This window comes from Diadema antillarum, unplaced genomic scaffold (assembly GCF_040938485.1).
Source record: "Diadema antillarum isolate AM-2024a unplaced genomic scaffold, OU_Dant_1.0 scf00000123, whole genome shotgun sequence".
NCBI lineage: Eukaryota > Metazoa > Echinodermata > Echinoidea > Diadematoida > Diadematidae > Diadema > Diadema antillarum.
This window is the reverse complement of record NW_027271012.1, coordinates 2,563,662-2,691,791: the sequence shown is the minus strand read 5'-3', so window position 1 is coordinate 2,691,791 and position 128,130 is coordinate 2,563,662. Positions and strand designations below refer to the sequence as shown.

Sequence of the window (128,130 nt, the reverse complement as noted above, 5' to 3'; positions counted from 1 at the left end):
ATAGGGGTTAAACAAATCATTAATTACACGAAAATGTTTTATATATAAAGGGGTATTACTAAATACTCTTAGTGGGGCAGCTTAGCAAACCTATCGTGCATTTTGTGATACAAGCACCAAATTTGGCAGAAATGTACATTAACATATTGCAAACATTTTCAGATATTGGGCCACTTGGAATTCTCTCTTTATGTCCGCCATATTGGATTTCAAAATGGTCGCCATTTGAAATCTACAGTTGCAATTATCTCTGGGTCTAATGGTGCTATTGACCTGATTCTGGTGTGTTCCGGGATTTACGCCCATGCTTTGGGGCAACAGCTAAGTTTGAAAGGCATCAAACATTTACATTTTTTTTTCGCCTGCGGATTCGTTCAACAATGATTGAAAGAAATCCCATGGCAAACTATCGGTTTTTTATCTCACTAGAACAGTTTATTGCTAAAGTTCGTCTCCAGTTTTAATAGGCATAAGTTTGCAAAGTGACCACAAAGTGTTCATTGAACTTCGAGATATTTGTTTTTGCGCCATGTGATACTTGAACAATGTAATAAAATATTTTGCAAGAGCTTTCTTATGTCTGCCGATACGTCTCCTGTAGTTTGTTTTTTGCGTTTTGTATTTTTACTTCTATATTATGTCGCGATCAGACCTTGTGATAGGCTCCTATAACGAAACCTGAATGTGAGAAAATAGCATAGAACAGGTGAAAAATTAGCGGTTTGCTTCGACTATGTCTCCTTCACTTCTTTACACTAAACAGTTAAAAAAAATGAAAAATAATGACAATATACTAGCCTGGACGTGAGCGGAATTCGTTTGTGTAAGAGTGGGTATGTGAGAGTATGTATATCTGCGTATATAGAAGTATATGTTTATACCAAAAGTGGGTTCGTGCGTGTGTGTGTGTGTGTGTGTGTGTGATAACTTCATTGGGCGAAACAACGTAGGATTACACTGTTTAAGGGTTTTGCAGCATTGTTGGAAGCCCCTTATAATGATAGATAACAGTAATAATAATAATAATGAATAGCAAAAATAATTTCCCATTTTTAGGCCTACTATAGGCTCTTAGCTGGTTTATCATTCCTGTGAACAGACAGAATACGCCACTTCACTTGAATCAAACTCAGAATAATGAGAGTGCTCTAATCTTTTTAAAACATAATTCAATAAATATTCTTCAAATCTGCAGTTTGGATTTGATAATTCGATAAATACAGTTTGCTCTGGCAGGTTATCATTCAAAACCTCTTCATACGTTCATCTCTGACGAAATCGCTCTCATTACTTCTAACATTTTACCTCTGCCATTTTTACCTCTGCCATTTTTACCTCTGCCATTTTTACCTCTGCCATTTTTACCCCTGCCATTTTTACCCCTGTCATTTTTACCCCTGCCATTTTTACCCCTGCCATTTTTACCCCTGCCATTTTTACCTCTGCCATTTTTACCACTGCCATTTTTGCCCCTGCCATTTTTACTCCTGCCATTTTTACCTCTGCCATTTTTACCTCTGCCATTTTTACCCCTGCCATTTTTACACCGAACCATGCAAACATGCCATGTAAAAAGTCATGGTGAGGTTTCAAGGAAGTGTGTATGTGCGCGTGCACATGATAATTTAGTGTGTGTGTGTGTGTGTGTGTGTGTGTGTGTATGATGGAAGAATGTGTTTATTATGTCACCTTTATGCGTATGTGTTTTTTAGCTGCGCGTGGGGAGGGATACCTACTAAGCTGTTGCTGGCAGAAACGTTGATATTGATTTTATCAGCAGCTTTGACTTTGATGAGTTTGTTTGGCGGATTTGTTTATGAACTTGGAGTGGTGCTTGCGTGCGGGCGGATGCTGCTTTTCTGCATACGGTCCACTATGTCTTATTTATCAACATTGAAAAGTCGTTTCATCAGAAAGGAATGTGGTATCGGTTCGGATGTGTGTGTGTATGTGGGGAGGGGGTTACATTTCGTTATTGCAAAAGTTCGTTATTCTGAAGGCTCTTTAGTCCGAGGTTCTTTATTCGAAGGTTCGTTATTCCGAATTTCATTTTTGGATCAACGAACCTCTAGGTACAGGGAATTGTACAGGGGATGCTGTATAGATGAGTACGTCCTTCGACGTTTTCTGTTTTCTACTCGCATGGGAACACAGAGACGCGTGGGAAGCCACACAACTCGTGTTGCCAAGCTGCAGCGCATTTATCTGAAGGAATGCTACAACACACTCGGAGCGGTGGAGAGGCAGAACCGCAAAGTCAAGTTACTAAATTTCTCCCACATATTATGGTCATTTTAGGTGGCACCCATATACGCATGACATCGCTTAGTGCTGAACATTTTTTTTCCTTGTACTATTTGAATTTACATTTTTCGAAACTCGGAAAGCAATTTTTGGGTTGGGGATGAGGTGACAGCAGGTGACAGCAAACGATATAAAATGAGAACGAATTTAGTATTTCCCTATAGTCTTACCCACTTCACGCTCCATGGATATTACATTTTTTTATATTGTATTTGGGTGTGGGAGGGGTGTTTGAATGTCCTAATGTTTTCTTTTTCTGGAAATGTAATAGGCTTTGCTTTATTATAACAATCTCCTTAACATAATCCAGAAAGTCATGAATATCGCTGCACAATGACAGCGTAACCACAGTTTGTCTATTCCATGACTGTAAGGAATATTTTCTTACTCTGTTTAACTTCGATCTAGATAGTATTCTATTTGTGGTATAATTATGTTATGTAGTATTTACATTTATGATGTTTATCCATATTTGAGCTGCACAAAAAAAAATCACACTTCAAGTTCAAAATTTCATATATCTTTCATAACTGTCAAGCAAATTAAAGAAATGCGAAAACTTTTCACAACTTGTACGTAAATTCAATTTCAGTTCTACCCAGTGTACAATGTAAGACAGTCCAATATGTGATAAATTTGCTGTCATAATACATTGACTTGGCAGGGATCGTCATATTGTACATAACCATTTATAACAATCTGTAACTATCCGAAAATATCCGCAACTCTCCGTAAATAGTCGCAACTCTCCGCAAGTGTTCCGAACTATTCGGAAGTTTATGCAAGTTGAAAGAACAAAATTACGTGCAAATTCGTAAGAATATCCGCAAGTGGACGCAAGTATTCGCATTTGGTCGTATCTCTCCGTATCGCCCGCATATTTTTTTCCCGTATGTTTTGTAAAAATGCTCTGGTGACAGCAAGAGATCCCCGGGTGTCCGCAGAAAAGAAAAATGACTCATTTGGACGTAACGCCGGACGCAGAGCATTATGTGACTGGGGACTTACGTAGACACACGAACGCTCACACACAACACACATACGTATAGGGCCTACGTAGCCCACGAACACCAAACCCCTCAGATACTCATGCAGGCACAAAACTGCGCCCATAAACACGCACCATCACATACCCTTTGATATACACATACGCCACTATATGCCACATACACACGTAAGCACACAGGCACACGTATACACACAAACAAACCACTACCACTATACAACCACCACACATGCACAGTTTCTACATATTGTATTTTTATACTCCAAACACACACACACATACACACACACACACACAACAAATCATACACATCACATATCATGCATCTCACAATACACACACACACACACACACACACACACACACACACACACACACACACACATACGCATATTAAACTTACCAGTCATACCCATCCCACCAAAGCTTAACACTGGAGGAACCACCCCGAACCCGGGGCGACAATCCGTGACGGGGCGACAATCCGTGTTGCAAGAAATGTTTTGCCATCACGGATTGTCGCCTTCGAGGAAAAAAACTGGGAACTGCACAAGCGTCACGGATTGTCGCAAGGCGACAATCGGTGACGGGGGCGACAATCCGTGCCGCCAACTCCGTCACGGATTGTCGCCCCGAACCGGGGGCGACAATCCGTGTCGCAACACACGTATATCTATAGATTATATTCTAACTAAAATCGAAGTCAAATTCATGTTTCAGATATTAAAGCTTTTCTCAAATTAACCGATTCTCCTAATATCTCTGATGATGAAAACATTATCCTTGAACAACCTCTCTCTATACTCTATACACGCTCTATACACGAGATGTATGTTATAAAAACAATGGAGACTAATAATAACCCAGGATAATGATATGATGGAGTTCCAGTCGAATTCTACATACAAAGTAGTTGTTTGGCTTGATATTTGTGATTTATTGACTGACATTGGCGGATCCAGAGGGGGCGCACAGGGCTCGCACCCCCTCTTTATTTTTGTTAAAACAAAAGAATTAAAAGGAAAAATGGGGGGGGGGGGGCGAGTGCGCCCCCTGTTCAATTTTGTAAAGATGCCTCCCCTTTACATTTTTTCTGGATCCGTCCCTGGACTGATGCCTACAATTTGTCATTGTAACAAGGAAAATTAACCCCTTTCAAAGTATTATCACTACGTTACTCCTAAAGGAAGACGCACCCACCATGGATATGTTAAAAATAGACCCATCATTGTATTCACTGTAGATTAAAAGATATTGGCCAAATATTATGCTTATAGATTGAAGTGTTCTATAAATCATCTTATTCTCCCTGATCAATGAGGCTTTTTAAAGGAAGATACATTGTCTTACTTGTCTTGTCTTAGATATTAGGCCTATGAAATATCCCAGTAAAACGATCTCCCTGGTTCCATCCTCTTTAAAAATGACATTAAAAACGAAATTAATACTGTTAAACATGAATTTTTGTATCATGTTCTTGAATTTTGATTGTAAATTTAGCGATTGGAATAAATCTACTCACATAGAATTAGTTCTGGTAATGAAAAAAAAAAACATTTTGACTAATCGAATTCACACCAAAATGAAGATCTCCCAAGTTTACTGAATCATCTCTTCATATTTGTTTTAGTGAGTTAATTAAATTTGAGCATCATGAATATTATCAAAGCAATGATGTTTGCTGTTAATAACTAGGACGTCAGGGTTTCTCTGTTAACATGGTTAACCGATGACACAGTTACTTTCTTAAATGGATCCAAAGATTCCTTTGATAATCTCTTTGAAATACTTTTTTTTTTTGGGGAGGGAGGGGGGTAAGATGTATGGATGTAAAATTAATTTGAATAAAACAGTGACTGTTTGATTGAATCCAAGAAAGAATTTTTTCGGATTCTTGGCACAAAATTTCTTGGAAAACTCGTCAATTTAAATCTGTAGGAACAATCCTTTCACGTAAATTCAGGTTTTTTATCTTTATTTCAAAAGTAGATTAAAATAAACCGAGCAAACTATTAATTGCTGGCCCAGGAGAAATCTCATTGATTGCTAATGTATGTGTGATTAAAATCCTTGTGTTACCACAATTATTGTACCTTTTTTTCAGTTTAAAAAAATAAGTATTTTTTAAGGTTAGTGCTCCGTTAATTTCATTCTTATTTGTTGATGAGAAAGAGCTGTATCATTCAAATTAGTACAGGTTATTAAAAGTTATGATTTATCATATTTTCCCGTTTTTCCCGTGTATCCTTTTCTTTTATTTGCTTGTATCAACTGTAAAATGCGATTTTCTTGTTGTTTTTTCTCTCAATCTATGTACTTCATATCTTTATGTTTTCAATTATGTATTTCAATTATTTCATACTGTATTTGTAATTTTGGTGTTCTGGACCCCTTGGAAGACCAGTGATGACATGTTGGCATCGCTGAATACGGGCTATCCAGCCGTTGTTATCTTTTTATACGGAAAATACAATCAATCAATCAGTTTCATGTATTAAAATTCCTGCTTTTGGCATGTTAGGTTGCACATGTATGTGTCAGACTAACGGTTTTCACAACAGACCCACTCGATGTATCATGTGCAGGTTCCAAATCGTGGAATTTTATTCATTTATTTATTTATTTGGTTGTTGTTTTTACGAGCCTTTCTGTGAATATTTCTCCTGTAATATGTTTTTTTTTTATTTCTTCATTTTGCTTTCAGTTTGGAGGCCATATTATTTGCTTTAATTACTGTATTTTTTTATGTAACTTTGTATTCTATAAAATCACTTTTTTACTGAAAGGGATATACCCCGTGAAAATAAAAAGAAATTAATGAATGAATACATGTATATGAAAGCTCAAAAAGAGTATCAAAGTTTGTCTCCACGACCAAGAAAGAGTGGGCGAATATTCAACTTGATCCCAGACTTTCTACAATATTGGGGGAACCACCTCTACACTCCCAAAGACAACCGCCCAACTTGAGATCACTTCTGGTGCGGAGTGAGTTACCAAAACCTGCAACCCCAAAAGGTAACAAGAGGTGCGACAAACCACGATGTCAAATTTGTAACCATCTGGTGACAGAAACGGTGGTGCAAATCTCTCCGTCACTCAGAATCAAACCACCGGACCACACATGCGACTCTAGCAATGTGCTTTACTGTATTATGTGCACTAAATGCCCAGGGGTGTCATATATAGGTGAGACAAGCACGAAGTTCCGCATGAGGTTTAATAACCACAAAAGCTCAATCCTGAAGCGTAAAGATACTCCAGTGGCGAACCACTTCAGTGACCCCCGTCATTCGATGAAAGACTTGAAAGTCTGCATCTTTGGCGGGGGTTACAAATCGGCCGAGGACAGGAAGTGGGCAGAACTGCGATCAATTGTTCGGAGCCGCAGTTTTGAAACAGGCATGAACAAAGATCTCTCCTGGCTCAGCCCATACACTTTCTTCCGATAACTAATTTTAGTTGCTACTCCGCTATTGATAATTTCACCCTTGTAGAGGTCTTCAATTTATTTTTCTGGTACTAGACAACTTGCGCAGTCTTGATGTGTTACGAGTAAGTGTACCTCATGTATATTATGGCATTTTTTTCTTGTGTCCTTCTTTCTTCTCTCCTTATTCCCTCCTTTCCTACTTTTTTGCTCTCTCGTCTCTCCTCTCTATATAATGCGTACAAGCACTTGACAGATTGTATCACTTCATTGCCATTATGACGTTTCTATTATCGTTCATAATTATTGTCTCCTTTGTGCAGCGCGTGCCATCTCAGTGTGACGTCTTCTCTGTTATAACGCACAGTATGGCACTCATATATTCGCGCAACTCAGCATGCGTTTATTGTTATCATTTGTTATCCTTTGTTTTGGTTACACTGAGACTACGCGCGCTGGTGGGATATTGACATATCACTGTGAAAATCCATTGGCACCTTCATTGTATCATGTTAACTTCATTGCCTTTATGACGTTTCTATTATTGCTATTATTGTCTCATGATCTTTTTGTGCAGCGCGCGCAATCCTAGTGTGACGTCTTATCTATTATGACGTAGAGTATGACACTCATAAGCGCACAACATGCGTTTGTTGTTATTATCTATTATTTTTTTTTTGTTTTGGTTACACATATTGCGCGCGCTAGCAGGGAAGTAACACCTCACTCTTAATAATCATTGTGAATATTCGCACTGTCATCCCTGAAGAAGAGGAAGGTTCCTCGAAAATTCGGATTATTCATTAAATCAAGATTGGCTATTAATGCATTCCCTGCATTCCTCTGTTGTGACTTTATTATTGCTATTATATATATATATATATATATATATAGATATATATATAAACATGTTGCGAATTCACGTATTGGCTCCAATGTAACGAAGAATAAACCGGCAATGCAATATTTCGCCAATATAGAGTTTATTGAGCAACTCAAATTTTCGGTGGCTTCCATCCACCTTCTTCAGGAGTCTCGACGTCATTCCGCGTCGAGACTCTGCCGCGACGAGTCACTATACATTTACTTGTACTTCCTACCTCTTTGCTATAATATTATTTGCTAAATAAGTCACCCAGTTTGCGAACAGGCATGAAACAATCTGAAAAACAAAACAAAACAAAAGAAAGACAGAACAATCACCGCACAGTGTGTTTCGTTGATTTACAAGAGAAGTGGAGTAAAAAAAGAAGAAAAAAAGATGTGGTCTTGTCACATGCATTAAATATGTCAGTCAATCACAAACAAAATCTGCTGGGAAATCTTTCAAAAACATCAAGGCAAATAAATTTGGAAGTATATTTCACGGATCAGTTGGGGGTATTCAGAGTATCACATCTAAAATCATGCAGTTTACGTAAGCGTGAGTCCCGCGGTATGAGAAAGTTTACAAAAGAGAAATGGGCTAGAGTTTTTGGCGAAAAGCTTCTTACATCATAAAGAATGTGGTGCTGTACGCGATACCACGAATCGTTGATAAGGCAATACACGTAATAGTTTTTTTACACATGAGCTGTCGTCAAGGTACAAGCTCGACGTTTTGCTTTAAAAGAGTGATCAAACTCAATAATATTTACCAAATACTAAAAATAGCTTCTTTTTGGAGGTCTCCACTTAACTTTTTTTTTTCTTGTCTAGGGAGCGAGTTACATTGTCCTTGTAAAAAGATCAACGACAGTCATACGAAAGTTGTTGATCTGTTTCACGATGGCGTAGGGGTGGGGGGGGGGGGGGTGGGGCAAACCTTGGAGTAGGCATATCAGTCGAAAGTGCGGAGCGACTGAGCCGGGGGGGGGGGGGGGGTGGGAGGGGGTATACTATCTCCCTTCCCACCCGAAGGAGATACGATTTTGCATTATAAGATCGGAAATTCAGCGATCTGGTGCATACTTTTGGGGAATTGTTTTTTTTTTTTTATCAAACGAGTAAGAAAAATAAATATTCACAGACAAATGAATGACTAATCGCGGTATCTCAGCTCTTCTTCCGCGTGTGCAACATCACTGTGTAGGCCTAATACTAAGTGATAATCGAAGTTGGGGGGATATTCCCTTCCACAAGAAGGTTTTTGTTTTCCATTTTTAGAATTGAAATTGAATGAACAAGAACGATCTGATGCAATATCGTCAATCCCCACTCTCAAAGTGCAGAGTCTTAATCTATGGAAAGGAAGCGAGTAAACCGAGGGGTGGGGGGTAGGCATATCAAATGAGGATGAGAGAACTTTGGAATATATTTGAATTGAAGTGAATGCTATGCTGCATACGTTTTGATGAAATATTTTCAAATTTGTCACCCACCCCCATCCCCCCAATGTAATAAGTGTATGGAAAGGGACCTTACTCTGCTTTTTCAGAATTGAAATTCAATGATCTGATGCACAATGGGTGAAATATTGCGACAGGTTTCTCTCAGAAAAGCAAGAAAGTTTTCCTCATTTCGGGAATGGGAGGAACCTACATTCGAGAGAGCTTTTGCAATATCTCGTAAACACATTTTTGATGGAATTTGGGAGCTATCAATCCCAAAAGTTTACTAAAGTAGTGGTGGGAAACCAAAGCAGGGAAAGGGTTAATTGAAAAGATGTATCCTTTCCCACCAGACAGAACTTTTGCATTTCTTTAACGTGAAGTGAAGTGACAGATCTGGAACACACTTTTGATGAATCATTCTGAAATCTGTCGATCTAAAAATGTAAATCTATGGGAAAGGGCCAAAAGGGGTGTAGAAACAGGTATGCCAGTCCCAGGAGAGAGGGCTTTTGCATTTTTAAAATTGAAATTCAGATATCTGGTACACACTTTGGATTATTTACTTGGACAGTTTTCTATAAAATAATACGAAAATAAAAACACACATTTTGTTGGGAATTATTAGGGGAACAACTGCCCCCCCCCCCATCTCCCAGCCTAGTATTACCATACCACAGCAACACAACAGATGTATCAATGTTCACGTGTAAGCATGGAAGGTAGGGCATTATTATTCCGACAAAGATGGACTTAAAGGAAAGGAGGAGCAGGCCTTGAACCATAAGAGCCTACAAGCAAACAAACGAGCAACAGTTAAAAACAATGTGTTGTCATCAAAGCGTCGGTGGAGCAACCCCGTAGTATCTGGCGATCTGTTTTTGGCGAATGTAACCGGTCATCAGCAACGCAGGCTTGGCCATTGCTTTGCACATTCTGTCATTGGCTGCAGACGGCTTCAACTTAAAACTTTCCACCTTGACCCCTGCAGGGTGCCAGACCTGGGGATCGTTGACCACCACCTGACCAATGCACCTGTCTCTCAACTCGCGGTTCATCTCTTCCAGCTGGTCGACCTCCTTTCGCATGCGCTCCTCGCCGAATGCCCTAACTTTCTCCCAAAACGTCCTGTTGAAGTGATCATATAAGAGACCATCGCCTTTGTTCCACTCTCTGATCTGCTTTACCATCGTCTCCGAGATCTTTGGGATCTGGGATTTGCTGCGCGCGTTCATTTTGAAGTACGTGATATCCTCGAAGTCCCAGCACATTATATCCTTGAGCAAGATGAGTGACTCAGGTAAATACTCTGTCATCATCACCAGGTCGAAATCTCTGCTGGTGAGCTCAATTTTCTTGTCGATGGCAGCTTGGTCAAATTTAAACTCCATCCCGAGGCCAAGGTCGAACAGCATGGAGTCCTTCACGTGGTCTTTACCTGAGCTGCTTTGGTAATACCTGAAGGGGCTCTTCAGAAACGTCGCCAGAGCGCTGGGGCCGGCGAGGTGATAGCGCTGGGGATAATTCATGTATGTGAAGGTGGATTCGAACATCGTTGCAGGGTCGCGCAGAATTGTCACGTAGAGAGCGTCATTTTTCATCACCGATGAGAACCCTTGAGTGTGAATGGAGAATGAAGATTAATGAGTTTTGAGCTGTTAATCGTGATTAATGTACATCGCTAGCTCGTGAACAACAACAAAACACCTCAAAAGGAATCAATACATGGACTAGGTCTTTGCGTGATTGCTGGGCATCAATGAAAATTCAGTGGTTTCAAAGTAGGTAGCCAACAAAATCAAAAAGCATACTTATTTCTCTATTTTTTTTCTGCACCTGAAGCCGATCTAATACAGTGTACTTCTTGATGCAAAAAGAAAGAAAATAATACGATGGGCGATGAGCACTAATTATTGTTGCTCACCATCCGACTACGAAATTTTCTCTGACGAAATTAATGCAAAACGTATATGGAAAAAAAAAAATTAAAACACTCCAATAGGTCTGAGTCGTTGCCCAGGATACCTTGACAGTAATGCACGCTTCCTTCTCATTTGTATTATTTTCCAATGCTGCTAGTGGAATGTCCTTATGGAGATGCCAATTTCACGAAGTGAATACATCTTTTTGATTAATTAATAAATAATACCATAGTAGGACAGAATATTGCAAATATGATATAAAGAAAATACTTCCTTGAAAAATAGAACAAATTGAAATTATGTTTTCTTTTTTATAATAACAACACAAGCCCCCATTCGCGCGCGCGCACACACACACACACACACACACACACCAAATACATGTCCGTTTATAGTCCACTGCCTGGACTGTTTTGTGTGATCATTTACCGCGCACGCACGCATCTCGACCTCCAAAACAGTCCAGTCTGGTTTTAGTAGAGCAGATAAGCCGAAGAATTGTGCAAAATTTGACTAAAGCATGAAACTTTCACCATTGGCAGTACGTGCTAAAGGATTAATTTTAAGATCGGGAGGTAAGTCTGAATTGACCTCTGATGACCTCCAGAGGTCAATGACCTCAAAATGTAAGAAAATTGATATTTTGCATCATTAGTTACTGATAAACACAGTAATAATGTACTAAAACTTAATTTTTGTCACGGTGAAATTGTCTTCATGTTCAACAGAGCCTTGACAGGTTTCTACCTTTCACCTCTGATGGCCTTGAGAGGTCAATGACCTCAAAATGTCAGAAAATTGATATTTGGCGTCATTGGTTAATGATTAACATCGTAATGGTGTACTAAAACTAATTTTGTTACAGTGGAATTGTCCTCATGTTCCACAGAGCCTTGAAAGGTTTCTGCCTTTGACCTCTGATAACCTCCATAGGTCAATGACCTCAAATAATGTCAGAAAATAGATATTTCAATGCGTCACCTGTTACTGATACACGGTAATTGTGTACTAAAAACTAATTTGTGTAAGTGGAATTGCCTCAATGTTCCACAGAGTCTTTGAAGCCAGGTTTTTACCTTTGACCTCTGATGACCTCAGATGACTTATGATGAGGTCATTGACCTCAAAAAACCAGAACATTGATGTTTGGTGCAACTGGTTGATGATAAACATGATTAAGATGTCATATTCATTTGCATTACAATTGAATGGTTTTCCTATTCCACAGAGCAAGAGAAATTACTCACGCGTCTCTACCTTTGTGGCCTCTGAGGACTGTGACATTTCAATGACCTCAAAATATCAGAATATTGGTATTTCATGTATAGTCAATGGTCAACTTATACCCAATGCAGGGGCGGATCCAGGAATTCTGTAAAGGTGGGGGGGGAGGGACGCAACTGATATTTCTGGTGCCACTTCCGGGTTTCATTTGATTTTTTTCTTTTTATTTCGTTTGTTTTTAACCGATAAATAATGGGGGCGTAATTCGCCTCTTGCGCCCCCCTCTGGATCAGCCACTGCGATGTACATGTACAATCATGCATTATGCTGTTATCATTTATGCTATAATAGAAGAATCTTGTCATTCCATGGAACATTAGTCATTACCCTGTGTATTATATCCAACTTTGACCTCTCAGGACAATGAGAGGTCACTGACCTTTTAGAATATCAGAATTTGTGTAGGCTTACCTACATTGATGTTTGGCTTCATTGGTTTATCTTAATGCTTAATCATGTACAAATCATACCTTGACGTTGGATGATCTTGAAAACTTCGACATACTGTGACATGCATTCCATATGAGGCAATCCTGTGTTTTGCAACTAGCTTATTGCCATTGGAGACCTTTATACCCAGGGAATAGATAAGCATTTATGGCAAACCATGGAGAAAGCGGATTGTGCAAAATATTTTGGAGTCTGCTCCCATATAGGGGGCTCAGCTGGAATCACATCGCCACAGCAGTTTAAAAAGGCTATACTTCAACCAAAGACTTTTTCCAGCCGAAGATAATTATCATAAAGTTCAGGTGCTTTGCTACTCCACACTGCTCAGGACTGTCCTGGAATATGCATGAATCATCTGGGATCCATTCACCCAAGCAAAAGTCACATCATGAAGTTTGGAATGAACTAGTGAAGATATGCACTCTTCAGCTGCAATGACCATCACATACAAAACAAGCAGTGTTACAGCCACACTTAAAAAAAAGAAAAAGAAAAACTACAATGGCAATCCCTGTAAGAAAGTACAGCACATGCAAATTCTGCGATGATGTTCTGCATGAAGAACGCCCCAATATCCACTCCGCAGGAAGTTGTGGCTCCATTGCTGCATTCTTCAAAAAAGGCCAATGACCAGAAATGCCAGGCATCCTTTGCAAGAACATAAAGTAGGCTTTCTCCCAAAGGTTTTTTTTTTTTTTTTTTTTTTTTTTTTTTCATCGCTACCCTAGGCAACTGTCTCTTGTATCTCTTTAAAACACTTCAGGAGAGAGATACTCAATATTCAGCTCTGCTATTAAAGATACATATGTCTGTCTTTTTGTTTCTGTTTTTGTTTGCTTCTTGTTGTTGTTGTTTTTTTTGTTGCTGCATATAGATCTTAGGAGACCTTATTAACCAATTAGAAAAAGGCTCCATGGCAAAATATTACAAGATTACACAGTATAGTGAAGAAGAAGAAGAAGAAGAAGAAGAAGAAGAAGAAGAAGAAGAAGAAAGAGAAGAGAAAAATAGATCTGCTGTCAATGATGCAGAGCCAATACCAATCAGTTCCATGGTACCGGGGTAGATCTTAGTCGGCACTGCAAAGGTTCGGATGTCTCTGTTGGCAAAGGATATTCTAAAGCTCCAAGTAAGTCCTTGGGGTGGTTTGAATTGTCTGGGCGTAGAGGGTTGGGTTGGGTCTATGAGGATATGATGCTTTGTTATAACAATTAGGTCTGAGATATCTGTTTTTTATGTTTGTTTTGACCACCGGGCATGCATCTCCTACACATAAGAACATGATAATGTGTTAGACCCAGCCACCACCATTTTTTTTCAATAGATTTTGATATTACAGTGTAGTTTAGAAAATAAAAATAACCTCTCATTGTCCTAGATGGAAGTCAAAACAATGTGTGGAATGCTCTGCATACAATTTTGGACAAACACACACACACACAGAATGCATTTTTCTGGTATAATATTATTTCATAAACAGCTGGCCATTACAAACCAATGAGACCAGACATCAACATTCTTACATTTTGATGCATATCTTTCAATATCCTCCAGAGGTCAGAGGATAATCGCTAATGTTCATGTGAAATGAGTACACGCCCTTTGAGTTGCTCACTTTTATTGCTATAGAAATACACACTATATGCATCATGTCAGTCATTAAGTAATGTGTCAATTTCATTTTCAGTCTTACATTATTTTTTCTACATGTACAAATAAGATCATGGCAAAGTGAACAACTTTTACATCAAAATATAAACGAGAATACTAAAAAAGAAATATATGTAAAAATGTGCAAAGCAAATACCAGGTCAACATCATCTTAAGGTAAACAGGTGAAGGAAATCACGGTATTGATAAACAATAACTACATGACTGGGAGAGCGACCACTGAACAATATTGTTTCTTTAGTTCTCTCTTCTTTTCAACAAGTGGAATAAAACACATGCACATACCGGGGCTTCAGTTTGGAGGAGGGATGGGGTGGTGGCAGGGATAGTTGACCCCCACTCCAATAAATTCTGAGATGTGGACTTTGTTTTATTTTGCTTTTTGCTTTTTAGACAGAAAATTGTCCCGGTTTCTACCCTTAGATTCAGTACACTCCTTTTACTGATAATCTCCCAAATATTCCATCATAAATGTGTACACAAGTTTTGTTTTTTTAATTTCTATTTTTAATGCAAATGTTTCCTCGCATGGGAAGGGTTGGGGGACAGCCCTTTCATACCCTCCTCTTGCTATATCAACCTCCCCTCCATGCACTGATTATGGCTACACATTTGGGGATGGACATTTTTTTTTTTTCAAAAGGATAGTTCAACCCAGAGTGGCACGAGATCATTAAATTGAAAACAAAAGAATGCAAAAGCTCCATAATGTGGGAGGGGGGGGATACCTCCACCCACATCCTTCCCTCGAATCGTCTCCCTCCATCGATGGCTGACTTACGACACCTCTCTGATACAAATTTCGAGACATTCCTTCAAAAGTACATGTGTGCCAGATCGTTGAATTTCATTTCTTAAAAATCAAGAGCTCTCTCGAATGGTAGTGGAATACCCTACCCTCTCCAACAAAAGCTGCACTAAATCACTGATTTCAGGTCTAAAACTGCAAAAATCCAATCCCCGACCCATACCCTCCCCCTCCGCTCCACTCCTTTGCACCATGGACTTATGCTCACACGTATTTTCCAAGTTCCCCCCCCCACCTGAAAACAGATCGACACCCCTGCTCTGCATGTGCACACACCCGATGTAGATAATTACCTGAAAGGTTCTGCGGAATGAGCAGCCACTTTTTTGGTCACAGAAATGCATGGTTTGTAAGCCCTACATTATAAACAATTAACTATTAACTATCGCAATATCAATATTAATATCGTCACATTTCATTTGAGATCTTTGACCTTGTGTGATTTTCATAGGTGAAAGGTAATGGCTCGTTAATAAGCAGGGCCTACGAATGATCTCTAGAACATCATCATGTTTACCATTAATCAATGATGCCAAACTATTCTGATACTTTGAGGTCAATGACCTCTCGAGATCATCAGAGGTCAAAGGCAGAAACTCGTCTGTGTGGCTTGGAATATGAAGCAATGTCATTGTAAAACAAATACGCTTGTTTTGCACATCTTTACCATGTATATCACCAACCAATGATGTCATCGTTCAATATTCTGATATTCTGAGGTCATTGACCTTTCAAGGTCATCAGAGGTCAAAGGTAGAAACCTGTCTGCTCTTTAGAATATGAAGACAATTTCACTGTAAGAAAGATATGCTTGTTTTGCACTTCAGTCTTAACAATGTTACCATTAACCAATGACATACAGATCAATATTAGATATTTTGAGGTCATCGACCTCTAAAGGTCATCAGAGGTCAAAGGTTCAAACCTTGTCAATGCTCTGTGGAATCAGAAAATGGTTTTCCTGAAGTATAGATGCATATTTAGTGCATCATAACCACATATATCATTCACAAATGTCGCAAAACATCGATATTCTGGTATTTAAAGTTCATTGACCTCTGGAGGTCATCAGAGGTCAAAGGTTGAAACCTGTCAATGCTCTGTTGAATCAGAAAATGATTTCTCTGTAGTATACATGTATGCTTAGTGCAACATAACCACATCTATCATTCACAAATGTCTCCAAACATCAATAGTCTGATATCTAAAGTTCATTGACCTCTGAAGGTCATCAGAGGTCAAATATGACTTACCTCCCGATCTCAAAATAAATCTTATGGTATGTACTAACACTGGTGAAAGTTTCATGCTTTAGTCAAATTTTGCACAATTCTCGTGATTTTGAGGGCTTACCCGCTCTACTATTTGCCAAGTCTCCCCGAAATATTTCGGAAAAAATTGGCCCCACCCCCACCCCCTCATTCATTTCGAGCATCCTGATTGGTCGATGAGATCGCGTCCAGCAGGCAATTTGCGGGATCGAAAAAAGTCGATCGATCTCTAATCTTGTAGTCTTATTGCAAACAGGTACATTGCATTTAGCAATATAACATACGTATTTTACGCCAATATTTGTATTAATCTCATGATATATGAATGGAATTTCAAAATTATTTTTTTATAATTAAAAATTGCTCAAATAATATATCTTAGAGATCATAAGAGGAGAATGAAATTAGAAAGTGCATAAACCGTGCGTAAGATTAAGACTAACTTCTACTCGTTCCCATAACTGTTATAAATTAAATTATAAATATCACAATTATCAACATTTTAAATCTATTTTTTGACCAAAAAAAATAATAATTTAGAAATTACAAATGAAAAATTGATAAATACGTATAGAAAAGATATTCGCTTATTTAAAGTATCGTGACCTATTGTACATGTCAATTTCGAGATGGCTTTTACTTCTCGATCGGGGATCCCCCGGATCGCGTGAACAGCATAAAGCTTGTGCAGTGTGCTTTTCGTATTGATTCCGAGTCTTGCGTTTTCCGACCAAAATCTGTGCAGCATTTTAAGTATTTCCTCCAAATCTTGTTTACATGATCAATGGATGTCAACATCAGCGTCTCCGCGTCACTTTTCTGACAGTGATAATGAGAAGAGCATTCAATGCAATGTGCTACTGAGAAGCTTGGATTCGTTGACGGTTTCGGGGAGCAGCAGCAGAACCAGAACTTAGAAGTCCCTACTACACTAACTCGTTTATCCGTGCGTGGTCATGATTTGTTTATCTCCTGGCCCTGCCGACTGGTTTCGGCAATAGTGTGGTGTTCCAACTTCCAAGCTGCACCGTTATGCGTTGATATTCTTCGCAAACTAGATCTACATGATGGACCAGACTCTCCGAAAGCTGTGGCTCTTGTTGTCATGCCTTTACGGATCTTGCTTGGCCTGCATGACAAAGTCAAAGACTCAAGCGGCCTAGCGGTAACATTGGGTAAGCTAATCATTTAGATCTATCCAGTTTCTAAAAATGATTCGTCAAGGCAACTTTCATTACGTGTCTCTTGTCTTGAATTACAAACTGTAACTGTAGGCCCCTTGTTGAACAACAAAAAAATGATTGTAAAACTATTAATTGTAGTTATGTCTGGCCTCTCTGGGCCGGGTAGGGTAAACACATGTCAGGTTTCTACTACAGTACTACTCTTGTGAGTGTTCCTAGGTGTACTGAGTTAAATTCTGTGTAATTGTGATACATTGTTAACACCGTAACTGCACTGGTTTAATTGTTTTGTACAGTATAGTAACTACTGTAACTTTCTCGCATACAAATGCAATTACACAGAGGCCTACTGCCTTTTCATAGCTTTAGTCTGTGAGCCACAGCCTGTGTCTCGTCGGCTTTGCTCCTCTACACAGAGGAGCGATCGAGACACCTGCTGTGGCCCACAGACTAATTCTTGATGTGCATGTACATTGAGAAAAAAACTCAAATAGGAACATGTTTCAGTATGCAAATGTACTCATACTTGTTCATCTATAGATTAAAATTATGCAGTCTTATGGCTATGCGATATGCATTGTAGAGACTGCAGGCATTATTAAAATCACTTATGTGCAATGTATTTTTTTTTTTAAATCTTACTGGGTTTTTTTTTTCCAAATAGGGGGACCGCATCTGGAGACACCAAAGCATTTCGAGCAGCGTATGGAAAATTGGGTGAATTACGATCGAAACTCAAGTCGTCAGTCCCGCTGTTGCCCTGACAGCCACTGCAACCAGAGATGTGCGTAGCGGTATCATCAAAAACTTTGGTCTTCGCAATAATGTGTGGGTAAATCAGTTGCCGGACAAGCAAAATATAAGACATGTTGTAAAGTCTGCTGCAAGAGATTTAGATACAATGTTCTAGTGGCTGGCAGATGACTTGAAGACCCATGGTGCATGTTGTGAAACGATGATAAGAAAAATGTGCAGTAATGTGTACGTGACCTTTATGGCACTGCTTCTAGAAGGTTGCCACAGGTACATGTATGTTAATAAGTTAATATGTACCACCGGAACAAGGAAACTGATATTCAAAAGGAAATTGTTGACAGCATGTTGGCAACAGATGGTGAAATCAGAGTTCTGATAGCTACCATTGCGTCTGCCCTGGGTGTTGACGCAAGCAGCGTACACAGTACGGTTTTGTGTGGATGCCCAAGTGATCAGGACGATTATCCACTTTTTAAAAGCACTCAATTTTCAGACTTTATCAGATTATACTGGTAACATGAAGAATCATGTACAGCTGTACAGCTGTACATCGTAGCTCAGATTTTTTTTTAAACTAAAAAAATGTTACGTATACACGTGTACATGTAGCTTGTACCTTTGGGCTTTGAAAATTGTTTTTTTAGAGAATTCATGTGGATGTTATTACCGCTGAGTGACTCATGTCATACTACGCAGGATTTTTTCACCCATCAATCCTTGGCTCATTTTGCCACTCAGAATTTCATCCCTACAGAATCAGAACAAAAAATGCAAAGTACGTGTAAATTTGAGGAAAAAACTCACTTTTATCTCAAAAGATATTTCACCATTACTAACATGATTAATAACAGGCATTGCATGGAAACATGCATGTTTCTCTCAGTCTATAGGGGAAATCATTCCCCAATGTCTTTTGTTAATCATGTTTTAGATATTATCTTATGTATCAACTGACAGGTGTTGTCATCGACGAAAACTTGCTTTTGAGGGGCTTTTTAAGGGAGCATCGTAGCAATCGAAAGATAAATACTGAAAATATTAAAAAGTATAATATATTATTTTGGTCACATTAGCAAAGATCAAGCAACGTAAAGTAAAGTGGTGGGGGGGGGGGGGCTGCAAGCTGGAGAGACAAGGGTCAATAGTTATCCTCCCCCCCCCCCCCTTTAGACGGGAGGGATCTATGGGTGGCTCCTTAAGAAAATGTGGATGTGAATTTATTCCATTTTTTAGCACACCACAAGTGAGCACGCATTTGCATTGCACAGGTCTTGACGTGAAAATGGAGCGGCATTATACTTTCACAGACGCATCATCTGATTCTGCAACCATGCGGTCATTTCTATACGAACCCTTGTGCATCTCTAGAGAGAAATTTTATTTAATTTGGGCAAACTGATTCAACAACAACATCAAAACGGGAAACGGCCTCTTTGCCTGAACTGAAAAATCATTGCTCGTTACAATGAACAAAATTGCATGCATGTAAAGGGATGTGACGCGAAGTTTCCCTTAACTCTATAAAAATCACACTCCTGAGGCCAAATTCACTTTGGTCTGACGTGATTACCCACGCCGATGAAAATCGGCAGGGGATTATGTAAAGGGTTCCGTATGTTTGTTTGTTTGTTTGTTTGTTTGTTTTTGTTTGTGTACAAGATAACAAGAGAACGGGTAAACGGATTTGCACGAAATGTTCAGGGGATGTTTGGATAATGGCAGGAAAGAATCGATTAGATTTGGGTGATAATCGGTTGACCCTTGCAAATTCTGTGTGACCTTGAAGTTTTGACCCCATGATATAGTGACCACTCCGAAAATTTCCCGTTTCTCACTTTGCGATTTTCCGCTACCATACGATCACATAAACTCCCAAACGATCCGACTTCGCTGCTCAAATGTTTGTAAGAATTCCGAAATTTAAGTTAAGGCCTATTTGAGGGACTATGTCCTTCTAGATTTATGAAAGTTCGTTCTCCGTCGTCACAGACTGGCCCGTATTTTGATGATTTTTCAAATTAACATTGATTGTTTTTTTCGTTGGAGGAGCATTTGCTCGGTCAGTTACACTGCACGATATGCGCGCTCAATGTCAATGCGTGTGCAAGGCCGCTGAAAATGCATTGCGCTCTACACTGTTGGTGCAAAATTGCATCGGGGACGTTGCGGCGCTCGTTGGTGACCGAATACTGGTGCAGTAGACATTTGCATTCAACCCTTGCATTGAATAATTTCCGTAGACACTAATCATAGGGGTACCTGTAGTTGCCTAGGGAGTACGTAAATTTGTTTTTTCTTTTGCGCTTTTGTGGATACCATCAAAGATCGTACACTCATACGACCTTTGCTATCATCACACTCTTGGCTTGCTATGAGCAAAATATCCCGCAAGAAAACGGCGTATTTCTCGATTTTTAGCGCTTTTTCGGCGACCCGTCGCGTAGACAATATACTCTTAAAACTGGACTTAATTCGCGCGCGCTTGGAAAAGTTCTGATTCTGCACTTTTGACGGTGGTATTTGGGATTTTCGATGGATTTTTGGAGGAGACTAAAGGACTTTCCTGCACTGTAAAAACATCGGTGTTAGATTTAACACCACGGGTGTTAAATCTAACACCGATCAAACTTCAATAAAGGACCACACCCACAGGTGTTAAAAATGCACTGTGATGGTGTTGAAAAGTGTTCACCTGACACTTCGTGGTGTCAACTTGACACTGTACCTGGTGTTATTTTGACACTGTACTGGTGTTAATTCAAAAATGACACCACATGGTATTGATTTGATATTTGTTGGTGTTAATATCAATGGTTTAACACCCGTCCAGCTTCAATAAGAGACCACACCAGCTGGTGTTACTTTGGTGTAAATTTATTTTCACATTTTTCAAAAATCTAGTATTTTAACGTAAAATTATTGATCGTCTTGTTTAAATTAAAGATCAACAAGAAGTGCAGTTACTAAGAAACTCTTCAAAAAACAGTTTAAAATTTGGAAATGACACCCGGAGGTGTTAATTTAACACCATAAATGAGCACCGAAAATTTAACACCAGCTCGGTGTTCACTATTTAACACCGGACTTTTTGCAGTGTGCTATGAGTGAGTGTTACCGTATGTGAAATGATGTGATTTGCGTGTGATGACTGTGACTGTAGACCCAAAGATCGTACACTTCAGTGTACGATCTTTGGTAGAACTCACTGGCTGGTGATAAAGCACACTGGCAATTAAGTGACCGAATTCTGGTAGATGACCGAATGCACATTATGTTTACCCCGACTTTGTACAAGGCGTGGGTCTGCCGCCTTTGACGGCCCCTCTCTAGTTTGTTTATCAGACTGTCAATTTAGGTGCGGAATTTCATTGAATGAGCTCGACTTAAGCGGAAATTTCAGCCAAACGTACAGTTTTGTGAATTTAGTTAACAACGCAGAAAAATTAAGTGAACACATAATGAAGTTTGAAGAAATTTGGACAAGCCGCTGAAAAGTCATAACATATCTGCAATCACGTTTCGGTTTTATAGATCTCTTAAGCCGCCATCGCAAGATGAGAAAGATATAAAACAATACCCGATAACATGAAAGTACAACAATATGAATACGAACAAACACTGGCGTAGCCAGGGGGGGGGGGGGGGGGGGGCGATGGGGGCGATCGCCCCCCCCCCCCCTAAGATTTGGACCGGGGATTTGGGAGGCGGAAAAAAAATGCGTGTATACTGTATATGCATGCACATGAAGCGGGCCTCCTTTGCAACCTTTCAGCAAATAAGATATTTTTTGAATATTTCACTCAAAGTGTGCACCAGATCGTTGAATTTCAATTCAAAATATGCAAAATCTCTCGTGCTTGGGAGGGGGATACCCGCCCCCGCCCCCCCCCCCCTTCCACCATGCATAGAAGTATAGACTGTGGCTATACTCAGATCGCTTTATTTCAATTCTAAAAACGCAAAAGCTCCGCGAGGGGGAGGAGGAATCCCCCTTCCTCTATATATACCTCACTAGACTTTATACATACACACAGATGGTGCACATTCGGAATAAGAGCTAAATTCCGTGATTTTATCACTTCGATAAAAAGTATTGCACCAAAAATTTGCAACAGATCGCTGAATTTCAGGGGGGCGTTTCATCAACGAGTTCGTCGGAGGTTTTCACCGACAAATTTGCTATCAGCCAATCAGACGCAAGGATTTACACTGACAACTGTTAAAAGCTAATGAAATCCTTGCGTCTGATTGGCTGATAGCAACTTTGTCGGTGAAAACTCCGACGAACTCGTTGATGAAATGCCCCCCTGGTCTGAAAACGCAAAATCACCTTCGTGTGGGAGGGGATATGCCCCTATCTACACCCTCGTGTGCATGCTTTTTCTGTTTGACTGCTGAACAGAGTGTTCATGATATTCAGTGTAAGAATTAATACAAGAAGATTATTTAGATGATACCATTTTATAGGCAAATTGTTCAGTAATAATCTACACTAAATTATGGCTGCAACTTTAAACAAGTGGGACTGTTTCATCTCGTTAAAACACGCAAAAACATGCATCTAATTGCACCATTTGCAACATCAAAATGCAAAAAGTTCTTACCGTGGGAGGGGGACACCCCCTCCCACACCCTCCCCTCCCCCCTCGCTCTCTCCGCTCTCTCGGGTTCAGTCGCGTTCATGATATTCAGTGAAAAGAAGTAATACAAGAAGCGTATTTAAATGATAGCATTATTTTATAGGCAAATTGTTCATTGATAATCTACATCAAAATATACTGCAACCTTAAACAAGTGGGACTGTTTCACGTCGATAAAACGCGCAAAAACATGCATCAAATTGCACCATTTGCAACATCAAAATGCAAAAAGTTCTCACCGTGGGAGGGGGGACACCCCCTCCCCTCCCCCCTCGCTCGCTCTGCTCGCTCGGGTTCAGTCGCGTTCATGATGTTCAGTGAAAAGAATTAATACAAGAAGTGTATTCAAATTATACCATTTTGTAGGCAAATTGTTCAATGATAATCTACATCAAAATATACTGCAACCTTAAACAAGTGGGACTGTTTCAACTCGTTAAAACACGCAAAAACATGCATCAAATTGCACCATTTGCAACATCAAAATGCAAAAAGTTCTCACCGTGGGTGGGGGACACCCCCCTCCCACACCCTCCCCTCCCCCTTCACTCGCTCCGCTCGCTCGGGTTCAGTCGCGTTCATGATATTCAGTGAAAAGAATTAATACAAAAAGTGTATTTAACGTATACCATTTTATAGGCAAATTGTTCAATAATAATCTACACTAAAATATACTGCTACCTTAAACAAGTGGGACTGTTTCACGTCGATAAAACGCGCAAAAACATGCATCTAATTGCACCATTTGCAACATCAAAATGCAAAAAGTTCTTACCGTGGGAGGGGGACACCCCCTCCCACACCCTCCCCTCCCCCACCGCTCGCTCCGCTCGCTCGGGTTCAGTCGCGTTCATGATATTCAGTGAAAAGAAGTAATACAAGAAGATTATTTAAATGATACCATTTTTTAGGCAAATTGTTCAATAATAATCTACACTAAATTATACTGCAACTTTAAACAAGTGGGACTGTTTCATCTCATTAAAACACGCCAAAACATGCATCAAATCGCACCATTTGCAACATCAAAATGCAAAAAGTTCTCACCGTGGGAGGGGGACCCCCCTCCCACACCCTCCCCTCCCCCTTCACTCGCTCCGCTCGCTCGGGTTCAGTCGCGTTCATGATATTCAGTGAAAAGAATACAAGAAGTGTATTTAACTTATAGCATTTTGTAGGCAAATTGTTCAATAATAATCTACATCAAAATAAACTGCAACCTTAAACAAGTGGGACTGTTTCACGTCGATAAAACGCGCAAAAACATGCATCAAATTGCACCATTTACAACATCAAAATGCAAAAAGTTCTTACCGTGGGAGGGGGGACACCCCCCTCCCACACCCTCCCCTCCCCCCCCCCCCCCCCTCGCTCGCTCCGCTCCTTCGGGCTCGGTCGCTTCGCTCCCTCGCAGACTAACCGCCCCCCCCCCCCCTAAGATGAAATCCTGGCTACGCCGTTGCAAACAAAAATTGATCCACATTTCTTCAAAATAAATGTATGCCCTCGACTAGTACCTGATGTGTGAAAGGTAATTTAGTATTTCCCCTGATTCCTGATGGGGAGGCGAGTCGACTACCTTGGCATTGTGCCTGAAAACGTAAATATTCTGTGGAATTCTTTTTTTTTGTTGTATTTTACCTACATCTGTTGGAAACAAATTAATTTTAAACGTAGTATCAACGAAGGACTTAAGGAACACATAACATGCAAACAAAACATATGGAAAAAACTGACTTCATTATACAATTATTGTACCTTCTTTGCTGAAGCGGGTATGATGGCAGAGGATGTTGTAGTCGGACACGGGGAAATTCATCGCAGCCTTCTTACTGAAGTATGTGTGGCCTAGATAGTTTCCGGACGACGGCAGCACAAAATCCAGGTTATACTTATCTCCGAACCGCATCAGAATGTTCTGAACGGTGCTGCTGCTGCACTTGTGCATCTTGAAGAAAGCTATATTGTAGCGCCGCTTGCAGGTCGCCGCCTGGACTTGACTGGAAGTCATCTGACCTGTATTGGAAGTCACCTGATTGTTACTGGAGGTCACCTGACTCTGTATAGAAGTCGTCACGACATTTTCCTTCTCTACACTTTTCGATGTTGCATCCTTTCTTGTTGTTTGCGGTAGGACTACCGGTGGTTTTGGTGTCATCACCGTGCCATTTGTCTTGTTATCAATGGTGTCGTTGAGTTGAAAAGTACGATTTGTCTGCCGAATAATGCTGGCAACATCCTAGTGCAAGGAATGCGAGAAACATCACAAGTTTACTCACGTATGTCCAAATTTTATGCATACGGATACCCTCATCTGAGGCTTGCCTGAGGTTGAACGACATTTCATATCCAAAAACGCCGAATGAATCTTATTGACTTTGTTAATTTGTAACTTGGTCATCAAAGAGAAAGAGAAAAGATATAATATATATATATAAATAAATATATAAATATATATACTTGTATATATATATATATATATATATATATATATATATATTATCTCCTTAGATTTATATACACTGGCAAACTGGTCTATTAAAGGAGTAAAAAAAACCACGTAATTATAACATCAAATAATCATGCCATGAATATAGCACATTTTAATACCCAACCCTGTCGTTCTGTATTCCACACAATAGCCGTACGTAGGCTACACTTTGAGTTCTAGAAGGCTGTCGAGCAAAACGTTGGACACAGGTGGTCTTCTAATGATACATGATAACAAAGGAGAACAGAACTCGGGGCAATGAAATACACTTGCTGAGGATTAGAGAACAAGAAGGATATCAAGTGCATGATGTGATGGAGCAACGTGTGAGAGTTGTAGAATAAGGAAATACAAGGCTGTATCAGGAAGTACTAGTATTTAGTTGCATGGACGATGCCCTCTAAAGTGCTTTCTTATTTTTTTTTTCACAAATTAGATTACACAACAAAGAGTGTGTGCGAAACTTTTAGGATACCCAGCAGGTAGGTAGGATATTTTCGCCACCTAAACGAAGGCTGTTCTTGTACATAATCGCGCTTCCAACGCCGAGGTCGACACTTCCACACTATTCCATTATTCCTGGCTATTTGTGGATAGAATGTGTACATTATATACGAGCACTCTTCAACCTCCTTTGCATCATAAAAGCAAAGAGCCAAGCGATTACGCTAACATGGAACATGTCAATATGTCGATGTTGGAAAAGCTGCACATTATACCCACTGCAAGTTGTGTTTGATATTCTATCGGTGTCTATAGTACCAACACTGAATATTAATTCCTCTGTCTTAACACAGATAGGAGACAAAATAAGCAAAATGTTCTAATCATTAATTGGCACCTACTTCATTTCCTTGTCCATCGTGGTCAGAAAAATTCGGCCATATCCGAGGTACAGCAGCAGGCCTACATGTAAAGACAAAATAAACGTAATAGCAATAACTACACTGTAAAATACGAGAGTGATAAATCATGCAAACATACGCATTCTTTCTTTAGACATATCGAAAGGATTTACAAACTAAACCTGATAACAGACACCAGCGTCTTGATTCTGGCGACATAGACAAAATCTCGCGACACTATCATCACAATGCAAAATGACGAGTCGTTAATATCTTTACAGGACATTATACATGCTCATCCACACAATATGTGTGGATAGAGGAAATAATTAAAGCAGTATCAGCAGAACACAGAACGCAGTGAGAGAATGATGAAAACCGGACAATCCGTTCAAAACTATGAATTTTCCGTAGCTAGATGAGAAGACTGCAACAGATTGTGACGTTACTGCATTTAATTAATCATTTATTTATTCATTTATTCATTCATTCATTCGTTTTTATTACATTCATTTCTTTGTGAAAAGTACACACTTGCTACTGACAAATGTTAATGGTAATATGACTCCCCTACTTTCTGAAAAAGGGGGAGTCAAGTGCTCGTCAATTTTGCGGGAAAAAAAATTATAAAGATATATTCATAATGATCATGTTTATACTTCCTTTAAATATCGTTGTCCTGCGGTAATCGATCCCAACAGTTTTGAACCAACCGGCTCGTGTGAGCTCGATACAAAACTACATGGCAGAGTTAATTGGCGTTAACAACGCCAGCACTGTCACCTGAATGACTGTAAAGTGCCAAAAACATTGCAGCATTTCCTGTATTTTACATCAAGTGTGAGTAAAAGTGTGACAGAAACACAGTCATTCTCTGGCGTGATTTGTAAAATGGAAATTCATGTCAAACGGAAACTCGTTTGATTTCCAACGTGAGTCACGTCTATAACTAAATCATGATCGACTCACTTTAAACGTTACATTAACAGCAGGTTGACCATGTAGTGTATTAAGACAGCGGGACAAACGCGTATTATTATAATCACCTGTGAAAAATGCTGCATCGCCTCCTAAATACTGTACCATTTTCACTTCACAGTGCCTGGAAAACGCAAGGACATGATATTACAACCAGCATAACTAATATAATATCTCTTTCTCTGATTCCAGCCAAAGCGCCTAGGACAAACTCGAACTGTTTGTTTGTCTGTCTGAAACATAAATCTTAATGGCAGTTGGTATTTGCTGAGAGACAATGAGAAGCAATATTTCTTTTGCATTTTCTTGTTCAGAAGCAGTATTAGTGCTGGTACAGAATCTACCGCCTTTCAAGCTCAACTACTGTCGATATCGTCTCCATACATAGATATACAGTGCGTATCAAAAAAAAAGTAGTCCAACTTTACAGGGCTACTGTTTCATAATTGCCAGCTACGGAGAGCGCAATGCTTATTTTGAGGAAAGGGAAACTCTTCTTCTTTCCATTGATACCTAATCATTGATTGTAGACAAATGACATGCATGACTGAGCACATACGTTGAAGACGACAAATTGCACTTTTCCAGGTTTCAGCGTTTAATATCGCGACGGAACACTAATGAATGAATGAGGGCTCCCGTCTGAGGACAAAGAACCGACACTTCTTTTTATCTTCGAACGCACAGACCTTTCTATGTACTACAAATAAAGATAGATCACAGTTTGTATTTTTCCGATAGCATCCTCAATTCTACGAATTAGTTCCCCCAACCCCTTTCCCTCCTTTATAGGGACTGCAAAGTCCGATAACCCAGGACTCAAATTTATTGACTCGAGGAGTATTAGAATAGCCTATCACTCGGGTGCCGTTTATACTCCTTGTTTGTGCACAACTGAGGTCGACATGAAATATCGAGCCGACTTCTATGCTGTACTTTAAGATATGACAAGTACAGATAGAATATAAGGAAACAAAGGAAGAGAAATGGAAAATGCACTAGAAATTGTATTGGCTTGGTGGGGAAAAATGATTATGCATGTAATGCTCAGTAAAGTACAGCGTGTCCCAGAAAAAACGAAACCGAGTTTCCTCTTAATTTTCTAGTATCAAAATCATAAATTTTCTTTATGAAATGTACATGAATGGAAAGATACGTTTCTCCTCTTTCATTTGGTGTACAACACAAAGTTTATAATCCACGCATGACTGAGTTAGAACAATAGACAGTAGTACTAGTAAATTTTCATTTGCACGAGGAAATTGTAACTTTGTGCGAATATTTCGTACTTTTTCGCCATTCCTTTTCAATAATGACAGTTATAACTTTAATATTCATTATTTTTCCTATCATATCACAGCTCGTGCGTAAGAAAAGGTTCATATATGCTAGAGAAATCTTAATTTGAAAATATGCTTTAATTCTACGCTGAAAGAGGGATAATTAAAGAAGGAGCCATTAAGATTTCCCGACTTCGCACATAACAATGGCCGTCATGCTCCGATGAATTTACACAAATGCGTGTGCGTGTGTGTGTGTGGGGGGGGGACATAAAGAGAACAATAGAAGCAGTTTGACTGTAAATAGGGTCGAAAAAACAGACGATCATGAGCTTGCCTGACCATGCAGCTGACCACAGAGCAAAGAGTGTTCATTGTAACGGAGTGGTCTCGTTCTGGGAGCCTGCAACAAGTTGCAGCAGCCTTCCATGACCGATTTCCAAATCGTGATGTTCCTGCGAAGTCAACGCTTTGGAGAAACATCAGAAAGTATCAGCATGAAGGGACAAGCCGATCTGGTCGAAGAAGGACTGTCAGGTCAGAAGAAAATGTGGCTGCAGTAAGACGTACCATGGAAGACAACCCCCAAGTTTCTATGAGGAGGAATGGGCTGGCGATATCAAGGTCTTCGTTCCATCGCATTGTTCGGCAAGATATGAGATGGTACCCCTACAGGATGCTGTGTCGGCATCAGCTCCGGCCTGGAGACCGTGCGCGTCGTCTACAGTATTCCAGATGGCTTCTTGATCACGGCGAACGATTTCTGGAAAATATCGTGATCGGCGACGAGTCCTCCTTTTTCATGAATGGCCGCGTCTGCAGTCACAACGTCCGCCAGTACGCACCTCACCATGATCCACCTGCATTCATTTATGAAAGGAATGCAAGCCGAGAGAAAGTTTCTGTGTGGTGCGGTCTCTGCGGCAACGGGGCTCTGATAGGTCCTGTTTTTTTCAACGGCAGTCTACACGGAGAAGCCTACATGCACCTGATCGACGAAGAGATAGTTCCTCGCCTTGAAAGGGAACATGCACGAGATGGAAACGGCGCCTTTCGTCGCTTGTGGTGGATACAGGATGGGGCGCCCGCCCACCGTCAACTGATCGTGAGGGAGAGATTGCATCAGCTCTTCCAAGACAGAGTCGTCGCCATGAATCATCCCATCGAATGGCCTCCGCGGAGTCCTGACCTCACCCCTTGTGACTTCTTTCTCTGGGGCTTCCTCAAGGGAAAAGTCTTCGTCACTCCTCCTCGTGACCTTGAGGATCTGACGGCCAGAATCGTCGAAGCGGTGGACGGTCTCCGACAGGACAGAGGATTGATTCGCCGCACAGTGAGAACCATGAGGTCGAGGGCGCAGACATGCCTCGAAAGAGACGGCGGTCATGTTGCATGAACTTGAACTCTCATTGACAAGCTTAATCAGTTTATTTTTGTGTTATGATCATGAAATAATAAAAAAAAGCACGATGAAACTCAATTTAGTTCAAGTTATTTCATTTTTAATTCCAAACATAATTCATGCTTAATCAGCGAATGGTTTGAAAAATTCTTGGTGCGATCTTCCGGTTTGCTTGATTTCATTGAATGTGTTATGATTGATTACTTGTACGAGATGTTGCTTGAAGTGAGTGAATGAAGTAGTGGCAACCAAATGATTGAAGTGAGAGTGACCCGCCTAAAAAAATCAACAACAAAAAAAAAGAAACCCACACGAAACAAAACAAAACAACAACAACAACAACAACCAAAAAAAGAAAAACTTGCATGCAAAAATAAATAAACAAACAAGCAAACACACACACACACACACACACACACCAAATCACACAAAAAGCTCAAAAGGACTGTCTGCACTGCACTTGTACTTTTGAATTAAGAGTGCAAGTTTAGTGATAGAAAGTGGGGAACCTCATCTCTGTTTTTCCCTCCCTTTAAAAAAAAACCAAACAAACAAACAAACGTCCCGCCTTCCCCTTCAGTTATGAAGGAAGAACCGTGATTGTCTTTGAAATGTAGCGAGGAATGAAAAGACTGAAAAAAACATGAGACTAACAAGAATATTATCAAAATGTTCGGATCATTGTAGCATTGATTTTCCATAGTCATTAGACTCCATGCAGCCTGAAAATACTCACGATAGTAGTCTTTAATTATTAGTTAAATCTCAGTTTATTCAAAATACATTACAACAACAGGCATTCTGTCCCAATACAGCATTGTCTGTAATGCCCCGCCCCAAACAGCATTCACTGTAGCACAGCCACTGCGGTTGTTTTGTGTGAATTCAATCGCGCAGACGAGCCCATTCGGGAGAGCTGAATGATTGTTTTTTGACTATCCGTGGAATCGGTAGAAATGAATCATATTTTTATGCAAATGTTTTCCGACCATGCGTTGTTCATATTTGAAGAATAAGGTCTCATATAAAAGAAAAAATTTATGGATGTTCGGGTCATGAACTTTGTTTTTCGAAAACATAATTGTAAAAGTCTGAAAAATTAACTTAAAATCACCATTTCCGCGTGCAAATGAAAATTGAGTAGCACTACTGTCTATTGTTCTAACTCAGTCATGCGTGGATTATAAACTTTGTGTTGTACACCAAATGAAAGAGGAGAAACGTATCTTTCCATTCATGTACATTTTATAAAGAAAATTTATGATTTTGATACTAGAAAATTAAGAGGAAACTCGGTTTCGTTTTTTCTGGGACACGCTGTATTACGCTCCTCTACACTCTAAGAAAAATTTCACAAAAAATTGAGTAAAACGGCCACATGGTCAGAATTGAGTAAAGTTTTAACCACTCCTAGTTGGGTAAAAGTTTGATCATATTTGAGCTCCTCTTTTACCCAATGAAGAGTAAAATTTGTTTTGCTTTATTATTGAGTAATTTTATTTTTACTCATTTTTGACCATGTGTCCATTTTGATCGGGGTTATGTGTAAATTTGATTTTAATCCCAGATGACTATTCTGATTTTTAACCATCTTTGGCCATGTGTCCATTTTGATCGGGGTTATGTGTAAGTTCAATTTTACTCCCAATTGACCATTCTGGAGAACACGAGGAAAGTGTAAATTCGTTTTTACTTTTGTGGCAAAACAATTTTGGTCGGCCTGCTTACGTATTTGCAATGTACAATTCATTTTAAAAGTACAGTATGATATACATGACATAACAAACACGTGAAATGTGACTTGCACATTCTCATGGTACATTTGAAGTTGACAAGGCAAGCTAGCAAGTGCATGCTACAGAACAAAATAGTTTGCGACATAAAACCCAAATAAGTAACACATGACAAAAAATATATATCGTTATTACCTTTATTGTGAAGGTAAACAATTTTTTTTTTTTGAGCTGAACTATTCATCTTCTCAGAAATAAAACATAACAAACATACACGAAAAGCTGGTAGTATGTTATACTTTAAACTACATGAAATAAGGAAAACAACGTGGAATTGAGTTGTTACTTACAACTTCTTTTTCTCTGTAACATTGGAATAAACTTGCAACTTCTCTTTTTCTGGAACATTGGATTAGACTGTGCTTACATGCAGAGCATGTAACACGCATGCAGAACTTTACATGGTCATTGATGGTAGAAAAAATAAAGCTTGCGATCAACTTGTCACAACCTTTCTTTTCCATGTAAAACTAAAATAAACTGTGATTTATGTAAAGCATCTTGTGCTATACATCACTTCCTTTCCAGTCTCTGGTATAGGATTAAAGTTTGGAACCAAATGGAACGACACTCCGATTCTAGGTCTTCTCAAAGCTTCAGTCACAACATTTAAAACTCATTTCTCGATGTTGGTCCAATCTAAACATTTCTAAACACAAAAATCAAAACAAGGATACCGCACAAAGTACAAGTGTTTCTTTCCTAACATATGGTCAATATCCTTCCCATGTGAAGGCACAAGTATTTTAACAAGATTATAGCAAGGTCAATATTTTGGTTGCTCTACATTTATATTCCAGCAAAGTCTTACATCACATAAATTGTAAACCTTGGTTTTATAGAACACCCTTTGCAAAATATATGGCCATATGAAATAAACCACATGAAATTGAGTTGTTACTTCAAACTTCCTTTATACACTGAAATAGACTGTCTTTATGCATGCAGAGCTTGTACACATGTAAAACTTTACATGATAGGAAAATAAAGCATGCAGTGGAATGATGACACTTCAAGTCATAATTTTCTTAACCAGTAATGTAAACTAGCTGTAGACCTTCTCAAAGGACAAAATAATCAATAAGTTGGTACATGATGATTAATTCTTTACATAAAGGAACCAGAAACATGTCTTCAATGGGCACAGGCATAACAAGTATAAAGGTGCATTTATATCGTATCTGGCACGGTATCATGGCGCAGCATTAACGCGATATCTAAACCGTGATTGATTAACACTCTGCGCGCACTGACCAATCACAGACTAGATATCTTGTAAATGCTGTGCCGTGATGCCATGTAAACGAGCCTTAACACTGAAAATTAACGAAAATTATAATGTGGAATAAGCACCTCCAGCAGAGGGCCTCAAAGATATATTTTTGTCTGTTTCAGATTTGAAGTAAATTTGCCATTTGGGGAAATACATCACCAGAGTATATTACACTTAGATATAGCATTCAGCTCATCCTAGCTCGAACTTGAACTTGAACTTGAACTCAACTTAAAAAACACAACATTCACATGTAAATACAGAGGTATAATGCTGACATACTATATAAGAACCTGAAATGGACTCCACGAATACACGATTATGATTTCTTTTACAACATACTGAGGTGTCTGCCCCTAACCATGAAGTTAATACCAGTCTTCAGCTGAACATTTTGTCTACTTCTTATCAAAATGGTAGTAGGCTCTGAAGGCCTTTACTGCCCCTGTTTCTTGGGCACCTGCTTCAACCCCGTAAACCACAGTGTCCAAGATCACCCACATGGCTCGAGCCTGTGCTGGATACTCCAGATCAAAGATCTGAAATTTCTTATAGCACAAGTCAACATCAGATACATGTATGAGACTAAGAGCTTCCGCTCAAACACTTTATTTTACAAGAATAATGAAACACTGGGCTACAAGCCAAATAATTCGGTGCCTTTTCTGCAGTTGGAAAAAAAAATCCTCCAGCAAAAGAAAACCAGAAAGACATAGGTGCTACATATTTTGCATTTCACTACTGTTTCAGATTTGATGTATCATAAACTTTCCCTTAAAAAATAAAGCTTACCACCTTGAAGGATTATTGATATGTATTCATTATTTCTGAGAAGATATATGTGTTTCACTGTTACTATTAAAGACAGGTCAATTTTTACTCTGCTAAAATTTGTATGCAAAAACAATGCTACTCAAAGAGATCATGTATGTGCTTGTAATTCAGAGTTTACGGTATTTGCCATATTGGAGAAATCTTTCACAAGAACGAGAACAAACTCATAAATGTAATGCAGCTCACCCTATTAAGCAAACTCCAAATAAAACAATATGAACATGTAAAATAAATTGGTATAAAAATGATGTAGCATATACATGTATGATCCTGAAATGGAACCCACTTAAAACATAATAATAATAATGATAATAATTTTTTTAAAACAACATACAGCTATTTGTCTTCCCCTTATCATTAAGTTAATTTTTACCTTTAAGTGAACATTCTACCTCTTATTAAACTGGTAGAAGGCTCTAAAGGCTTTTACTGCCCCTTTTTCATCGTACTTGCTTCCAAAAGATTTAAAATGACCCACAGGGCTCATGCCTGTGTGGGATACTATGAATTGAAAATCTAAAAGAGATTTTATATCACAGGTGAACAGCAGATACAAAACTCTTCTGCTAAAACGCTTGCTTCACAAGAATGACGAAACAGTGATTGTTTCAAAATTGATGTACCGTAAATTCTTGATTAGCAGCACATACTGACTTTAAGAATTGCATCTTTTATATTTCTTGGATTATGGATATGTATTCATACTAAGAAGATATATTTCTTTTTTGTTATCACAACAGTTCAATCAATCTTTACTCTGCTTAAATATTTTATGTAAGAGCATGCTCTCCAAAGACACCACAGTAGTACATGTATGTGCTTGTAATCGAGTGTTTACCATTTTGCCATTCTGGGGGAATCTATCACAAGAGAATTACAAGCAGAAACACCATCCAGCTCACGCTAACTGAACTCCAGATGATACAGTGGGTAGGAAAGGTATGGGAATCCACTAACACATGATTAATATAATCTTTTTTTCAACTTACAGATATGTCTTCCCCTAACCAAGAAGTTAATACCAGTCTTCAGCTGAACATTTTCTCTACTTCTTATTAAAATGGTAGTAGGCTCTGAAGGCCTTTACTGCCCCCGTTTCTTGGGCACCTGCTTCCACCCCATACACCACAGTGTCCAAGATCACCCACATGGCTCGAGCCTGTGCTGGATACTCCAGATCAAAGATCTGAAATATCTTATAGCACAGGTCAACAGCAGATACGAGGCTCTTTCTCTCAAACACTTGGCTCTCCAGAATGACGAAGCACTGGATTGGCTGGCAGACATTGTTCCCTACAGCCAGGACGAAAGGCTGGTTCCTCCCATGGTCTTTTCGGTAGGCCTCGAGACTGGTTCCTTCCTGCAAATGATAAATATTAAACTACAAATGTCGCTATGGCGACTAGTATACCTCCGCCATAATGCATGATTCTCCTAATAGGTCTATAGTACATGTGGACAATGTGTGATTACATTTTCACAAAATTGGCAAAAATTAAAATGACGTTTGTCACAAATGTGTTGAATGTTCACCTTCCTTTAACCTAGGTTTGATTGGATGAATAGGAGAGCATGTATTTGGGGATTTAAGGACTTTAACTTGACTTTGACCCATTCATAAGTTTATGCATTAAGTAATTTTCAAGGTAGGGAGAAAAAGTGCAATTTCTGTATTGAACAGTAAATTGTTACCATTTTCATCTGGCCTTTGACCCTAAGATTCATACGATAATCACTGTCAGGCAGGACATGCATAAATATGTAGTAAGTTTCAAGATAACTCGAGCCACTTCCGAGATATGGAGGAAAAAGCTAATTCAGCACTTTCACTTGATCTTTGACCTTTGAGGCAAAAAAAAAAAGCAAAAAAAAAAAGAAACTTTCCAGAGAATCTCTATTGGGTTATATTTGCATACACCAAGTGTTTAAAAAAAAAAAAAATCCTGCTGGCATTGCATAAATATGAGGGAAATAGTAAAATTTTGAAGTGTTGCCTTTGACCTTTGACCCGTGACCTTTGACCCCATGAACCCTAAATTCTCTAGATAATCACTGCCAGTCAGTACATGTAAATATACTATGTTCCATGAAGATACCTTGAACAATTTCCAAGGTACGGAGAAAAAAGTGAAGTTTTAATATTTTTACTTGACCTTTTGACCTTTGACCTCATGACCCCAAACTTTCACTAGAGAATCTAAATTGGGTAATACATGTATACACTAAGTTTCAAGAAAATATCTTCAGGCATTGCATAGATATGGTGGAAATAGAGAAATTTTACATATTTGACCTTGACCTTTTGACCTTTGACCTGGAGCATGTGCACCCAAAAGTTGATAGGCACAACTTCACCCCCTAATACACATACATGCCAAGTTTGATTAGGATACCTCAAGAGGTTTTTAAGTTACGCTGTCTACAAAATTCATTACGGACGGACGGAAGGACGGACGGACGGACAACCCGAAAACATAATGCCTCCAGCACCACTTCGTGGCAGAGGCATAAAAAGTACATCTTATCTTATGGCTCACAAAGTCTGAAAACGAAGTTTGCCGTTTCCTCCACTATACTGGAAAGAAATAGTTTCAATCAAAGAATAAAAATCTGCAAGAAACGACTACCATCAATAGTGATATGAAACATTTCATTCCCGTGGTGATATTTTTAAATGACTGATTTCAGTCAATATTGCTTTAGGTTAAAACTCTGCAACACATCACACAAATCTTTGTGATTAATACTCTATGCATTTTCCTTCCCCTGTTAATCCTATATATAGTTTAAAATTAGGGCCAGCGAGTTCTGGTACGTGTAGAATTCAAATGGTTACATTTCTTACCATCATAAGCGCGATTCAAGTTCACATGCCAGGACCCTATTACATAAAACTTGACATCAGTAATACGTGAAATATAACTTTGACAACTAAGCTCTCAGGCAAACAGATGTAAACATTTTAGTAGCACATAACAGTTACTGGAACTTTTTATTCAATACACATTCCTTTTTGATGAAGCATCAAAGTGTTCATGTCTTGACTTGATACGTGGAGTTGATCTTGCTGTATGGAGATGTGACCCATGCTAACACAAAATTTTTCAATTTTCTTCACTAATACTGCTTTTGCTACAAACATTTGACATACCTTTTGGCAGTCGATGAAACACTCCAATGACTCTTGGGAAGAGGCTCTTCCCCCTTTTGATGACTTCTTGCCCGGGAACAGATGTGACAGCATAAGAAAAGCCAGATTTGCCTTTTCCTCTGTTAGTGGAGTACACAAAAAGTCTTTATTAGAATATGAAAGATTTTACGCTACATATGTCTTCACACCATAAATCAATCCTGGCATATTTTCAATTCACATATCAGCTTTATATCTCTTCAAATTCAGGGCTTATTTTATAACCAGTGGGCGATTGGGGGCGAATAAGCCACTGCCACCCCTTATTTGGTTGATAACACATTTTTAGTCATCACACGCAAAAAAAAAAAATTCAACCACAGCCCCTCCCCCCTTTTTATGCTGCTATTTTTTGTAGTAATCACAAGAAAATGCGGCAAAATTTTTGCCCGCCTCCCCCCCCCCCCCCATCCCCTTTTAAGAATCCTGGATCGGCCAGTGATGACTTAAGATTATTATGCAGATTTGCAGACATGCACACTGCTCTTTTATGGAAGAATTGGTGGTGTGCTGTGTGCTGTGTATTTGGGGAAGGTGCCCAAATGTAGGTGGGGGCTACAACAAAGATTACAAAAAGGTTAATGTGATGAGCAACAATAGAAGCCACGAGCAGCAGTAGTTGGAAGTAGCTTGATTCCAGCACTTGCCTCGGTGTCAGATGTTGGAAAGGGCACAAACGACCCTTGGTGCTGTTTTTACTAAATACACCATTTGGAAGAATGCAATGGAGTAAAACACTTCTATAAATCCTATTACATCTACATTATGAGGGATGATGAAGTGTATATCACATCATTTTAAAATCAAATATAATGTGTTACCATGAACTAGGGGACGGGACAGTTGGGTGACTTTGGACAGGAATTGTTTTACTTACATTTTTTTTTTTTGCTGTTGGTTTTTCTGCAAATATTTTTGTAGGTTATGAAAGGGGGATATGTGAATATTTGAATTACTGCACTTCTCTTGTATATTGCAAGCAGCAAAATAATGTAAGTGAAATTGTCTAAACTGTCCAAAGTCACCCGCCTGTCAAATGTCCCCTAAGTCTACAGTATCTATCAATAATTACACACCTTGAGTGAAGTCCTCATCACGTCTTTCTTGTACTCCGAATTTCACCTTCCACCCTGGAGAAATTCTATTCCCATAGTCCAGAATGCAAGATGATACTACTGGCCACTTTGTGAAGAGAAGGTCCCCCTTTCCATCAAATAGCTTGTTGTAATCCTGCTCAATCTGCAAAGAAACAAGAAACAACAACAACAAAACATGTTTTTGCAGTTATTTTGTTTTTTGTCTGTTAATTTGCCTGTTAGATCTTGAATTCTCACCATCTTAGTCCATTGTGTATGTTCCCAACACACACTGTGCCTTAACCCTATGTATTCCAGAGGGGAGGGGGAGCTTAATTAGCCCCCCCCCCCTCCTAACATGGGGGAAAAAATTTATCTACAGCATGCAGTCAAATTATCTCCTTACTCACACATCAGCAAGAGACCTTTAACCCCCATCAAATCTTACCGTAAGAAGCTACATGCATAATAAAGATGATGCACAAGAAACCTCATCTATACCCCATCCCCCCCCCCAAAAAAAAAAAAAATAAATAAATAAATAAATTGCTTTTGAAGAGAAACAGAAATGGATATTCAGACAAGCATTGATGATATCAATATACATGTATATTTCATATTAGATGATTTCTTACATTAAAAAATATATATATATATATTTCATACTATTCTATGGGTAGGAAGGCAAAACATACTTCATACAATGTTATCTATAGAATATGTACAGATTTATTTTTTTTTTTTAATTTTGCACCCTGTGATTTAACAACAAAAATCAGGCATTTGTGTGTACATGCAAATATGGCAAACACTGACTGCAATAATTTTGTTCATCTAGATTTTGGTAGATATTGGACATGATAATAAAACCCCTGTGACAGCTTACAATGAGGATATAACATGCACCTGCCATTCACAATGGGGACGTAACATGCACCTACCATTCCAGGAGAAAGAAGGTGTGGAAACTCAGCCAGCACTTCAGTCACACACGGCTTGTTCTTTGAACTTCTCGGCAGGTTGGAATGTACAAAGTCCCTTCTATAAGCTGCTGTCTGCTCCATCTTGGCCACAACGTCTTTGTGAGGGGTGTCATGACTCTTCAACCATTCGGTCGTAGCTTTCATGTCTGCCAAATCTGATACAAATTATGGAAACTCATAATAACAATCATTATTGAATCAAGCCTGAGAACAAATGCATAGCCTTAATGTTCATCCTAGCATTTTCTAGCTTTAACCCTGAAAAGGGGGGGGGGGGGGATATAGCCATCCCACCCATCTCTGACCTATAAACCTCTGAAATAGCCCAATATTTTTGTGTCAGGCTGTATGCATTATCAGACATCATTAACAATATTGCTTGGGCTGCTAATTCTCCTAAAAGTAAACAAAGTATAAGAACAAGGCATATCATAATTATAGTGCATATAGAAATATTGCCACATTTTACCCAAGTCACGCTGATTTTTCTATAACTTGCACTTCCCCTTAGACCCAGTCAAAAATTACTCTTTAAATGGGTTTAAAAAGTTAGTACTAACATTCAATCAATACAAATTTATATTTAACCCCAAAATGCAATGAAGTCACTTTTTTCAAGCCTTGCTAACAGACCCAAGGTGGAAAAATTATGCAAATGAATAGATTGTTGTAGGTAAATCTACATTTAACTCAATTGTTTACTGCTTGATGCACAGAAACAAATTTTTTATACAGGGCAAGTATTTCTCAAGCCTGCTTCACTTTACTTTGGAGATAATTGGCTACATTTGTAAGCACATACCATAATTCATCTGCAATGATGAGGTTGAATCCTCATTGGAAGAACTTGAAGTGGTATCCTTAGGACTGCCAACCTTGGCTTTGTCTTGCTTCCTGTCTTGCTCTGCTGTTTTCCTTCTCAGGTACTTCAGCCGGTTTTCCAGCCTACCACCTGCTGGAAGTTTGGTACTCCCTTTCAAGTACCACTCCTCCTTTAAAAAAGAAATGAAATAATATTAAAGAGCAAGAAGAATGTCACAATTAAAAGAGTTTATATGGTTATTTTCACAGTAAAGGGAGTAATTTTTTGTTCTGACAGGGTCAAAATTTCTGAATGTGTTTTGATACATATTTAGACTGAATTATAACTAAAAATATCAAAGTTATGGATTTTTTGTTCCAGAGCTTGAACTACAAGCAAAACCTTGAAAAATATGAGTATGCAAAGTATGAAGAAGTACACTTGTAACTCATGTATCATAAAATTTATCTAAAATACCATGATACATGTGCATGATATATTGTTCAGCATGCATTACAGAGCTGTTTGAGAATGCACATTGGTTTCAAATTTACAGCTGTTTGAGTGTAATGATACTCAGATTGGTAAATACATTTGTAAATATTTGCAAGAATTCAATCTCCAAGGCAATCATTGTTGTAATACACATATTAACATTGTAAGATGAAATGGTCACGAACTTGACATAGGAAATTGGTTAGTAGTGTTTCAGAGACTTCAAACATGCTAACACAATACTGTATGTATTATCAACTAAAAAGACACAACACCAGGTTTAAAAGTACTGGGTAAGCATGGTAAGAGTGTACAAAGCTAAAAATGCAACAGTGCTATGTTGTGAGGTTAAAAGGTCATTGACACAGAATTCTCATGGTAAAGCATGGTAACAAGAATAGCATCATCAAAACCCAAATGCTGACAAAGCTTTTTCAGTATCAGTGACAGAAGGAAGCTAACTATTTATGGTAATGGTGCGAGATCGTTAATCATAACATCTCTAAATTCAGAATTCTTTTGACATTCTTTGTTTCTATTTTTGTTTATATCTCAACTAAGTCCATTTGGGTTATTTTCACTAATTGCTCTTCATAGAGAAACAAGTAAACTGATGTACAATTGATTCTTTCTCCTTGTAGTATAGTGCAAGGGAACACCTGTACCCAGTATCTTTTAATAACTAAACCCTGTTTTAGATGAAACATGAACCTTGAACCAATAAGCCACTTAATACTTTGCCCACAAACATGGTAAATTTTAGCAATTTATCATAATGCACTTATGGACAGATGTTGTTAAAATTGCTCCTAGCAAAGAATGAAATGTCTGCACTGTACATGCATGTACAGCTAGGCATCCACAAACATTTTCATTATATTTCTGAAGCCTGTAGTAAGATCAGCATTAAATTATATATATATATATATATATATATATATATATATATATGTATATATATATATATATATATTTATATACATATTTCTACATGTTATTCATTGATTTTATTCCAAAGATATCATTTGTCAATAGTTATCTGTCAACTTGGGTTGTGTCTTACGAAAAATCAAATGACTGCTAAGTCAGTAATTTTTAAACTGTCTACTCACGTCTCCATTGCCAGCTGGATCTTTAAGGAAGGGGAACTCTGCAATGATGGAGGAGGCCATTGCCCCCTTCATGTCAGGGCCAGGTCTGATGACAAAAAATATGAGAATTGTAGTGAAATGTACATAAATCATTGCAAATGCACATGTGATACAATTCCCACACAAAGCACTGTGGTGTAGTTGAGCATTCCCCCCTCCCCCATAAAGTATATCCTATTAAAGCTTGTACATCATCTGCATTAACAAAACGAGGCTAGTTTTCTCAGCACCAGACCAGGAACCTACAGGGAATCCCTACAAGGGTATCAAAAACAGGAAAAATCTGGGGGAAAGGGTATCAAATTGAGATGAATGATTATGTAATCCTTGAATAAATTTACCACTTAAGGGTATTAAAAACCAGACATTAAACATGATTCTCTGTTCATGAAAATGGAAGAACAGATTGTATTCAAGCACTAGGAACAGTGGAGAACCTGCATATCCAATTATGGGTATAGGCCTAAATAAAAAAAGATTATGAGTCATAATGATACTATCCTTGGATAAAATGACTTTTAGGGTTATCAAAATATGGAAGATCTTACACATTTCCCAGTCTAGGGTATATAAATAATAAGATTCCTGAAGAGGGAGAAGAGGGTTTGGAAATGAATTGGACATGAGAAATTCACCTACGTGAAGATACAACTTTAGGTAAAAAAAAAAAGGTCTTGTAAAGTGAATGTGATTATTTGTTAGAAGAAATGAGAAGAGAAACAAAAAGAATAGGAATGCAAAATTAACACAGACAGAAGCAAAGTAATATTAGGATGCCATTGCAAATGGTAAAATGTCATTACCTGAGGCCATGCAAGTCTACTAGATGCTCTGTACACATATTGCAGATGACACGAGTGTTGTGTGGCGTGCAGACTTTCATTCGAGTTACTTCCTCTAACGTTTTCCTCCCTTCCAAAGATTTCTTCAGAATTTCACCCACATCCTGTAAAATATTCAAGATTGCATGAGTTTAAAAAATGGTGTGTGTGTGTGTGTGTGTAAATACAGGAGGCAATTCATTTTTTCTGGCATATTTCAACTTCTTTCGAAATATTAGCTACATGTAGAAGAGAATCTAAAAATTATACAGTACATGTAATTTCAATTGGTTCTGCGTACAAGTACTATAATCAGTAGCATGATCAGGGCTCAAAATAATAAGTAATTAGCACCAAGAATGGGCTTCCCAGCAGTGAAGGACTATTTTCAAGAGACTTTGACAATAAAAAAAAAAAACAGAGTCAATATCATGACACCTCTGAACAGTGGCGTATCTAGGGAAAACGGCGCCCGGGGCAAGCGCGAAAATTGCGCCTCTAATTTCTGAAAAAGACTAGTGTTCAACCCCAACCCCATCCCGGTAGAGACTTTAAGCAAAGTCCACATGATATGCTTTTCAAGCCCTTAAAAGGGGTCTTTTGAGGGTGATTTAAATGTAATGAATTTTGATAAATTTTGGCGAGCGAACGCAGCGAGCGAGCCGAAAATGTGTGTATTTCAGCTGACAAAACATGGAATTCTTGTCATTTTTTGCTTATCAAATCGTACAATTCTAATCAAGATAGTGACGGCCTTATAGATAACGATTTATCTATACCAACAAATTGAGTACTTTAAAAAATATTCTAAACCAGCGGAGGGGCATTTCATGAAGCATTTTGTCCGACAACTTGGACAAAATTTGCTTTCAGCCAATCAGAAGCAAGGATTTCAGTAGCTTTTAACAGTTTGTCAGACGAAATATCTGACAAATTGCTTCATGAAATGCCCCCCCCCCCCCCCCATGTACGCGCGAGTGAGCCGAAATTTGTATATTTCCGCGTCATCATCATCACGTTTTGTTCTTATCTCCTTTTTAATTTTGATAAATTTTGGCGAGCGAGCGCAGCGAGCGAGCCGAAAATTTTTGTATTTCAGCTTACAAAACATGGAACTCTTAATTGTCATTAATTAATTCCCGGTTAATTAATTCCCAATTCCCGGTAACCATCAATAGGCTCCGAAGGTCGATGGATGTCGGTCGCAGGCCACCACCGCTAAACAAGTAAGTTATGAGATTTTTGGTTTAAACTTTCTTTCCATCATCTTAATTGTCATGTTTTGCTTATCAAATCTTACAATTCTAATCAAGATACAATGTATAGTGACGGCCTTATAGATAACGATTTTTACCAACAAACTGAAGACTTGAAAAAATACTCTGAATTAGTACGAGCGAGTGAGCCGAAATTTGTATATTTCCGCGTCATCATCATCACGTTTTGTTCTTATCTCCTTTTTGTTTTGATAAATTTTGGCGAGCGAGCGCAGCGAGCGAGCCGAAAATTTTTGTATTTCAGCTTACAAAACATGGAACTCTTGTCATTTTTTGCTTATGAAATCTTACACCTATTTCTAATCAAGATATAGTGACGGCCTTATAGATAACGATTTTTGCCAACAAAGTGAGGGCTTGAAGAAATACTCTAAATTAGTACGAGCGAGTGAGCCGAAATGTGTATATTTCCACGTCATCATTACGTTTTGTTTTTATCTTGTTTGATTTTTTTTGGCGCCCCCCCCCCCCCCGTATGTTCGGAACCGTTGGCGCCTTCTTTTGATCCAATTGGCGATCGCTTCAGAACGAAAGAAATTGCAGCCGCTGCTCAGTGAAACATTTTGTCTGCTAAATATAAAATGACATGTGTGAACACAATAGACATTGTCATTTTGTCCGCTTCATCATCACATTTTGTTCTTACCTTCTTCTTCTATATAAAATTTAGAGAGCGAGCGCAGCGAGCGAGCCGAAAATTGTATTTCAGCTTACATAACATGGAATTCTTGTGTGAACACAATAAATATTGTCATTTTGTCCGAGTCATCGTTATGTTTTGTTTTTATCTTTTTTTTGATTTGGTTTTCTGCCCCCCCCCCCCCCCACCATTCTTCCTCCCCCCCCCCCCCTTCCGGTGAGTTTCTTCTTCTTCTTCTTTTCTTTTTTCTTTTTTTTTCTTCGTTTTTTCTTTTTTTTTTCTTCTTCTTCTTCGTTTTTTTCTTGCGCCCCCAAGGAGCGGCGCCCGGGGCACGTGCCCCCCTTGCCCCCCCCTAGATACGCCACTGTATTCTGGTGTGATTTGAAATTCCAATGCTTATATATTCCTCCTCTACACACAACATAAGAAAGGCTGAATCTTAGAAAAATTTGCTCATATCTATACTGTGCATGATGACAAAAAAAAATAAAAATTATTTTCACAAAGTACAGATGAGACACTATATACATGCACACACACTGTATGTAATAACATGAGTACATGTATATCAATATGACTGAATGAATTACATATGAAATGTGAACTTACGTATCTTACTGCTTTCTGACGTTTGAGTGGTGGCGGTGTGTCACTGCTGCTGTTCAGATCCTGAACTACAGCTGATGAGCATGATGGTTCTTCTACATCTACTGGGATAGTTGAAGCCTGGGAAAGGTCAAAAGTAACTGATTCCATATCTGACAGCATCAGATCATCAGAAACTTCAGATGACTCCCAGCCCATCTGCATGTCTTTGAGTACAGATTCTGCAGCATTATTTGCTTCGTCCTATAAGGATGAAAATACACCACTCAAAAAGGGTTTAGCAATTCAACAGTAATGAGCTTATAATCATTCCTTTTTAATAAATCTTACTTGACATTAAAATTATTGGAATGAGTGTACAGTTGCCAGCACTGTATCCTCATGCACATTATTTTTACTGATACTTACACACTTTTGAGTTATAGTGCAAAATCAAATCAAGACAGTAATTTTTGGGTTGAATTACAGATTTGTGCATTGTGGAAAGTGATTCACAGAGAACTGTTTCCCCTCCATACTCATGATCATTGATCTGATAACGATGCCAATCCATTATGCAAAAATTTTGTACATGGTCACACACAAAAATGTTGTACACATTCCATGATTTCAGTATCATTAAAAAGGGAAATGAACTGACATTTTAATTGATGTAAACAATGCAATAAACAGAGAGATGTACAGCATGAAATCAAAACTGAAGTGCATAACTTGTATGCCTGGAAGAAGGGTGCAAGCCCTGCTCACAACCAAATGTTATGATCTTGGTGTCCTCTTAATAAGAAAAAAGATGTTCTTTCCAGCCAGCTTAATGAAAATAAATGCTAGTCAGTGAGAAATCATAAAAACTGAATGTATCTTCTGTTCCATTTCAATAGGTTTATCCTGTATAATGGTCATTAGTTTACAAAAAAAAAAAAAAATTGTACCACGGTACTTACTTTCCTTTCATTTGATATACCAGTACATACATGTATAACTTTGTGTAGAAAGAAAGCACAGAAGTTTGAAGTGGTTAAATTGAAAAATTGAAACTGAAGTGAGCATGTACCTGTAAGTTATTTTTGAAGTTTATTACTTTGGTCTAGTGATCTTTGTTGCAGTTATGACAGCATGTATCTGGTAGGAATGTACCACTGATGATCTGCACTATCATGACTCTTCACTGCATGGACAGGTCTGTGTTCAAACAGGTCTTCAGGATTAAGCAACTGTAGAGAATCCAACTCCTCTTCTGATGCAACAAAGGCTTGAAAGTGATCATGAAAGTACTTTGTTTTCCATGGCTGGATCATTAGATACAGTCCATCTTGCTTTCTCATAATATAATCAATCCTTGAGAAAGATGGTAGTTCACCACACCAGTCAGTCAGTAACATGACATTGGGTCTGTATGTGTATCCATAGAATGTTACTTTATCACACAATTCTAGTAAGGTATCAGGTTCACAGCTCAACAGCCGACATACTTCTACCTCGCTCTCAAGATCACAAACTTTGACAAATTCTGATGTGTGGATGTATACACATTCGCTGTTGATGTGTTCTTTCTTGAGCATTCTGAATGCCTGTGCTTCCTGGTGTTTACGTGCAACTGTCTTGGCGATGTTCTTGTAATTATTACAAGTTTTCGCCCACTTTTTCAAAGGCTTGTGCTTTCCTTCTTGCCTCATACAAGCATACTGTGACAAAGGGCCCAGCTGTCTGATTGCCTTGGGATAGTGGAGGAGGTTGTGATGCTTGGGGAGGAGATGGTTATCAGGAAACAGTTGCAAATATAACTGATGATGCTCATTAATCCTTGACTGCAAGTAGTAGGTGACAGCAGTACTAATGTTTGGTGCTAAGACCAGTTGGTATATCTCCAGAAGAACTGTGAACAACCCCCAGTACTCACATCCTTCTTCAACTTTATCTCCCACAATCAGGGGTAAGAACTCAGCAAGACAACTCATCTGTGAAGCCTTTTGACCACTTGGTCCAAATGGATTGCTAAGGTGACTTTGAAGGATGGGGCTGGGCTTGTTTGCTTTTTCTGTTATACCATAGCTGAATGACTGAATACGACAGTTCAGTTCATCAAGGCTAAATCTGCCCTGATTTATGAGTTCTGAAAGTACAAGTTTCATCTCGATTGGAAGTAACCCTTCTAGGAAATCATGCATCAGGTCAGGAGCATAGTTTTGCGACACATGGTAATAGCTCAGTGTATTGAGAGCACACGACCTCCGAAGTCCCGTTTGAGAAACATCATTTACACTGATATCATAATCAATGTTTTCTTCAGTACGGAGTAACCTTTGATCAACAGCTACCTGTTTTCTGCATATTGCCTTGAGTGCTTTGCAGAACCGGCAAAAATAGTTGGCACTAAAACTTCCAGCAAAGCCGAGCATGGTATTGAGAGCTAAGTTATCACCGACTGCCTGGAAGAGTCGGGGACGTACACGGCCAGTGAATCCATCTGGACTATTAATATGAAGACCTTCTGTGAAGAGAACTTCAAGGTCATCCGAAATACGCTGAAGAACAACATTTACACCATATTTGGATACCAAAGAAGATTTTGCTAGAGCAACTAAAAGGACATTTTCCAGTTTAGCTTGGTATTTCTTGGGCAAAGAAGCAACAGTAACATAGATACCAAGAAGTTTGTGTTTCCCTTTCTTTGAACCTAGGGGGTTCGCTGTCTCAAAGTCATCATTATACAGCAACAATTCTATATCCACACAGTCTTGGTTTCCTTCACAAGCTTTGTAATATGATCCATCTCTGTAAGTCTGAAGCACATCTTTTTCGCCAGCAGTGTCTTTTTCCTGAATGATGACTGACATATTAAATATAGCCTGGTTGTTCCAAGAATACTTTCAGATTTTCACCGACTGGCACGTACTGAAAAGTTTCTTCAACTTGTTTCTGCTCAGTCCTTCCAGTATGTGTATTCAGACATTCTTTGTATACATTGCCAAAAACAATTTCTTCTGGCTCAATAAGAACATTACAGTTGCGGGCAAATTGGTTTTGTTTATGCTGAGTAGATAAACTGAAATGCTCAAAAGGATCTTTCACCATGTCAAGGACTGACTGTAGAGTGTCAATTTTATCAACTGAGGGTTTGATATCCTGAGATACGTCCTCGATGATGGGGGCTGACACTTGTTGAACTGCTTCAATTACATTAGTGAGCAGCTCTTGTGTGTCACAAATTATACTTTGCACTGTGGAGGATGGCAGGGATGAGCTTTTAAGTTTTGCTACATATTCAGAAACAGACTGTTTGATTGCTGATGAAATTTCCTCTGTGGGTTTTTCATTTGGAAGCACTTCTGACTGCTCTGATGCACTTTCATCACTAAAAACTGTGTTTCCAACAGAATCTCCATCACTGACATTTTCTACAATGGAATCATGATCTTGTTCCAAGTGCCGCTTGTAGCTATAACCATGATAGAATGTTTTAAAACATTCTTGCACATGACACACAAGTTTTGTTTTGGTCTTTGAGTTTATGTTGTGGATCTTTAGGTGGTTCCACAGGTCCACACTTCTTTCAAAGGATTTCACACATTTGCAACATGCAAACATTTTTGCAGGAATGATTTTTGAGATGTCCTTGGTCACACACTTGCCTGTTTCTTCCATTTTTCGAAATGGTGAACAAATTTAAGCCTTGGGCCCAATTGGGAGATCACATCCTTCACAAGACTTGCATCCAGCAGCTTGAATGCTGACAGGTCAATGCCACAATCTAAAACAAAAGAAAAAATAATATGGTAAATTCTATTTAGGAAAAAAAAGAGAAATGAATGATAAGTTGATTTGCGTGCTTTTATACAATCCATACTGTAGATCATCATAAACAGCAAAAAGCATTACTGTTCAAGTTTGTTACCATTAAAAATACTCAAAATTGCCTTTTTGACATCCTTGTCATTTCAAAAATCATATGAATTATGATGCTGTTTTTCAAAATTGATTTGTGGTCTCCCCCTGCCCCCCTCAAAATATTACATCAACAATTTTCTTGGTTGATATAACCTCATGAAATGTATCATGTATTTTTGTTTTTAATTGTCGAGGTAGGCCTACAATTTTGTACATTTTTTGGAGTAATGCATGATTTGAATAAAAAAATTGAAATGTCAAGGCACTGTAAAAGCACACATACCGTACACACTAAACACACAAAGAAACACACTTCAATGAAAACAATATACAGTACATACAATATGCAACTAGCCGCTTTCCCCTTCCTTTATAGCCATTTTATAGCTCTTTTATTAATCTGGATAGGAAAAACAAATTGTGTGCGATTAGATTTTCTTTAAAGGGATTTTTTAAGTGTTTAAAGTCTGGGCAGTTTGTATTTCTAGTGGAATTCAGGGTATCATGCAAGCCCAATTCCCCCCCCCCCCACGTCAATGGTACAGTCAAGGACATGTCATGGATACAAGCACAGGCAAGAGTGGTGCCTTGACTCTGTAATTTTTATACAGGTCTGGCCAAATTTGCATAAATTTCTGAATATGCAATAATTTCAACTCCAATGAATAAAGTTCTCATGATTTATTTCAGGATAGATATGAATATTTGGTTGAAGAAAACACACTTTTTAAACTTTAAAACATAAAACAATTAATTGGTACCAGATTTTTTTTTTTTTAACCCTGTCTCCTAATAGCACATAACATCCTTTGAAAAGCTCCCTCTATCACGATTCTCAAAACTTAAAAATCTCAACAACAAAAAAGAGAGAAAGCAAACACGTGTATTAAAGGGGTAATATATAATAGCAATATTTGACAATACTGTATACCCTTTAATTTTATGGATGGATTCAAGTTACATGTTGGTAAACCCCTACAGCTATCAACTGCTCATTAACTCACTGATCGTAATACATGTATGTAAGAGGATGTCAATCATGTAAGTCACAAAACTGCATAGTTGATGTCAAGTTCAACCTTGCTGTGTTCATATCTATTTCAGATCATGTATTAACATATTATTTGAGGAAAGTGAAGAACGATAAGGGTTTATGACCATAGTGTAACTCCAGTAACTTCTTCCAAAAAGAGAGTGGTAAATGAATGTATACATGTTGAACAGCCACCCATTTTTTTGTTGTTGTTGTTGTAAAGGCTGATTAGGTAATTATCTTTGAAAATTATAAGCTGGATAAGACTTAAGTTGTTGCACAATAGTCTACTGAGTCTGAAGGAAAAGATAGCAGACAGCTAGACAATAGGGTCTACAGGATGTAACTTACTAGTACAATTGTAACTCTAAGTTAGAGTTATATTCTTGGTCTACATCATTACATGTATTTAGTTGGAAGGTTTCAAACTGTGTCTGTTCGGCAGATTTTTGACATTTTGGAAATGTGTCTTGAGGTAAATCTAGACAGATTCCCAAAATGTCAAATTCCACAGAACAGACACAGTTTGAAGCCTTTGAACTAATATGAAAATGATGTAGGCCTAGACTCTACTGCATTATTTCACCTCTTTGACATTGTCACAAAATGTTGTAATCTGTGCATCCAGACCTCACACAAATCAAAGGCAAGCCAAGGCTTCAAGCAAACCAGAAGACAGTAGAAATACCATACTGTCAGTAGACAGTAGTATCTAGACTAGGCCTATAGCATAGACTATAGATTTCTATCAACTTGTCCTACTCTATACTTGACTATAGCCTATGAAGGCTTAGTCTGACAAAAGTAGATCTAACACAGGGCTGCACACTAACCCATTTTTTCTACTGGTCCGGCCTGTCCATCGCCTGCATCGGACCAGTAAGTACCCAGTCTTTCCATTTTTTACTGGTCCATTCCTGAAAAAGTTACTGGTCCGACAGTGATTTTTACTGGTCAGGGACCGTCGGACCAGTGCCAGTGTGCAGCCTTGTCTAACATTTAACAAGTAAACGTTAGGCCTATCAAAAACCCTAATCTAAAGTACGGTACTGTACCAAGTTCTTGCACACATGCTTATCACGATTATGCCGAGTATTGGACCTGTGTCAGTGACTAGGTCGAACATGGGCCAAGCGGCCGGCCTTTGAAGAGCCAGCCGCCGAGGGCCGGCGCCGGCCGCCGAGTACATACGCTTGAAGTGCAAAGCCAGCTGCTGTGCGGCGCAGGCAAGGTCAACTAGTCGTAGGTACCACTTCCGAACGGTACCATCAACTAACTTGAAGCATCTACATTATTGGAAACAAATATACTGGTAATTTATACTTACTTTTAAAGTTGGGGATTTGGTCAACAAGACCCCATTGACGCAGCAAAAAAGCAACTTCGCTGTCCGCCATGCTTCGTGCTCTGTCGATGTCGCGTCGAAGTAACAGTACAGACTACTACTATATGTAGTTGGTATGCATGCACGTGCGCGCGCAAGTGTAAAAATGACCCACCAGTCATCCGCGTGTGTCCTTTTTACACCTAACATAGCAATATCGCGACTGGGCTCGCCTGGTACAGTGTAAACAGCGAGAGTGTAAAATGCAGTTTACTCCGAGTTGAGTAAGATAATGGAGCAAACCTTACTCACGAAGAAGAGCAAAATGAAAGTATGTAAATATTGAGTAAAGAGGGGTAAAAAGAACGAGTTTGCTCAATAAAGGCGAATTTACCGCTGTTAAATGTTCAATCTTGCTCAATATTGAGCACTCTTGAGTTTACTTTAGCAAAATTTTACTCCATGGATTTAGAGTGTATAACATACTATATCCGATCAAGCTGTTTGTTGCACTGTTTCCTTCGTATGAAACAAGAGAAAAAGAGAAAAATATAGCAGTACCAACAGAGATGTTATAATTCGGTCTCCTTTAGGGTTTGATTCTCATTCATAATTCCTTCGATGATACTTATGTCAACCTCACGTCATACAAATGCTACATTCTAGGACTTGGTCGAATTGTCACGTAGTATAACTAGTAAGTACAATTCCTAGATTACGCAAATAATATAAAGTGTAATTGGAATTCTACTAGTGATAATAAAGTACACGTCCAAAGAGGGTCCCGCCCATACAAAGAAAGACTGAATACCCCCTCCTTGGGAGGGCGACCCGTATCAATGAGGCTCACTCAAATTGTATAAAAGGCCGTGTCACACCTTTCCGGGCAAGCCTTGCGTGCGACTTGCGAAGAACAATTTTTTTCTACCCGAAGGTCCCCGCAGATGACCCGCACATGACAGTACCTAGCACGTATCTCACCCGTAGTCGCCGAAGGTGCTCACGCAAATCCTTTTTACCCGCAACCATGTTTAGGCCCTGTCACACCTTTCCGGGCAAGCTACGCGGGCTTGTTGCGTGTCGGACAATTTCTTGGGGCGGACAAGGATTTGGCCGAGTTCTGCATGACATTGTGTCTTACTTGCTGGACGCGTTCTATTTAAGTTCTGCTTGCGGGTATTCTGTGTGCCAGGGACTGACAACTCAGTGAAGGAATTCCTCTGAAGGAATGGCAGAAGTACTGCAGAATGTCATTATCTTGGCCGCATACGGGACTGCGAAGTACCTGCGTGGGAGTTGCCTGCGAGGTGCTGCCGCTAAGGGACTCCTACTGGCGTTTTGCGTGGACCTCTGCGGGCAATCCCCGCTACTCATCCGGAAAAAAAAGTTTTGGTTATGCTCAATACTTTAATAGCTGAGAGTAAATCGGACTTGCGTGCGCACCTCCGGGCAACTACGGGCGAGATACGCGCTAGGTACTGTCAGGTGCGAAACAACTGCAATAACTGAGCTCCGGGTAACCTGTTGTTTCCCCGCAAGTCAACCCGCAAAATTGAGCATGCTCAAAACTTGTTCCGAGTGACTCGTGGGGCTTTGCCCTTACCGGAGACCCTTACCGGTAGCACCTCTCAGGCACCTCCAACGCAGGTACTTTGCAGTACCCGTAAGTCGCTCGTAACAGAAAACGGACCGGTTTCAAAGTTCTCACGAAGGTCACACGGAATACTCGCAAGTAGAAGGTAAGTAGCACACGTCTAGCAGGTAAAACGCAAGTGCGAAACTCGCAAACATTCTTGTCCGCCCGCAGAAAATTCTCCTTCGTGCTGGAAAATCCCTACTCGCAACAAACCCTCGTAGCTTGCCCGGAAAGGTGTGACACGGCCTTAAACATTTCTTTCTTGGTTTGTTAAGACTTTGCACATGTATGCTGCAAAACCCAGCTAAGTGAACTTGAATACACAAGTTATGATACTGCTAGGGTTACATGTGTTCGTTCGCTTTTGTTGGTCCCACGATGTGATTGGTAAAATAACTTTTATACTCTGAAAAGATGCCTTTACTCCCAAAGGAGCCTGTACCTGGCGGGAAAAGTATGTGTCTTTCATATTTTTAACATCTTTGAAACCTGTTGTGTGAATAGATTGCCTTATCGAGAGAAAATGCTACCCTATATAAAGATTTGTACTTCACTATTTCTAATATGATTCCAATCAAGGGCGTACCGAGGGGGGGGGGGGAGGGGTGTTTTGGGTGTTCAAACACCCCCCCCCCCCTTTGCCAAAATGGGGGTGTTTGAGGTGTTCAAACACCTCCCTTGGGCAAAAGGGAGGTGTTTGAGCTGTTCAACACCCCTCTTCAGCAATGTTTAGATGTTGATAAATGAAACAAAAGCTGTCTTTACCGCTTTTATTTCCGTTTTGAATTCCGTCTTTCCTTTCTTTTGTGTTCATTTTTTTTCTCTCTCTCTTCCTTGTTTTATCTTAATGTTTGTGTGGATGATGATACATTATGGAGTTATATAATATTATACGCACTAAAGAACTCGTGTACAGTACGTGTTAATACTACGTTACTGCACCGCGCGCGAAGCTGACGCGCAAACAGTAGACATTCCCGATCCTGCTTTGCTTTCTGGCCGAATCGCGAAGATACATTGCGCATAATTATGTTCACCGTTTACCGGTATTATACCGTACGCGGTACCGTAAATTGTGTATGATGCATAATTATTATGTGTGTACAATGCATACTGCGCTGCAGCCTATTATAGGCACAATTGCATGCTAAGTTAGTAGTATCAACTACCAAGTACAGTCAGTATAGTATAGCCTACTGGAAGCAGTTCAAGCACGTTTTCCCGTTTTTACAGAATCTCAAGGTAAGCTAACTTACTAGCAGTGGCGTTTCTGGGGGGGGGAGGGGGGCACGTGCCCCGGGCGCCACTCCTTGGGGGCGCCAAAAACGAAAAAACGAGAAAAAAAATGAAGAAGAAGAAGAAGAAAAAAAGAAAAAAGAAGAAAAAAAAAAGAAGAAAAAAAAAACTCGCCCGGAAGGGGGGGGGGGGGGGGGGGGGGAGGCACAAACATGATGATGACGTGGACAAAATGACAATGTTTATTGTGTTCACACAAGAATTCCATGTTTTGTAAGCTGAAATACAACGATTTTCGGCTCGCTCGCTGCGCTCGCTCGCCAAAATTCATATAAAAAGAAGATAAGAACAAAACGTGATGAATAAGCGGACAAAACGACAATGTAATCCTATATTGTGTTCACACATGCCATCGTTAGAAGGCAAAATGTTACACGGAGCTGCGGCTGCAATTTCTTTCGTTCTGAAGCGACCGCCGATTGGAACAAAAGAGTTCGCCAACGGTTTCGAACATACGGGGGCGCAAAAAAAAAAAAAAAAAAAAAGATAAGAACAAAACGTAATGATGACGCGGAAATATACAAATTTCGGCTCACTCACGCATACTAATTTAGAGTATTTTTTCAAATCCTCATTTTTTTGGTATAAATCGTTATCTATGAGGCCGTCACTATATCTTGATTAGAACTGTAAGATTAAATAAGCAAAAAATGACAAGAATTCCATGTTTTGTAAGCTGAAATACAAAAATTTTCTGCTCGCTCGCCAAAACTTATCAAAAACAAAAAGGATAAGAACAAAACGTGATGAAGACGTGGAAATATACAAATTTCGGCTCACTCCCGCGTACTAATTTAGAGTATTTTTTCAAGTCCTCAGTTTGTTGGTGTAAATCACATTGGTCCCCGCGACGCGGGGAAAGTCCCGAGCTGTGGGACTTTCTCCTCCAAAACCATAATGTGAACGCTCACTGGGACTTGTCCCCCCGTCCCCGCCGAGCAAGTCGGGTACGGGGACAAGATATGGAGGGAAGAGTGACCTTGGGACGAAATTGATAGCGTCCAGCTGTGGTCATCAAATGTGCGCATGCGCTATGCCTGGCAGAGCTCGCCCCAAGCCCCAATTGCCCCCACAGCTCGGGGACAGATGAGATGCTAATGTGAACGGTCAGTCGTAAAAAAGATAAGATCTCTTGTGGCTGTCCCCGCGTCGCGGGGACCAATGTGAACGCAGGGATTATCTATAAGGCCGTTACTATATCTTGATTGGATTTGTAAGATTTAATAAGCAAAAAGTAACAAGAATTCCATATTCGTAAGCTGAAATCCAAAAATTTTCGGCTCGCTCGCTGCGCTCGCTCGCCCAAAACTTATCAAAAACAAAAAGGTTAAAGGGGTGGCCCAGTATTGGTGGAGATGAGAATTGGGTTTTTAACTTTTTGCGAGGTACCAAGAAAACACTTATGATATAGTACAGACCATACCATTTTAAGAGGAATTCAAAGTTTATTTGATGAGAATCGGGTTTGGAATGACTGAAACATCCAAAAACAAAGTAAAACAAAGCGATCGTAATAAAGTGTGGGTCCCACACTTTATTAGAATCGCTCTTTTTTGGATATATCAGCCATTCAAAACCAATTTTCATCAAATAAACGTTGAATTCCTCATAGAATTACACGCTCTTTCATATTTCATAAGAGGTTTCTCATTACTTTACCAAAAATGTTAGAAACCTGAAATTATAGGTCTCAACCAAAACTGTATGATCCCTTTAAGAACAAAACGTGATGATGACGCGGAAATATACAAATTTCGGCTCACTCCCGCGTACTAATTTAGAGTATTTTTTTCAAGTCCTCAGTTTGTTGGTATAAATCGTTATCTATAAGGCCGTTATACTATATCTTGATTGGAATTGTAAAATTTAATAAGCAAAAAGTGACAAGAATTCCATATTTGTAAGCTGAAATCCAAAAACTTTCGGCTCGCTCGCTGCGCTCCCTCGCCAAAATTTATCAAAAAAAAAAGAAGAGATAAGAACAAAACGTGATGATGACGCGGAAATATACAAATTTCAGCTCACTCGCGCATACTAATTTAGAGTATTTTTTTCAAGTCCTCAGTTTGTTGGTATAAATCATTATCTATAAGGCCGTCACTATATCTTTATTAGAATTGTAATATTATTTTAATAAGTGAAAACTGACAAGAATTCCATGTTTTGTAAGGTGAAAAAAAAAATTTTCAGCCCGCTCGCTGCGCTCACTCGCCAAAATTTATCAAAATTTATTACATTTAAATCACCCTCAAAAGACCCCTTTTAAGTGCTTGAAAAAGGGGGCGCAATATTTTCGCGCTTTCCCCCGGCGCCGTTTTCCCTAGATACGCCACTGCTTACTAGAGGTCTAATTCTGTTTATATACGATGGTTTTCAACTTAATTCGCATAATGATTTTTAACACAGCAAACTGATAATACTTCGGTAGTTCGGTGACATATCAAAGTTAGACGTAGGGCTAGGCTAGGCCTAGGTAGGCTAGCCCTATTACTGCGACAGCAGCCGCCGCACGCTGTGCTCGCGGTCCCGGGGCTAGGCTAGCGCCGGGGACCGCACAACGTGCTCTAGCAGTTAGGCACAAGCTAATCCAATATTGTTTTGTAATGAGTCTGGGAGTAGCAAGTTACTTGCTACTCAATGTAATTAGTAATAGCACATGGACTTGGTAATCTTTAGTAGAGATATGATTTTTTTCAATGACTGAAAGTTAAAACTGAAAGATAACTGAGTGTGAGTCTACAAATTGTGGTTGGATGACTTTATTTCGCCTGAAATTCACTAGATATCTAGATCTAGGAAAATTGAAAACAAAGAAGATCGGACATCTAGCCGATTTTGTACGCCTTGGCTGGGGGGGGGGGGGGGCGCCCAATAGCGTTGGGTATGTTAACTGACAAGTGACATGTGAATGTGTACAAACTATGGGCTATGGGGAAAAAAAAAACTCAGGGGACTAGGGGAGTGAAAGACTATAAGAAGGGAGTGAGGCCTGGAGGGTGCAGTCAACCAAACACATAATTGTTCCAGATTCTTGAAAATAGGCCTAGCCTATATTCCCTTTTAATACGGATGGAAATGGGTTAAGATTTTGACCCCTATATCACAGGTTTTTGGAGGGAATCCAGCAAAATTACCCCCTATCCCCCCATCACAGGTTTTTGGAAGGGAATCTAGCAAAATTACCTCTTTCGGAACAATTTTAGGAATGTTTTGGAAAGATTTGAAAACTACCCCTAATTCAATAATTTTCAGGGGAGAAATACTAAAACACCTCCTATTTCAACAATTTTTCGGATTATTTCCCGAACTGAGCCCCCTAAAATATGCCCCTTTTCCCGAAAAATCGGAAACACGCATGCGGTACAGTTGACCACCTGAGTGGGGGGGGGGGGGGGGGGGAGTTTCCCCCTCCCCTGCGAAGCGCAGAAGCATCGATGTTTCGACTTCTTCTCTTCTTTCTTTTCCTCACTTTTCTTGTCTATTTCACTCCTTTTTTTCTTCACGTTTTTTCTTTTCCATTTTTTTTTTTTTGCGTTTTTGGGGGGCGACCTCACCCATCGTCCCCCTGGCTACACGGGTGTGGTCTGGGTCAGCTTCTTCCATTTGTTTATACACAAAATGCGTCGGTTATACTTATCCAATGCTGTTTTGCGCCCTTCTCCATATGCATGGCAGGCGTTACACCAAAAACGGCGATCTATCCGGTCTTCCCCTCTCCACAATCTTTTGTAAAAGTAATTCATGAAATTGGGGTCTTAAGTCTTAACTATACTGATGCTTCGTATATTTATTACTAGTAGTAACATGTGTATACGAGCACAATTTCGCCGGAGGGGAGCTGAACCTTTCGGCTTTTTGCCAGATTATCAACTTCCTTATTTTTCCAAAATAAAGTGAGAAAAAACGCTACACAATGCAGTGCCTCAAAGTTTGATTTTTTTTCTTGATAATTGAAGTTAATTTTAGCTACTTTGTGTGTGTGTGGGGGGGGGGATCCAGACTATTAACACTAATATAGAAACAAAAGCCTTTAGCTGCCACTTCCATTTCCGGAAAGTGAATAATTTTCATTCCTCCAAAGTTAAGCTACTAGTACTCTGTCTCATGATTTGACCACAAATTTTGAAGATAATAATAATTTGAATGAGTTTTTATAATATTTATGATTATTAGACCCATCAGGGCAATTCCGTATGGGAATGTCAAAAACAGCAAAATTCAAAGTTAAGTAAATGCTCAGAAATTTAAGTTTCCCGTACAGACGGATTGTTGTATTTACGGAATCAAAAATCCCTTTTCCAACAACTTTCCTCGTTTTTGTTGTACACACTTTTGAATTTGGAAGACTATCTATTGTATTTATCTAAAATTTTACAATATTAAATGAAAATTTAAAATGAAACAACTTAAATATCTCTCTGCTTTATCCATACTTCCACATCTTTCGTCCTATGCTTCAACAATCACATTTAATGAAGCATTTAGTGACTCTCATTTTGATATTTTTTTTGAGAAATTTTCAAAATCTACTGACAAATTGACGTAATTCCGTTACCATAAAATTGAAAAAAGTTTTCTCCTGAACAAACTAATCACTGATTTTTTTTCTCCCCTTGTAAATTTTTTTCTCTTCATGTGACTCCCTGAAAACTCACAAAACATTTTGTGAAATATCTCCTTCAGTTCTTCTGTAATCATGGTGACGGAATTACATGGTAACGGAATTACACGCACATCTAATATGGAAGAAAATGACATAACCTACTTTCGTGCCGATATGTATGTGAACTGTTCATGAAATACCTTCAGGGGCATTATCATTGAGCTTAACAACTTGTTCAATAGTGATTGGCAGTAAAGGAGTGAAAGTTGAAATATACACTGACATGACTCAGCATAGCTGGATGCCTCTGACAGTGAGTCCTGACATCAGTGTACACGCTTGACAAGACTTCTTGTGCTGAAAGTCTCCTCCCTTCTTTTACCTTTTCTCATGCACAAGAACTACATGGAGACTGTGCTAACTGATAATTTTATAACGTTTGCTACAGATACTCATTCTCAACTTATGTTAAAAATCATACTGAATTCTGAGATATCAATGCATATTTTCTTGCTAAAAAAGTCTCATGGTTTCATACAAAATCTAAGTATAGTGATGAGGGGACTATTGAATGGGTGTGATGCAGCATAAATTGAACAAAGGTTAGAGAGAAGAGGAAGGACATAAAGTTTCTTTAAAGGGAAAAGAGAGCACTGCTACTGACAGAGAGAAATGAACAGGATAATTTTTTGTGAGGAAAGATCAAGAATTTAAGAGAAGGATCATACACAATGTCATAGAAGTCATTATCTGACATGGGATGCCCACTGAATGTGACACCTTTGATCTTTCTGTATGCCAAAGGCTTTATTATCACCAAGTCGATAGTCTGACCTTTTATTGAACATGTCCTGTTTTCATCCTCAAGTCCTTTATCTTTAATGGTAAGTGTATGACTGACCTTCTTTCATCTGTTTCTTAGATCTTTCCTCCACATAGATATGTATTTTGATTTTCATGCCCATTTAATACAGAGCATCTGCTATCCTTTGAAATTTGTTCTTTAATCCTTTCTTTTTAAAAGGAATAAAGACAAAAACACAATTTGTGATGAACATTTACCCAGTCAGTAATTGTGATACAGCTCTAAAATATAACATTTAGGCCTAGTGTACACTTTCCCCGTCCTAAGAAGATTTTAAATTATACAGTCAATGGGCTTCTGCTTCTACCTTTACTCTTCATGTTACCATTTGCTGTACAATCCAGTTTCCTTTCATACAAGCATCATTACAGTGTATTTTATCATTTGCTTTCAGGCAGTCAAAATACAACTTACTGCAAAAGAGAAGATGCACACTTCTTGTGAGTAAATATATGGCAACACTCAGGATGAGAAAATAAACAAAGTCAAAGAAGAAAGACAGAGACAGGAAACTTGTAGGAAATTTATTGGCCAAGTCATGATTACAGTCAATGATCAAATCACTGTCGTGTTTCTAAAGACGTCATTTGGAAATTTTGTGTGGTCAGAAGTAAATACTAACATTATTCACAGGTTGATTAATCTGACTCTAACTCAGTGAGCAGCAGATGGATAAAAGAGGCCCTCTTACCTTTCTATGAATTAACAGAATTTGGTGGACTCACTCTAATGGTTCAAAAAGTTGTAGTTTGTTGAAGTTATTTTGCTGTATTCTATTTCATTTTAGTTTAGTGCATTTTATTTTGGTGGGCTTAAGCAGGACTTACACTGTGAGGGAATTATCAAATTATGCACTACATTATATACCAGGGGGCAACTTCAGCTATTTAAGTAAAATGTCGCAGGTTTATAAATGTATATTCATAACATATAAATGTACCATAATCATATAAGACAATGTTCTTTTCAATTTATGATTGAATTGTGAGACCAAGTGAGAACATGTAACAAATTTGTATTTGGGGTGACAGTGTGAGTACCTCTGCATCTTTTATATGTATCAAGAGAAGGCAAAGTGATCAATCCAGTATACAGGGTGAAAGAATATGAGCCAACATTCTCTGATTTGTAATTCCGTTACCGCGGAATTGCCCATTCATATCCGGGTTTTTTTTTTCTTTTCTTCCTTTTTTTCCTTTTTTTTGGCGGAAAAAAACGTGGCCTCCGCAAGAAAGGTACGGACAAAAAACACGCATTGTGGGTTACTTGGGCAAGCTGTTGTCTTGACTATGTCTGAATTAATTTGGCTCTTTTTAAATTAATGATTCTTGCGTCGGGAAATTAATTTGAATAAAAATAATAAATGCAGTACTCGCTGCTATTAAGGGATTCGGACCAACACTGGCTATCGGGTGAAAGCTCGGTAGTCTAGCGGATATGACGCCTGTCTACTAATCAGGAGGTTGTTTGTTCGATTCTCATCCGAGTATGTAAAGCACATGATGTGTTTTTTTTTTTAATATATCATGGCTTACTCAAAACACACTGAGTAATTGGTGTTTATACATGTTGAGAAGGGCGATTTGTCAATCAGTTGCATTTAATTTGGCTCTTTCAACCACTCCAACCATGTTTAACCCAGTGACCTCCTGGGATACTACATTACATCTATAAGTTAAAGCAAAATTCAATGTAACTCGTAAGAAAAAGAATCAAGATAAATTTCCTTCATAACAACAGGGGGGCTCTGACACTGTAGAGGCGTGGGTTTGCCGCCTTCGACGGCCCTTCTAGTTCATATTGCCCATGAGTCGCATTGGCAATAACTACGGGAAGGGGTGTTGCGACACGGATTGTCGCCCCTACACGGATTGTCGCCTCCTGCTCGGGGCGACAATCCGTGACGGGCGCTGGCGGCATGGACTGTCGCCCCCGTCACGGATTGTCGCCTGGCGACAATCCGTGACGCTTGTGCAGTTCCCAGTTTTTGACCTCGAAGGCGACAATCCGTGTTGGCAAAAAATTTGTTGCGACACGGATTGTCGCCCCGTCACGGATTGTCGCCCCGGGCTCGGAGTGGTTCCTCCGGTGTTAAGCTTTGGTGGGATGGGTATGACTGGTAAGTTATGCGTATGTGTGTGTGTGTGTGTGTGTGTGTGTGTGTATTGTGAGCTGCATGATATGTGATGTGTATGATTTGTTGTGTGTGTGTGTGAGTGGGGGGGGGGGTGTTTATGTGTGTGTGTTTGGAGTATAACAATACAATATGTAGAAACTGTGTGGTGGTTGTATAGTGGTAGTGGTTTGTTTGTCTGTGTGTATACGTGTGCCTGTATGCTTACGTGTGTATGTGGAATATATTGGCGCTACTGTGGCAATACAAACGCCTTCAGAGTGTATGAGCACGTGTTTAAAGAATTCACACCAGCGTTGATCTAAAAATAGTATGGGTGTGTCAACCAATATCAGCGGTGAGGCGGGCTAGGCGAGAGAGAGAGAGACCGAGAGAAAATACATACGAGGGAGGTACCCTCCCCAAATGTTATTTGTCTTTGTTCATTTTTCACTGCAGTCATTTTCTTCCATCAGTCTTATAAACTAGAACGTCCATACCACTATTCTTTGTCCCAGAATAGGTTTGGCATGCTTTATGCATGAGCGAATAATTTCCACACGCCGTAAAAAAAATTGTCAATCGTTTGATAGTTGATTTTAGCACAAACGAACTGCCATTGCACACCGCTAATACATACGTGATACAAACAAACACCAACAAACACTCAAACAAATCCTCATAATGAAAATAAACCAACTCAACACTTTTTTCCTTGATATTTATTGATTTCATTCAAATCATTCATAAATCGACCCATTCTGGGTGTAACATGAACAAAAAAAGTTACAAATGGCAATTCGAAACACAAACAAATCCATTTGTCAATTTATACCACAAATAATCTCACTTCAACATAGATAACTCGATTATAGACCAACCCTACTAATAATTTCTTCTCGAGAAAGTTTTGACATGTAGGGCCCTACCAAACCTATATTCCTTGAATATATTGGTTTGGATCATGTAACACCTTCTTACTTACAAGGGCATATACATAAAAAAACACAAATACATTACACAAATCTAGAATGAAATCAGTCATAAAAAACCCGACCACCCCCTCCCCTCCCCAACCGAAACAAATCTAGGGCCTACATCTATCCTAAATGTTAAATCCTACCAACATCTGTCATACCATTTATAACTATCCTTCTTCAAATCCAATCCCCAACCCACCAACCCCTGATTAAACAAAACCTAAATTATCCCACATCTACATTCACCTACCCAAATACACACACACACACACACACACACACACACACACACACACACACACGAAGGTTCGTTATTCCGAAGTTTCGTTTTTTTCCGAGGCTTCATTTATTCGAAACACACAATTCCCTATACCTAGAGGTTCGTTGATCCAAAAATGAAATTCGGAATAACGAACCTTCGGAATAATGAGCCTTCGGACGAATGAGCCTTCGGACGAATGAGCCTTCAGAATAACAAACTTTTGCAATAACGAAATGTAACCCCCTTGCCACATACCGACGCACACCCGAACCGATACCACATTCCTTCCTGATGAAACGATTTCCCAATGTTGATAAATAAGACATAATGGACCGTATGCAGAAAAGCAGCATCCGCCCGCACGCAAGCTCCACTCGGAATTCATAAACAAATCTGCCAAACAAACTCATCAAATTCAAAGCTGCTTATAAAATCAATATCAACGTTTATGCCAGCAACAGCTTACTAGGTATCCCTCCCCACGCGCAGCTAAAAAACACATACGCAAAAAACTGACATAATAAACACATTCTTCCATCACACACACACACACACACACACACACACACACACACACGCACACACACACACACACACGCACAAACGGACACTAAATTATCATGTGCACGCGCACATACACACTTCCTTGAAACCTCACCATGACTTTTTACATGGCATGTTTGCATGGATGTAGCCATGTAAGTTATGTGTTAGTTTTTCAATGATTGTGTCCAGAACGATATTACACAGCAAAATGTGCTTCTAACCGGGGGGCCAAAAGCTAAAAACAGAGGTCGAGTTGCACTCTCTCTACAAACTAAGTAGACCATGCTTATTTTCAAGTTTTTATTGTAACAAACAACATTCCACTGGTCTACCTCAAAAAAATTTGTTGCGAAAGCCTCCAAATCCAAGATGGCGTCCAAGATGGCCACCATATTTACTGAATTTGGTATTTGAAAGACAGAATTTGATTGGAAGATCAGATTTCAACAAATGTGATGTCATATGAAAGAGAATAAAATTTTCTACAAGTTGATACCATTTTTGTGGGTTATTGTGATAAGTGGATTGAGATTTTAAGGATAAAACACTCATTTTTTGATATTTTTCTGAAAAAAGGAAAATCATGAAAATGCTTGATTCAGCATAAATCAGAGAAACACTGAAGGATTATCTTGAAACGTTTCAAGAATTTTGTTTGACATATAATTTATATTTGGAGAAAATTAGGGGTCAGTACCGTTTTTGGTTCAGGAGTTATAGTGTCTCAAACTTGAAAACTCACTATGTAAAAATGGCCACTTTAGTTGTGACAATACCTTGTTGGTCGTAAAAAGAGCCTGCGCGCACGAAGACTACTACACGCACCACTGACACTGGCGCTTGTAGCAGTGCCAGTGGTGCGTGTAGTAGTCTTGGCAAACGCAGACATTTTCTTTGACAAACAAGGGTCTGTGCCTGCAAACTAACTTTTCATACCAAGTGATAGCTCAGGTGACGCTGATTGCTATTATTTCAAAGTGGATTGTTCTGAAGCAGATGAGATGAAGTAAAAATATCTTTCAAATAGAGGTAGAAGCTTGAAACAACCTTGCTATAGAAAGTTTAAAACAAAATCTGGATCAATCACTCAAAAAATTCAAGATTGCAGGCCATCAAAGCTGACATAGTGTATTGCGCCAAAGTAAATGTATCATTTCGATTTTGATACAATTTTGTCTGTTTTGCTGTCTATTTATATGGTTTTTATATATTCTGAACATTTTAATGCTATTTCAAACCATCTTAGGTTTTTACGGAGACATTTTTTTTTTTCAGAATGCACCATGAATATTTCTCTAAAAAGTTAAAAAAAATTAAATTAAAAATGTTTATGAAAACCATGCAGAAATTAACATCTTTTCCATGTAATCAGTATTTGGAGAAAATTAGAGGTCAGTATTGTATTTGGTTCAGGAGTTATAATGTCTCAAACTTGAAATCCCATTTTACATAATATGCATTTACACGCATCTGTTCCCAAAGACGTCACAGAGGGTCAAATCCAAGATCGGGCTTACTTTTTGAGTTCCACTCTCTCTATAAACAAGACCATACATAATATTAAGCATACTAAGCAATGTTCCGTAAGTACACCTCAATAGATTTGTTGCAAAAACCTCCAAAGTACAGGTGCGGTCCAATAGGGCCGCCATTTTTATTGAAGTTAACATTTCAAACATAAAATTTGATAGAGACATTGGATTGCAACACATTTGATGTCATATGAAGTAGAGTAAAACTTCCTAAAAGTTGATACCACTTTAGCTGTGTATTGTGATAAATTGGGGGGGGGGATCCATATTTTTATATTGTTTTGAAAAAAGGAAGACATGTGAAAATGCATGATTTAGCATTTATCAAAGAAGAACTGAAGAATTATTTTGAAACCTGCGATTGAGATTGAGATTTACTGAGATTGAGACATAATTCATATTTCTGGAATTACAGGCTATATCATACACTATTGACAAGTTAACGTCTAAAACTTAAAAAAATACATTAATGCATTATAAATTTTGCATACAATGTGTTTACATGGTCACATGTAATACTGTAACGGTCTAGTGACATGCAAGAACCTGCAAACTAACTTTTCATGCCAAGTGGTAGGTGACGCTGATCGCTATTACTGTAGCATTTCATCATAGTAGATTGTTCTGAGGCAGATAAGATTGAACAGAAAGTATTTTCCAAAAAGAGATGGGAGCTTGGAATTTGGCACAAATTTTGCCAATGTGTAATATTCAGCGATAAAAATAGTATCCACACAAAATTCAAGATGGCGGTAATTAATCGAGGTTGTCGTTCAAGGCATTATTTACCATTAGTGCACGTAAAGCAAAAACCCAGCTTTACTTAATTCCTCAAACTAGTTCTAAACTGTGTGTTAGGGATAGAACAACTAATGTACAAACTGAAATCAGTATAATTAATGGTAAATATTGTTAGATATACTAAATAGATCTGATAAGAATGTTTTTTTTTATATACTAAATTGTCAACAGTTATGGCTATGGTTTCTTGAAAAGCAATGATGATATCTCCGTATGTTTTAGGCTTTATTATAATTTTTTTACATGGTAATGTTTTGTAATACAACTACTAGTAACCTGCACATATAAATCGAATGTGATATCTCTCCCAATGGTAGAATACCTTTAGTGAGTTGCGTCAAAGTTAAATCTCAGCTTATAACTTATAATTTGATACATTTTTTTAATCTTCTTATATTGCTGTCTATTACATGTTCCTATACATCCGAACGATATTGTGCTAGTGTAAACCATATTGAGGGTCTTTTTTTTTTTGGGGGGGGGGTGGAGCTCATTCCAGTGTTAGGGTAAGGCCCAATCTTTGATAAAAAAGAAATGCTTCTGTATCAAAGATATGCTTTTTTTACTTGTATGTTACTCTGCTGTTGTAGAAACGCCTGAATGATGATGGTATATGTGTAATAATGTCTGATCCGTAGATGTCCTTGAAAGCCCTTCTGATCCGAAACCCCCCCCCCCCCCCGAAAAAAAAAATCCGACATGGCGGCAATTTCTCAACTTTGTTGTGCGAAATTACTTTTCAGTATATTGTTCGAATAAAATTGTCCAAATTGATTATTCGTGCTGTATACTTCAGTATTCACATTTACAAATAAGCATAATGAAATTGTATTTTCTGTTACCAGATTTTTCTTACATTGTTTTTAGGCTGATTTCATGTGGGTTATAGTGTCACAATAATGATCTGAGCTTATGCCATTGGTAGATGCTTTCCCATATTAGATATCAGGATCACTCGAGAGTGAAAATGTTCATTTTCATTCATTTTAGAGTGACCTCGGGGATCACTCGAAGAGTGACAAGTGATCCCTAAGGCAGGGCTCGACACTAACGGTGGTCCGGTGGCCCGGGGCCACCAAAAACGCACGTCGGGCCACCAAAATGTCAGAAATGAAGAACATAGGCGGCCTGATCGGGCCATCAAAAAATATCGGATATTTGCCTTTGGGCCACCAAAAATAAAAGTTAGTGTGGAGCCCTGCCTATTAAGGTCACTCTAAAATGAGTGAAAATGAACATTTTCACTCAAAAGTCACTCCAATTTCACTCTAAATTCACTGTTTTCTTGTTACTCACTCCTCACATCAAAAGCAAAAACTTCCACTCGATTTGGGTTTTTTTTTTCTTTTTCGGAGAGTAGAATATCACTGGTTCTAAAGATGTGTCCATAAAAACCTATAAGACGGTTTAAGATAGCACAACAGACAAAATTGTATCAAAAACGAAATAATACATTTACTTTGGCGCAATTTTATACACTATGTCAGCTTTGATGGCCTGCAATCTTGAATTTTTTGAGTGATTGATCCAGATTTTGTTTTAAACTTTCTATAGCAAGGTTGTTTCAAGCTTCTTCCTCTATTTGAAAGATATTTTTGCTTCATTTCATCTGCTTCAGAACAATCTACTTTGAAATAATAGCAATCAGCGTCACCTGAGCTACCACTTGGTATGAAAAGTTAGTTTGCAGGCACAGACCCTTGTTTGTCAAAGAAAATGTCTGCGTTTGCCAAGACTACTACACGCACCACTGGCACGGCTATAAGCGCCAGTGTCAGTGGTGCGTGTAGTAGTCTTGGCGCGCGCAGGCTCTTTTTACGACCAACAAGGTATTGTCACAACTAAAGTGGCCATTTTTACATAGTGAGTTTTCAAGTTTGAGACACTATAACTCCTGAACCAAAAACGGTACTGACCCCTAATTTTCTCCAAATATAAATTATATGTCAAACAAAATTCTTGAAACGTTTCAAGATAATCCTTCAGTGTTTCTCTGATTTATGCTGAATCAAGCATTTTCACGATTTTCCTTTTTTCAGAAAAATATCAAAAAATGAGTGTTTTTTCCTTAAAATCTCAATCCACTTATCACAATAACCCACAAAAATGGTATCAACTTGTAGAAAATTTTATTCTCTTTCATATGACATCACATTTGTTGAAATCTGATCTTTCAATCAAATTCTATCTTTCAAATACCAAATTCAGTAAATATGGCGGCCATCTTGGACGCCATCTTGGATTTGGAGGCTTTCGCAACAAATTTTTTGAGGTAGACCAGTGGAATGTTGTTTGTTACAATAAAAACTTGAAAATAAGCATGGTCTACTTAGTTTGTAGAGAGAGTGCAACTCACTCGTTAAGTAAGCGACTTTTTGGGGTTTGGCCCTCCGGTTATTCGAGGGCTGGCGACAATCCGTGCCGCCAGCCCTCGACACGGATTGTCGCCAGGCGACAATCCGTGACGGGGGCGACAATCCGTGTAGGGGCGACAATCCGTGTCGCAACAAGGGGCATGGGGGGGGGGGGCACATGTTCCCTCAAATTGTCTGGTATAAAAAAACCCAACAAAACATTTACGAAAATAGGAAAGGAAAAGAAAGGAAAAGAAAAGGAAAGAGGAGCAAACAAAAAGAAAGTGGAAGAGAAATACCTGGAAGCGTTCGCTCCCTTCGCTCACTCGCATTTTAAGTATCTTAAGCAATGCAGTTAATATTAATGATTACTATTCTTATAAAAGGGAATTGGTTTGTATCTTGTGTCTCTATCTAATGTCATATTATTCTTTTACTTAAAGAATTTTAGTATATAATATAACTGCAAGGAATTGGGCGGAGGTTGACCTAAGATAGATGAATTTCAGTGGATAATGGCCTGTGACCAATAGCCTATTCCTATCATACCCACTATGAGAATGGAAGATGCCAATAAAATATACACCATCATGAGAATGGGGAAACAATACACTAGAACCTGTTCTCAGTATACACAATTCCAATTTTTTTTTTGTCGCTCGCAAAATAGGAACAAGATGGTTTCCAGTAGCGTGATGCCTGAATATCATAATATTTGGGTAACTATCCTCGAATGCGGCATGAAGATGTACTTAATAAAAATCAATCATTGTATTTTGAAGACGAATCTACGTTTTAAAGAAAATAAAGTTTCTTGTCGGTCGCTCGCTCGCAGAATGGTTACAGACGGCAAGCGAAGTGCCCAAACAGAGTCATATTCGACTAACAGCCTAGGTGATGGAATTATCTTATAGGCTTATAGTGAATTTTGGTGACGAAATCACACTTCTTTACCGTGAAAAAAAGAAAAGTAAAGTTAACAATGAAATTTCAGATCACTACGAACACAGTACAATACAATAATAATAATAATGATAATGAATGATAATAATAATGATAATAATCATAATAAAAATAATTATGATGATAATAATAATAAACAGAATGACAGAAATAGTTAAGATAAATATGAAATAATTAAATCTGACATTTCTTTTTCCTTGTTTCCTGTTAATGTCACTTTCATATATTTGCATGTTTTATTTTTATGTCTACATGTCTCTGTAACTTCTGAATATGTAATTTCCATTGAGTTACATGTAAAGAGAACAAATACCCATATGGACAATAAACGATGAATTGATTGAATTCATATTATCATCATAATTGTTATTGTCATTATTATTATCGTTATTATTACCATTTTTCAGGCTCATCGGCAAAACTCCTTTGAGCTTCTTCCCGCTTCCCACCCCCTCCCTCCACTACACTTCCAAAGCGTTCCCGCTTCTCCTGTATCAATTATTTTCAGTTAAAATGAAGAACAGATCTAATCCTAAACACCCCCTCTAAAAAATCCTGGGTACGCCGTTGATTCCAATAATACTTTTATAATATTTGTATTTAAGGAATAATACATTTTTACGATGGTGATTACTTTTCGTCATTCTTGTATTACAATGTAGTTCTTATAAAGGATGAGGGCGCTGTGGTATGGTGGATAAGACTCCGGACTCCAAATGAGAGGAACGAAGATTGATTCCCGCCAAGTGCTTACGTTCTTGGACGAGATATTCTTACCCACCGTGCCCCTCGACCCAGGTGTATTAATGGGTACCTGGCTATTGTAATAATTATGGCACGGCCCTCTGGTAAAGCAGTGACAACACTGAAGAGGTCGGCCTGGGTAAAGAAGACCTTATTTTGATTTATGCTATCATCATTAGCGGTTCATAATGGTAAACACATGGGATGCGCAAACAAAAAGTGCACAAACACTGGTGAAATAAATATCAGTTTTACTCTACTTATTTTCCCACACCATATTGATTTCTAAGAAATTTTACTTAAAGTTTATACAATCTCGTTTTTGTATGTCGGAATTTCTCGGGCAGGTGATAAAATTGGCTTTGCTTTATGAGGATACACACACAAGCACTTTCACAACGTACCGTATGTCCCCCAAAAAATCACAACGGGACCCTCCGCAATGATAACTTTAAAAATAGTGAATCAATCCAAATACAATTTCAGGGTACGAAACTATAACTCATTGCCCACATCTTACAGAAACCCCCATTCGATTTGCTTCAGTGGTTAAAGAGAAATTAGGAATTTTGTAGAGCATGTCAGGAATCTCTTCCCTCCAAGTTCTGTCTATTGTGTTCACACCATGGGCGTAAATCCGGGGGGGGGGGGATGGGGGGGGGATATATCCCCCCTGAAATGGAGGAGGGGGGATGGGCAGTACAATCATCCCCCCCCCCCTGAAATTTGAGGGGGAAAAATGGAGGAAGCAGAAATGTGCTTTTATCAATTTTGATATATTTTTATTGCACGTCGTTCGTACGCCCGCCTTCAGAGAGGTAACAGATCTGAACAGTATTCCATCTTGTAGGATAATGTATACATAATTTTCTCAAGCGCTCGCTCGCGAAGAAAGTAATATCGACATAGGTGTAAGGTATGGTTCAGACGTTGACAACGTCAAATAGCATAGGCTTACATGTAAACATGCTATGACGATAGCAACTCGGGGCCATCTGCAAATTATGTACGAAAACAAACAATAACAAAAACCATACCGCCATAATCGAACCCCCCTCCATTTTCCTGAATCAATCCTGAAACGATGATGAATCTGATACATCTATGGGCATACCCAGGGATGATCAGGGGCGTCGAATCTATCTCGGGGGAGGGGGGGGGGGGGGAAGAGGAATTTGCCCCACCCCTGCGGAAGTGTTGGGGCAGACAAATCATTTGTCCCCCAATCAATTCCCGAGATGATGACAAATCTTGAATTTTCTTTGTGGAAAATTGTCCAAATACCGCCAGAACTATGCACAAGATCGTTGAATTGCAATTATAAGCATGCAAAAGCTCCGCTACTGGATCCCTTTCGATAGACTTTGAACACTTATGAGATTGACGTATTTCCTAGTATTTTATCAAAGAGCGTGCAGCAGATCTTTCACGTACAAAAGCTCCCTCATCATTATGCAGAGGCGTCGATGGGGGGGGGGATGGTACCTCATAAAAGTATTGGGGACAAACATATCATTTTGCTCCTCGTAACTCTCGAGATGTGGAAATTTTCTTACTTTTTTGATTGAAAACTGTCTAAATATTTCATCCAAAGATGGCTGAATTTCAATTCTGCAAAATAATACAAATCTCCCTCGTGTAAGAGGGAGTTAGGCCTACCCAATGCCTCCCCGTTCAGTCCTTGTAATTTCTACGAAATACACTTTAGATTAACATATCTTAAAATGTTTCATCTAAAGTGTGCACCAGGTCTGTTACTTCAGTTTCAAAAAATGCAAAAGTTCCGTGGGTGGAGGTATCTAGATACCTTCAATTAACGGAGGGTCCCCCCCCCCCAAAAAAAAAAAAAAAAAAGAAAAAAAAAATCCAGATGTTGCTGCCAGTAAATGCCAGCAGTTGCGCCCGTTGTGCCCCCCTCCCCCTTAATTTCCAAAGCGAAAAAATAGCTACAAACGGCAGTTTTTGGACTGTAAAATGTCAAAATTTCCAAGCTCCCTCGCTGCGCTCGCTCGCATTTCATCGTTAAGCCATTCTCCTGATGTTGCTGCCAGTAACTGACAGCAGTTGCGCCCGTTGCGCCCCCCCCCCTAATTTCAAAGGCGAAAAATATAGCTACAAACGGCAGTTTTTGTACTGTAAAATGTCAAAATTTGTAAGCTCGCTCGCGCGCATTTAATCGCAATGCTATTCTCCCGATGTTGCTGCCAGTAATTGCCCACAGTTGCACCCGGTGCGCCCCCTTAATTTCCAAAGCGAAAATGTATAGCTATACAAACGGTAGTTTTTGGACTTTAAAATGTCAAGATTTTCAAGCTCCCTCGCTTTGCTCGCTCCGATGTTGCTGCCAGTAATTGCCCACAGTTGCACCCGTTGCGCCCCCTTAATTTCCAAAGCGAAAAATGTATAGCCACAAACGGTAGTTTTCGGACTTTAAGATGTCAAAATTTTCAAGCTCCCTCGCTTTGCTCGCTCGCATTTAATCGTTATGCCATTCTCCTGATGTTGCTGCCAGTAACTGCCAGCTGTTGCGCCCGGTTCTCCCCCCCCCCCCCCCCCTTAAATTTCCAAAGCGAAAAAATGAAGCTACAAACAGTATTTTTGCGACTGTAAAAAAAAAAGTCACAATTTTCAAGCTCACTCGCTTCGCTCGCTCGCATTTAATCGTTATGCTATTCTCCCGATGTTGCTGCCAGTAATTGCCCACAGTTGCACCCGGTGCGCCCCCTTAATTTCCAAAGCGAAAATGTATAGCTACAAACGGTAATTTTGGACTTTAAGATGTCAAAATTTTCACGCTCGCTCGCTTTGCTCGCTAGCAATTAATCGTTATGCCATTCTCCTGATGTTGCTGCCTAGTAACTGCCATCAGTTGCGCCCGGTGCGCCCCCCCCCCCCTTAATTCCCAAAGCGAAAAATTAAGCTACAAACGGTAGTTTTGCGACTGTAAAATGTCAAAATTTTCAAGCTCACTCGCTTCGCTCGCTCGCATTTAATCGTTATGCTATTCTCCCGATGTTGCTGCCAGTAATCGCCAGCAGTTGGCCCGGTGGCCCCCCCCCCCTTAATTTCCAAGGCGAATAAGTATAGCTGCAAACGGCAGTTTTGTGGTTTTAGAATGTCAAAATTTTCAAGCTCGTTCGCTTCGCTCGCTCGCATTAAATCGTTATATGTGACCCTGCCCCTCAAAACAAACAAAAAGTCGCCAGACATGAATTTTTAGTTAAGACCATATTCTGAAAGAACAGACTTTAAGCTTTAAAATGATGTATAACTGAAATCAAATGGACTCTCTTAACCTATCTAAATATTGGAAAGAAAGCACAAACTCAGGAAAAGTGGGAACTGAGAAAGAGGCTCTGAAGTACAGTGTCTATTCAAGCGCTTAATCTTTACCAAACCGTGCTGGCTGTGCGATGAATGGGACAAAAAAAACAGGAAGTAAACCACCAGAGTAACAACAATGAATAGATAATCAGATTAAACTGAAATTAAGCATGCCTCATTAACACATTCTGTCCATAATTACTGCCAAATTTCAAAGCAGTAGCACTATCCTCTCAAAAGTTATTAGAGTTGAAAGTGAAGAGTGTGCACAAGGTTTTTCAGAAATGAAAAAGGGATTCTAAAGACACACCTAATCACACTATTCTACCAAAAATGTTCGAGATAAACTGCTAAAAAAACACACTTTCCTGCCCGTTTTATGATACCAAATTTTAGTAAAATGTAAAAGAAGACCCGCTCTTTCAGAAAATATGAAAATTCAAGTTCGGCTAGGTTGACCCATTTCACTTATTTTCAGTCCTCACGCAAAATCAGCGTGTGTGACTTTATGTTCGTTTTGAGGTGCACGGTCACATATGCTATTCTCAAGTTGTTACTGCCAGTAACTGGCAGCAGTTACGCTCGTTGCGCCCCCCTTAATTTCCAAAGCAAAAAAAATATAGCTACAAACGGCAGTTTGGGGACTGTAAGATGTCAAAATTTCAAGCTCGCTCGCATTTAATCGTTATGCCATTCTCCTGATGTTGCTGCCAGTAATTGCCAGCAGTTGCGGACGGTGCGCCCCTCTCCTCCTTCTTAATATCCAAAGCGAAAAAATATAGTTACAAACGGCAGTTTTTGGACTGTAAAATGTCAAAATTTTCAAGCTCGCTCGCATTTAATCGTTATGCCGATCTCCTGATGTTGCTGCCGGTAATTGCCAGCAGTTGAGCCCGGTGCGCAACCCCCTTAATTTCAAAAGCGAAAAAATATAGCTGCAAACGGCAGTTTTTTGTACTGTAAAATGGCAAAATTTTCAACGCTCGCTCGCATTTAATTTTCATGCAATTCTCCCGATGTTGCTCCAAGTAATTTGTTGTTTCCCACCGTCATTCTAAAAAACTTACAATGTTGCTCAATGACTGCGCTGTGGAATGTATGACATATCGTTATGTATTGATTAAGTTTGCAGACTGACAGCGCACGCACACACGCGCACACACACATACACACGCAAGCACGCATAAGCATACACACCCTGAAAATTACTTTTCCACGAGGTGCCCCCTTATGTCTTGACCCACGGTACGCCACTGTGTGTGTGTGTGTGTGTGTGCGTGTGTGTGTGTGTGGGGGGGGGGGGGGCACCAAGCTTCGTCCCCCCCCCCCTCCCAAGGCTGCGCCGGTCCATTTGGGCTTGTAATAGTGGTGATGGTGACTATCGCCGATCATTCCCCCCCCCCCCCCCCCCCACTCCTCACTACGGATTTACGCCGTTGGTTCACACACAAATGACCCCAGTGCTAAACTTGGAAGAATCAGACTCATGACATGCTTTACAGCAATCCACATTTCTCTGTGACCGCTTAACCAAATTGAATGGGGTTTCCTGCAAAATAGAGCTAAGATGTTATATCTTAAGACCCTGAAGTAGCATTTTGACAGTTTAATCGTATTGGGTGTTATTATGCTATTATGCGAAAATAATTCTTTTTTTTTGTGGGGGGGGGGGGACATAGTGTACAACTCCATTTAACACTATCGCACAAATTTCTATGCCGGATCGACTTTTGTTTTACAAGTTATATCATGAGTTTATATTGCATTTCATTTCATTTCATTAAATACCTTCATTTAATACTTGTATATGAGTAAAATAAACATTTCCTTCGCTTCGTTTTCAGGAGCCGACAGTGTGTGCGAGGTCTATAAACACTATCCCCCCTCCTTTCCACTGCCCTGCGTACATTCTCGTTGTTGTGGGGGAGGTATCTTTGAAAAGTGTCATTCTAGTCCAGCGGATATAGAAAAAATCATGCACTTTATGGTAAAAGCACCATACTTGGTACACATGTACATGATGCCAATATAAGTCATTTCTGATATGGAAGCCACTCTGATTCTCCCTTTGGCGGCCGTGGCGGCCATTTTCCAAAATGGCCGCCATGTGATATAGCAATGCTGTGTATTTTGGAAACTAATAGTCCGATTGTCGTGATTCTTGTACCAAAGTATAGGTTTTGAGGGTCAAGAATTTCAATAAAATAATTCTTAAGAGGATAAAACCATGGCAACCTACTTATTGGCGGCCATTTTTAAAAAATATGGGCACCACGTTAGATAAAAACATATCCTTAAAACGTATGGACAAAGGGTCATGTCTCTGGTACCAGCTTATGTTTTTTGGCCGGGGTCAAGGATTCCAATAAATTCAACTGTAAGTGAATATGAATCGCTTCATCCTACGTTTTGGTGGCCATTTTAATGAATATGGCTGCCATACAACAGAAAATGAATATTGTATATCTCCGAACTCAAAAGATATAATTTATAATCACGATTCAAGTGGAAAAATATATTTTTGTAGTGAAGGTTTTTATTTTAATGATGTTTTAGCAAAGTGAATACGTTCATCACATCCTTTGTTTTGGCGGCCGTTTAATAAATATGGCCTCCCTCCAGTTATGTATAGCGTACGATTGTTATGAAAGCGGGATGCCCATTGTGGATTGATTCTGGTGTAAACGTTTGTTTTAGAGTTCAACAATCACTTGTTCACTCATTTTTAGTATTCTAATGTGGAACATCTGGGCATGGTTAACTTTGGAAGCATTTTGGAAAATATGCTCAACTTCCTTTATAGGATTTTTGTGTGTACAGTGTATGTGAAAAACATGATCTTCACAATTTCATGTCTGAAGTACATATTTCTCAAGATTATACAGTTTCTAGAAATATAGACTCTCGCTTTCTTTGGTCCCTGGACCATAGAATGAAAATCATCGTTTCCAACCAATATAGTACATCTATAAGTGTGAGAAAACTTCTAAAACTTATTGGGTCACTTACATCAAATGTAGACACACTACAATTATTATGTCTGTAAAATCCATGATTGACCAGGCTGTTCTGATACTTACAATTACACTGAATCTTATTCATCAACGATAAAGTAAATATAATAGGTATTATACAATACATCTTTCTAGGTTTATACCACATCTAATTGTAATTTGCAGCGTAGTGGGTAAAGAATCGGCCTCATGAAAACAAATCAGATCTTCTGCCAAAGTTTTGTATCCTATACCAACATCATTTCTTTTAGACAAAGCTGGACATGATAGGTTTTTTTGTGTCATCATCTTAACATAATATGTATACTTGGTCCAATCTGTTTCTTTCCTGGGAGCTGGTTTCTCGGTTGAAATGAGCTTTGCTTTTGAAGCCATGTTATCTTACAAATAAATCTAATCACCAATTACTTAAAAAGATAACATTTTATGTAAATGTGCTTCACAGAGGTGAAGCAAAAAAGTTATGTGTACATTTTTTCTAGAAATGTGACAAATATTTTCTTTAAATGGATTTGTGGTTGTGAATTTTACCTTTTGATGTACAATAATTTGTAAAGAACAAGAACAAGGAAAAATCAAATTATCTGTTTCTGTGTGTAGTTTTACCCTGAATACATTACTTGTTATAGTTGATCTATGCATTAATTTTTATCAATGATTTTAGCCTCTTGAACTGAATTTCACCCTACTCTAACCCCAAAGAAATTATACTTATATATTTTTGATGCATTTGCCATTCTCTTACGGAATAAGGATTAAGGTTTCATAGATTCCAAAGCAACTTCTACAGGTAAATGGACAGTGGGCATTTCAACGCAATTTTATAACGTAACAGAGCCCATCCAAAATATAAACTACAACTTGTACAAGAAAAATTATGCTAATTTATGAATTTAAGGAAAACCTCAAAGAAATACAAATTTTGGGGTTCATAATTATTGGAAGATAAAATTGCAGAATAAAATATTCCGTATATCGATCTTTCTACTTACCGGCACCAGTAGAAATACTTAAGACGTTCTCTAAAGCGCACCTGCATCTACATATTCATGCATTAAAGTTCATTATAAAATGGGTTCAAGAATGTAGCCAATAGGAAGCGCTGAAATGAGTCACGTGTGCTTTGGTTATTCTAGTCCCATTGCACTGCGTGTTAAATCCTATTCTCATGGTCGGACATCCGGATATTTTGCGTGTCACGGGGTCATGGATAGCGTTGGAGTGAAAACAAACCATAGTCTACAGTCGCGTGAGCCTGGAATGGTAACGCTGTACGTGTTTTCTGCCGGGGCGCACCGCGAGCATAGCGCTAGCGCAAGCTGGTACTGTAGCTGTGCGGGCGGCAGGATTAGGCCCTAGGCCTACTCTAAATTAGGCCCTACCCTAAGTACTACAGTACTAACGTTAGGCCTATAGACCTACCTGAAGTTTCTATGAGGTACTAAGTAAGCGTAGATATCGGGGTAGGGCCTACTCAAAGAGGTTCTACTGCACATCTGGCCATTTTGCCGGGTCGTTGATCCAGAGTCCTGCCGCGATTTCATACGGGCACAGGTCCAGTCCGGCTGCCTTCAACTTGGCAAAATACCGGGACCGATCGATCGACAGGATCCAGATTTTTAGTATATTGCTGGCAAGACATGATGCATGTATCTCATGAATGATGGCACAAATGACAAAATGAATAATGAAAAACAGTCCCCATGTCTGCGTAGAGTTGCACATAATACGCGTCGCACATGCACAGCATGCAGTATATGCGCATTATGCAGGCTTAGCGCCGCGCTTGCAAGCTGTTTGTTTTCACTCCAGTCAACCGGAAGTGACGTGTAGCCGACCGCAAGAATTGCCGATCGTCTGTGCCCTTTGAATTGCATGCATACGCGCTGTCAATCCTGTAAACAACTTCTAGTTCGGGCTGCCGGCCGCCCAGCCTTTCTTCCCTTGTACATAACATGTGTACGTGTGGCGTACGTATACTCTTATACAGTAGTACAGTAGACCAAGCGTTGTGGGACCGGACGCGTACATGGAGTTACTTTGAAGGGCAAATACAACGATTTAGCAGGTTAATTCTCACGCCGTTTTCAAAGTATGTTGTCTAGTAGGCCTATATGAGGAGTCTATATCAAGTCTTTAAGGTAAAGGGTGCATATTCTATGTAAAATAAGTAAGTTTTCATGCGGGAACTTAAAAGTGTCCGGAAACCCAACCCCCCATCATACTTATATAATACAATGTATATGTGCGGGATTTCCGAGTGCGACGTGCGTAAATGTTTGGGACGAACATCTTCGGACGTCATGACCCACAAAGGTACGTGAAAAACGCTGAAAAATGCTGTTAGTTTTCGAATTTTCGACCCATTTCATAAAACAAATGATGCACAGGATTATTTCGTGGCGTTAGTGGAGATGCAGCTCACTCTCGGGTATTTACAATGTAGTGCAATATGCACTCGGCTTCGCCTCATGCATGTTTCACAATTGTAAATACCCTCGATCGAGCGCGCTATACGCCTCCACTATCGCACTCTATCCTGTGCATCATTTGTATATCACCGCTCATCAATGGATGATCAGAAACAATTATTATTGTTTTGGATTGTCAGAGCTCATTCGATTCCTTTATATGATTCCTTATAATTTTGTGTAACATTTTTGACAAGGTCATACTATGAAATAATGAACAAGAACTGAGAACTTTAGAAATCAATATGTCTTATAAGACTGCAATAATCATGTTTTTGTGGCTGGAAACTATGACAGTACACTTATTGTACTCTCCTGTCTATGCATCCAAAATTGGGGGGGGGGGGAAGTCTTTTATTCCATTCTCACCATTTACTCTACCTAATTGATATTCAACATAATTATCTTTATAGTATTCCAGGTATGCAACAGTTGTACTTATTTGATGTTCAATACCTATACTTGAATAGTGAATGTGATAGAGGTATGGTCAATCAACAACAATCAATGAACAATAAAGAACTAAACGCCGCAACAACAAAGGAGGTTCATTTACCAATCATGGGCGTAAATCCGGGGGGGGGGGGGGATGGGGGGATATATCCCCCCACTTTTGAAGGAGGGGGGGGGGATGGCCTGTACAAATATCCCCCCTGAAATTCTCCCAAGAAAAAGATGTAGGAACATAAAAACAAACAAAAAAAAGAAATGTGGTGATATTGATTTCAGTATGATGGATTGTAAAATGGGTTCAAGAATGTAGCCAATAGGAAGCGCTGAAATGAGTGACGTGTGCTTTGGTTACTCAGTCCCATTGCACTGCGTGTTAAATCCTATTGCCGATCGTCTGTGCGCGCGGCGGCTCCTTTGAATTACATGCATACGCGCTGTCAATCCTGTAAACAACTTCTAGTTCGGGCTGCCGGCGCGGCCGCCGACCTTTCTTCCCTTGTGCATAACATGTGTGGCGTACGTATAATACGTACAGTACAGTAGACCAAGCGCTGTGGGACCGGACGCGTACATGGAGTCACTTTGAAGGGTAAATCTAACGATTTAGCAGGTTAATTCTCACGCCGTTTTCAAAGTATGTTGTCTAGTAGGCCTATATGAGGAGTCTTATCAAATCTTTAAGGTAAAGGGTGCATATTCTATGTAAAATAAGTAAGTTTTCATGCGGGAACTTAAGTGTCCGGAAACCCAACCCCCCGTTATACTTAGACGTCTATACTGTATGTGCGGGATTTCCGAGTGCGACGTGCGTAAATGTTTGGGACGAACATCTTCGGACGTCTTGACCCACAAAGGTACGTGAAAAACGCTGAAAAATGCTGTTAGTTTTCGAATTTTCGACCCATTTTATAAAACAAATGATGCACAGGATATCAATTCGTGGCGTAAGTGGAGGCGTAGCTCACTCTCGGGTATTTACAATGTAGTGCATGTTTCATAATTGTAAATACCCTCGAGTGCACTATACGCCTACATTAACGCACTCTATCCTGTGCATCATTTGTATATTATTGCATAGCCTATAATCTAGGCGGAGAATGCAGTCATTGTCTTTGTAATTTGCTGTTAAGCTAAACGTATGATGCAGCGAGATAATTGTCTTTGCCAAGCGATACATCTGATGCGGCGAGACTACGAACAATGGACGCATCTACCGCGTCCGCTATACTAGGCGCCACGATCGGTGGCAGGTTTTTTTTTTTTTTTCCGTGTAAGAAGACTGCCACCGATTAAAAAAAGAAAAGAAAACAACGACAAACAACTGGATCATAGGCGGTGTATTCGCGCGCATCCACTGTTCGTAGTCTCGTCGCATCAGACCAGCTGCATCCCCACCTAGGTTATAGGCTACATACTGTAATGCATGAGCCATGACGTTCGCACGCCCGCCTCGTGACGAGAGCATACTGCTGAACAGTGCTAGCAGCGCTCGCGTACTTCTCTCGCACGCCAATGCATGTAGAGCAATATTGACCGTAATGCATGCTTCGGATGTTGAACTACTGTAGTAGCCACACAACCAGATGGCAACCAGCTGCATGCAACCAGGGAGGTGCTCTTCCCACCTCCTTGATGCAACACAGTCTGTTAGGGCCATGGACGTAGGCGTGAACGAGTGCACCATGCCGAGCGCGATACGACTCACGTCGAGCTCCGCATGAGTTACCCAAAGATCTAGATAACAAACGAGTTCGTTAACAGCCTTGTACGAGTTTCAGTCGTAGGAATTGCAACACATTTACCCTCTCCATATTGGCAGTGATTTTGCTCAGTTAGTATAATTCGTTTGCCTCCAGAAAAAACAAAAGGAACGGGTGTCGATTCCCATATTTTGCCATATATGCAAGTACCTCCTTTAACCTAATAAACATTGCTTTAGATTAATGGTTCAGACCTATTAACAAGATGTATTTTTGTTTTCATGGGAGATGTGCAAAAAAACACAAGAAAGTTCACCTGTTAACAAACATACATTAATAGATTAATAAGATAAGTTTATTCGAAGCCAATTTTATTGATATGCAACATTCATCTCACGAACAGAAAAATGGATTCTTTAATCCCTAATTAAACAATCCCACAGAAAAGGCAAGACATTCTAACAGTTTGCCAGAGTAGTACGAAAAGATTTTCACTTTTTTTCCAGTGAATAGGACCTACTTGGAATTGAGTACTGAAACGGATATTGTACCTTACCAAATCATTTTCACACGTTGGTAAGAATGTATAAAACCTGAAGTGTGCAGTGATCCAGAATGAATTTTACAACTGTATTTATGAGCCTGTTATGTTGTTGGAAAATAACGTTGCTTATCATGTCATTGAGCTTAGTAGGGGCCAGATATGAAGCCATTAACTTGACAAAGATGGAAAAAAGTGAGCAAAATAAATAGAACTATCTCTACGAAAAGGAAGGGCTGAACTCATTTTGATTTCTGCAAATAAATGATTATGAATGGTGTTTAAATGGTAATAAAATATACAAAAGAATCTTTAAGAAAAAATCTCAGGAAATTATTCAAATTGTCGGCATCATATGCCCAATTATGTTTGAACTTTCAAAGGCTACAGTATGTTAACATCTGATAGACCTGGGCTTCAGAAGTGCTCTGATATGTAGGCCTATGTTGCGAGATTTATAGTTTATAAACGTTGGGTTGTCTTCAATTAAAGTACGGTTTACTTAATCTATTCCTGTGAGGTAACTGAAGTTAAAAGGTAAAATTTCCTTCAATACGAGATGAACTTTCAAGTTTTCAATCTCCGCCTATACGGTCCTAACCTTGCGTTTCTGATAATGTTTATTGTTTACTATCCAAAGGAATGGGGTTAGACATAAAAGATAATATTCTATATGGTCGATTGGAATTACGGAACATAATTATGTTATTAGAGTCCACAAAGATTGTCATAGAGACACATACGGAGAAAAAAACTGTGCTTGTTTGTTTAACCTTGTTTGCTTTGTTACTGTTTTATGTTAATGTTTTAAACACATAATGTACAAAACTGATCTCGCGGAATGAATTTATTCAAGTGAATAAAACTATATATATATATTCACCTTTATCCAGCAATTTGTTCTCAATAGTGTTTTGATCAGAGGAAAACTAGTGTGTTAATTGTCGCATGTAACAAGTTATCCGGGGTTACATGAGAAGCTGTCACTATACCTTGCCACTACAACTCGACTTCTGTGGAAGCCGTTCTTCGTTATTCTGCCAAGTACCATTATACCCCCCCCCCCCCCGAAAAAAAAAGCGCAAGCGCGCGAAACCGAGCGCTTTAAAAGTTCAATCGTGTGCAGTGGATGAAGTTGGGGGAGACAAATCATTTTGTCCCCCAAGCAAATCCCGAGATGTTGTTGTTGTTCATTTTCCATCTGTGAAGATGGCTGGATAGCCCATATTCAGCTACACTAAGCTGGTCTTCCATGGGGTCCAGTTGGATGTGGGGTGGGACCACTTCACCGGGTTAGACACCCTGCTCTTTGCGATGAATGAATGAAGCGGGATCTACGTGCATGAGCTGTGACTCTCTCATACACGGGACCTCCATTTTATGTCCTATCCGAGGGACAGAGTGTTTTGCCTCTTGCTAGAGGGGACGGTATGTTTACGCACAACATTGCTCAGTCCAGACTCGGGTTCGAACCCGGGCCGCGTGATCGTGAGGCAGACGCGCTACCGACTGAGCCAACTCACCGCCCTATGAGGACAAACCTCGAACTTTCTTTATGGAAAATTGGACAACTACCGCCAGAATTATGCACCGGATCGCTGAATTGCAATCATAAATATGCAAAAGCTACTGGGTCCCTTTCGATAGACTTTGTACACTTTTGAGTTTGACGTTTTATTTCTATATTTATCAAAGAGTGTGCAGCAGATCTTTCACTTACAAAAGCTCCCTCATATTATGCAGAGGCGTCGATGGAGGGGGAGGGGGATGGTTCCCCCATAAAAGTATTGGGGACAAACAGATCATTTTGCTCCTCCTTGTAACTCCCGAGATGTGGAAATGCTCTTACTTTTTTTTTGATAGAAGACTGTCTAAATATTTCACCCAAAGATGGCTGAATTTCAATTCTGAAACTACAAAATCTCCCTCGCGTAAGAGGGGGATAGTCCTAACCCCTCCCATACCCTCCCCTTTCAATCATTTCTACTTAATACACTTTAGATTGACAGATTTCAAAATGTTTCATCCAAAGTGTGCACCAGGTCTGTTACTTCAGTTTAAAGAAATGCAAATGTCCCTTGGGTGGAAGGAGATATCTAGATACTTTCGATTAACGGAGGATCCCCCCTAAAAAAATAGTATACACTTCTGGGATTGAAATTTCCCCAGATTACATCATAAATGTGTTTACGAGATATTTGTTGCTGCCAGTAATTGCCAGCAGTTGCGCCCGGTGCGCCCCTATCCCTTAATTTCCAAAGCGAAAAAAGTACAGCTACAAACGGCAGTTTTTGGACTGTAAAATTTCAAGCTCGCTCACTTCGCTCGCTCGCATTGAATCGTCATGCCATTCTCCTGATGTTGCTGCCGGGTAAATTGCCAACAGTTGCGCCCGGTGCGCCCCCCTTATTTTTCAAAGCGAAAAAAATATAGCTACAAACGGCAGTTTTGGGACTGTAAGATGTCAAAATTTTCAAGCTCGCTCGCATCAGGGAGGTGGGAAGAGAAACACCTCCCTGCTCGCATCTAATCGTTATGTCATTCTCCTGATGTTGCTGCCAGTAACTGCCAGCAGTTGCGCCCGGTGCGCCCCCACCCCCTTAATTTCCTAAGCGAAAAAAGTACAGCTACAAACGGCAGTTTTTGGACTGTAAAATGTCAAAATTTTCAAGCTCGCTCGCTTCACTCACTCGCATTTAATCGTCATGCCATTCTGATGTTGCTGCCGGGTAATTACCAGCAGTTGCGCCCGGTGCGCCCCCCCCCCCGCTTATTTTTCAAAGCGAAAAAGATATAGCTACAAACGGCAGTTTTTGGACTGTGAAATGTCAAAATTTTCAAGCTCGCTCGCATTTAATCGTTATGTCATTCTCCTGATGTTGCTGCCAGTAATTGTCAGCAGTTGCGCCCGGTGCGCCCCCACCCCCTTAATTTCCTATAAAGCGAAAAAATATAGCTACAAACTGCCGTTTTGGGACTGTACAATGTCAAAATGTTCAAGTTCGCTTGCTTCGCTCGCTCGCATTTAAGCGCTATGCTAGTCTCCTGATGTTGCTGCCGGGTAATGCGTCCGGTGCCCCCCCCCCCCCCCCTTAATTTTCAAAGCGAAAAAATGTAGCTACAAAAAGCAGTTTTGGGACTGTAAAATGTCAAAATTTTCAAGCTCGCTCGCTTCGCTCGCTCGCATTTAATCGTTATGTCATTCCTCTGATGTTGTTGCCAGTATTAAATTGCCAGGAAATGCGCCCGGTGCGCCCCCCCCCCCCCCCTTAGTTTCCAAAGCGAAAAAATATATATATAGCTACAATCGGCCGCTTTTGGACTGTACAATGTCAAAATTCATGATCGCGTTCGCGATCTTCAGTGTAAGAATTAAGACAAGAAGTTTCTCGAAATGATACCATTTTATAGGCAAAATTGTTCAATAATAATCTACATAAAATGTACTGCTACCTTAAACATGTTGGACTGTTTCAAGTCGATAGAACACGCAAAAAAAAAATGAATCAAATTGCGCCATTTACAACATCAATATGCAAAAAGTTCTCACTGTGGGAGGGGGAAACCCCCTCCCACACCCTCCTCCCTCGCTCGCATCTCTCCCTCGCATCTAACCGCTCCCCCTAAGATCAAATCCTGGCTACGCCGGTGATAGGCCCCACTATTTAGTAGGCCTTCACAGTGATGTCGCACAGGCGGAGCAATATAGCTGAAACACCACGATGTAGTCATTCAATTATATATGAATATTTCTTTCTCTCACTTGTTTTTTTACAGGAAAAAAATCCCAAATTTTACCAAGAGTGTGCACCAGATCGCTGAATTTGAGGTCTGAAAATGCCAAATTTTCCTCGTGTGGGAGGGGGATAACCCCCTCCCACACCCTCCCCCAGGCCGCTCCGCTCCCTCGCACAGATATTCAAACTCAAAGTCCCTCCCCTACCCCCCATCATTAATACGGAACGATGCCCCTGTGATGATTGCTTCACTGACTTAAATCAAGAAAATTGAAGAATACAATTAATAGCTACAGGAAAATATCTACTACGTTATTCAAGAAATGGATATCCTTATTAGCATTTTATTGAATTTATTTGGCCATTATTCAGGGCTGCGCTACGTTTTTGAAAGGGGGGGGGCAAAATCGCCTGTCAGTCAAGAAGAAAGAACATCAAAAGACATTAGAAGAGAAACAACAACAAAAAAAGTCTTCATACTTTTAAGGTCTGATTTTCCGCCGAAAGTCGGCTGACAAGAAAAAAAAAAACAAACAAACAAAAACAAGTACAAAAAGTCGTCATAATTTTGCTGCCACTTCCCTCCCACTTTGCATGGAAAAGAATGGGACATTTGATCCCTGTAAAGTGTGTGTGTGCCCCCCCCCCCCCCCCCCAAGGGCTGCGCCGGTCCGGTTATGGGCTTGTAATCGTGGTGATGGTGACTATCGCCAATCATCCCCCCCCCCCCACTCCTCAGTACGGATTTACGCCGTTGTTACCAATAATAGGTGAACGATTCTTGTCAATGATACAATACATATGGCAAGTGAGGGTGTATATATATATATATATATATATATATATATATACTGTATATATCTATATAGTGGCCCCTCAGAAAACGGAAACAAATATTTTTTTCAAAACCAAAACGAAATTGTCCAATTTGGTTGAGTACTTCTCTTTCTAGACATGTTTTGTTGATCATAGATTTCTTACTTTATTTTATCAAAGCTCAGCAACGGAGACTACCCAACAAGGTGAATTTTCGACAGTAATCCTATTCAAGCATTCCACATTGTGATGTGCGGCCTCAATTCTTTGTTAGTCTCCCAAGGCAGTGGCTTTTGTTCGATGCTGAAATTTGTTGAATTGAGCTAAGAAATTTACGCTCGACCCGTCTTTACAAAAACATCTGTAGAATGAAAACTACTTAACCAAATCAAATGATTTTGGTGTCATTCTTCTTCTAGATAAGTTCTCTATAACTTCATGTCATTCATTTTGGCATAAAGTAATGCAAATGTGCAAATTGTTTGCAAAAACTCGCGTTTCCATTAATTCTAGGCCACACTGTATATAATGTGTGTGTGTGTGTGTGTGTGTGTGTGCATACTCTATGTAGTGCGGCAGTCATATTTATCAAAATGGACCTGAAAACGAGATGTGTTAGTTCTATTCATCAGCTAATGCTTGTTTAAAATCGTTGACCCCAATCAGTTTCAAAGACGTACAGTATAGTATATATTGCGGTGGCCATGTTTTGAAATGGCAGCCAAAACGTATAGGATGTGATGGTTGTTTACACGAAAAGATGTATCCATTTAAATAATTGAACCTCAAAAACATATTTTTGTAGCAGAATCATGAAGATGCATCCATTGGTTTTAAAGATATATGAATAGAATGTAGAGTGGCAGCCATGCTTTTTTCAAAATGGCCGCTAATAAGCAGGTTGCCATGGTTTTATCCTCTCAAAAATTATTTTATTGGAATCCTTGACCCTCAAAACCTATATTTTGGTACAAGAATCACGACCACCGGACTTGTAGTTTCCAAAATACACAGCATTGCTATATCACATGGTGGCAATTTTGAAAAATGGCCGCCACGGCCGCCACAGGCAGAATCAGAGTGGCTACCATATCAGAAATGACTTGTATTGGCATCATGTACATGTGTACCAAGTATGGTGCTTTTACCACAATGTGCATGACTCACCCTATATGTGCTCTATATCCGAAGGACTATTCAGACGTGATTCCTCGCGTCGTTCTCTTTGTCCTGATTGCGTAATACCAAGGAGCTCCTTGGTAATACTTTTGTCTTTTGTTTAAGTCTTTTGTTACGCAGATGTCTTCTCACATTCTTCTGAACCATCCAAGCCATATACTGTAATACTCGGCGAATAATTCCGTTTGGCTCAGTGAAGCAATTTTATTCATACTAAATGCATGAAGCCTTTCCAGTAGGCAATACAAACTTTGTCGGTGCTATTATAGATGGAGGGACAACTCTCTGTAAATCTAAACACACAAATCCTTGGGATTTAAAGCATTCCAGTGGGATGTAGTATTCCTCTTCACTTCCAAAGTCACGTTCGGCGCCACTCTAGCGTATAATTCGGAGACGAAGCAAGTGTTTCAGGTTTCATTGAATATTATTATTACAAGTCGTATTTCAACGCATAATTAATGACGAAATACTAGAATATATTCAAGAGAGTTTAGGATTGAATTCAACATTAAAGTTGTTATTTTCTATTTCTGTATTCCTAATAATGGGCAAATCAAAATCAACTGAAAATTAGGCTCGCTTAATAAAGATGGATATTTCTCCCCGATGAACACATTTGCGCATGTGAGTATTCTATCTTTAAATCTGACATGCTTGTATTTGATGTTTTCAATAAAGTATAAGTAATCCATTAGAGCGTGTTCCAGTGTATTTTTTCTACATTCATTGCTGTTGAAAAAAAAAAAGAAAAAAGAAAAGTAGTTTTACAGCGTATCTTCATTCTCTGCTTCTATTCAGGGAGGTGAGACACGTCACCACCCTTTTCTATTTAAAGCACACACATTCATCGCTACCAGCACCTTAACACCTAACTTAACACCTAACTTAACACCTAGGCCGATAAGACAGCTAGAGGCGCCTACCCCCGGGAAAGGTCAAGACATCACCGGCGTCGGCGGGCGGGTCCTCTCCCTGCTTTGCCGACGGGAACGGCGCATCCCTGCATTTCGGTGCAGGAGTAGGCAGGTGACATCATTTTCGAAACCCTGTCCCCTGTCCTTCCTGTGTAAATATATCACTTGTAAATATCAAAAATAAATGTGATTATTTTTTTGTAAATAATTGAAAGTAGTGTAGGTTTTTGCAATTGAATTTAAGGGTATATTCAAATAATTATATTTTTGGAGCAAATTGCCCACCCGGCAGAGAGCTCCAGAAATCTAAAAGAACAACAACAACGCTACCAGCACATTGAAAGAGAGAGCGAACAGTAGCAGGGGAAGCCATTTCTACTCTGAGAGTGGCTATTCCTATTCTAGCCCTAAATATATTGCCCAAACCCCGCCACTTTCTAGATTATCGATCATTTTATCCACAGGGATGAATGTTTGCAGAGAAGATAATTAAAAAAAGAAGATATTTTTGCTTCCAGTCCGACAAGTGTAAAGTGTGACAACAACAAATTCTGCTGTAAATATCAAAGTGATTTTGCATGCTCTGCTTCGAGTGCTTTTGAGTGGTTACGTAAGGGGGCCGGGTTGCACCGCAGCACAGAATTACAGCACATGACAATACGTAGTCGGTAGCAATGAATTCCCTTACTGGCTTGACTTATTTGCTTTCGTATACTGCCATGCACCAACAAGACTGTCACTGTGTGGAATGAATACACTCTGTATTTACAGACCTACAACGCTGAATTCTGGAAAGACTGTGATATAGGGGTGATGATGACGTGTCTAGGTATTCTTATGCTGAATAACTAAAACATGTATTGTGTGTTGTGGTATGTTTTCTTAGCAATAGCAAAATTTGATTTAAGATAGAATATTAGCATGAGTTATAGCAAGTAACAGCAGGAGATAGCAGGAGATGGGAAATTATAGATAATAGGCGTTTTCACATCAGCCCGCTAAAAATCCAAGCTCGAGATATTTTTCGCAGAAAATAGTCAGCAAAATAGCGCGCTATTTCGAAACATCGGGCTGATGTGAAAAGGCCTAATGATGCACATAAGTTCTGGATCGAGCAGTTTTATGTAGGCCTACATTTACAGTTTACGTGAGCGGCAGCGACAGGCTCACTGATATTCCGAATCCAGATCGAGCTGAGCCGAGATAGACTAATAATTCAATAAGAAACAACATCATCCCCATAAAAAGCTGACCTGATCATGTGTATGGGTATTGAAGGAGATCGATTACGATTTCGGATGGCCCAAAATCAAACTCACAATAAGAACAGAAATAAGCGTGTTAATACCCTCAAAATTACTGTTCATCACTCGACTTTTCATCGTGGATCGTGAGCCTGGAAGCATCATCATCTGCAACCGGTCTGAAGTAAGTAGGAACGAAATTTGTACGGGTACTCAGTAGTTAACCTGCTACCAGTGCTAGTTTGCGGGCATGTTTGATGTGTCTCGGGAAAGTGCGGTACTTACGTGTATTCGTCAGAGCCATAACTCAGTCGCCCGACGTAATTCAGCACAAGCAAAATAGCAATAGCCGTAACTAGGATAACTAAAATTATTTTCTTCCCCAGGCCAGAAACCATGTTTGACTGTGTTCATGTTTTCCTCCCCGGCGGTGTGATGAGTAGATAGAGCGAAAAACTGTACGCAGTTACAGGTGCAGGCTTCAACAAACGCCAGACGTGCCCCGAAATAAATGTAGACACGTCAATCGTCCACTTCCGTTGTCCTACAGTGCACATGAAAGCTAACTTCCTGGACTGTATTCGTATGCAGTGTACCCGCCGCGTACGTACGGACCAACGGTGTAGCCAGGATTTCATCTTAGGGGGGGGGGGGGGGGCGGTTAGTCTGCGAGGGAGCGAAGCGAGCGAGGGGGGAGGGTGTGGGAGGGGGTGTCCCCCCTCCAACTGTAAGAGCTTTTTGCATTTTTATGTTGTAAATGGTGCAATTTGACGCATGTTTTTGCGCGTTTTATCGACGTGAAACAGTCCCACTTGTTTATGGTAGCAGTTTATTTTTATGTAGATTATTATTGAAGAATTTGCCTATAAAATGGTATAATTTACATACACTTCATGTATTAATTCTTTTCACTGAATATCATGAACGCGACTGAACCCGAGCGAGCGGAGCGAGCGAGGGGGGAGGGGAGGCTGTGGGAGGGGGGTGTCCCCCCTCCCACGGTAAGAACTTTTTGCATTTTGATGTTGCAAATGGTGCAATTTGATGCATGTTTTTGCGCGTTTTATCGACGTGAAACAGTCCCACTTGTTTAAGGTATTAAAATAGCAGTATATTTTAGTGTAGATTATTACTGAAGAATTTGCCTATAAAATGGTGTAATTTAAACACACTTCTTGTATTAATTCTTTTCACTGAATCATGAACGCGACTGAACCCGGGCGAGCGGAGCGAGCGAAGGGGGAGGGGAGGGTGTGGGAGGGGGTGTCCCCCCTCGCACGGTAAGAACTTTTTGCATTTTGATGTCGTAAATGGTACAATTTGATGCATGTGTTTGCGCGTTTTATCGACGTTAAACAGTCCCACTTGTTTAAGGTATATAGCAGTATATTTTAGTGTAGATTATTATTGAAGAATATTCCTATAAAATAGTATAATTTAAATACACCTCTTGTATTAATTCTTTTCACTGAATATCATGAACGCGACTGAACCCGAGCGAGCGGAGCGAGCGAGGGGGGAGGGGAGGGTGTGGGAGGGGGGTGTCCCCTCTCCCACGGTAAGAACTTTTTGCATTTTGATGTTGCAATGGTGCAATTTGATGCATGTTTTTGCGCGTTTTATCGACGTGAAACAGTCCCACTTGTTTAAGGTAGCAGTATATTTTAGTGTGGATTATTGTTGAACAATTTGCCTATAAATGGTGTAATTTAAACACACTTCTTGTATTAATTCTTTTCACTGAATATCATGAACGCGACTGAACCCGGGCGAGCGGAGCGAGCGAAGGGGGAGGGGAGGGTGTGGGAGGGGGGTGTCCCCCCTCCCACGGTAAGAACTTTTTGCATTTTGATGTTGCAAATGGTGCAATTTGATGCATGTTTTTGTGCGTTTTATTGACGTGAAACAGTCCCACTTGTTTAAGGTATATAACAGTATTTTTTAGTGTAGATTATTATTGAAGAATTTTCCTATAAAATGGTATAATTTAAATACACTTCTTGTATTAAGTCTTTTCATTGAATATCATGAAGGCAACTGAACCCTAGCGAGCGGAGCGAGCGAGGGGGAGGGGAGGGTGTGGGAGGGGGGTGTCCCCCCTCCCTCGGTAAGAACTTTTTGCATTTTGATGTTGCAATGGTGCAATTTGATGCATGTTTTTGCGCGTTTTATCGACGTGAAACAGTCCCACTTGTTTAAGGTAGCAGTATATTTTAGTGTAGATTATTGTTGAACAATTTGCCTATAAAATGGTGTAATTTAAACACACTTCTTGTATTAATTCTTTTCACTGAATATCATGAACGCGACTGAACCCGGGCGAGCGGAGCGAGCGAAGGGGGAGGGGAGGGTGTGGTAGGGGGGTGTCCCCCTCCTACGGTAAGAACTTTTTGCATTTTGATGTTGTAAATGGTGCAATTTGATGCATATTTTTACGCGTTTTATCGACGTGAAACAGTCCCACTTGTTTATGGTAGCAGTTTATTTTGATGTAGATTATTATTGAACAATTTGCCTATAAAATGGTATAATTTAGATACACTTCTTGTATTAATTCTTTTCACTGAATATCATGAACGCGACTGAACCCGGGCGAGCGGAGCGAGCGAAGGGGGAGGGGAGGCTGTGGGAGGGGGGTGTCCCCCCTCCCACGGTAAGAACTTTTTGCATTTTGATGTTGTAAATGGTGCAATTTGATGCATGTTTTTGCGCGTTTTATCGATGTGAAACAGTCCCACTTGTTTATGGAAGCAGTTTATTTTGATGTAGATTATTATTGAACAATTTGCCTATAAAATGGAATAATTAAGATACACTTCTTGTATTAATTCTTTTCACTGAATATCATGAACGCGACTGAACCCGAGCGAGCGGAGCGAGCGAGGGTGTGGTGGAGGGTGTGGGAGGGGGTGTACCCCCTCCCACGGTAAGAACTTTTTGCATTTTGATGTTGCAAATGGTGCAATTTGATGCATGTTTTTGCGCGTTTTATGGACGTGAAACAGTCCCACTTGTTTAAGGTATATAGCAGTATATTTTAGTGTAGATTATTATTGAAGAATTTGCCTATAAAATGGTATGATTTAAATACACTTCTTGTATTAAGTTTTTTCATTGAATATCATGAAGGCGACTGAACCCTAGCGAGCGGAGCGAGCGAGGGGAGAGGGGAGGGTGTGGGAGGGGGGTGTTCCCCCTCCCTCGGTAAGAACTTTTTGCATTTTGATGTTGCAATGATGCAATTTGATGCATGTTTTTGCGCGTTTTATCGACGTGAAACAGTCCCACTTGTTTAAGGTAGCAGTATATTTTAGTGTAGATTATTGAACAATTTGCCTATAAAATAGTGTAATTTAAACACACTTCTTGTATTAATTCTTTTCACTGAATCATGAACGCGACTGAACCCGGGCGAGCGGAGCGAGCGAAGGGGGAGGGGAGGGTGTGGGAGGGGGTGTCCCCCCTCGCACGGTAAGAACTTTTTGCATTTTGATGTCGTAAATGGTACAATTTGATGCATGTGTTTGCGCGTTTTATCGACGTTAAACAGTCCCACTTGTTTAAGGTATATAGCAGTATATTTTAGTGTAGATTATTATTGAAGAATATTCCTATAAAATAGTATAATTTAAATACACCTCTTGTATTAATTCTTGTCACTGAATATCAGGAACGCGACTGAACCCGAGCGAGCGGAGCGAGCGAGGGGGGAGGGGAGGGTGTGGGAGGGGGGTGTCCCCTCTCCCACGGTAATAACTTTTTGCATTTTGATGTTGCAATGGTGCAATTTGATGCATGTTTTTGCGCGTTTTATCGACGTGAAACAGTCCCACTTGTTTAAGGTAGCAGTATATTTTAGTGTGGATTATTGTTGAACAATTTGCCTATAAATGGTGTAATTTAAATACACTTCTTGTATTAATTCTTTTCACTGAATATCATGAACGCGACTGAACCCGGGCGAGCGGAGCGAGCGAAGGGGGAGGGGAGGGTGTGGGAGGGGGGTGTCCCCCCCTCCCACGGTAAGAACTTTTTGCATTTTGATGTTGCAAATGGTGCAATTTGATGCATGTTTTTGTGCGTTTTATTGACGTGAAACAGTCCCACTTGTTTAAGGTATATAACAGTATTTTTTAGTGTAGATTATTATTGAAGAATTTTCCTATAAAATGGTATAATTTAAATACACTTCTTGTATTAAGTCTTTTCATTGAATATCATGAAGGCAACTGAACCCTAGCGAGCGGAGCGAGCAAGGGGGAGGGGAGGGTGTGGGAGGGGGGTGTCCCCCCTCCCTCGGTAAGAACTTTTTGCATTTTGATGTTGCAATGGTGCAATTTGATGCATGTTTTTGCGCGTTTTATCGACGTGAAACAGTCCCACTTGTTTAAGGTAGCAGTATATTTTAGTGTAGATTATTGTTGAACAATTTGCCTATAAAATGGTGTAATTTAAACACACTTCTTGTATTAATTCTTTTCACTGAATATCATGAACGCGACTGAACCCGGGCGAGCGGAGCGAGCGAAGGGGGAGGGGAGGGTGTGGTAGGGGGGGGGGGGTGTCCCCCTCCTACGGTAAGAACTTTTTGCATTTTGATGTTGTAAATTGTGCAATTTGATGCATATTTTTGCGCGTTTTATCGACGTGAAACAGTCCCACTTGTTCATGGTAGCAGTTTATTTTGATGTAGATTATTATTGAACAATTTGCCTATAAAATGGTATAATTTAGATACACTTCTTGTATTAATTGTTTTCACTGAATATCATGAACGCGACTGAACCCGTGCGAGCGGAGCGAGCGAAGGGGGAGGGGAGGGTGTGGGAGGGGGGTGTCCCCCCTCCCACGGTAAGAACTTTTTGCATTTTGATGTTGTAAATGGTGCAATTTGATGCATGTTTTTGCGCGTTTTATCGATGTGAAACAGTCCCACTTGTTTATGGAAGCAGTTTATTTTGATGTAGATTATTATTGAACAATTTGCCTATAAAATGGTATAATTAAGATACACTTCTTGTATTAATTCTTTTCACTGAATATCATGAACGCGACTGAACCCGAGCGAGCGGAGCGAGCGAGGGTGTGGTGGAGGGTGTGGGAGGGGGTGTACCCCCTCCCACGGTAAGAACTTTTTGCATTTTGATGTTGCAAATGGTGCAATTTGATGCATGTTTTTGCGCGTTTTATGGACGTGAAACAGTCCCACTTGTTTAAGGTATATAGCAGTATATTTTAGTGTAGATTATTATTGAAGAATTTGCCTATAAAATGGTATAATTTAAATACACTTCTTGTATTAAGTCTTTTCATTGAATATCATGAAGGCGACTGAACCCTAGCGAGCGGAACGTGCGAGGGGAGAGGGGAGGGTGTGGGAGGGGGGTGTTCCCCCTCCCTCGGTTAGAACTTTTTGCATTTTGATGTTGCAATGATGCAATTTGATGCATGTTTTTGCGCGTTTTATCGACGTGAAACAGTCCCACTTGTTTAAGGTAGCAGTATATTTTAGTGTAGATTATTGAACAATTTGCCTATAAAATAGTGTAATTTAAACACACTTCTTGTATTAATTCTTTTCACTGAATCATGAACGCGACTGAACCCGAGCGAGCGGAGCGAGCGAGGGTGTGGTGGAGGGTGTGGGAGGGGAAGTACCCCCTTCCACGGTAAGAACTTTTTGCATTTTGATGTTGCAAATGGTGCAATTTGATGCATGTTTTTGCGCGTTTTATGGACGTGAAACAGTCCCACTTGTTTAAGGTATATGGCAGTATATTTTAGTGTAGATTATTATTGAAGAATTTGCCTATAAAATGGTATAATTTAAATACACTTCTTGTATTAAGTCTTTTCGTTGAATATCATGAAGGCGACTGAACCCTAGCGAGCGGAGCGAGCGAGGGGAGAGGGGAGGGTGTGGGAGGGGGGTGTTCCCCCTCCCTCGGTAAGAACTTTTTGCATTTTGATGTTGCAATGATGCAATTTGATGCATGTTTTTGCGCGTTTTATCGACGTGAAACAGTCCCACTTGTTTAAGGTAGCAGTATATTTTGGTGTAGATTATTGAACAATTTGCCTATAAAATAGTGTAATTTAAACACACTTCTTCTATTAATTCTTTCACTGAATATCATGAACACGACTGAACCCGGGCGAGCGGGGCGAGCGAGGGGGGAGGGGAGGGTGTGGGAGGGGGATGTCCCCCCTTCCCATGGTAAGAACTTTTTGCATTTTGATATTGCAAATGGTGCAATTTGATGCATGTTTTTGCGCATTTTATCGACGTGAAACAGTCCCACTTGTTTAAGGTAGCAGTATATTTTAGTGTAGATTATTATGGAACAATTTGCTTATAACATGGTATAATTTAAATACACTTCTTGTATTAAGTCTTTTCATTGAATATCATGAAGGCTGTCTTTTCAGCAATCAAGCAGAAAAAGCATGCACACGAGGGTGTAGATAGGGGCATATCCCCTGCCACACGAAGGTGATTTTGCGTTTTCAGACCTGAAATTCAGCGATCTGGTGCAAATTTTTGGTGCAATACTTTTTTCATCGAAGTGTTAAAATCACGGAATTTAGCTCTTATTCCGAATGTACACCATCTGTGTGTATGTATAAAGTCTAGTGAGGTAGAGCTTAGGGGAAGGGGGATTCCCCCTCCCGCTCGCGGAGCTTTTGCGTTTTTAGAATTGAAATAAAGCGATCTGGATATAGCCACAGTCTACTTCTATGCATGGCGGGGGGGGGGGGGGGGGTGGGGGGCAAGCAGGGAGAAGGCGTGGGCGAGTGTTATCTCCACCCTTCCCTTCCGATGGAGCTTTTGCCTTTTTAAGGTTGAAATTGAGATATCTCGTATACGCATATTTGATGGAATCAACATTTGGGAAATCACCAAAAAAAAAAAAAAAATGGGGGGGGGGGACTGAGGGAGGAAAGGGTCGATTAAAAGGGGAAATTCCCCTTATACATGATGAGGGAACCTTGAGTTTTCGGAATACAAGTGATAAGTCTTGTGCACTCAGAATTATTCATAATTTTGTGTAAATCTAAAAAGTGTCCTTAGCTAGGGAAAGAGGCACAGAGGGGGAGGGTTTACCCCCTCCCAAGCACAAGAGATTTTGCGTATTTTGAATTGAAATTCAACGATCTGGTGCACACTTTGTTCATGGTAGCAGTTTATTTTGATGTAGATTATTATTGAACAATTTGCCTATAAAATGGTATAATTTAAACACACTTCTTGTATTAATTCTTTTCACTGAATCATGAACGCGACTGAACCCGGGCGAGCGGAGCGAGCGAAGGGGGAGGGGAGGGTGTGGGAGGGGGTGTCCCCCCTCGCACGGTAAGAACTTTTTGCATTTTGATGTCGTAAATGGTACAATTTGATGCATGTGTTTGCGCGTTTTATCGACGTTAAACAGTCCCACTTGTTTAAGGTATATAGCAGTATATTTTAGTGTAGATTATTATTGAAGAATATTCCTATAAAATAGTATAATTTAAATACACCTCTTGTATTAATTCTTGTCACTGAATATCAGGAACGCGACTGAACCCGAGCGAGCGGAGCGAGCGAGGGGGGAGGGGAGGGTGTGGGAGGGGGGTGTCCCCTCTCCCACGGTAATAACTTTTTGCATTTTGATGTTGCAATGGTGCAATTTGATGCATGTTTTTGCGCGTTTTATCGACGTGAAACAGTCCCACTTGTTTAAGGTAGCAGTATATTTTAGTGTGGATTATTGTTGAACAATTTGCCTATAAATGGTGTAATTTAAATACACTTCTTGTATTAATTCTTTTCACTGAATATCATGAACGCGACTGAACCCGGGCGAGCGGAGCGAGCGAAGGGGGAGGGGAGGGTGTGGGAGGGGGGTGTCCCCCCTTCCCATGGTAAGAACTTTTTGCATTTTGATATTGCAAATGGTGCAATTTGATGCATGTTTTTGTGCGTTTTATCGACGTGAAACAGTCCCACTTGTTTAAGGTAGCAGTATATTTTAGTGTAGATTATTATGGAACAATTTGCTTATAACATGGTATAATTTAAATACACTTCTTGTATTAAGTCTTTTCATTGAATATCATGAAGGCTGTCTTTTCAGCAATCAAGCAGAAAAAGCATGCACACGAGGGTGTAGATAGGGGCATATCCCCTGCCACACGAAGGTGATTTTGCGTTTTCAGACCTGAAATTCAGCGATCTGGTGCAAATTTTTGGTGCAATACTTTTTTCATCGAAGTGTTAAAATCACGGAATTTAGCTCTTATTCCGAATGTACACCATCTGTGTGTATGTATAAAGTCTAGTGAGGTAGAGCTTAGGGGAAGGGGGATTCCCCCTCCCGCTCGCGGAGCTTTTGCGTTTTTAGAATTGAAATAAAGCGATCTGGATATAGCCACAGTCTACTTCTATGCATGGCGGGGGGGGGGGGGGGGTGGGGGGCAAGCAGGGAGAAGGCGTGGGCGAGTGTTATCTCCACCCTTCCCTTCCGATGGAGCTTTTGCCTTTTTAAGGTTGAAATTGAGATATCTCGTATACGCATATTTGATGGAATCAACATTTGGGAAATCACCAAAAAAAAAAAAAAATGGGGGGGGGGGGGACTGAGGGAGGAAAGGGTCGATTAAAAGGGGAAATTCCCCTTATACATGATGAGGGAACCTTGAGTTTTCGGAATACAAGTGATAAGTCTTGTGCACTCAGAATTATTCATAATTTTGTGTAAATCTAAAAAGTGTCCTTAGCTAGGGAAAGAGGCACAGAGGGGGAGGGTTTACCCCCTCCCAAGCACAAGAGATTTTGCGTATTTTGAATTGAAATTCAACGATCTGGTGCACACTTTGAGTGAAATATTTTAAAAAAAATCTTATTTGATGAAAGGTTGGAAAGGAGACCCGCTTCATGTGCATGCAAACAGTATACACGCATTTTTTTTCCGCCTCCCAAATCCCCGGTCCAAATCTTAGGGGGGGGGGGGGGGGCGACCGCCCCCATCGCCCCCCCCCCCCCTGGCTACGCCAGTGGTACTACGGACGTACGTTGATGGTGTCTGTATGTACACTGTATTACACAAGATCACCCCTCCTGAATACAGTCCAGTCAAACCTGCCACCTTCCCCTCATTTCAGGGGGAACTCGAAACGCTAGGCTCCACCTAATTTGCCAACTCCTCCGCTGATTAGCTTATCGACATGCCAATCAGGCTGTATGTTGTTGTTTTGTTGTTGTTGTTGTTTTTATGCCTCCGCCACGAAGTGGTGCCGGAGGCATTATGTTTTCGGGTTGTCCGTCCGTCCGTCCGTCCGTCCGTCCTTCCGTCCGTCCGTCCGTCCGTCCGTCCGTCCTTCCGTCCGTCCGTAATGAATTTTGTGGACAAGGTAACTATCAAAACCTGTTGAGGTATCCTAATGAAACTTGGCATGTATGTGTATTAGGGGGTGAAGTTGTGCCTATCAACTTTTGGGTGCACACGCTCAAGGTCAAAAGTCAAAAGGTCAAGGTCAAATACATAAAATTTCACTATTTCCACCATATCTATGCAATGCCTGAAGATATTTTCTTGAAACTTAGTGTATACATGTATTACCCAATCTAAATTCTCTGGTGAAAGTTTGAGTCATGAGGTCAAAGGTCAAAAGGTCAAGTAAAAGTATTAAAACTTCTTTTTTTCTCTGTAAATTGGAAAATTGTTCAAGGTATCTTCATGGGACATAGTATATACATGTACTGACTGGCAGTGATTATCTAGAGAATGTAGGGTTCATGGGGTCAAAGGTCAGGGGTCAAAGGTCAAGTGCAACACTTCAAAATTTTACTATTTCCCTCATGTTCATGCAATGCCAGCAGGATTATTATTTTTTTTTTTACACTTGGTGTATGCATGTGTAACCTAACAGAAATTCTCTGGAGAGTTTTTTTTTTCTTTTTTTTTTGCCTCAAAGGTCAAAAGGTCAAAGATCAAGTGAAAGTGCTGAACTAACTTTTTCCTCCATATCTCGGAAGTGGCTCAATTTATCGTGGAACTTACTGCATATTTATGCATGTTCTACCTGAACGTGATTATCTTATGAATTTTAGGGTCAAAGGCCAGATGAACATGGTAACAATTTACTATTCAGTACAGAAATTGCACTTTTTCTCCATACCTGTACCATGAAAATTACTGAATGCATAAATGTATGAATGGGTTAAAGTCCTTAAATCCCCAAATACATGCTCTCCTATTCATCCAATTAAACCAAGGTCAAGGAAGGTGAACATTCAACACATTTGTGACAAACTTGTCATTTCATTATTTTGCCAGTTTTGTGAAAATGTAATCACACATTGTCCACATGATCTAGACCTATTAGGAGAATCATGCATTATGGCGGAGGCATACCAGTCGCCATAGCGACATTTCTAGTTGTATTTGAGGCGCGTCATTCAAATATGAATATTTACGCCTTTATCTTTATAATATGATTATTTTACATATAATTGATGTAAAACAAAATAATACCTTTTTACAATCATTTTTATGCGCGCTATGTGTCTGCTGTTATACGGTTGGGGCAAATAAGTTCTGGTGCATGCTGATGGCAAACTCTGATCAGCCCGGCTCGTTACATTGAGCAGGCTTCTCGGTCGCGCACACAGACCTAGATCCCTCATTTGCCGCACTCAGGACCCTCTGCCCAACGCATATGGTGCACAAGCAGACTCCCGAATGCGATATCTAAACATCAAAAATAATAACATTATTTCCTATATACTTTCCATTAAATAAAACATATAATTAACAAATAATTCAAAATTTTTCTTTATGTAATAAGCAAACATCCGGTTGTGCAGTGTGCAAATCTAAATTAAACAAAACTCAAAAGATAATTATCTGTATAACTCTATAAGACTTATATAAGTCTTTTGGAAAACCTTCTTGTTCTCTTCACATATAAAATTAATGCCCTCAAATGATCAACAATTTTTTGTGGATAATACTTTTCCTATATCCCGTTGATCTTTGCCTCCAATGTCTGTGATTAACATGGCTCTCTCTATCAAATATTTCGGACAATCATATAAAAAATGACTTAAATTTTCCTTTTCTGGGCAATGGGGGCAGTTTCATGCAAATTTAATTTCCACTTGTCATAATTCAGTCCAATATTACCCATACGGACTTGATGAATAAGGATTTGTTCTTTCCTGTTTTTTAATCTGCATTCATATTTCCCACATACATACTTCTGTACTTCTTTTAAAGGGGACTGTGTTTCTTCCCATCTTTTTTGCCACTTCATATTTAAATGACTACTCAAAACACATTTAACTTCCATCTTATTGAGTCCATTATTGATTCCGATATGTTTCTCTTGTAGGGCTGTTTTTGCCGCTTTATCTGCTGTCTCATTGCCCGTGATGCCACAGTGGCCGGGCACCCATTCAAAATGTACTATCATACCCCTGAACAGCAGGTGCATCGAAAGAACGTGTATTTCTTTCACAAAAGCATCCTCGAATTTACATGTTTCAAGGGCCCGGAGAGCATTTAAACTGTCAGTAAAAATAACTAATCCTGTATACACATTACTAAGTTGTCTCAACCAGGTTAATGCCATAAGAATTGCAGCAAGTTCCGACCTATATGATGACGTGAAATCCTGCAGTCTTTTCGATTCAATATATTTGTAATAGGGTGCGAAAAAAGCAGCTCCCACTATGCCTGTTTGACTTCTGGATCCGTCCGCGTATACATGCAAGAAGTGACTCCACTTCTTTTGTGTAATTTCTAAACTCATTTGATTTTGGAACTGTGGATTATCTGACTTCGATATTAACCCACTTAACTCAGTTGAGACATTCACTTTTGGGATATGCCAAAGTGGGATAGTTAAAGGAGTTACCGGCTCAACAGGCATATCGAGGTAAACTTCTTCTTTCATCTGCTTTATCCTGTTTCCAAAGGAGTTACTAGAACAAGATTTGTTATCATAAAATCTATATTGCCAACAGTCCCCTACATCTTCCAGCAAGGGGTGGTCGGGAGTTGTTTCAATTCTCTTGATATACCTTGCACTCAGCAATTTTCTCCGCATATGTTAGGGCATCTCTCCTGACTCTGTTTGGAGAGTTCTCAGGGAGGTTCCGACTTTGCTACCCAAACATATTGTCAGAGCCTGATATTACTGAATTGAGTATATTTTTGACAAAATCAGATGCCGAGTCATATGCTTCACATGCATAATCCAATAAAGAAAGAATAATAATAAAAGAAAGTATAATAGGACTTTGGGGTTAGGCCTAACTGGAATATCCCTGAGCATCAGGTTGAACAAAATGGGGCTCAAAGGGCTTCCTTGGGGTAATCCGTTAACCATCTCCATTGTTTCAGATAGTGCATTGCCACACGCACCTGAAAGGTGCGCTTTGACAGCATGTTTGCTATAAAATGTAGCAAATTCCCGCGAATGTTTGCCTTCCACAGTTTGACCAGGACGGCTTCGGGCCACAGTCTATCATAATATCCTTTAAATAGATCAATAAATACTGCGACTGTCTTAATACTCACTTTCAAATTTTTCTGTATTTCATTTTCCAGGTGATTATCCACACAGCTTCTGCCTTTACGGAATCCACTCTGTATCGGAGATAATAAATCATTCTTTTCCACCAAGAAGTTTATCCTCTCTTTAACCATAATTTCCATAATTTTCATAATATATCCTTATAATTCTCATCATTTTCCTCTTTCCTGCCTACACTACCGAAATATTTTCCTAAAACATGTGCTTTGCATTTATCGTTGATGATAATGTCCTCTTCGGAGTGTAAAGCAGGCATGTTTTTTTTTTTTGTTTCACAGGTATTCCGTTTAATAGCCTCTTTATTGTTTGCCATACCTTTGAAACTGAGGAGAAGCGATTTAGTTTCGCACTAAAGGACTGCCAGTAGTCGTGTTTGGCTTTCCGGATAGTCCTCTGGGCTTCTGCTTTCCTTTGTATGAATTCGTTTTGCAAAGCCTTTGACCATCGTCTCCTTAACTTTCTCTGTATTTTGTTTCTCTGTTTTATTTTGTCCGTACAATCCTTCGTCCACCATGGGACAGGGTTGCGCTTTGTGTCTTTTGGGCGGTAGCTTGATATTCCTAATATTTTGATTAAGCGTACCATAAATTCTTCAAATAACGTTGTTGGAGAGGCGTCTTTCTCAAATGTGTCAACACAACCAACAGTTAACTGACCATTACATAAGGAGGCAAATTTCTTCCCTTTAATCTTTCTGAAAGATTGGTTTTCGCCTCCTGTGTTGATTTCACGTAAATGAAAAGGATTTGCGCTAATGTATAACTGCGTGCACACTACATACTGATCACTTCCAAGTGATTCTGTTAACACTTGCCACATGCATTTACCGGCCAGGGTTGCCGATGTGATAGACAGATCTAAACAAGATGTCTTGCCGGTGTGACTATCCAGTCTTGTTCCAGAACCATCATTTAAAACAACTAAGTTATTACACATCATAAACTTTTCAAGTAATTTACCGTTGAGATCTGTTCGTAAACTACCCCATAATACATTATGAGAATTAAAATCACCGACTATTAATACTTTCGATACATCTCTCACCTTCGAAAGTAACATATTCAGACTATCATCATTCAATTTCTTGCAAGGATTATAATAATTCACTACCGACAACACATAATCGTCCAAATATAATATATCAATCAGTTGCATCTCTATTTCTTCGTAAATTCGAACCTCCTCAAAACTTACTGAGTCATGAACGTATATAGTTACCCCTCCACCACGTTGTCCATTTTTTCTGTTTCTTGACAGTGTGGTGTATTGGGGAATATTAAGGTGATTCGTAACCCCCAAAATGCCTCCTACTGCTGCAAACTTTGATTTCTTTTTCATCTTATAGATGCAATTTAAAAAGAAAAATACAGCACTTTTTTATTGAGTATCGTAAAAAAAGTTTTTTCCTGTTGCCATGGCAGCGAGTATTATCCAATCAGGATTCAGCTGTCAATAATTCAATAACTAAAGCCCATAATTTCAAAAAGCTCAATAAGCATGCCCTTCCTTCTGCATAAGTGACGATATTATGTGAAGGATATTTTGAAGCATTCTCAAGTTACAGCAAAACTTGTAAGCAAAGGCATAATAAACGGCTATTGAAAGAAAGATATAATTTTCGAATTGTAAAATGCATGAAAAAGTTGCATCCGTCGTACTTTCAACACAAATTTGACTTCAAAGTATAGGCAGATGTATATGTTTTTTAATAATGTATGGACACAAATTTCCCTTAAAAATATAGGTTAATACAGAGAGCAAAGCCAATATTCTATTGTTAGCTCTTTGGAGTATTTACAGAGCGATGGCTATTCAAAACAATCCTGGAAAAGAGCAAATGAAAGCAATTGATTGTTTATGTTCTTAAAGGAAGTTTAAAAAATGCCGATAAATTCCTTTCTAAGGAAGGAATATACACGCGGCTTTATTATCCATCAAAAAATTGAACATACTTTTGTGTTCGATAGCTATTGTAAAAAAAATATAGAATAAAATGAAAACTCATGATATGTAAACTTGTATCAAAACGTGCAGTAATGAATTAAGGCTAAGGAGAGAATGAGGGAAAAATCTTGGGTGTATTTTTTCTTTTATCCAGGCGAACTTACAGTGTAGACGTAGGTACTTTAAGATCAGATCTACAATGGGTGATGTGCATGAAAGGCAAAAGAAACAAACCTGTCTAAAATCCAGATATTTTAGGGGGTTACCAATCGCCCGTAGGCATCCGGTTACCATGGTAACCATGCACAATATTAGACTTTACAATGTATCCCATTGTATTGCTGACATCCCTAGCAACAAGCACATAATAGTTTGAAGGCGTTTTGACGAATTATTCGTGAAATAAATGCAAAAACTATGATAATTTTGTCATTTTCAGTGCCCAAATAGCGACAAACGTTACCAACCTTAGTCTTAATTTCTAGTCGTTTTTATTTCGTCTTCATTTCTCTGAGTTGCAGCTTGTGTATTGTGCGGAAGCCCATTGTATGGCGCTAAGCCGAGTGAGGGCGCATACCCAGTGATTGCCACAAAAAATGGTTCGGGCGACACAATCACTAGGTATGCGCTCTCACTCGGCTTGCCTCAACTCGGAGATATAAAGACAAAATAAAAACGTCTGGAAACTACACTACACCGACCCCAGCTTAGCGTGAAAAGTTAGTTTGCAGGCAAAAACCCTTGTTTGTCGCAGAAAAAGTCTGTGTGCGCTAAGACTACTACACACACCACTGGCATTGGCGCCTGTAGCAGTGCTAGTGGTACGTGTAGTAGTCTTAGCGTACGCAGACTCTTTCTCGAAGAATAAGGTCTTGTCGCAACTAAAGTGGCCTTTTAAATTTTATTGATACCACAATTTGGAATCACATACTACCTAGGGGTGTTCCAGAGGGTCCAACCGACCACCCCATGCAGTCAAACCTTTTCTGCGGGGTGGGTTGAACGAAGTCATATTTTCTGGGTCCCTGCGCCTGGACTAATCATAGCTAGTGTCGCTGTCTGCCCCCTTGGGGTCAAAAGCTCCTTTGGGGTCTACAGCTCTATCGTATTCTCGTGGGGCGGCAGCCACCGCCATGGTTTCACAAGACGCCAATTGGCGGGAAAGTTGAGTTATATCTATATTGGTGCGAAGTGCGAAATTCCGGATGTTTGCTTACCTTAAAACTGTTCGACGGCGTGCTTCGAGAAAGACGTATATTCCATATGCCTCAACTATGGCCCAAAATATGTAAAGTGAGTCCAAAATATCAAAATATCAAAATTATCCAAATAGCAGAGATTCCAAGTTCGGAGCTAGAGGTGGACACGTCCGGCGTCCGTGACCACCGCTGACCAGAAGACTGTTGTTGTTGTTGTTGTTGTTGTTGTTATTTTGATTTTTTGGCGTGTATCATTCATTTATGAATATTTACGCCTAATGCCTGTTAAAATTTATGCAAATATCTTTATAATTATTATTGTTCATCATTAATTCAAAATTTTCCGCTGCATTATTGCTGCAATTGTGGAGATTTAATAAACAGACTGTCACCCACCCATCATTGGCCGTTTTTGTGTATTTTCTGGCCAGCCCGGTTCGTCGTGAACAGGCTTCTCAGCTTGCGCATGCGCGCGTGCAAGCCTAGGCCCCTCCAATACCGGCCAAGACTGGGATGATGTCTGTTAATGTCAATGTCTCCTTTTCCGATTGAATTACTGAAACCAAAAAACAAAATATAATAATTTTGAAACCATTATAACATAAAAAACCAAAGCAGACATTCTGGGCTTCTGGTGAGGTGCAGATGATCATTATATGCTTCTTACGTACATTTTTGTTTTACATACAAACATACACACACTTGCACTTACACAATATAAAATACATACGTACATAATGTCATCTTCAACAATTTATTGTATATAGTAATTATAGGAAGGAGAATCTCTGTGTCCTTCTTACGAAGGCCACCAATGCTTTTTGGTTTGAATATTCTGATGAATTTAAAAGTCTCAAATGGCAAATGTTCTTTACTTCCTTACAATCTGTTTCAGCTAACAAGATTGTCCTTTCTATTATAAATCTAGGGCATTCGATTAGAAAATGTTTCGTGGTTTCTGATACTCCACATCTTTCACATAGCCCGGTATCATGCTTCTGCAATAAAAAAAAAGATTATAATTTAAGCCAATATTATCCATTCTTAAACAGTGCAAAATTGTCTCACTGTTTTTTTGCTTTAATACACATTTGAATGTCACTGATACATAATTTTGTATGTTTTTTAGGGGGGAGATTGTTTCTTCCCATCTTTTTTGCCATTTTTTCATACAATACAATCGAATAATACTATTTGACTCACTCTTGTTTATTTGGTTTTGAACTTCTACTTGATTGTGTGTTAAGGCTTGTTTAGCCGCTCTATCTACCACCTCATTTGGATGGATCTCGCAGTGACCTGGGATCCACTCGAAATATACCTGAGTTCCTTCATGGCGTAGATTTGTATACAACATCAATATTTCGTAGATGATCTGTTCTTCCCGATCATTTTTTATTGCTTGCATAGCACTAAGAGAATCGGAGAATATCACTGCTCCCGTATGCAAACATGGCAGTTAGTTTAGCCAGTGTAGAGTGAGCACAATAGCTATTAATTCAGCTCTGTATGAAGAAGTATCGTCTTGGAGTCTCTTAGATTCTACGTGATTATAATGTGGGACATAAAAAGCCGCAGCTACTTTTCCTTTGTCTGGAGACTTGGAACCGTCCGTGTATATATGGAGATAATTCGCCCATTTTTGATTAATCAGTTCAAAACTTCGCTGTCTTTGATACAAAATATGATCACTCTTTGAAATATAATCAGTTAACTCCGTGGATACTACCGCCGTTTCATAGTGCCACAACGGCATTGGAGTTGTCATAAATAGTTGTTCTACGTTATAATTCAAATCTTCGGACAAATTCAATACTCTCTGTGCGAAAGGTTCTCTTGTGTTTTTACCTTTATGAACATTGAATTGCCAGCAATCTTCCAACTGTTCTGCGAGAGGGTGATTCGGGATACTAACAACACGTTTTTTTTTAATCTTACACTAAACATTTCACGACGTAAATCTAAAGGCATTTCCCCTAACTCTACCTGTAAGGTTCTGAGAGAGGTTCCCTTTTTTGCCCTAGCACAGACTAACAGAGACTGATACTGAATGGAATTCAAAACATTCTTTACGTTTGTTGATGCGGAGTCGTATGCCTCACAAGCATGATCCATGAGGGAACGTATAATGGCTCTATACACCTGTAAAATTTCTTGAACCTGGGTGCAAATATGAGAATAAGTTATACATTACAATATGCTGATTTTTTTCTTGCATCTCTGGGCTATATCATCTATATACGGTTTCCAAGTTAGTCTACTATCAAATATGGCACCTAAGTATTTGTGTTCTTTCTGAGGGGTGAGTTTGTTTCCATCAAGCGTTATCTCAAGGTGCTCTTCTCTATTTGAGCGAGAAAACAACATTGGAACAGTTTTCTCATATGATATGTTTAAACCCCATGATGAAAACCAATCATTCAGCGTATTCAAATATTCTTGGACATATTTGCTGGATTCTCTCAAATCACTTTTAGGTTTCCAAATTACACAGTCGTCTGCATATAACAGACTGTGCACAGTGGGTGAAGTGGGGATATCATGAAGCATTACATTAAACAACACTGGACTGAGTGGACTACCCTGTGGAAGACCATGACTGATTTCCTTCGCGGGAGATAACTGATCTCCTACACGTACCTGAAATGTACGATGTAACAATAAATTACGTAAGTAAAGAAGTATGTTACCCCTCAGTCCAAGTTTACTCAGTTTGAATAAAAGTCCTTTGACCCACAGGGAATCAAAAGCCTTTTCTAAATCTATAAATACTGCTATTGTCTTTATTCCTGTTTCTAAATTCTTCTGTATATCATTTTCCAGGTGAACAGTGTTATCTACTACACAGCGTCCCTTTCTGAATCCATTCTATATTGGAGGCAAAAAAGTATACTTTTCTAAATAAAACTGGAGTCGCTTTTTTACCATACTTTCCATTGTTTTCATAAAACACGATGTTAAAGCAATAGGGCGGTATGAAAGTGTTTTTGTCGGGTCTTTGTTTTGCTTCAAAATTGGAATCAGCACTGAGTGCTTACACGGTGCTGGAATTTCACCGATCACCCATATTTTGTTCATTATAGAAAGCATCATGTCTTTGCCTATTTTTGGAAGGTTCTTATATACCTGATATCCTATCTGATCTTCCCCAGGTGTTGTAGAAGATTTCATCTGCAGGGCCTTCTCTAATTCCTTCATTTGGAAATTTTCATTGATTGAAAGCATTATATGACCTGTTTCCCTAAAAGGGAGGCTGTTAATTTCTTCATCAATGTCTCTATCCGTTCTATTATGAGTATTGTTTCTCCCCATGAAAATAAAACTTTTTGAAAATTCATCTGCCTTTTCTTCATCTTTGATTATGAATCTGTCATTTATGATCAAAACAGGAAGCTTATTAGATCTTTTCACAAAACGAGGTGCGGTTAGTTTTTATTCAAGGCAGCGAAGGGAATATCCAAAGGTTATGATGTCCACAGCGCTTAGTCTAATATTCAAGACGGCGAAGGGAATATCCAAAGCTTATAATACAGTATTATATCCTTTTATCTAAAAACAGCAACAACAAAAAAGCAATTCCTCGTAAATTTTACCGTATTTTTCAATTATTTATCATTTTCCGGTGAAAACGCTACAGTGAAAACGCTAATACCACGCCAATGCCGCTTTATTTCCATCCAACAATGAAAGATAATGCAAAAACAATGTACCGGTACACTACAATACATTATAATAAATAATGTTGTAAATGAACAGAGTGATTTTTGTTTAAAACTGATGTATTTGTTGAAAGGGTAGTATGAAAACAGTATAGATAATCCCTTTTATTAGGAACTTTAGATAGTGATAACCGTACATTGTTCTAGATAAAGACTAAGCGCACCGCGTGACAGCTGTGGACATCATAACTTTTTGGATATTCCCTTCGCTGCCTTGAATAAAGACTAAGCGCGTCGCGTTTACAACAGAACACCTGTTGTAAACAGAACACCTGTTGTAAACCTGTTGTAAACGCGACATTGGTCAAGCTGTGGTCACGGACGCCGGACGTGTCCACCTCTAGCTCCGAACTTGGAATCTCTGTTATTTGGATAATTTTGATATTTTGATATTTTGGACTCACTTTGCATGTTTTTGGGCCATAGTTGAGGCATATGGAATATACGTCTTTCTAGAAGCACGCCGTCGAACAGTTTTAAGGTAAGCAAACATCCGGAATTTCGCACTTCGCACCAATATAGATATAACTCAACTTTCCCGCCAATTGGCGTCTTGTGAAACCATGGCGGTGGCTGCCGCCTCACGAGAATACGATAGAGCTGTAGACCCCAAACGGGCTTTTGACCCCAAGGGGACAGACAGCGACACTAGCTATGATAAAGTTCATGAAGAAGATTACAGAGTTGTTTCAGGCTTTTCGTAAGAAACGAAAGTACAGAGAAGGCTCAAGTACGGTGGAAGAGATGTGCACCAGAAGGGACTCTATGTCAAATTCCACAGATTCCGAAACGGACTATGACAATTACGAAAGAGTCTTTCGTACGCCAAAAGCAAATCCTCCAGATCTGAAAGTGTTTATCACCCCCATCGAGCGTTCCAAATCTCTTCGCAACATAAGTTTACTGGTAATTGCCAAATCAATCCAAAATGTGTCAGGAAGCCCGCCAGAATTCATGAAAAGTATGAACGCAGGAATCTTAGTTAAATGCCGCAACGAAAAACAACTCAGACAAATTTCCGATATTCAGCAAATCGGTAATGTCCCGGTCAAAACACAAAAGCATCAGAGCGCCAAAGGAGTTATCTCAGGGGTACCCATAGAAATGGGAGAGGAAGAGATCAAGTCAGAACTAAAAAGACAAAAAGTGATTAATGTAAAGAGAATAACTAGAAAAACCTACAACCAGGAAAAGAAAGATACTTTCTACACCCCAACACGCAGTGTCATTTTAACATTTGACTCAAAACAAATCCCTGAAGAGGTAATTCTCTGCTTTCAATCATTTAATGTAAAACAGTGGATTCCACCTGTTGTAAGATGCTTTAAGTGTCAGCGTCACGGTCATACGGCAGCCAACTGCCGTTCAAAGACCCGATGTGTCAGATGTGGGGAATCTCACTCTTTTGAGGAATGTCCCAGAAAAGAAAATCCCAAATGTGTTAACTGTGGCGACGACCACTCGGCGGCTTACAATGGATGTAAGATGATAAAGAGAGCGAAAGAAATACAAAAGCTAAAGACGGTACATAGTTTGTCATACGCCGAGGCCGCAAGAACGTATCGGGCAAAAGAAGAACAAACAAAAGAAAAGACACAGAAAACTCCTCTTCCCAATCGAGTGAGCTACGCCTCAGCGGCAACCATGGCAACCAATAGTGGCGATCTGCCGGTAGCCGGTGCCGAAGGGTTGGCAAGAACAAAACCACAGAAACAAACGGCGCCACGCATTCTCCCATCTCTCCCTTCCAGTACTGTAAGCCAAGCTGTTGAAACTATCAGCAATCTGATGGTGGGAACAGACAGAAAAACAGATACAAATAAGGGTAATGTAGTGGATAGCCAAACATCGAACTCAACTACTGACAAAACTGAACAAAAAGGAAATCCACCTGGAAGTAACTTTCTTGTGAATGCTTCAAACGAGGAAATAATTTCCTTTGTGGTCAAAATTGTTCTAATTTTCGTAAGTGAACAAACGGAACCAGAGATACTCGCACTCATTCGTTCTCTTGTGGAACAGGTATTGATCGAAAGATCAAAATGCAGCAGTTAAACAGAAACCTTTTCATGACTGCACTGGTCATTCTCCAGTGGAACGCCCAAGGGATGAATGCTCATGGAGGGGAATTGATTAGATATATAAATTCTGAACATGTAGGAGTAATTCATTTGATATGTATACAAGAATCTTGGTTTGCGGAAAATACTGAGTTAAATATTCCCCAATACACCACACTGTCAAGAAACAGAAAAAATGGACAACGTGGTGGAGGGGTAACTATATACGTTCATGACTCAGTAAGTTTTGAGGAGGTTCGAATTTACGAAGAAATAGAGATGCAACTGATTGATATATTATATTTAAACGATTATGTGTTGTCGGTAGTGAATTATTATAATCCTTGCAAGAAATTGAATGATGATACTCTGAATATGTTACTTTCGAAGGTGAGAGATGTATCGAAAGTATTAATAGTCGGTGATTTTAATTCTCATAATGTATTATGGGGTAGTTTACGAACAGATCTCAACGGTAAATTACTTGAAAAGTTTATGATGTGTAATAACTTAGTTGTTTTAAATGATGGTTCTGGAACAAGACTGGATAGTCACACCGGCAAGACATCTTGTTTAGATCTGTCTATCACATCGGCAACCCTGGCCGGTAAATGCATGTGGCAAGTGTTAACAGAATCACTTGGAAGTGATCATTATGTAGTGTGCACTCAGTTATACATTAGCGCAAATCCTTTTCATTTACGTGAAATCAACACAGGAGGCGAAAACCAATCTTTCAGAAAGATTAACTGGAAGAAATTTGCCTCCTTATGTAATGGTCAGTTAACTGTTGATTGTGTTGACAAATTCGAGAAAGACGCCTCTTCAACAACGTTGTTTGAAGAATTTATGGTACGCTTAACCAAAATATTAGGAATATCAAGCTACCGCCCAAAAGACACAAAGCGCAACCCTGTCCCATGGTGGACGAAGGATTGTACGGACAAAATAAAACAGAGAAACAAAATACAGAGAAAGTTAAGGAGACAATGGTCAAAGGCTTTGCAAAACGAATTCATACAAGGGAAAGCAGAAGCCCAGAGGACCATCCGTAAAGCCAAACACGACTACTGGCAGTCCTTCAGTGCGAAACTAAACCGCTTCTCCTCAGTTTCAAAGGTATGGCAAACAATAAAGAGGTTAAACGGAATACCTGTGAAACAAAAAAAAAAACATGCCTGCTTTACACTCCGAAGAGGACATTATCATCAACGATAAATGCAAAGCACATGTTTTAGGAAAATATTTCGGTAGTGTAGGCGGGAAAGAGGAAAATGATGAGAATTATAAGGATATATGTGAAGTTTGGGGATCGGTGAGGACAGATTCTGACAGCAGTCGTGAATTAGTTTATAATGAACCTTTTCAGTTCCGGGAATTAGAGAGAGCGCTTAGTTCAAGAAAAGGCACAACGCCTGGATTGGATGGAATAGGATATGAGGTTTATTGCAACATGCCCATACATTCTAAAGAACTTTTACTATTAATTTACAATCGAATTTGGGAAACTGGTCTTATACCACAAGCATGCAAATATTCAATTTTGATCCCAATCCTGAAAGCAAATAAACCCCCACAGAATTGAGTTCTTACCGACCAATTACATTATTACCCTGTTTTATGAAAATTATGGAAATTATGGTTAAAGAGAGGATAAACTTCTTGGTGGAAAAGAATGATTTATTATCTCCGATACAGAGTGGATTCCGTAAAGGCAGAAGCTGTGTGGATAATATAATTCACCTGGAAAATGAAATACAGAAAAATTTGAAAGTGAGTATTAAAACAGTCGCAGTATTTATTGATCTAGTTAAAGCATATGATAGACTGTGGCCCGAAGCCGTCCTGGTCAAACTGTGGAAGGCAAACATTCGAGGGAATTTGCTACATTTTATAGCAAACATGCTGTCAAAGCGCACCTTTCAGGTGCGTGTGGGCAATGCACTATCTGAAACAATGGAGATGGTTAACGGATTACCCCAAGGAAGCCCTTTGAGCCCCATTTTGTTCAACCTGATGCTCAGGGATATTCCAGTTGGGCCTAACCCCAAAGTCCTATTATACGCCGACGATTGCGTAATATGGCAATCAGGTAACGACATCACCGATGTTGTGTTATGCTTACAAGGATACTTGAATATACTTAACGAGTGGTTCAAAAGATGGGGCATGCTCATCTCATCCCCCAAAACAGTACCAATACTGTTTTCAAGGTCCAACAAAGAAGAACCCATTTTACTCTATCCAGACAAACAACCACTTATTCAGAGAAAAGAACACCGATATCTCGGAGTTATTTTAGACAAGAGGTTAACGTGGAAATCTCATATACAAGACTTAGCATGTAGAAGTAAAAAGAAAATAAATATAATTAAATGTTTGGCATATGTAAAATGGAGTGGTGGAATAAAGGATTTGATAACAGTATATAAATCCCTTATTCTTTCTTTATTGGATTATGCATGTGAAGCATATGACTCGGCATCTGATTTTGTCAAAAATATACTCAATTCAGTTCAATATCAGGCTCTGACAATATGTTTGGGTAGCAAAGTCGGAACCTCCCTGAGAACTCTCCAAACAGAGTCAGGAGAGATGCCCTTAGATATGCGGAGAAAATTGCTGAGTGCAAGGTATATCAAGAGAATTGAAACAACTCCCGACCACCCCTTGCTGGAAGACGTAGGGGACTGTTGGCAATATAGATTTTATGATAACAAAACTTGTTCAAGTAACTCCTTTGGAAACAGGATAAAGCAGATGAAAGAGGAAGTCTACCTCGATATGCCTGTTGAGCCGGTAACTCCTTTAACTATCCCACTTTGGCATATCCCAAAAGTGAATGTCTCAACTGAGTTAAGTGGATTAATATCGAAGTCAGATAATCCATTGTTTCAAAATCAAATGAGTTTAGAATTACACAAAAGAAGTGGAGTCAATACTTGCATGTATACACGGACGGATCCAGAAGTCAAACAGGCATAGTGGGAGCTGCTTTTTTCGCACCCTATTACAAATACAGTGAATCGAAAAGACTGCAGGATTTCACGTCATCATATAGGTCGGAACTTGCTGCAATTTTTATGGCATTAACCTGGTTGAGACAACTTAGTAATGTGTATACAGGAGTAGTAATTTTTACTGACAGTTTAAGTGCTCTCCGGGCCCTTGAAACATATAAATTCGAAGATGCTTTTGTGAAAGAAATACACGTTCTTTCGATGCACCTGCTGTTCAGGGGTATGATAGTACACTTTGAATGGGTGCCCGGCCACTGTGGCATCACGGGCGATGAGACAGTAGATAAAGCGGCAAAAACAGCCCTACAAGAGAAACATATCGGAATCAATAATGGACTCAATAAGATGGAAGTTATATGTGTTTTGAGTAGTTATTTTAATAAGAAGTGGCAAAAAAGATGGGAAGAAACACAGTCCCCTTTAAAAGAAGTACAGAAGTATGTAAGTGCAAAATATGAATGCAGATTAAAAAACAGGAAAGAACAAATACTTATTCATCAAGTCCGTATGGGTAATATTGGACTGAATTATGATAAGTGGAAAGTAAATTTGCATGAAACAGGCAACTGCCCCTATTGCCCCGAAAAATATTTGATAGAGAGAGCCATGTTGATCGCAGACATTGGAGGCAAAGATCAACGGGATATCAGAAAAGTATTATCCACAAAAAATGTTGATCATTTGAGGGCATTTATCTCATATGTGAAGAGAACAAGAAGGTTTTTTCATAAGACTAATATAAGTCTTATAGAGTTATACAGATAATTATCCTTTGAGTTTTATTTAATTTAGATTTGCACACTGCACAACCGGATGTTTGCTTATTACATAATGAAAAAAAATGAATTATTTGTAAATTATATGTGACCGTGCACCTCAAAACGAACATAAAGTCGCACACACTGATTTTGCGTGAGGACTGAAAATAAGTGAACTGGGTCAACCTAGCCTAACTTGACTTTTTCATATTTTCTGAAAGAGCGGGTCTTCTTTTACATTATGCTAAAATTTGGTATCATAAAACGGGCAGGAAAGTGTGCTTTTTTAGCAGTTTATCTCGAACATTTTTGGTAGAATAGTGTTATTATGTGTGCCTTTAGAATCCCTTTTTCATTTCTGAAAAACCTTGTCCACACTCTTCACTTTCAACTCTAATAACTTTTGAAAGGATAGTGCTACTGCTTTGAAAGTTGGCATTAATTATGGACAGAATGTGTTAATGAGGCATGCTTAATTTCAGTTTAATCTGATAATCCCGTCATTGTTGTTACTCTGGTGGTTCACTTCCTGTTTTTTGTCCCATTCATCGCACAGCCAGCACGGTTTGGTAAAGATTAAGCGCTTGAATAGACACTGTACTTCAGAGCCTCTTTTCTCAGTTCACACTTTTCCTGAGTTTGTGCTTTCTTTCCAATATTTAGATAGGTTAGGAGAGTCCATTTGATTTGAGTTATACATCATTTTAAAGCTTAAAGTCTGCTCTTTCAGAATATGGTCTTAACTAAAAATTCATGTCCGGCGACTTTTTGTTTGTTTTGAGGTGCAGAGTCACATATGTTTATTTAATGGAAAGTATATATGAAATAATATTATAATTTTGATGTTTATATATCGCATTCGGGAGTCTGCTTGTGCACCATATATGCGTTGGGCAGAGGGTCCTGAGTGCGACAAATGAGGGATCTAGGTCTGTGTGCGCGACCGAGCAGCCTGCTCAATGTAACGAGCCGGGCTGATCAGAGTTTGCCATCAGCATGCACCAGAACTTATTTGTCCCAACCGTATAACAGCAGACACATAGCGCGCATAAAAATGATAGTAAAAAGTTATAATTTTTTGTTGATTTATTATATGTGAAATAATTATATTATAAAGATAAAGGCGTAAATATTCATATTTGAATGATGCGCCTCAAATACAAAAACAACAACAACAACAACAACAGAACACCTGTGGACATACAGAAGACGGTGCTCTTCTTTGTATAGCGGTTAGTTTCGATTCAGAAGTATAGGGATATAAAAACGAGATCAAATTGGTTAAAAATTCATTTATTATGACTAAGCTACTCATTTGGAAATGCTATCATAGCTTGATAAACATATCTATGTCCAACAAACAAAATGACACCAAAAAGGTTTTGCCACCTCAGGTGGTACCAATAACCCCTTTTTCGGGTCTCGGCCCATGGACTAACAATGTCAACCTACCGCACACACGCATCTCATAGTTATGCAGTTCTGTTTAAATTTTAAGTAGTACAGATTGCAGTTCTGTTAAAATGTTATGTAATAGAGATCTACGATTGTCGGACACCGGGAAATTTTCTCCAGTTATGTTCCAAGTCGCGCGAGGTTTATGAGAGATACAGTGTACGTGTAAGTTGTCGACAGTGATCAATTTCATCATTTGTTATTCACTTGTGAGTTATACACCTGGACAAGTTATGCACCTGGACGCTGCTAATGCTACATGGATTTGATTGAACCATACTGTTCGTGATATCTGACTCAATGTTTCGTGGAATTTGAAGACAAAACAGAATGTCAGCCAACCGGAGAGTACATGAGCACGATGTGCCGAAAACACGTTCGCTGAGCACCCGGGGGCTTGACCAGTCGTCAGGGGTAAAGGAAGGTACCACTGGTCAGCCGACCGAGACATTGCCCATTGAACAGTCTGATAGACTTGACACAGAAATTGTGGCTGGGATAAAGGAGGCGCTTTGTTCCCCAGACGCGATCAAAGAGCTGGTGGCTGCTGTGAAGAAAACTTTGGTGGAACAAAATAAGCCAAGATGTCTACCAGGCTATGAAGATGAATATGCAGACGCACCGGGAGACGACAGAGTCGCTGAAAGCACAGATCGAGAAACTCAAGAATGATCTTGACAAAGTGAACAACACTCTACACGATCACGAACAGTACAGTCGTAGAAACTCACTACGATTTAGTGGTGTAAAGGAAATGCATGGGGAGAACACCGACATTGTCAAAGACCATTTCGGCATCGAACTGAAAGCACAAGACATCGATAGAACCCATAGGATAACACCCAGGCAAAACGAGCAAGACGCCAACGCGACATCATCATCGAGGCGAAAATCTGAGAAGGTCATCCTGGTCAAATTTGCGACGCACAACATCAAGCAACAAATTTACCCGGTGAGGTCGAAACTGAAGGGGTCGACGATTTTCATCAACGAAGACCTGACAGCACCTCGCGCTCAGCTTCTCTACTTGACACGGACGCATCCGTCGGTCGTCTGGACATGGACACAAGATGGTAGAATATACGCATTGACAGGAGACCAAAGCCGGAGACGAAAGGTGGTGATACAGAACCAACGGGACCTCGATAGACTGAACTGAGCACGATAATAGTAAGGTACCACCATTAATTGACACTAGAATTACAATATGTCTATCCGCTTTCCATGTGTTACGTGTAAAAGACCAGTTCGTGTTAATCAAAACCCTCTACTTTGTGTTTCATGTAATAATTGGTGTCATTTTAAGTGCAGTAAAGCAAGCCTAAGTATTTTTAACTCTACAGATGACTGGGTATGTGAGTACTGTTTATTACTTTAGCTACCGTTTGCATCTGATACATATGATGACCAAACATCTGATTTGGAAACTCAAAGAAATGAATTTCTATGCTCACCTGAAATCTGTAATACGTGAAAACAAAAACTGGAATTTGATTTGGATAAAGATGTATGTGAACTTTCAATCCTTAAAGGTTTCAAGTTCTCACACTTGAATTGTTTGTCTTTATGGAAAAATATTGAAGAGATACGTATTTTGTGCAAGAAAGCTGAATTTGACATTTTCATCCTCAGTGAAACCTATTTGAATGATGACATTGATGATTCAGAATTAAATGTAGATGTTTACAATCTGATAAGGAAAGACAGAGGTAGTAAAGGTGGAGGTGTGGCAGCTTAGGTAAAAGAAGGAATAAATTATAGAGTGAGAACTGATTTTGAGTTTGATCTGGAGTTGATTGTTATAGAAGTAAATGCACAAATGGTGAAGCCATTTTTTGTTATAGTATGGTATAGGCCACCCAATGCAAGACTACATGGATGTAGATGTATTTCAAGAATTTGAGAGATTTCTTGGTGAAGTAGATGATATGGGCATTGATTTTGTTATTCTTGGTTACTTGAACTGCGATATGTCACAACACTGTACATCTTGGCAAACAAAACACCTGCGTGAGTTGTTGACCTCTTTCAATTTCCAACAGATAGTCAATACTCCCACAAGGGAAACTATCTGTACATCGTCTATAACTCTTTATGTGCCATGGTGGAAACCCCCTGTGTGCCACGTTATTCTGAGACACGAAGATAGTCATGCTTAGAGAAAGAATTCTGTTTTTCCAATCTGTATAACTTCTTCCAATTTCTGTTAAGCTGGACGTAATAGTGAGCAAAGTTAAAGAGGAATGCCAAACTTTGCTTCCATATACAATGTATAACAATTCTATTTTCAATTTTTCTTTTGAATTACCAGTTGCTACATTACTGTAAAGGAATAACTTTTGCACATAATAGTGACAGAAACTTAAAGTGTACATGCAAAATCTAGTTGGGAACACCGCTTGATAGTCATTCACCACATAGAATGCAAGCCGTATGTGAGAGGAACAAAAGCGCGAGAAACGCTTTGATTGTACCGCGGGATTAGCGATTTATCGATCGGTTTTGGCGGCTTTGTTTGTTGAGCAGAATATGCGAAGTTGGCACACCGTCGACTGAGTCTGACGTGCGAACGTGGCCCTTTAAGAGATAATTGATCTTATCGTAACTAACAGGGCCGAAAAAATTCACTATACAAATGTTATACCAATATCTCTGAGTGACCACTACCTTGTATATTGCACTTGGGATACAAAAAACAAGAACCATAAACAAAATTTACATAGATATAAGGTGTCCCGAAATGCTGGTAAATGCAATATTGAAGAATATACTGAAGCGATTTCTAAGGTACAATGGGACCATGTGGAAACATACCATAATGTTATTGAGGCATATGATGAATTTGAAAGAAAGTTATTAAGTGTGATGAATGCATTTGTACCGCTTAAAAAAAAAAAGTAAAGAAAAAAGAATCCCCTTGGATAACAGAAGAAATTTTATGTTTAATGCGTCAAAGAGATAGACAAAAACTTATTTCTAAATCATCTAAAACTCAAAGTGAGTCGAAGTTTAATATACAAGAAGCTTAGAAATGAGGTTCTATGAAATGTCGTCAGGTGAAGAAAAAAATATATAAGTAATGTTATTTATTCCAGCAATGGTAACTCAAATGATGCTTGGAAATCTTTAAAGCTTATCACTCCTGCAAAGAATACTTTCAAGCAAATAGAATACATTGTGAATAATAACACACAGGTAAGGGTAAAACTGACATGTCAAATTGTTTTAATGCATATTATACAAAAATAGGAGATGCGATTTGCATGAGCCATGATCAAAAAACAGAGGAAGAGATTGCAAAATATGTACCGAAAAGGAGTCCCATGTTCTCATTTGAAGATGTAACTGAAGAAGACATTGTGAAAGTGGGTGAAAGTATGTCAATGAAAAACTCATATGGAATGGACACTATACCAATAACATTGATAAAGCCTGCTATACGTATAATTGCAAAACCACTGCGGTATATATTTAATCTTTCTTTGAATTGTGGTTGCATTCCAGAACAATGGAAGGTGTCAAAAGTTACACCAGTGTATAAAAGTGGTAGTCGAAGTGAGATGGGTAATTACATATCCGTTTTGTCTGCTATTACAAAAGTAGTCGAAAAGCTCATCTTTAATCAGTTGTATGATTATTTGCATAGGAATGATATTATTAACCCAAATCAATCAGGCTTCAGACCTGCCCATTCCACTATGACTGCTTTACTTTGTGTCACAGAAGAAATGCTTCGTAGCTTAGATAAGGGTGAAATGGTTGGAATGGTCTCCATTGACCTCAAAAAGGCATTCGACACTGTCAATCATGCGAAACTTCTTCATAAGTTATCTCTCCTTGGATTGAATAGTAATGCATGTAAATGGTTTGGTAATTATCTCCGTGATTGTGTTCAATATACTACTATTGACGGGTCCGTATCCGAGCCTAGGTATGTAACATGTGGAATCCCACAGGGCTCTACGTTAGGGCCCGTGTTATTCAATGTATACATCAACGGTTTGCCTGATTGCATTAAGGAATGTAAGGTCCATTTATTTATACGCTGACGATACATGTCTTTATTTACCTGGCAAAGATCTCGGTCAAATACAAAGAGGTCTCAATAAAGACTTGACGTGCTTGTCACAATGGTTGGAAGTAAACTCACTTGCTATGAATGTGAAAAAGTGTGAAGCGATGTTAATAGGTTCCAGAAAGAGGATTAGGAACAAGGTATTGAGAGTCAGCATTGAGGAATCTGAGGTTCCCTCTGTTACTTATTGTAAATACTTAGGAGTTTATCTTGACCAACATCTTGATTGGAGCCAACAGGTGGATAAGGTGATAAAAAGCACAGTGAAAAGTGTTTATTTATTGAAAAGAATATGATTTGTATAACTGAAAAAAACTGCTCTTGTATTTTACAAGTCCATTATTCAGAGCAAATTCGATTATTGCAGCGTTGTATGGGGTAATTTGCGAAAAACGGATTCTGAAAAACTGCAAATCATTCAAAATAGAGTTTTGAAAACTGTCCTTTTGGTTGAACCAAGATACTCTACCTAAGCAATCTACAATTGTTTGTCATTAGATACTTTGGAATAAAGGAAAGTATAAACAATTACTACATGTTATGTATAACATTTCTAATGGAATGCTTCCAGAATATGTATTGCAATATTTTGAAGAATATGTAACAAATTATTTTCTGAGAAACAGTATGAAAAAAATTATATTGTATAAGGTAAAAACAGAAGTTGGAAAAAGAACTCTTTCCTTTAGAGGAGTCAAGAGTTGGAATCAGTTAGCCTATGACTTGAAAAGTAAGCTCTCTCTCACCAGTTTCAAACGAGTTCTTGATATATCTCTGCTGTAGCCTAATCAACTGCCCAGGATTTTTGTTTCTCTCTTTCTTTATATGATATTGTTGAAATAACATGTTACCGTAGGTATTTGCTCCGTTTTCCTTTTTGTACAGGAATTTCTTAATGTATCGTTGTTGTTTTTTTGTTACCTGACACTTGTTCCTTTCTTTATTATTGTATATGCAGTTTGTATGTATTTCTGCTATTTTTATGTTGTTCACGGATTTCCAGAAGAACAGCTTTGCTGAAGCAAATTGCCGTGATTAAATAAAATAAACTGAAACGGAAACTGAAACTGAAGTTTAAACACTCTCCTAAAATTTCTCGCTTTGTTGCTTTTTTCTTTCTTTATAGTGATTCTTTTACCGACTGTAAGAATGTTCACGGCTCCGTTTCATTTGTTTGAGCTTGCGTGTGCTGTTCACATTAATGGAGTCGTTGTCACCCTGTGTCTCTGTATATGCAGCCTACTACATGGGGATAAAGAACCCTCCGATTCATGTTATATGAACAGTCATGTATTACATGTATGTCCCCTTAATTTATCCAGTTTAGTTTTATACCCACTATATATGATTCTGATTACCACACAATAATCAAGGAATATAGTTTCTATTGGTACATTCGATTTCTTTTTTTTGCATATGCATGACTACCTTTTTCTGTGTTTGCTACTGTTTACTCAAAGAACGTTAACGGTGTATTGTCCTTTTTGTCCCCTATTTTGAAAATTTATCTGATTTGAGACTAGCAATGTTCAATTCTCATGTTACGACACGATTTGATACATATGTACATGTATGTATGTATGTTGTCTTTCTGTCCTTCTTTCTCTGTCCTCTTCCTTGTGTTTGTCCTCTCACACCTATCTTCCTTTTCAGAATTCTATGTTTATGTGTATTTGCCTACTCGCTGTACTATCCGCGAAACCGGAATTGTTTGTGCTTCACCTACATGTTTGTTAAAATATTTCATCTTTCAACCCCGGCAGTTGATATGCTTTTATCTTAGATTGTATGCTCCTCCTTATGGCTAGTCAACTCAATGCAGCGTTTGATTCCCTTAATGATGATGAACTCTATGATTTGTTTAGACGCCCCCTACAGAATTAAGTCGGATAAATTCACGTTCTTCTGCTGTTTTTGATAACCTCATTGCCAATAATGTTAATTTGTCTTCGAAAGATTTATATGATGATTTCGATTTTGAATATGATTCCTCTCATATTTCTTCAAAGTATGTTACAGTTTATCAATTCACAGATTTTGTCAAAAGTTTTTTTCAGAAAGTATATTTTCTATGTTACATTTGAACATCAGGAGTATAGATAAGCATTTTGATGATTTACAGATAAATTTAGGTAACCAAATGAAAAAAACAAATTTCTGTAATAGGTTTAACTGACACATGGTTATCTTCTGATATTAACCCTATGCATTAAATGGTTGTGAGTAAATTGTTTAATAATAGAGTGAATAGGACGGGCGGTGGGGTTTCTTTGTATTTATCACGGAAATTTGAGTTTACTGGTTGTCATGAATTAGAAATAATGAATGATGTTATAGAGTCTTTGTTTGTGGAAATTTCCATTCCGCAAAGTAAAAACATTATTGTTGGTATTGTTTATAGACCCCCAAGTTCTAATCCTAAAGATTTTTTGAGTTGTATTATAAATCTATTAAAAAATCCCCTTTGGTTGATAACAATATTTTTATAATGGGTGATTTTGATATTGATTTGATAAAAAAATATGATAATACGTCACAAGAATTTCTTGAAATATTTTTTGTCAGCCTCATTTTTGCCATTGATTTCGAAACCCACACGCGTTACAAATCATTCCGCCATCCTTCTTGATAATATTTTCACGAATGTTTTGCAAATGTTGAACTCTTCTATAATTTTATCCGATACGACCAATCATTTCCCTATTATAGCATGTTTTGATCTCGGGTATTCGGTTAATAAGTTTGGTTTTTCCCCAACCAGACGTAGAGCTACACCAGAAAATTTGGCTAGCCTTGGTGCTAGCTTAGATAGGGCTGATTGGTCTAGTGTTTATGATAGTGATGATGTTTATATCATTTAATAATTTTTCAGGGATAATTAATAATCATTTCGATGAATGTATACCTAAATTAACAGAAAAGTTAGTTAATTATAAATCATCCCCCAGATTTCCATGGATATCAAAATCTATTCTTCGTTCAATTAATAGGAAAAATAGGTTATATCATAAATTCAAAATGAAAAAAAAACCCTGAGAAGTCAAAAGAAAAATACACTTCCTATAGAAATACTTTAACTAAGATTATGCGGTTGGAAAAGAGGAAATATTATATGTTTCAGTCAGAAAAATATAGACATGATATGAGGAATACATGGAAGGTTTTGAACCAGGCCATGAATATATCAAAAAAGAAATCAAATATTACAAAAATAAGATATGATAACAAAATATATATGAAGATCCAAGTGATATAGCTAATATTCTTAATTCTTTTTTTTAATGATTGGGGAGAATTTGGCAAAAAGGGTACCACAGTCAAATACGCTTTTTTCAACATGTTTAGGTCAATCTAATTCAAGTTCTATTTTTTTTTATCCAACTACAAAATATGAAATTATTGATATTGTTACCGCAATTAATGACAAGTGAAGTGCTGGTTACGATGACATAAGTAATTTCATATTAAAGGGAATTATATTTTCAATCGCTGATCCACTTTCCCGTAATAGATCTATATCATGTGGTGTTTTTCCTGGTTTTATGAAAACAGCTTAGGTTTTCCCTTTATTAAAAAAAGGGAACGGTTCTGATATGAGTAATTACAGGCCCATTTCTTTGCTTTCATCTTTATCTAAAATTTTGGAAAAATTGATTTTTAAAAGAACAATTAATTTTTTAACTTTTCATGTTTTTACAAATTCTGAATTTGGATTTCGTCAAAAACACAGTACCATTCATGCCCTTTTGAAGTTTATCGACCACGCAGCGCATACTATTGATAATCATTCACATCTTATTGGTATATTCCTGGACTTCTCCAAGGCCTTCGATACAATAAATCATGAAATTTTACTTTACAAGCTGTCTCATTATGGAATAAGGGGGAAGGCCTTGAAGTGGTTCTGGAGCTACCTGCAAAACCGCAAACAATACGTATTTCTGAACGAGAACGTTTCAAGTCTCGAATTTATTAAGTGTGGCGTCCCACAGGGTAGCTTATTAGGACCTTTACTTTTTATTATCTATATCAATGATTTTTGCAGATCATCCGACGTGTTGTCATTCATACTTTTTGCTGATGATTCAAATATTTTCTTTTCACATCAAAATCCAGATAAACTCGTGCACATTGTTAATTTCGAATTGAAAAAGTGACCCAGTGGATAAGACCTAATAAATTATCTCTTAATCTTTTAAAAACTAAATATATGCTATTTAGCAATTCTATAGAAGCTTTACGTAAAGAGATTATTTTTGATGACACTCAATTAGAACGCGTATCTCATATAACATTCCTTGGGATTACAGTAGACGATAAACTTTCATGGAGGCCACATATTATTAACATTAGTACAATAATTTCACGTAATATTAGTATCACTAATAGATTTAAGTTTCATATTCCATTGTCTTCTTTGCTGACGTTGCATTTCTCTTTAATCTTACCTTATCTTAATTACGGTCTTTTAGCATGGGGTAGCGCTTATCAAACTTTATTAGATAGACTACTGTTATTACAAAAAAGGGCACTTCGTGTTATTTGTTTCCACGTTTCCATACAGATCCATTATTCACTAAATATAAGATTTTAAAAATTAAAGATTTGCATTTTTTTCAACTTTGACAGTTTATGTTTAATTTCAACGCAAATGCACTTCCCTGTATATTCAATTCAATGTTTACAAGGAATCAATTTTTCCATAATTATCCCACCAGGCAATCTACTGAGTTTCATTTACCCCTTTTGAGAACATTATTGGCTCAGAATACATTAATATACACAGGCCCTAGATTCTGGAATTCATTAAGTTGCGAAATGAAAAAATTCTCCTTCTTTGTATTCTTTTAAGCGGAAGTTGAAATCCTTTCTGTTAAACCCTCTCTGATGTTTCGTTTTTATTAACCAAGTCCCAACAGCCACAGGGTTCATCATCCAACCATCAATCAATTAATCTCTGAATTCATTATAATAAAAATAGCCATCATAATCTTTGTACGGCTGTATGCAGCCATCAGCTGTTTGAAGCACCTCTTCAATTCCCTCTTCAATATCCTCTTTCGTTTCCTTGATCAGCGTGTAGGCATTCTCTTTCTTTCTTCCTTCCTTCCTTCCTTCCATTTTTCCATCTATTCTGTCTAGTCGTGTGATGTTGCTGTGTGTCTCCTATTTTGTTCCGTCTTGTCTTAAATTATACTTGTGCTAAGCATATGCAAATAAGTATTTCATGAGATTTTTCTTGAGTGGTTCACAATCTACAAGCTTGATTTTTAGTGGACCTCTCAGTTCTTTTTTTCCCAAATGAAACATAACCTTGTATTATTTTGCAAGTAAACATGCATATATATGTAACTTTATTATTGTATCATTTGATATCATTTGCAAGTTGTATGTATACGATTGTGACATGATTGCTAATTTATACTGTGTTATGTTCTGTTGGAAAAAGGAGAAGAATGAAATAAAATGAAATGAAATGAAAAGAAATGAAATGAAATGCTTCCCACGCCATCGGTGTTTTTCACGATTTTTCGAAGGCGTTTGATACCATTGACCATTATGTATTGCTTTATAAGTTAAGCCATTACGGTATCCGTGGGAGAGCTTTAGAGTGGTTTTAAGAATACGCAGCCTGTACGCCCGACCTACGTATATGTACGCAACTTTACGCCCGCTATACGCAAAATACTCTACTTCGATACGCGCTTCCTACGCAACCATACGTAACTTTACGCCGGGACTACGCCAGTCCTGCGCGTATCACTATAATTATTTTTCATGAGTACGTAGCTAATTTCGGCGTAGTCGCTACGCAGCTCTAAGCAACGGTCCACTCATCAAGCTGATGGGACCCCTAAAAGAAAGAAAGAAAGAAAGAAAGACAGGAAAAATAAGATTGACAACTTCGGGGGCCCGTTTCATAAGACTTGTCATCGGTAACAAGTTGTCATAGATGTGACAAGCCACTGAAATCCTTGTATCTGATTGGCTGAGAACGAATTTGTCATAGAAATGTGGCAGTTGTCACTGATGACAAGTTTTATGAAACGGGCCCCTGGTCGTGCGATTTTTTGTTGGTTTTGTGATGCACTGTTACATGACATTATGTTCATAATGTTTTATTGTTCATCAAAGCTGGATAACATGCATCATTCTATATTGTTCGGTAAAAATTTGACTGAAATCGGATGAAAAATAAGGAAGTTAAAAAAAATGACATTTTGAAGTTTTGCTAATTTCGGCAAAAAAGTTCTTCTACAGTGAATATTAATATGCAAATGAGTGAGCTAATCATGTCACATCCTCTCAATATTCCATTGATCGTGTACAAAATAAATGGCGAAAATTCAATGTTTCTGTCATTAGCTGTGTTCAGACGAAGGCAGTTTTGGTCGGAGTAACTTCGGAGGAAGGGTCGGAGGAAGCTTGATCGGAGGAAGGTCGGAGGAAGGTCAGAGGAGAGGTCGGAGTAGTGCCCGTCTGAACAAGGTCGTGGTAACTTCCTCTGGTCCGGGGAACTTACCACGACCTCTTCCTCCGACCAGTATACTCCTGAGTTTTCTCAGGAGTATCTCGCTACCACGACTAGCCGGTCGGAGTAAATTGCCCGTGCGGACAAACCCTCGGAGTATCTACGACCTTACATACCTAATGACCTAGGTAAAACTTCTGGGGTCAAATCGCAACGTTGACATTTGGCGAGTACACGTGGGCGTGCAGTACAATTCTAACCTAGCCGATCGCGACGAAGAAGCTAGCGCTCAGAAATGCTCATCAACAAGAATGGAGAAGACAAATGCCGCTGGTAAAAAACAATCGTATGGTCGTATGCGCGGCGCTACCACTTCCGGAAGTTACACCGACCTTCCACGGTGATCCCCGCGAAGGCCGTGATAAATTGGTCGGAGTTTCTTCCCACGACCGTCGTGTGGACACAGGGTCGTGGTAAGATATGTATCAATTAGAATTTTAATTGTTGCGCCATAAAATTTTACTCCGACTAGAAATACAGCTGAACATGGCTATAGAAGACTGTAACATGATGTTATTCCAGGTTGCATAACTTCAGAATTGAGCGATCAGTTAGATATACGAGGATTTGAGCCTCGGGCATAATTGCGTTTGAATGACAAACTAGAAATTTCATAATTTTATGAACAAACTATATGAGGGGATGGCATGCTGACTTTGCCATTTGCATATTCATATTGACTGTTCAAGAACTGTTTCCTGAAAAAATAGCGGAACTTCAAAATGTCATAATCTATCATAACTTCCTTATTTTTCATCCGATTTCGATCAAAATTATACCGTTGAACCAGGGAGGTGGAAAAAACTTCTAATATTTTACTCTTTGTTATCAGACTAACTTATATTTGGACTGTATTTCCCCTTTGAGATTTTAATTAAGAATTAAGGAATATGCAAGTGGTCCTTTCAACTACGTGGTGGGGGTACGAGACGGGTAATCACTTCACAAGTATCCGTAGCGAGAGTTCAAGAATATTGACTAAATTCCATAAGAATGACATTTATCCTTTGCATCATATCATCGCAGTCTTTAATATTACAGACAATAACTTCTAATAGAAAAAAGATTCTAGTTGATATTGAAAATAATCGACCGAAGGCATGATTTTCATGACATTTTGGTTAAGGGCCCCTACCAACTAATGAGAGCGATGTGAGGTGACGACAGCACTACCTCTTCCATTGCGAGTATATACAGTGAAAGCACGTGAACAGTTACAACTTCACAACTTTCTTTAATATCTAAGTATCTCAAGTGTTTCTTTTTTATCAACCTTTTGCTAATCTTGTCTAATGTATAAGAGTAAAAGCTTGAGCAGTATATGCGACCTTGCTCGTAAAGAATGTCGCCGACAAAGGAGGTGACGTCAAGGTTGTTATTGGTGTCAAGTTTTGTTTTGTTTTTGTTTTTTTGTGAGCTGGCTGGGTAGGTACAATGGCCGCGGTCCGGGCATACGCCTATCATTCGCTGAATATAAGACG

At 39.1% G+C, this 128,130-nt stretch overlaps 2 protein-coding genes across 2 annotated transcripts; both read right to left on the bottom strand.

Moving 5' to 3' along the window:
* Positions 1 to 9,885: 9,885 nt before the first annotated feature.
* LOC139720214 (galactosylceramide sulfotransferase-like) lies at positions 9,886 to 25,147 on the bottom strand. Its single transcript, XM_071631576.1, has 3 exons — positions 25,133 to 25,147; positions 24,794 to 25,094; positions 9,886 to 10,664 (listed from the first exon to the last, which is right to left on the bottom strand). The coding sequence occupies exons 1-3, from the start codon at positions 25,145 to 25,147 to the stop codon at positions 9,886 to 9,888; spliced, it is 1,095 nt and encodes a 364-aa protein (XP_071487677.1).
* Positions 25,148 to 34,270: 9,123 nt separating this feature from the next.
* On the bottom strand, positions 34,271 to 51,287 carry LOC139720225 (uncharacterized). Its single transcript, XM_071631591.1, has 10 exons — positions 51,218 to 51,287; positions 48,602 to 48,720; positions 44,976 to 45,215; positions 42,432 to 42,574; positions 41,590 to 41,674; positions 39,983 to 40,172; positions 39,139 to 39,335; positions 38,198 to 38,360; positions 37,083 to 37,201; positions 34,271 to 35,291 (listed from the first exon to the last, which is right to left on the bottom strand). The coding sequence occupies exons 1-10, from the start codon at positions 51,285 to 51,287 to the stop codon at positions 34,977 to 34,979; spliced, it is 1,641 nt and encodes a 546-aa protein (XP_071487692.1). The 3' UTR covers positions 34,271 to 34,976.
* Positions 51,288 to 128,130: the final 76,843 nt, after the last annotated feature.

What these genes read in the sequence shown, in the direction of transcription:
- LOC139720214 (XM_071631576.1), bottom strand. An exon ending in TACCCGCTTCAGCAAAGAAG is followed by an intron (nt 10,665 to 24,793) that starts GTACAATAATTG and finishes TTCACACTCAAG; the next exon opens with GGTTCTCATCGGTGATGAAA.
- LOC139720225 (XM_071631591.1), bottom strand. Translation starts at nt 51,287, where the DNA reads ATGGCGGACAGCGAAGTTGCTTTTTTGCTGCGTCAATGGGGTCTTGTT. An exon ending in TCGAAAAATGGAAGAAACAG is followed by an intron (nt 45,216 to 48,601) that starts GCAAGTGTGTGA and finishes TCATCCTTATAG; the next exon opens with GACGAAGCAAATAATGCTGC. An exon ending in ATCCAGCTGGCAATGGAGAC is followed by an intron (nt 40,173 to 41,589) that starts GTGAGTAGACAG and finishes TCTTTTTTAAAG; the next exon opens with GAGGAGTGGTACTTGAAAGG.